The sequence below is a fragment of the Carcharodon carcharias genome, chromosome 6 (assembly GCF_017639515.1).
Source record: "Carcharodon carcharias isolate sCarCar2 chromosome 6, sCarCar2.pri, whole genome shotgun sequence".
Taxonomy (NCBI): Eukaryota; Metazoa; Chordata; class Chondrichthyes; order Lamniformes; family Lamnidae; genus Carcharodon; species Carcharodon carcharias.
This window is the reverse complement of record NC_054472.1, coordinates 104,956,485-105,100,663: the sequence shown is the minus strand read 5'-3', so window position 1 is coordinate 105,100,663 and position 144,179 is coordinate 104,956,485. Positions and strand designations below refer to the sequence as shown.

Sequence of the window (144,179 nt, the reverse complement as noted above, 5' to 3'; positions counted from 1 at the left end):
ATCCTGACACACCAAGCCTGAAACTTAGAGAGAGATCAGTGTTGGTCAGAAGGTCATGTTGAAGAACCATTGAAGTAACAAGGAGAAGTATGTGTTGGAGTTGTTGTAAAGAGGCAAGCTGCTTTTATGGATCTAGTGAAAGTCAGAGACTCCTTCAGTGTCATGTTGATCATTTCTTTGAAAGAGGAAATCCGATGAAAGGAAAGCATGACATAGTCACATTCCTCCTCCAGTCCAAAGTGAAAATCAGAAAGAATGTGAAATTCACAAAGAAACTAGAAGTTTGCTGGTATCGTAGAATCCACCAGTAGACCAAAGTGAAACCAATCAGTCAACGCCACATCCCAACTATTAAATGGATTTGGTAGCAAAAATTAATGTTCAGCGTTGACACAGCCAGAGATGTTGAAAGAGCAGAGGCAAGCTAATGCAAATGCAAATAAAGGGAGATAAACAAAAAGACAAAGAAACCAGATAGGTTAATTGATAGTATTAGGAAAGAAGAAGAAAGATGTTGTTCTTTTCATTATTTATTGTCAAATTATTATATTTTTGTTAAATACATTCGGATGTTAAGGGAAAACAGATTAGTTTACATGTAATTTTACTAGTAATATGAATCATATATGTTTTGGTTGTGATTACGGTAAAAATAAATATTCAAGCCAACCTGCTAAATTTCAGGTATTGTTAATGTTGTTTTAGTCATATTATAGTCTGGGAAACTACGTCCGTGTGCCATTTTACATTTTAATGCATATTCTATTTTTTAAGTAGGGAAAGAGTGTAATATATTGTAAGAGTTGAGTATTTTGTTTTACTGCCCTCCCTGCTGCCCTCTTCAGCAGTGAGGTATAATTAAAGTTTTCAATATGGCTTCTTGCAGTGAGCTCACATGGTGAGTCCTTTCTCAGCGCAGTACACAATGGGCTGAACCTTCCCAGATTTGCATTAAGTACAGCACCGGACATGTAAAACAATGTTTTACCCACCAGTCGCGGCAACGTGTTTTCAAGACATATCATCCCAAACTCGCCACATTACTTATGCATTCCCGGGAAACACGCTGTTTCCATGGTGGGCAGGCTCTCATTCCTCCACCACCCAACACCTTGCTGCTTCACGCCGGGTGCCATATATAAAGACCAGCCACATGCACGCCTCTCAGTGCTTCCAGACCACCACTGCTGCAGGGAAGACATGGCCCTGAAAGGTAAAAAGACAACAGCCCACCGGTTCAGTGACGCATCCCTGGAACGTCTTTTGGATGCTGTGGAATCCGGTTGGATTGTCCTCTACCTCTGCTCTGGCCACAGCATGGGCAGCAACTTCATTAATCCAGCATGGGGGGGGCGATGGCAGCGGTGGTCAATGCCAACACCCTGGAAAAGAGGACAGCCACCCAGTGCCAAAAGAGGATGAATGATCTCCTCCAATCCGCCAGGTTAAGTCACTCTTCTCATCACTCCCAACTCACACAGTCACAAACCCATCACACATCCACAGGGCCCCCACTCATTTCCAGTTCAAAGGACAGCACCATTCACTCTCTGACATACACCTTCATTGTCCTCAGCCTGTCCATGGGACCACTCACCACCCACACAAGCCAGGCATTTTTATCATCTACCTGGCAGGTATCCTGCTTACACTCTCTCCATCTAGTTAAGTGTGAAGGCCCCTTAATGCTTCCCAGAGAGTGCTGGCCACCACTTGGATGGACAGAGATTAATGCACCGCATGGCTGCCCGAAACCCCACCCACCTCCGCCCCACTCCACCTGACCGATTGGTAGCAGCTTCACCTGCTGGCCTGCATGCTGTACTCTCAGCTCAGGCACAGGAATTCTCCTAACCCACACTGCAAGGCCGCACTGTTAGTTTCAACCAGCGGGAAGACTGGTCCAAACCAGGATGCTGACATTGCAAGGGGCTGTGAATGCCTCCAGCAGTGATTGCTCCATGGCCAGCTTTAGCAAGGAGACTGTACAACGTGCGCTGTCATCCAATTGTTCTGCAGTCCCCAAATACACTCATGACTTTACCGTCTGTGCTGGGGGGGTGGATGGGGGGGGAGTGGGGTGAAAAGGTTTGGAGCACTTGGTGGCACTTTGATACCTCTGCATTGCTTGAGTAGGTAGATAAACTAGAAGCCCGACTCCAATCATATCAATGTGGCTGCATATGAACTGTCTGAGTTGCAAAGGAATGGCTACTTTATACAGGTTTCCCTAACGTATAGCCAGTTCCCTCGACTACCCTACCCTACCCCACCCCGAATGCTTGTGTGCTATATTCAACAGCGAAGCAGCCATTGTTTCCTCCCACCACTGATAAGTCACCTCAATGGCTGGGCTGCCCTTAACCCCAACCCCCAATGCCCCTCAAGCTTGAAGTCTAACAGGCGACCCTGGCAAGCGCTGCACAATGTAACTATGTACTCACCTCCACTCAAGTGCAAGACTTTTGTGTGCTGTTATGAAACACATCAATGTGCTTCCCCACCGATGTGGACAGACGATCCAACGCCCGATTCCAGCAGGGTAGCCTAATAATCATATGCAGATATATTATAATGAGGTGGGAATCGCGGCTCGCCATGGGCTGGCTGAGCGGACAATTGCGAACTGGTTTCACGCCATCATGAAACTGATCGCACCATATTGTCTTCTCATGCCACTGAACACGTCCGATGCCAATGGGCACTGAAAATTCCGCCCTATATCTTCATTCTTACACTTTAATCCACCTGAAATCACTTAATTTCATCCACATTTTAAAAATATCAATAATTGCTAAAGGGGCTCCTCTATGATTGACATAAATTCAAGAATTTCCCTCACTGAAATCATAAATGTGCAAAGTTTTGCACCACATAAGTATCTGTTATTGGCTCAGACAGTGCTTCCTGAGCATGGTAGAGGAGAACAGGGGACATGCTCTCTACTGATTGAAGTCATATCTAGCACACAAGAAGATGGCTGTGGTTGTTGGCGACCAATTAGCTCAGTTCCAGGACATCACTGAAAGAGTTCCTCAGGGGAGTGTTCTAGGACCAAACAAATTCAACTGTTTTATAAATGTCTTTCCCTCATTATGAGGGGATGTTTGCTGATGATCGCTCAGTGTGTTCTCAGCAACTTTAAGGTGGGGCTGGCCCCATCTCTTCAGCATCTCTGACCATTGATGCCATGCTGCTGAAGGGCTCAGGTGCTGAAGGTGGTCAAAGAAACAGATGCTTCTAAAGTTTCATGGCTGCATCTCTATCATTTGACGCTGATCACAGAGCGCAAGTGAGCTGCCCTTGCCAGACAGGAGACAGACATTCTCAGAAGCTATGTGAAGATCTATGGAGTGTCCTCACTGCATGTTGTCAACATCTGTAAGGGTTCCCCTTTTCCCTTCCCACACTCAAGTTCGTGACACCAGATTCACAAGTGTAAGGCTTGAACAGGATGACCAGCGAGACAAGTTTCTTCTAATAATTTGCATTTGCTTTATTGAATCATCCATAACCCCACAGTACAAAACCCAAAATGTAAAACAACCTATTCCCAGTACCTGACACAAAGTCCCCATGACTCGGTTTAAATTTACAAAAACACAGGCAAAACACCACGCCCTGTCCTGGAACCATAAGAAAAAATAAACCCTCAGACCAATATCACCAAGATCTGGCTGAAACAAGTTACAAGGTACCGGCAAAAAAAACCCCAAGTTTTTGCCCCAATCCTTCACAAAACCCTCAGACCAATATCAATATGATTTGACTGAAAACATTTACAATCCCCAACACGGGCTGGCCTGTATTGACTGTAGGTCCACGAGATTTTTTTCTTGAAAAATATACTTTATTCATAAAATATCTGGAAGAACATTACAAAACATTTCTAAATCACCATCACAAGAAGTACAACAGATTCAACTTTTACGCATGGATCACGAGGTGCTTCAATACAATCAATGAATATTACAATCATTTCAATATGGTCATTACAGACAATCAGACAGTGCAATGGTATTGGAGTTATCAACATACATCATGTTGCACTCTGAGGCGCTTCAATACAATTATAATACAATTAGTATTCAATGCATACATTCCTTGTGAGTTGTACAGCCCGAGGGTCTCTAAACAGTTCCCGGCCCCTTGGTGCACTATGGCAGAAAGGTCTTGGACAGCGACCTTTCCACGAGATAGATTGACCCTTCTTGACCTTCCTTCTTGACTGCAGCCCAGATTTGCTCTGCCTTTATAATAATTTGACTCAGACATGTCAAAACATACTTCCTGTTGTTCCAATGTCCTTTTAGTTGATTCCATACAAAGTCCAGACGAATGTCATCAGCTCCTGCTGGTTGAAACAATGCAGGGTTTTTCATGGGAGATGTATCCAGGCAAATATTATCAGTTCTCATTGCATGAGCAATTCTCCTGCTGTTTGAGGTGACACACTAACAGCACAGTAACAACATATTGGCTCCAAATTTAATGAGGGTTTGAATGACCCTATTCCAGTACTATTGTCTGTGGTGGTTGAATAATTCCTTGAATGTATGTATTGATGATATATCCTTTGTGCCACTATATTGGGTAATCAGACTTCTTGATCGCTTTAGTCCATGCCAACACCCTTTTGATGAGCCACTGTGTTTTCACTAAATGTCCGAATTAACCCCTTGCTGCCCAGCCCTATATTGCTGACTGCAACTTATCTTTTTGATATTTATACTTCCAATCATGAGGTCAAAACATATCCATGGGTTTGAAGTTATATTCCATAAATTTCCCAGTGGGAGAGGATTTCGATCCTACATATTCTCCTGCAATCCAGTGACCATTAGGGCCTCCAATGTGTCTTGATGACAGGAGCATTATTACAGAGGGTATTTGCGCTACCACAAGCCAGACTGGAGTCAAATAGTCACAGATGCAATGTGAGGATACATAAGGTCACCTCACTGCATATCATCATCTTCCTTCACAAATCTAGCAGCTTTGAGGGCCTCCTATGTGCGCCTGCCTTGTCGAACCAGTGTGAAGGCCTCATCCCCATTACCTTCACCTCCAAGGGCCTCCTCAGCTTCATCCCCATCGGCATCCTCCTCATCGGAGAAGACTTCCAGCTCCTCCATCTCTTCCACAGCCAGCTTATCTCCCTGTTGCAGCCAGGTTGTAAAGGGCTCCGCAGGTAATGTCGATTCATGACACCCTCTGTGGACTGTATTGCAGGGCTCCACCAGACCGGCCCAGGCGCTGGAATCTCATCTTCAACATCCTGGTGGTCTGCTCCACCAAGTTGCGAGTTGCAGCATGAGCCTCATTATAATGTCGCTCTGCTGCAGTCCGAGATTGCCGCATGGGTGTCATCAGCCATGGTCTCTGCAGATAGCCCTTGACCCCGAGGAACCAGCCCTGCAGTTTCTGTGGACCCTGGAAGACTTCAGGGATCTTTGACCGACTGAGGACATAGGAGTCATGCACACTCCCTGGAACTGTGCACACACTTGCAGGATGCATTTCTGGTGGTCACACACCAGCTGTACATTCAGCGAATGAAACGCCTTGCAGTTAAAGTAGCTCTCTGTGTGTTGAAATGGAGATCTGAGCACCATGCATGTTCAGTCGATCGCACCCTGAACCTATGGGGATCTGGGCGAATCCAATTGCTTTTGCATCCTGGTGCCAGGAAAAATGCACAAAGCTTGTACCCTCACAAAGATGGTATCCGTGATTTCATGGATGCATTCATGGGCGGAGGCTGGTGAGACCCCACAGAGGTCACCTGTGGAGCCTTGAAAGGAACCACTGGAGTAGAAATTGAGTGCCCCGATCATTTTCACGGTTATTGGCAGTGGATGCCCTAAATGTTCCCATGGCACCAAATCATACAGTAGCTGGCAGATGTGACCGGCCAGATCACTAGACATGCGCAGTCTTTGCCTACACTGGTTCCCAGTCATCTGCAGGAACTAAAGACAGCATTTATCGACCCTGGGCGTCGCAAGGCGCCGACCAGCAACAGCTTGGCGGCATATGCGGGAAGCTCCTGAGGTTGCTGCTCCTGCCTCTGTACAGCCCGGATTCTCAGTCACTCTCTCCTCCAATGTCTTCGCCCTCTGTAGGCCATCAGGCATGCAACTAGTTCACCAGGCTCGAAGATCCTGATGTACTCGTCCTGCTGGTAAAAGAGAGAGACAAGTGGTTAGCATGGATGTACTAAGAACCTGTCCTGGTTAAGTGTGACGGCTCCTTAGCACTTCACCACTTGGATGGCAAGAGATTAGTGCGCTGCATGGCTGTCTGAAACCCCACCACCTCCGTCCCACTCCACCTGGCTGATTGGCAGCAGCTTTGCCCATTGGACTGCATGCACAGGCATTCTCCTAACCCACACTGCAAGGCCGCACTGTTAGCTTGAACCATCGGGGAGACTGGTCCAAATCGGGATGCTGACATTGCAAGGGGCTGTGAATGCCTCCAGCAGTGACTTGCTCCATGGCCAGCTTTAGCGAGGAGATTTTACAATGTGTGCAGTCATCCAACTGTTAGGCCTTCTACTCTAATGCTCTTGACTTTGCAGTCTGTGCCCAAAGTGTGTGAAAAGCTTTGGGACACTTGGTGGCACTTTGTTCCTCTGCATTGCTTGAGTGGGCAAATAAGCTAGAAGCCCGACTTCAATCATATCAATGTGGCTGTGCCTGAACTGTATCAGCTGCAGAAGAATGGTCACTTTATACAGGTTTCCCTAATGTGTAACAGTTCCCTCGCCCATCCTAGCAGCACCCCCCCCACCCCCCCGAATGCTTGTGCGCTATATTCATGGCAAAGCAGCCCTTGCCCCACACCCTAGGCCCAAACAAATTTGACTGTTTCATAAATGTCTTTCCCTCATCATAAGATAAGAAGTGGGGATGTTTGCTAAAGATTGCACAATGTTCAGCACCATTCATGACTCCTCAAATACTGAAGTTGTCTCTCTCCATATTGTAAGCAATCACCATGAAAATCCTGGGAAAATTATTGAACATTATACCAATAGCTGTCTCTCTCTCATTAAGAAAGCTCCCATAGATGTAGCTTCCTGGGATGACAAACACAAGACAGCAAAGGTTGTTATCTCTTTCAAGGGCATGTCTCTAGCACAACTGCAGAACAAGACATAGGGGATGTGGGAGGTGACCTCATATCCCATACAATAACCAACTGTCTGAAGATTTCATGGGACGTCTTAGCAACTGATGAGCCACAAGGTGGTTTTATTTCCTTCTGCCAGAAATAGGACGTATTAGCTTGAATGTCTATTTCCCCCCACTCACCCCCTTGTCAATGGACAATCGAATATATGATTAGCATAAGCCGCCCAGAAATAAGGTATATATAAATTAACTCTCGAAAGGGAAAAATCACTTCAAACAGAAGAGCTTCTTGAGGTGGGGCAATGTTGTCTCAAGCCTAATACCTTGATTAGCTTAAGAGGACTTTGAACAGAGTCGAGGATTTCAAAGCTATCCATCCTAGCTTCAGAATAAACATTTCAGGAAAAGCTGTCACTTCCAGCCGTGGAGATCAGCTTCGTCTGTCAATTTATCTGATCTGAGACCTGTAAACCATTCTGAGGAGGATGCCACTGTCAGTCATGGAGGTTAGCATCCTCCTGCTTCCCCTTCTATTAGTCCATTCCAGAACCAGTGTGTCTTTTCTGCCTATTTAGCTTATGTATCACTGTTGTGTAAACTGTTGCTCCTTAATAAATTTGATAAGCTACCTTAAGTTCACTTACAAATTATCAACTACCTATTTATCGTAACCTGTGACTCCCAAATAGGTGTCAGGAGTGGGACTGCACAGGTTGAGACTCCATGTGAATCCTGATGGCACTGCAAGAAATTTGGAAAGAAGTCTTTGCATTTGAAAGAGTTGGCCTTAATCATTCAGTCTATTTTTTATCTTTCAAGACAAAGTGTTTACCTCTAAACAGATTGCGAACACTCCTGTCTCTGATATAAATGCAGCTGTGAAAACCACCAAGCCTGGTCATAATTGTTTCTGAAATTGGAATTGATAAAATAACTTAATATCAGTTGCTGTTTCAAGTACTGAAAGGGAAATTTACCTGAAGTTTTAGGGGATAAACAAATAACAATTTCCATAAAAGCTAATGGAAGAACATTCAAGGTGGTTTCTGGGTATCAAAATAAAAGTTTGTTTTGGGAAAAAAATAACTCAACACTAACAGAGTTGCAGGATCACAGAACTGTTGCGGTGTAGGAGGCGGCCGATTGTGCCTGCACCGGCTCTCCGAATGCACAACTCACCTAGTTTCATTCTCACCTTCTCCCCATAATCCTGCACCTTCTTTTTTTCCCAAATAACAGCCAAATTCCTGTCTGAATTCTGCAACTGAACCTGCCTCCACCACACTCCCAGGCAGAGCATTCCAGACCCTAACCACTCACTGCGACAAAAAGATTTTCCTATATTACTATTGCTTCTCTTACTAATTAATTTAAATCTGTGCCCTTTCATTCTCAATCCTTTTACAACTGGGAACAGTTTCTCCCTATCTATTCTGTCCAGACCCTTCATAATTTTGAATATCTCTAACAAATCTCCTCTCAGCCTTCCTTTCCCTAAGGAAAACAGTCCTAACTTCTCCCAATCAATCTTCTTAACTGAAGATCTGCACACCAGGAACCATTTACATGAATTATTCCTGCACTCTCCCTGATGCCTTCACATCCTTCCTAAAGTGTGGGGCCCTGATCTGGTAGCAATACTCAGCTGAGGTCAAACTAGTGACTTATGCAAGTTCAACATAACCTCCTCGCTCTTGTACTCAATGCCCCTGTTAATAAATCCAAGTATACTGTATGCATTATCAACCACACTCAACCTGTTCTGCCACTTTCATTGACCTATGCACATGTACACAGGGATCCCTCTGCTCTTGAACCCCCTTTAGAGTTGTGCCCCCTCTTTTATACTACCTTTCCATGTTCTTTCTACCAAAATGAATCAATTCAGCTTTCTCTGCAATGAACTTCATCTGCCACCTGTTCGCCATTCCACCAACTTCTCCACATCCTTTTGAAGTTTGACAATATCCTCCTCACAGTTCACAATATTCCTGAATTCTGTAACATCTGCAAACTTTGAAATTATGCCCTGTGCACCAAGGTCTATGTCATCAGTATAAATCAGGAAAAGCAAGGGTCCCAACACTGGTCCTTGGTAAACTCCACTACAAACCTTCCTCTAGCCTGAAAAACACCCATTAACCACAATTTGTTGCTTCTTGCCACTCAGCTAATTTTGTATCTATGTTGTTACTGTCCTTTTTATTCCAATGAGCTATAATTTTTCTCACAATTCTGTTGTACAGCAGTGTATCAAACACCTTTTGGAAGTCCATGTATACCACATCGACAGCATTGCCCTCATCAACCCTCTCTGCTACCTCTTCAAGAAACTCCAACAAGTTAGTTAAACATGATTTTCCCTTAGGAAACCCATGCTAGACTTCATATTAATCCGTATTTGTCCATGTGACTATTAACTTTGTCCCAAATTATGGTTTCTAGAAGTTTCCCCACCACCAAAGTTAAACTGATCGGCCTGTAGTTGCTGAGGTTACCCTTGCACCTTTTTTTGAACAAGGGTGTAATGTTTGCAATTCTCCAGTCTTTTGACACCATCCCTGAGTCTAAAGAAAACTGAAAAATTATGGCCAGTGCCTTCGTAATTTCTACTCTCACTTCTTGCAGTATTCTTGGGTGAATCTCATCCAGTCCTGATGCCTTATCAACTTTAGTTACATAAAACCTATCCAATACCTCCTCCCTTTCAATTTTAAAACCAGTGTAGTGTCTGATATACCTCTTCTTTCACCCATGGCCTGGGTAGCATCTTCTTTGGTAAAGACAGAGGCAAAGTTTCATTTAATACCTCAACTATGCCATCTGCCTCCTTGTGTAGTTCCCTTTTTGGTCCTTATCATCCCTACTCCTCCTTTTACCACATTTTACTAGTTATATGCCTATAGAAAACTTTGGGATTCCACTTTATGTTAGCCACCAGTGTCTTTTTATATCCCCTCTTTGCTTCTCTTATTTGCTTCTTCACATCCCTTCTGAACCTTCTATATTCAGCCTGGTTCTCAAATGCAGTTTCTATCTGACACCTGCCATAAGCACACTTTTTCTTCTTTATCTTAATTTCTATCTCCTTTGCCACCCAGGGAGCACTAGTGTGATAAAAGTATAACAATTTTCATAATATTTTTCTGGTTTATTGTGAAGTAGGTTTATGGGAGGGGGGTGCTAAGCATAGTTGGGTCTGTGAATGATGTAATTACATTTGGAGTCAAGTAGACTGCAAGTTTAAAATCATCAAAGGAGACTAGGTGCTTGACATGATAATGAGTAAACATGGATGCTGGCTTGGCATGTAAGGTGTGAACGGAATTTGCATGGAAACATAGGCCTGAATTTTACCTTTGGCGTGTGAGCGCACACCTGACACACCAGAACGTAATATGATGTTCTATGACATTGGGCATGTGTCCCGACGTCATCGCACACTCGCATGATATTTTGCTCGGCGGGTGTGCGCCGGATTCAGCTGCGCATCCGCCAGTAATTGAAAGGCCTATTAAGGCCATTAAAGACCTAATTAACGTGAAATTTACGCTGTTCGTCCAACCTAACAGTTGATGGGCAGGCGAAAAGGCCAAGTGGCCTTTACATTTTTTTGGAAACCTCATCCACGAGTGGGATGAAGTTTCCTAAAGCTAATACTAATTAAATAAAACATTTATTTTGACATTAAAAACATGTCCCATGAATAGCCTTCTCCTGTTTCTATGTTCCAATTTTCCTAAGGCCGGAATTTTGTCCTTGTCAGGCAGGCTCAATGGGAATGGGAGGGGGTGGCCAGGGAGACGGCCATCGCCTGCGATTGGCTCTGTACCGCGACTTCATGCGTGTGAGCCAATTAAGGCCCATCCTGTGGGGACATGTTTCATTCAATTTTTACTGCATTTATTAGTTTTTTTTATAAAGCATTTCAATCTCCCTGAGGCACGGAGCTCAGGGAGATTGAAGCGCTCTTTCACGTGCATGTGCAAACTGCATGTGAGGCTCAGCTTTTCCTCCTCCCCCCACCCGTACAGGCAGCGCTGAGCGCTGCCACTCATGATCCACACAGGATGGGCTTTAATTGGCTCACACGCGTGAAGTCGCGGTACAGAGCCAATCGCAGGCGATGGCCGTCTCCCTGACCACCCCCTCCCATTCCCGTTGAGTCTGCCTTACAAGGACAAAATTCCGGCCTTAGGAAAATTGGAACATAGAAACAGGAGAAGGCCATTCATTCCATCGAGCCTGCTCCACCTTTCAGTACGATCATGGCTGATTGAACACTTCAGTGTCTTTTACCCACACTATCCCCATAATCCTTTACATTATTGCTAATCAGAAATCTATCAATCTCTACTTTAAACATACTCACTGACTGAGCTTCCATGCCCCTCTGGGGTAGATAATTCCAAAGATTCACAACCCCTTGAGTAAAGGAATTTCTCCTCACTCCTAAGTAGATTCCCCTTTATTTTGAAATTGTGTCCCCAGTTCTAGACTCCCCAACCAGGGGAAGCATCTTACCTGCATTTGTTTTGTTTCAATGCTTTCAATGCGATCACCTCTCATTCTTCAAAATTCTAGAGAACACAGGTCCAGTTTCCCCAACATCTCTTCATAAGATAGGCTTGCCATCCCTGGAAGAAGTCTGGTGAACATTTGTTGCACTCCCTCTATGGCAATAATATCCTTTCTGAGGTAAGGGGACCAAAACTGCACACAGTAATCCTTGTGTGGTCTAACCAAGCATCTATACAATTGAAGGAAAACTTCACTGCTCCTGTACTCAAATCCTCTTGCGATAAAGGCTAAAATTCCATTAGCCTTCCTAATTACCTGCTGAACCTGCATGCTAGCTTTCAGTGACTTATGGATAAGGACACCCAGGTCCTTTTGTACATCTACACTTTCTAATCTCTTACCATTTAGGAAATACTCTGCACATCTGTTCCTTCTACCAAAATGGATAATCTCGCATGTTTCCACATTATATTCCATCTGCCATGTGTTGCCCACTCATTAAGTCTGTCCAAATCCCCTCCTGTAGTTGCTTTACATCTTCCTCACAATACACATTCCTGCCTAGTTTTATACATCCATGAACTTGGAAATATTACATTTTTATATTGTGAACAACTGGGTCCCAAGTGTTGATCCTTGCGATACCCCACTAGTCACAGCCTGCCAATGCGTGAATGGCCTGTTTATTCTTACTCGCTGTTTTCTGCCTGTTAGTCAATCCTTAATCTATGCCAGTATATTACCTCCTATGTGCTTTTATTTTGCAAATCAACCTCCTTTATCAAAAGCCTTCTGAAAATCCAAGTATACTATGTCTATCGACTTTCCTTTATCAATTTTGCTAGTAGCATCCTCAAAAAACTCTAACAAGTTCATCAAAGATTTCCCATTCGCAAATCCATGCTGACTATATCCAATCAGATCATGATTATCCAAGGGCAGAATTTTGCCCTTGGTGGGTGGGCTCAGCGGGGGCGGGCAGGGGCAGTCAGGAAGGCGACCGCCACCTGCAATTGGGAATGGACCGTGATTTCACGCTGGTGGGCCAATTAAGGCCAGTGTGAAATGTGGCTAGGGAAGCTCTGAGAAGGGGCAGACCGGGGCGGGAGCATGATGTCCGCTGGCTCCAATGGCGACCCAGCAGCCGATTCAAAAGCAGCCCAGGCAGCCCCTGGAAGCCTGCCACGGAAGGGCGCTGAACTCTTGTTGGATTCCAGTGCGGTTGGACACGGCAGGTGGGAGCGCAGGCCGGCAGGGCAGTTGGCCCTGTGTTTCTCTACTGAGTGCCTCACAGCCCTCCTGGAGGAAGTGGCAGCCAGGAGGGAAACCCTTGTCCCCAGAGGCGGGGGGAGGAGGCCTCCAAACCTCACCAAGAGGGCCTGGGAGCAGGTGGCATCCTGGGTGAGCAGCCGCAATGCGGTGAAGCGAACATGGGTGTAGTGCCGGAAGCACTTCAAAGATCTTTTGCAATCGGGGAGGGTGAGTACTGAGTTGGCGTGGGTCAGCGGTCAGAACAGTTAAGGGCTGGCAATCCCCACTGTGGGCCACAGGGGTGTTAGAGTGTGAGTGACAACTGTCAATGACACTGGAGCTGGCCAGGAGGATGAGCCCTGGCTGCTTGGACTGAGTGCCTTGCAGGTCGAAGGCCACAAATCAACTGAGCCCTACGAGGTGTTCCTCAGGTGGTGTTGGCCAGGCTGCAATGGCGCTGCAGGCACAGGGTAGACTAATCGATGCTCCTTTATCCTTTCTGGAGAAGACATCCCATAACAATATTGAGAGATCACACACTGGCGGGGGACCCCCACACCTCCTCATCCTCACTCGCTATGAGCAGGAGGCTCTTGTGCTCGAGAGGCGGCATGCACCTTGATCAACCAACCACAGTGAGCTTGGGGTGCCAGACAAAGGTAAGAGTGCAGTGCACTGAGGTGAGAATGTCGGTTATTACAACTATTCCAATGTACTCTCTATATTGATGTGAGCCTCAAAACTGGAGTCCCCGTTGATAATTGAAAGACGAGGGAACCATGATGCAGATCTCCATGATCTCACACAGTGCCTGGCATGAACAATGACAGTGTCATGACATCAACTAATGACATCCCCTTCTTCTCCCTTATATGTTCACCAGCAGGCACTCACAATGAGGACCCTGAAGGGCAGCCCCTGGTCCTGGAGGACCACCATGTTCAGCATGAACCTGTGTCACACCGTCTCTGTCAAACAGGCAACCAGCGCAGATACCAGCACATTGGTGGACATTAGACCGCCGTCTAGTATCTCGGTGCACATTGGTGAGGGTGCTTCACATTCACCTGAGGTGCAGGCAGAGGCAGAGAATGCCGGAGGGCTGCTGGAGACCAGGACGATGCTCAGTCGATGACTGATGATGGGCCTCTGGAGTCAGCCATTAGGCATCAGATGCTGGATGTCAGCGGGATGTGCGGGGGTATCTTACGGAGATACATGAGGGAATGCATGCTATGGTGTCCGTTGTGGAGGAGTCCCTGCAGACCATGACGACTGCTTTGACCCTCATAGCTGAACGCAATGCCTCCTCCATGGAGAGAGTGGCGAATCTCATGGAGAGGCTACTCTAAGGACACAATCAGGGGTTCCTGGGGATGTACTCGGAACTGCAAGCCCACACACTGGCAATGACCTCAGCTGGTCAGTGCCCGTGTGGGGGATGGATTGGGCACCTAGTGTCCAGCTAGGTGTCCATCCATCAGTGGTGAGCAGGAAGGCCCGAAGCAGCCTCACATTGGCACACGAGCTGCCTGTCGTCTCTACGGGCTCCTCTCAGGGCACTCCGGGTGATGCCAGCAGATCCTTTGCCTCTCTGCCAGTGACTGTGACATCTGATAAGACTGTGATGACTGGGGAGATGCCAGCCGTTGCACTGGCTGCTCCTTCCCAGGCGGGGCCTTCACAGGCTCCACTGGCCAGAGGGCATCCGCCAAGGTCATCAAGGCCAGCAAGACAGCAGAGTGAGCAGGCTGTCTCCAATGCCGGTGCTAGCGAAGGGGGAGCACCTAGACGTAGCACCTGCAAACATAAATGTAAAACACCTTAAGCACAAAGCAGGCTTAACCCGGGTGATATTTTGTTCCCCCATTTTGCTTTAACTTTTTTAATGGTGTCATAACCAACACCAGTTAATGTGTATTTTAGCAATATATCACATGCATGTGTTATGGCCTCTGTATGCTTCATTTGTTCTGTATGTGCAGGGTAGGCTATTATGTAATGATAGACATGTGTCTCCTGAAACTTTATTGCACAGGCACAGAGTGTGTATTGCTGAACAAGGAAATATTCCTCTCAGGGATCGAGTATGGAGCCTACAGCCCTGTCATGTGAAGATGGTTCTTGTTTGGTAGGCTAGCTGAAGGAGCATTGGATCAAAGCTTCCCGGGTGTCCCTGCCTACCTGGAGGTTACCCAGGTCAGCGTCCATGCCCTCAGCATTCTCCTGATCGTGCTCGTCCTCAGACTCACTACTGGACTCATCACCTGTTGCCTGTACAGCTGTGTCAACATCCTCTTCCTCCAGTGGGTCCCCCCTTGCCAGTGCCAGATTGTGCAGAGAGCAGCATGCAACCATTATCAGTGAAACCCGCTCTGGGGAGCTACTGGAGTGCGCCTCCTAAATGGTCCAGGCATCAGAAGCGCATCTTGAGAAGACGTATTATTCTTTCTATCACTGTCCTTGTGGAGCCATGGCTCTTGTTGTACCGCTGCTCAGCCTCTGTTCTTGGATGGTGGAGAGGTGTCATGAGCCACCTTTTCAAGGGATAGCCCTTGTCACCCAGCAGCCATCCACCCAGTCAGGCTAGAGGACTGAAGAGCCTCAGCACCTGGGAGTGTCTCAGGATGTTAGCATCATGGGAGCTGCCTGGGTACCTTGCACAGACTTGTAGAATCTGCATCCTGTGATCACACACTAATTGCACGTTCATGGAGTGGAAGCTCTTCCAGTTGACGAAGGGCCCCAGGCTCACCCGCTGGTGCCTTGATGGCCACATGTGTAGTCGATTGTACCCTGGATGCGGGGGAACCCAGCAATCGCTGCACAGCCTCTGGCTCACTCTCTCTGGCTGGCCTTATCTGTATGGTAGTGAATGAAAGTCAATGCATGCCTGAACAGAGCGTCTGTCACCAGTTTGATGCAACTATGGACAGATGATCTGGAGGCTCCACACAGATCCCCCACTGAGCCCTGGAAAGAGTCGGAGGCATAGAAGTTGAAGGCCACTGTGTACTTCAGAGCCACTGGCAGGGGGTTTCCACCCACACAGTAGGAGCTGATCTCAGGGCCGATCCTCTGACAAAGGGATATCATTGTCTCTCTTGAGAGGCGGAGCCTCCTTCAGCATTGCACCTCAGACATATTGAGGTAACTGCATCCCTGCCTGTTAACCCTGGAAACAGGATAGTGGCATCTTCTACGGCCCCTTCTGTCTTGGACTGCCAGCTGGCTCTGCCCCCTTGTGCCTGCGCCTCTCCTCCTACAGGTCGCTCCCCTGGAAGCTGCATAGGGACACCTGGTCTCCTCTCCCTTCTGCCCCTCTCTTCCTCCTCAGAGGAGGTGCCTCCAGCAGAGACCACAGTTGCCATTACCAGGGCTATGGAAGGCTGTTTGATACCTGAAAAGGCCCACACAGTCAGAATCCTCCAGGGGCCTGGAAGACAATAATAAGTCCTGAAATGAATCCTAAAAATGATGAAAATGCAGCTCTGAACTGAGATGAAGCTGTCCAGTTCACATAAGCATCCAGCAACACATGATCTCCAAAACTCCTCACTACTCACATTGACAATGCTGCTGACCCATGGATGGGCTTTTGCAAATTTGGCCTGCCTGCCCGTTTGGCCCATGCAACGGCCGAAAGTTCGCACGGGCTACGTAAATTCAGAGACAATTGGTGTGTCAAGGACCTTAACTGGCTTCTTAATTAATAGAAGTCGGCAAGCTCAGTCGCCGTCAATGCACATTAGTTCACACTCGAAAGGGTTGGGCGCGCACCCGCCGAGCGAAAAATTCTGCCCCAAGTATCCATTTATCACATCCTTTATAATAGATTCCAGCAATTTCACTACTACTGATGTAAGGCCAACAGGTCTTTAGTTCCCTGTTTTCTCTCTCTTCCCTTTCTTAAATAGTGGGGTGGCATTTGTTACCCTCCGATCTTCCAGAATATATAGAATTTTGGAAAATAATCGCCATTGCATCCACTATCTCTATAGCAACCTCTTTCAACACTCTGGGATGCAGAATATCAGGTCCCGGGGACTTAACAACTTTCAGTCCCATTAATTTCTCCAATACAGTGTCCTTACTTATACTAATTTCCTTCAACTTCTCATTCTCCCTAGTCCCTTGGATCTCTAAATCTGGGAGATTTCCTGTATCTTCCTCAGTGAAAACAAGCACAGGGTAATCATTTAGCTTCTCTGCCATTCCTCTGTTCCTCATTATGAATTCTCCTGACTCTGCCTGTAATGGAGCCACACTTGTCTGTTTTATTGATTTTTGCTAGGTTGCATTCATATTCTATTCTCTGATTTTTTAGATAAACGAAGAGATTTGAACTTCAAAGGGATCTTAATCTGTTTACAACTAGCCAGATAAGCAAGGCTAAGGAATATGTTTTTTTCCCAAAGGTTACTGACAACATATTGACAACATGAAAGTTTTAATATTACACGGAAGCTTTCAAAGACATGTGGAACCGTAGAATTTACACATTAAAAAGAGACAAACATATATAAAGGAATATGAAAGGCTATGAGTAGGATTTTCTGCAGCCGCCAGCCTCCAGGATCTTCTGGTCCCGCCGCAAGTCAATGGACTTCTGGCTGGGCTGCTGCCTCACCCACAGCGAGCCCCGCGCATGACAGGGCCAGAAAATTCCAGCCTATGTGTCAGAAGGCCATGTAAGATCCAATAGGAGTGTGTGAAGCAGCCTTAATGAAGCCTCTATCATTTGTACCTAAGCCTGCTATATAACAAAACTGAAGTTGGGGAAAAGACACTTGAAATTCCATTGTCAATTGGGTATTGTGTTAACTTGCTGATTCTGTTTTAAATCTAAAATCTATTTTCAACCATTGCCTTAAAGGGAGTGTAACTGGGAGTCAGGTTAATTAAGAAATTTGGGAGTTATTGTCGTCATAAGTAATTGTAGTCTTACGTATGTGTTTGAAATCTTTTATATTTTGTTAATAAATATTTTAATTTAATTTTTAACAATCTCTAAAGGTCCTGGTGGACTTTGTACATCTGAATTCAGTGCACACATCTCAGAATATACCCAAATTGCAAAACTTTTGTGATAGCACAACTACATTTCCCTTGTGGATTTGGTCCATGTGGCACACATTACCTGTCACGTCATAACACTGGATTTGTTTGCAATACCTTTCCCTTTCATGTGAATATTCCATGACTGTACCTGAATTATTTCTTCTTTGACAGTAGCCCATTCATCAGCTACTGTTTCTCCTGCCAACCTTTGACTCCAATTTATATGGCCCAAATCTGTTATCTCATTGAAGTTGGCTTTCCTCCAGTTATTTTTTTCTTACTCCAGGCAGTCCTTTGTCCTTTTCCATAGTCAACCTTAAACTTATGATACAATAATCACTGTCCCCTAAATGTTCTCCTATTGACACTTGATCTACTTGGTCCACCCCATTTCCAAGAACCAGATCTAGCAGTGCTGCCTTCCTCATTGGGCTGGAAACATACAGCTCAAAAAAATTTTCCTGCACGCACTCTTAAAAGCCTGTCAGCCCAGCAACACTGCTACTTGAATTTGTGATAATTTTGAAAGGCATAAAGACAAGTGGCAGAATTTTTCATCCCACGGGCAGGCACATGCCTAACCCAAATGGGAGAAATAGTACACGATGGTGTTGGGCGAGCATCCTGATGTCATCGTGTGATCTCGCCGTCTTTCGATGAGGGCGCTTGCAAAATATGGAATCACATCCGGCGACAATTAAGAGGCCTATTAAGGCCCTTAAATGAGTAATTAATTTGCACTTTTCACTGTCCACTCAACCATTCAGTTGGCGGGCAAGCAAATCGGCCAGGTTTCCAAAGGTAACTTTAAAAAAAATTTTAACATCACTTTTAGCATGTCGCTGTTCTCATGTGACTGAGTCACACGTGGGGTTGTGTTTTTATCAATTGCAAAATGTTGATTTTTCATTTTAGAATTCTCCAGCACCCTGAGGCAACTCTGTGCCTTCAGGGAGCTTTCAGTGCACATTCCCACGCGCATGCACATACTTAGTGCTCGCATTCCTCCTGCCCCCACCCCAGGAGTGCTGAGGATCTCAGTGCGCGTTTCACGCTGAAATCGCAGTCAAAGCCCAATCACAGGCAGCGGACCGTCTCACGGCCATTCCCGGGTCCGCAAACTACCCCCACCCGACGATGGGAAAATCCTGCACAAAGTCAGGCACAGTTTGGCAGGTTGCTTTCGAGAAAATAAAATATCTAAAATAAAGAACCAATAAAATGTGTTAAGAATCAAGACCATGTGGGAATGATTGATTTTTGTTTCAGGCATATTATGAGAATATTTTATTGGACAGTAAAGGTTCTCTAGGGCTCCTGAATGAGATTATTTCAGGTGTAAAATTGTAGGACGAAGTGATTGAGAGTAAGAAATAGGGCCAGAGGGAAAAATACACAATCAAGGGGCAGTTGCAATATTTTACGCTGGATGTAGTTCAAAGGAATATATGAATCTGGTATTCTTGTACACCCTATTGAAAGTCAGGAAAATTTGGATTAGGCTCATAAATTGATAGCTTTGTCTTTGGGGTGTTTGTATCCTTGCCTATGAAGGTTTTAACAAAACTGTATTTGATAGTTTGGCCACCACCAAAGGTATCAGAACCATGCAAGGAAAGGTAAGCAAAGATCTTCAGACAGACACCCCTTTTCCTTTTGAGAAGATTACCTAAAAGCCAAAAAGACTTGTATTGGATGGATCATGAGTGGCATGATGTTGGAATATTACCAATGTGAATGTGCAGAAGTGATTTGTTTCGTGTGGGGTAGCAAGGTGAAATTACACTGAGAAATGGATCCCAGATATGCCCAGCTACACAGCCAAATGCATGACATTAAAAATATGTGCAAGAACATTTTTTATATCATCAAGGCATGTTTGCGTACTCCATAGAGAAACTGATTTACATATCAGAGGGAGTAAAATTGAAGTGAAAATGGCTGTAGAGCCTGGATTTAGAAAATATCCACAAGGTGGATGCATGGTGCACAGCGAGCTGGAGGATCTTTAATTCCTGGGTTTGAACTTTTGTTTAAATCACATGTATTTGCATAATGCCAATAATTCAGAACTTTGTGAGATGTTCTGTAGTTGAGGAGGGCAAATCTAATGCAATAGTTATCGCATTTTACTTGAAAGATTTTTACATTTTTTTCTTGGTGTTTGTTAATGAGTCTGATAAATCTTGCAGCTTTAGTATGTTATCTAGTGTTTGGTCAGGAAACTAGGGAAAAGGGGCATAGTTTTGAAATAACTAGGCTAGCTAAAATAAGTTGCGAGAAGTAAATAAGGATATTTCCTTTTTAAATGAGAGAACAGTAAGAAATCACCGTATAATAATTTTATAAAATCCGAAGAAATGTATTAAATATTACAGGAATAGCTCTCTCTCTCTCTCATAAGAAAAGCTCCCATAGCAGCTTCATGGGCTGACAAGCACAAGACAGCAAAGGCCATTAACTCTGCGAAAGACATGTCTCTAACACAAGCACTGAAACAATAATGGGGATTGGGAGGTGTCCTCATGACCCATGAGTAAACCAATTGTATGAGGGTTAAACAGGACATCCAGAAACTGAACTGGATTAGCCATATAAATACTATGGCAACAAGAGCAGGTCAGAGACTGGAAACTGCTAAAATAAAAGCAAAATACCGCGGATGCTGGAAGTCTGAAACAAAAACAGAAAAGGCTGGAAAAACTCAGAAAGCCGATCAGCATCTGTGGTGAGAAAAACAGAGGGGAAACTTTTCTCCCCGTCGGGCAGGCTATTTGGGAGCAGGCATGGGCATGCGCAGAGCCGCCCGCCACCCGCAATCGGCTCAGCACCACTATTTTACATGGGCGGGTCAATTAAGGCTCGCCCAGCATGAAACCCAGCTCCTGAAGATAGAGGGAGTGGGCAGGAGGTGGCGGGAGTGTAATGACCACCGGGTCCAATGGCGACCCGGCCCTGTTCAAATAGCAGCCTTGCAAAGGCTGTTCAATATGGCCAACAGAACGGCTCCCCAGAGCGCTGCTGGGGAGCAGGCCAGGCAGGAGGGTAGGTTAGCAGCGCACTGTGCCCCTCACCTTTCTGATGAGTGCTGAGCTGCCCTCCTGGAGGAGGTGGCAACACAGCAGGAGGTCCTCATCCTGAGGGATGGGAGGAGGAGGCCCCTCCACATGACCAAACGTGCCTGGGAAGAGGTGGCAGACATAGTTAGCTCCCATGATGTGGTGCAATGCATGTGGGTGCAGTGCCACAAGTGTTTCAACGACCTCTCGTGAGTACCGTGTTGGCAGAAACCACTTAACACAGCAGGTAGTCTTTCCCCCCAGCACCTCAGCACTCCCCCCACCCCACCAACTCTGAGGGCAGTTACAGCATTGAATCATTCATGACATGTTTCCCTCGCTGGGTGGACCAGCAGATATTGCCCATGCCTAGTTCAACCTGAGAGGGTAGTGCTGAGATGGGTTCTGCACCCAAGTGTAAGACTGACACTCAGATTATTGTTTTGGGGGTGACCTCAAAGAGCTGCACCTAGAGTCAGTGTTGGAACTGCAAAACATGTCAAAGTCAGGCTGCTGACATACTGGGAGGGGAGCTTCCAGGTGGCGGGGCACCCACCCATCTGCTGCCCTTGGCGTTCAATGTGCTTGTGCGTCCTTGCTTTGCAAGGCTAGACCGTGTGGTGGCAAATGTGATGGAGGCAGCATGTGGGCAAGGGGTTCAGCCCTGGCTTCTTGGTATGAGTGTGCGGCGTCTGCAGGGTAACAATTCACTGGAGTCCTGCAATGTCCCACTCAGGCTGGGGTGGCAGGGATGCAATGGGAATCCAGGTACTGGGTAGATTAATCAATGCTCCTCTCCCCTTTTCAGGAGAAGTCCGCACACAACACTACTGAGCGGATGCAGACTGGCGGAGGCCAGGCCCAGTTGGCCATAATCGCCAGATACGAGTAGGAGGCAATGGAGCTGGAAATGCGCATGCACCCAGGTTGACCAGTGGCAGTGAGGCTGGAGTGCCAGGGGGAGGTAAGTTTGCCATGCACTGAGGTCACCATGTGTGTCCCAGCAGCCATCCCACTGTTGAATGTTCAGTGATTGAAGCTTCCAACATGGGTTGACCATTGATTATGGAAGGAGGCGTGCATACTGATCCGGGGGCCAGGCATGCACATTGACATTGTCTCCATTTGAACTAATCAAATGCCCTTGTTCTTCCATTCAGCATCACTGGAGCAGGGCCAAGAGGAGGAGGCAGAGGGGCCACATCTGACACCGGAGGGCCCTGAACAAATGGACTCACCAGCATCACACCATCTCTGCCAGGCAGGCACCAGCACAGATACTAGCACCTTGGTGGGAATTAGATTGTTGGATAGTGTCCCGGGGCACAGCAGTGAGGGCGCTTCACACTTGCTTGAGGTGCAGGGGGAGACAGAAAGTGCCCATGGCACCCGCAGTCGGAGGACTGTTGGGGACCAGGCACATGCTCAGTCGATGGCTGATGATGTGCCTCTGGAGTCGTCTGTGAGGCAGAGGATACTGGAAGTGCAGCAGAGTATGCGGGAGGATCTGGCGGAGATACATGACGGAATTTGTGGCATGGTGCCCGTGCGGGAGGAGTCCACGCGGAGCATCACAGATGCAATGAGCCTCATGGCCAAGCACCATGCTTCCTCCATGGAGAGAGTGGCCACTCTTGTGGAGCGGCTCCTCCAGAACAGTCAGGGCCTCCTGGTGTTGCGCTCAGACCTGCAAGCCCTCACACTGGCATTGACCTCAGCTGCTCAGTGCCAGTGTGGGAGATAGATTGGGCACCAAGTACCCAGCTCAGTGCCCATCCATCAATGGTGAGCAGGGAGATCCGAATTGACCTCACGTATGCACAGCAGCTGCCTATCATTTCTGTGGGCTTCTCTCAGGGTGCTCCAGTTGAGGGCTGCAGCTCCTCCGCCCCTCTGCAGTGGCCTTGGGATCCGATGAGGCTGCGGTGACTGGAGAGATGTCAACTGTTGAACTGGCTACTCCCTCCCAGGCGGTGCTATCAAATGCTCCGCGGGCCAGAGGCCATCAGCCAAGGTCATCGAGGCCAATAGGACAGCAGAGTGAGCAGGTTGTCTCCGATGCCAGTGCCAGCGAGGGGGGAGCACCTAGACATAGCACCTGGAAATGTAAACTTAAGATAACTTAGGCACACCATGGGCTTCTCACTGGTGATTTTATGTTGCCCCACTGTGAGTTAATGACAAGTTGGTGTGATACTGAACATCTTTGCATTCAGTTCCTTTTCTGCTTTATTTTGTAAATTCATTAAATGTTTATATGTGAGCATGGCTCAGGATGATTCCTTACTCCTGCAGGTGGACGGGAACCCACAACGTTATGAATGAGTTGTTTGTCTTTGAGCTTTATTGACAAGGCATGTAGTTAATGTTCCTAACCAGGCAGGTATTGCTCTCAGGTCTCAAGTATGGAGCCTGCAGCTCTGGCATGTGTTGAAGGTCCATCTGTGGTGTGCTAGCTGAAGGTCCGTTGGACTAAAACCTCCTGGGTTTCCCTGCCTCCCTGGAGGATGCCCAGGTCAGCATCTACCCCCTCAGCATTTCCCTGTGTGTGCCCATCCTCGGACTCACTACTGGACTCATCGTCTGCAGCCAGAGCATTTGGGTGTACAACCTCTTCCTCCACTTTCCAGTGCCAGATTGTGGAGAGCGCAACCTACAACCACTTTCAGCAACACACAATCTGGAGGGTATTGGAGTGCACCCCCTAAGCAGTCCAGGCATCAGGGACATATCTTGAGAAGACCAATGGCTTTCTCTACCACAGCCCTTGTGGAGGCGTGGCTCCTATTGTACCGCTGCTCAGCTTCTGTTCTTGGATGGTGGAGAGGCGTCATGAGCCACCTTCTGAGAGGATAGACCTTGTCACCCAGCAGAATCCATCCAGCCGGGCTGGAGCACTGAACAGCGACGGCACCTGGGAGTGTCTGATATGTGAGTGTTGTGGGAGCTGCCTGGGTACCTTGCACAGACTTGTAGACTCTGCATCCTGTGATCACACACTATCTGCACATTCATGGAGTGGAAGCTCTTCCAGTTGACGAAGGCACCGGGCTCACCTGCTGGTGCCTTGATGGCCACATGTGTGCAATCTATTGCACCCTGGACGTGGGGGAAGCCAGCAATCCCACAAAGCCTCTGGCTCGTTCTATCTGGCTGGCCTCGTCCCAGTGGTAGTGGATGAAAGTCAATGCACATCTAAACAGAGTGTCTGTCACCAGCTTGACACAAGTGTGGACAGCTTTCTGGGAGACTCCCCAAAGATTACCCACCGACCCCTGGAAAGAACCAGAGACATAGAAGTTGAGGGCAACCGTGACTTTCAACGCCACTGGCATGGGGTGCCCACCCACACAGTTAGTGTAGATCTCAGGGCCTATCATCTGACAAATGGAGGTCACTGTCTCCCTTGAGGGACAGTGCCTCCTTCGGCACTGGACCTCAGACATATTGAGATAGCTGCTTCGCTGCCTGTGTGCCCTGGCATCTTCTGCTGCCCCTTCTGCCTTGAATTTCCTGTTAGCCCTGTTTCCCCTCTTCCTGTGCCTGTCCTCCTAAAGGTGGCCCCCTTGGAGGCTGAATGTGGGCTCCGGGCCTCCTCCCCTTCTGGCCCTCCCTTCCTCCTCAGAGGAGGTCCCTCCATTGGAGAGCACAACTCCCATTCCCAGGCTAAGGAAAGGCTTGCTGAAGCCAGGAAGGCAGCAAAAATGATGTTTACTCCAGAGTCCTGACCCTGAAGCCTGTTACTCCTGTCCAAGCAGCTGTGAAGAGTTTTGAGGTATTCCTGCTCACAGAGGCAAGTAGCAGTAGGTTTAAGCATTGAATTTCTGAGAAATAACACTCACGACCCCACTCACCCCTCTGGTCCCGCCCATGGATATGTTTTATATAAATGTGGCCTACCCGCTTGCCTGTTGTGCCCGTGCGATGACCTGAAGATCGCACGGGCCCCAAATAATCAGTATCAATTACTGGCTTAAGGGCCTTAACTGGCCCAATAATTAATGGCGGGCGTGCGTCAGAGATCATCGTGTGCCTGCCCACTGAAATATCACAATGGCACGCGGTGACATCGGGACACTCGCCCAACATGCCTGCGCGTCATTTTACATGTTGCTGTGCGGGGCCCACCCCCTGCACGCTGACGTGAAAATTCTGGCCAGAGTTAACATTTTGAGTCCATATGACTCTAAGTCATATGGACTCAAAACATTAACTCTGTTTTCCTCTCCACAAATGATGTTAGACCTACCGAGTTTTTCTAGCATTTTCTGTTGACTGGAAAATCTGCATTGTGTAACTCACCTCCTGACTCTCCAAAGCCTGTCTGTAACCTACAAGACACAAATCAGGAGCCTAATGGAATACTCTCCACTTGCCTGGATGAGTGTAGCTCCAACAACACTCAAGAAGCTGGGCACCCACTAGGACAGAGCAGCCCACTTGATTGGCACCCCATCCATTGCATGGATTAATGTTTGCTTAATGAGCTAGGGTAAAGGGGGGCATGCTGTATATGTGAAAATAGGCAGTCTTGATGATGGATAGGATGTGGGGTATGAAATTGAATTCAATGTTCAACAGGTTGCCAAAATTTTACAGTAATACAAAAACAAAATATTGCAATTACTAGAAATCTAACCTGTCTCTCTCCCCACAGGTGCTCCCCGACCTATTGAGTATTTCAAACATTTTATGTTATTATTTCAAAATTTTACACTTTCATTAGGCCTAAGGGAGTTGTTGGAGATGAGGATGGAATCAACGGCAAGAGAGCAGAATTTGTGTTGGTGAATTAAAATTATGCTTTCCTCATCTCAATTTTAGTTTGGTGAGAGTTGTAGGTCCTCCAGGACTTAATGATGGACAGACTATCTGACAGCATCAGAAAAATTATGAGCTCAAGAAAGCTAGGGAAGAGGTATAGCTGGACGTGCTTGGCCTATGTGTGGAAGCTGACCCTATGCTTGTGAAATTGGGCATACAGTTGAGGAAAAGAAGCTGAGTATAGCCTAAGGAGGTGACAGTGGACAGTGCAAAGAGAAGCCATTGCTGATAGTCATCTTGGTGACGTGAGAAGGACAGGAATTGGACTTGAGGGACACAAAGAGAAAGTTCTGAGAGAGACCCAGCATGGAGTTGGAAAGCAGTGATGTGTCTGAGAATCATGGAGAGGGAGTGAAGTTTTAGGGACTGAGTACGTGAGTTACAACAGGAATTTTGAAAGGAAAAAATTCCTAAGGAAAGGAAACTTTTTACAACAAGTGTGGAATTATAGAATACATCCTACACTGCTGGAGCTAGCTGAGTTTGGAGAATTTTTCTTTCGAAAACAGCAGACTGGGCTTGAATAGGAAAATATAAGGGTGAGTGAATATTCTGGATTATAAAAGTGGGAAATTAGTGATTATTTATCTCAGAGTAGTTAGAGTGCACATAATCTGATCAATTGTGGAAAAGGTGGGTTGGCTCAAATCATTGGGCCACAACTTTTGTATTTAAATTAAGCCCCATCTGTTTGTAACGGGATTATCAGATGACTTGAAAGTCAGTGAAGTGGAAATGGCATCATGTGCAAACAGAATAACTTAAACCGAAAGAAAATTTAGTCTAATCTTAACTTCTGGGTGAGGTGGTTGAATATTAGGCCTTTGTCTTTAGATTATAGGTACAATGATGGATAAAAATCTCCATAAGGCAGAATTTAGCCCTTGATGGGCGGCGGGCCCCAGCGGCTTGGCGACGGGCGGGCAGCCCAACTCTGCCGCCGAAACGGGCCCTGCTGCCATTTTAAGTGGGCGGGCCAATTAAGGCCCATCCAGCGGTCTACCTGACGGGAAGCGCTATGCACTTCCTGTGAGGGAGGGGGAGGGATTCCCCAACTGTCAAAGTGCGCTCTTTCGCACACGCGCTTGAAAGAGCACACTGCTCCCTGAGGCTAAGTGCTGTCTCAGGGAGAGTGCTGAAAATTTAATAAACCTAAAAAATAGCAAAATAAAATAATTATTAACATGTCTCCCTCATGACAATGTCACATGAGATGGGACATGTGAATAAATATTTCATAAAGTTTATTAAAGTTTTTTAAAGCAGACATGAAACCTCATCGCACCAGTGGATGAGGTTTCATGTTTTTCAGAAGCCCACTGGGGCTCCTGGCTTGCCCACCAGCCTTAAGGTTGGATGGACAGGGCCTTTAATTGGCCATTGACAGGTCGGTGGGCGGACAGCTGATTTCGCTGTCCACCCACCTTCCTGAATATTTAAATGGGGTGGGATGACATCGGGGGTTCCTCCCAACGTCATCCCGTGTCATTTTCCCATCGGTGAGTGGGCCCTGCCCCCAACTCAACAATGGAAAAATTCTGGCCATAGTCTTCAAGCCATGAACATGCCATAAATCTTCTTTATCCTTCGAGGTGAAGCTAACCATGTCCATCATCTGGTGTGTTTTGGAGGGTTCTGGTGGGTGCATGCATGACTTCTAAGGCAGATCTGCGCCCAGAAGGCTCTGCTGCAAATGGGACTGAATACTGTAGATGATTGAGTTTTGATTTAGTTGCTAGCTCATGTTTCCTCTCCTTGCATTTCCTCTCTGGCTCTGATATGTACTTGTTTTCAAAGGAAGCTGCACAGTTTTTATTTTTTTAAATTTTTTTCTGAGTGACAGTAATGATTAATAAATGTTTCTTGGACTGGAGGAAGATTTGAATTGGAGTTCCCCAGGGGTCAGCATTTGGACCCTTGCTCTTCCTGATATATATTAATGACCTAGGTCTTGGTTTACAGGGCACACTTTCAAAATTTGCAGATGATACTGGGGGAGTCCACCTCAGCTAATCACAAAAAGGTTTGAACTAGGAACCGAGGTCAAATCACGGAAGGGCCAGATGGGAACTGGGAGCGTCCACCTCTGCTAATCACAAAAGGGTTTGAACTGAAGCTAGTTAATTTTAATTTTGCGTAACTTTGTGTTTTTATTGGAAGTATTGCGACCTGTGAGAAGGATAGTGTAGAACTTCAACAGGACATAGACAAGTTGCTGCAATGGGCGGACAGGTGGTAGATTAAATTCAATGCAAAGAAATGTGAAGTGAATCATTTTGGTAGGAAGAACATGGGGAGACAATGTAAAATAATGGGTAGAACTCCAAAGAGTGTGCAGGGTAGAGATCCTTCGTGTATATGTACATATGTCATTAAAGGTGACAGGCCAGGTTGAGAGTGTGGTTAATAAAGTGTACAGTATTGTAAGAGGTTACCATTCCCATTCCCCTTATAAATGATTCTTCAACTTTAGGATTTACGGAGGACAAATTTCACAGACACGGGGTTTGGCTCGACGAAAGATTAATGTTTTAAGTGCACTAAGTACCTGTGACAGATACCTCTAAACTAGTTTGGGCAACACAAAACACAATATTACACAAAATTAAAATTAACTAGCTTCAGTTCAAACCCTTTTGTGATTAGCAGAGGTGGACGCTCCCAGTTCCCATCTGGCCCTTCCGTGATTTGACCTCGGTTCCTAGTTCACCCGGCAAATTCACCCCAACTTGCTAAAAACCTTACTAGAATTATGGGCAAAACACTACTTAGTCTTTGTCCCAAACCCTTACATAAACCCTAGACCCAACCATAGAACGATAGAAAAGTTACAGCACAGAAGGAGGCCATTTGGCCCATCTTGTCCATGCCATCCCAAGGACACCCAGGTGCCCTTTCTAATCCCACCTTCCTGCACCCAGCCCACAGCCCTGCAGCTTACAGCACTTAAGGTGAAGATCCAGGTATTTTTTAAAAGAGTTTAAAGTTTCTGCCTCTACCTCCAACTTGGGCAACGAATTCCAGACACCCACTACCCTCTATGTAAAAAAATTCTTCCTCATGTCCCCCCTACACCTTCTGTCACTTATCTTGAATTTATGTCCCCTGGTTCTAGAATTCTCCACCAAGGGAAACAATTTTATCCTGTCCACTCTATCTATTCCCCTCATAATTTTGTACACCTCAATCAAGTCACCTCTCAGCCTTCTTTGTTCCAAGGAAAATAACCCCAACCTATCCAATCTCTCCTCGTAGCTACACTTTTCTAACCCTGGCAACATTCTTGTAAACCTCCTCTGCACTCTCCCCAGAGCTATTATGTCCTTCCTGTAATGTGGTGACCAGAACTGCACACAATATTCCATTTGTGGCCTCACCAGTGTTTCATACAATTCCAACATTATATCCTTTATTTTATATTCTATACCTCTGCCAATGAAGGAGAGCATTCCATATGCCTTCTTTACAACCTTGTCTACTTGAACTGCTGCCTTGAGGGACTTGTGTATTTGTATGCCAAGATCTCTTACTTCATCTACCCCTCTTAGTATATTCCCATTTATTATGTAATCCCTGTAACTGTTTGACCTCCCTAAATGTATGAACTCACACTTCTCTATGTTAAAATCCATCTGCCACTTTACCGCCCACTCCACCAACCCATCTATATAGTTTTAGAGATTATGGCTATCCTCTACACTATCCACTACTTGGTCAATCTTTGTGTCATCGGCAAATTTCCCAATCATGCCCCCCACGTTCACATCCAAATTGTTAATATATATCTCAAATAGCAAGGGTCCCAAAACCGAGCCCTGTGGAACACCACTTGAGACAACTTTCCATTCGCAAGGGCATCCATCGACCATTACCCTTTGTTTCCTGTTACAAAGCCAACCTTTTATCCAGTTTTCCCATGGGCTTTTACTTTCCGGACCAATCTGCCCTGTGGGAACTTGTCAAATGCCTTGCTAAAATCCATTTACACAACATCCACTACGTTACCTTCATCAACCTTCTTGTCACTTCCTCAAAGAATTCAATCAAATTTGTGAGTCAAGACCTTCCTTTAACAAATCCGTGCTGACCATCCCTGACTAGTCCATGCCTTTCCACATGACAGTTAATCCTATCTGTCAAGATTGATTCTACTAATTTGCTCACCACCAATATAAGACTAACTGGCCTATAATTATTTGGCATTTCCTTTAAGCCCTTTTTAAACAATGGAACTACGTTTGCGTTTCTCCGGTCCTCCGGTACCTCCCCTGTATCTAGTGGAGATTGGAAAATCATCCTCAGGGCATCTGCTATCTCCTTCCTGACTTCAGCAGCCTCAGAAACAATCCATCTGGCCCTGGTGACTTATCAACTTTCAAGGATTTCAACCCTTCAAGTACTTCCTCTCTTTTTATGACTATCCCATCCAATATCTCACAGTGTTGCTCCTGGACTACTATATCCACATGTCCCCTTTCCTTTGTAAATATGGAGACAAAATATTAATTCAAAAGCCTTCCCACAGCCTCTGCATCTACATACAAGTTTCCATCTTCATCTCTGATAGGTCCCACTTTTTCCTTAACTAACCTTTTAGCATTAATGTATTGGTAAAACATATTTTGGTTATCTTTAACTTTACTTGCTAATCTTTATTCATGCCTTCTCTTTGATTTCCTTATTTCCTTTTTTACTTCGTCCCTACACTTCCTATATTCATCTAGGTTATCTGTAGTGCTTAGTTCTTTGTGCCTATCGTATGCTTTCTTCTTCTGTTTGATCTTCCCCTGCATTCCTCTAGACAACCGGGGGGAGGTCTAGATTTGGCAGTACCACTCTTATTTTTGTAGGGGACGTGTCTACTTTGTACAATTAGGATCTCACTTTTTAGTGCTTCCCACTGGTTTTCCATTGTTTTTTCCTCCAGCAGTGCTGTCCAGTCCACCTCAGCCAAGTCCCTTCTCATTTCTGCAAAATTTGCCTTCCCCCAGTTCAAGACATTTACTCCTGCCTTATCTCTGTCCTTTCCCATGGTAATGCTAAATCTAACTGAACTGTGATCACTGTCCCCAATATGGTCGCCAACTGTCACTTCACCCGCTTGCCCTTCTTCATTCCCCAAGACTAGGTCTAGCATTGCATCTCCTCCCGTTGCGTTTGTCACTAAATGGTTGAAAAAACTTTCCTGCACACACTGCATGAATTTTTCTCCCTCGAAGCCCCTTATATTTTTTGAATCCCAGTTGATATTAAGATAGTTGAAGTCCCCTACTATTATTGCCCTCTTGTTCTTACAAGCAAAAATTTGCCTACATATTTGTTCTTCTATCTCCCTTTCACTATTTGGGGGTCTGTAGTATACTCCCAGTGGTGTGACTGCCCCTTTTTTATTTCTGAGCTCAATCCATAAAGCCTCGTTTGTTGACCCATTTAGTATATCATCCCTTCTCACAGCTGGAATTGATTCTTTAACCATTAGTGCTTCCCCACACCCCCCCCCACCCCCACCACCACCCCCACCCCCACCTCCCCACCTCCTTTCTTATCTCCTACTCTATTGTGTCTGAAGACTCTATAACCAGGGACATTAAGTTGGCAGTTTTGTCCCTCCTTTAGCCAGGTCTCCATTATAGCAATGACATCCTGCTGCCATGTGTCTACCTGTGCCCTTAACTCATCTACCTTGTTTGTAATACTCCTTGCATTGACATATAAACAGTTTAACCCCGTCAATTTCCCTTGCTGGACACTTTTTAAACTTTGCTTCTCCTGTAACTCCATGTGTATCACAACGTCCCAAGCTAATGTTCTACCTCTATTTTTCTGATCTGCATCTGACATATCTGATCGTACTCCTGGGATCCAATCCCCTTGCTAAACACTAGTTTAAATAATCCCCATCAGAACTAGCAAAAGCCCCCACCAGGACACTGGTCCCAGCTCTGCCTGGGTGCAGCCCGTCCAGTTTGTATAGGTCCCACCTTCCCCAGAACCGGTCCCAGTGCCTCAAGGATCTGAATCCATCCCGGCTACTCCATCTCTCCAGCCACGCGTTTGTTTAGTCTATCCTCTTATTCCTGCTGTTGCTAGCACGTGGAACTGGGAATAATCCTGAGATTACTACATTTGAGGTCCTGCATTTTAAATTATCTCCTAACTTCCTGTACTGGGCTTGCAGGTCCTCATCCCTTAGTGTACCTATGTGGTTGGTACCAATGCGTGCCACAACCACTGGCTGTTTACCTTCCCTCCTCAGAATGTTCTGCAGCTGCTCTATGACATCCTGGACCCTGGCACCAGGGAGGCAACATACCATCCTTGATTCACGTTTGTGGCCACAGAAGCATCTGTCTGTGCCCCTATTGAATCCCCTATTATTATAGCCCTACCACTTGTTTTCCTCCTGTCTCTCTGAGCAGCGGAGCCACCCACGGTGCCATGAACTTGGCTGTTGCTGCTTTCCCCTGAGAGGCCATCCCCCACAATGAGTATCCAAAGCAGTATATCTGTTAGAGAGTGGGATGACCACAGGGGACTCCTGCACTACCTTCCTGAGTCTTTTACCGCTCCTGATGGTCACCCATTCCCTTTCTGCCTGTGTAATCTTCACCTGCAGTGTGACCACCACTACAATTAAGCTGAAACACTTACAAATCCCAACCCGGCTGGCCAGTATTGATTGTAGGCCTGGGTCAGGCTGACTGATCCTGACCCTTCTTTCAGCTGAAGTACCTTGCTCCAGTTTCATCCTCCTTTATAATAACCCATATTGCAAATTTCACAGACACACCTTCTGTTGCCGTCCTGCTGAATCGCCCGGTGTTTAGCATCTTGCAATTTTTTATTTTACTGCATAGCCTGCCTCTGTGTGTTTGAGCTTAGGTTTGGCTGTTATTTTACAGTTCTTAAGTTCGTGGGTTTTTGAGATTTTCATATTCTATAATTTTCCCAATTGAAGGTGGATTCTGAACCGACAGTATCTTACACTTTGTTAATAGGGACATAAAGTGTAAGAGCAAGGAGGTTATGTTGAACTTGTATAAGACACTGGCTTGGCCTCAGCTGGGGTACTGCATTCAGTTCTAGGCGTTGCAATTTAGGAAGGATGTGAAGGCATTGAGGGAGTGCAGAAAAGATTCACGAGAATGGTTTTAGAGATGAGGAACTTCAGTTATGAATATAGATTGGAGCATTTGGGACTGTTTTCCTCAGAGAAGAGAAGGCTGGGAGGAGATTTGATAGAGGTATTCAAAATTATGAGTGGTCAGGACAGAGTAGATAGGGAGAAACTGTTCCCACTCGTGAAAGGATCCAGAACGAAAGGGCACAGATTTAAAATAGTTAACAAAAGATGCAAAAGCAACACAAGAAAAAGCTTTTTCTCGCAGTGAGTGGTTCAGGTCTAGAATGCACTGCCTGAGGGAATGGTGGAGGCCGGTTCAATTGAGGCATTTAAAAGGGAGTTAGACTGTTATCTGAAAAGGAAGTATGTGCAGGGTTATGGGGAGAAGGCAGGGGGATGGCACTAAGTAAGTTGCTCACTGGGGAGCCAGTGCAGACATAATGGTCTGAATGGCCTCCTTATGTGCTTTAGCAATTCTATGATTCTGCAATTGTGATTTGGCTGCGTTAGGTGCAGTGATCCTGGGCGAACTTCTCCCAGGATTCGAAGTTGATATCAAAACCCCTAAGTGAAACATTCAGAATGTCCTTGCAGCTCTTCCTTTGGCCGCCATGAGAGCACAGCTCAGACTCAAGCTCTCCATAGAAGATTTGCCATAAATACAAAATATCAGAAAGCATTATTCATTATTACTATAATTTATTCCATAAACTGTTCTGTAGTATTCCAGTCTTTTGCATTACCTACATCATTTGCAACATTTTACATAAGTGCCAGTACCTATGGTAATTCAAAATAGCTACAAGATACTATTTCAAAGCATGGTATATTTTGAGCTTAAATTCCCAATGTGCAGTACATTGTAACAGAACATCTGAACTAAATTATCAAAACAATATTTTGGAATAATGAGTAAGGAATAATGTTCATTTTACAGCTTCTAAGGAAGGTGAATTGCATTGCATTCAAGATCAGTGCAAATAATGAAAACAAGTCTAAGCAAAATTGTACAGGTACAATACAATGACATGTATCATTGTAGAATAATCACCACATCATATTGGCCCATTTCAAATTGTGAAAAATCTTCAAATTTAAAATACAATAATCAAACACTGACTACCTGTAGTGCGGAATGCTCTCAATCAGCAGCATGAAGACATGTCACTGAAAAGGGACAAACCCTTGACACCAGCTGAGGGAAGTGTAAACAGAACAAGTCTTCATCCAGTGAACGTTTGCTGTGCTAACTGCTGTGCCTTCATTTCAGTTGACCTCCATAAGCTTTGGGAATCACATAGGTCTCTTTATTACACAAGAAATAACAGAACATCGATTTATACCTTCAAAAGTACCATTCGTAACTTGCTCCCTGTTGATTAGAACACTGCTATTTATTTGGCACCACTGTTAAATTACAGAACTGCTGATACTGGAACTTCACTGCTTTGGTCCACTGCTAGCATTTTCTTAGAAGTCAGGACAATAAAATGAGAATCTATAAAGGCTACTGCTTCATACAACAGAGATTTTCTGTATTGTTTACAATAGTTCATCAGTGCAGATCATTATATACAAAGTATTTCAATAAATAATTGGTTTATTTGAATTCTATGTGATAATATTATAAATCAAAGATATGTTTAATTAACGCAAAAAGTGGAATGTTTTCACACACATATGAAAATAAAAAGCATTCAGTAATTAAAACAAACAATGCTGTAAACCAAAACAATATCAGCTATAATTCAGATCCATCTTGGGGAAATTCTCAAGGCACTTCCTAGGCAAATTGCGTTTCCATCTTCAATGACTTGGGTCTGCAAGAAAATGAAAATCAACACTTAGAAATTAAAATGCAACAGGTTCTGAGCTGCAGAAAGAATTTATTAACCATTTATATGTTTTTAACCTGTAAGATGTGCATGCATTTATTGCAACTCTTTTACTAGCATGTAACATCAAAATGTTATAATTTAACGAAGATCTGTGAACACAATGCTAGTGGGATTTCTGCACCAGTGGTCTTGGCTACATTTAAAATTTCAGAGTTGGGGATGAAATTGGACCTTGCAGTACACACTATATTTTGCCAATATTTTCTTCTTTATGTCAGGCCTGCTGCAATTCTAGATTTATTATTCCATCTATTTGTACACTGCTCCTCCCTATTTTATTGCTTTTATTCTTAGGTCACTTCTCCTGTGTATTTTCAGCACCTCCACTACTTGCCAGTTCTTTAATTCTTTTCATGTCGTTCCATCACCTGCCCTTGGACCTTTTATATTATCCAATAGCTTTATGGAAATTTATAGGTCATTCAACCCATAAAACTTCTGTGACTAAAGTACTGACAATTCACTTCTTCCTCCTTTCCTTGTGGTTTTCCAACCTAACTATTCTGCAATGGAGCTAAAGTGGGTAAATGGATATGAGATACTGATCAACCATGATTGGATTAAATGGTGGAGTTTATTGACTTAATTCTTATGTCTTTATGAGAACAGGGGAGACTATGAGGGATTTAATGGAAGTATTCAAAATTATGAAGGATGGGACAGAGTAGAAAGATGTTGATGAGGGGAAACTGGATTCGCAGTGGGTGTCAGTGCAGAGTGGGCCGTAGGCCTAGATTGCACGCCCAAAGGAGAAGACATCAGGGTCGCTGGAAACTGGGCTTCAGGTTCTCATCGACATAATACCAATGAACTGCAGTTGGCACTCAGGGTCACCAGTCATGACCATCACAAAGTCTGCTAGCTCTGATGCTGAGTCAGTCCATAGATAAGCCCTAGGGAACCAGGGACAAACAGGAAATTTGCCCGTAACAAAGATCTGTTTGAAATTGTCCTTAATTTTTAAATCATTGACAAACAGTTTGTAATCCTGTAAATGTTCCTCTAGAATGGAAATTGAGTTCTGCATTCTTGTTCAGCTATACTTTTGCTTGCTCAATAATCAGAACATTGTTGATGGGAAAACTGTTCATTTCAGGGCCAGTAAACATTTCACAGCAGATTTATAGCCACTAATATAACAGTGCATTTTTTGGCAGCAACATTTTTAGGGTAACCTTTGCTTCTATTACAGTTATTACAGTAATACGTTAACGTTTTTTATAAACTGAAAAATAAGGTTACATCATTGTATTTCTGTGAGAACTCAGTAAAATAACATTTAACTGTATAAAATCCTGGCCAAAAATTTCCTTAGAGCTATTGTTGCAGCTAGCACTGTGCCTGAGACAGAGGTGGAGTGTTTTCCAGCATGCATTTTCTACTTTCTGGCAAATAACTGAACACACCCAAAGCAAATGCTCCATTAAGAATGTGTGAAATAATGGTCAGACATTCTCTGTTAAATATTCCATGAATAATTTTTGAAAATATTTGGTTAATACCTTCACAGCATTGCAGAGTTCACAGCACAAGAACAAGATCATTCAGCCCAGCTGATTTATGCGACACACAAGACTGCTCCCACCTTACTTCATCTAAGCCCTTCATTAACCTAACTGACAGCAATGTTATGTGAATGTGTTAAATACCCATCTACTAAAAAGGCCAACAATAATGTGTAGCTAAAAAGATAAAAACAAAAAACTGCAGATGCTGGAAATACAAAACAAAAACAGAATTACCTGGAAAAACTCAGCAGGTCTGGCAGCATCGGCGGAGAAGAAAAGAGTTGACGTTTCGAGTCCTCATGACCCTTCAACAGAACTGGGTGAATCCAAGGAGAGGGGTGAAATATAAACTGGTTTAAGGGTGGGTGGGGGGGTGGGGGGGGTGGCGGTGGGAGGGGGGGTGCGGTGGTTGGGTGAGGGGAGAGAAGTGGAGGGGGGTGGTGTGGTTGTAGGGACAAGCAAGCAGTGATAGGAGCAGATAATCAAAAGATTTCACAGACAAAAGAACAAAAGAACACAGAGGTGTTGAAGTTGGTGATATTATCTAAACGAATATGCTAATTAAGAATGGATGGTAGGGCACTCAAGGTATAGCTCTAGTGGGGGTGGGGGGGGGCATAAAAGATTTAAAAATAATGGAAATTGGTGGGAAAAGAAAAATCTATATAAATTATTGGAAAAAACGAAAGGAATGGGGAAGAAACAGAAAGGGGGTGGGGATGGAGGAGGGAGTTCAAGATCTAAAGTTATTGAACTCACTATTCAGTCCAGGAGGCTGTAAAGTACCTAGTTGAAAGATGAGGTGCTGTTCCTTCAGTTTGTGTTGGGCTTCACTGGAACAATGCAGCAAGCCAAGGACAGACATGTGGGCAAGAGAGCAGGGTGGAACGTTAAAATGGCAAGCGACAGGGAGGTTTGGGTCATTCTTGCGGATAGACCGCAGGTGTTCTGCAAAGTGGTCGCCCAGTTTATGTTTGGTCTCTCCAATGTAGAGGAGACCGCATTGGGAGCAGCGAATGCAGTAGACTAAGTTGGGGGAAATGCAAGTGAAATGCTGCTTCACTTGAAAGGAGTGTTTGGGCCCTTGGACGGTGAGGAGAGAGGACGTGAAGGGGCAGGTGTTGCATCTTTTGCGTAGGCGTGGGGAGGTGCCATAGGTGGGGGTTGAGGAGAAGGGGTTGATGGAGGAGTGGACCAGGGTGTCCCGGAGGGAACGATCCCTATGGAATGCTGCCAGGGGGATGAAGGGAAGATGTGTTTGGTGGTGGCATCATGCTGGAGTTAGCGGAAATGGCGGAGGATGATCCTTTGAATGAGGAGGCTGGTGGGGTAATAAGTGAGGACAAGGGGGACCCTATCATGTTTCTGGGAGGGAGGAGAAGGCGTGAGGCCGGATGTGCGGGAGATGGGCCGAACACGGTTGAGGGCCCTGTCAACGACCAATAATGTGTAGCCTCCAGTTAAAATAACAAGGAGATGATGGGGGCAGAATTTGACAGCCCCCAAAAACAAGCATAGGGATTGTGAGCTAGGGAGTTACCCATGGCCGTTGTTTCTAATGCAGACAGCAGGCCAAATTCATGCTGCCCACTAATTTGCATGATCATTACATGCACTCAATGCCAAACATGTTGCTGCGTGGCTGCACAGCTTAGCAAGAGGACCATATTCATGCAAGGTTAGTATCACTTAAATCTATCCCACATTAATTAAAGCCAGCCTACACCTCTTAAAGGGCCAGTGCATTCTTGATGGAGCAGGTGCTGGAAATGTTTATGCCAGAGAGGTTGAGCAGAAACATGGGTGAATTGTGATGAAATAGTGGAGAGAGTATGTTCCAACATTCTCTTCTGCAGCACTGGATGCCTTGGTGGAGGGGGTGTTCTGTATCCACAGGTAGGCCTTCCAGACAAACTTTGCCCTAGATAACCATGGCCACCAATGTTGGGAATCTAGCATAAATGACCCAGAAGCAGAGTCACAAAATATTTTCAATTATTTCACAAGAGTGGCCAGTGAATGCATCTTCAAATGCCATATCCTTCTAACTGTACCACCAATCTCACACACTGTTCAACACACCACACTCCTATTGTACAGGGCGTATGCCCTACATACCTAGCATCACACTGGCATGAAATTCATATACCACATTACTCATCTGTGTGAGAGGCAGAACATCTTTTTGGCTCGACAGCAGCATCCTGTTAGTGGCGAATACCACTCATGTTGCTACTCCATAATAGCAGCATGAAGGAGCTAGCTTCACTTGTTGCTCAGATCTTTCAGATACCTTGCCCCTCCAGGGCAATCTGAGGTAGACTGGGCACTTTTCAGGGCTGAAAGTGACAGTCTTAGGCCCATTCATAAGTTTGTGCAATGCATGAAATGCTCTGACCAGGGTAGCCATTATCCCGTAGGATGCCATTGATGTGCCCTATTTCAGCATCAAGCTTGCATTGTGAGCAAATGGCTCAGGACCTATTCACAAGATTTCTGGTAAGGCGAATCTTATAGTGTGTGGAACTGTAAGAATCCCAACACGTATATTGACCAGTGAAGGTAGGCTTGCAGTAGACCATGGTAGGGAATCCGCTGGCAGGTTTCTCAACTAGTACGTAAAGGAAGGGATGTTAATTTGACTGCACCATTTCAAAGGAGAATTTGAGCACAGGATGGAGCCAATTAAAACATGTAAGGAAATTATTATGTGCAGCTGATGATTTAAATATAGAAAATGTATCATTCACATGTCAGAAATATATGAGGGGTAGGAGGTTAGGAGTCATTCCATCAATGACACGTTTCTCATGGAACCCAACAAAGATGTTTGCAAGAGCTGGGCCTAAAGGGGATTCCATGGCAACACAATCTGTTTGGGCATACATGGTGTCAGTAAAGCTGAACTCAACTGCACAAGATGCTGAGTTCACATGCTCAATGAATACTGATTCACACAATGGTGGCTCAAATATCTATGGCTTCCTTAAGTGGAACATTGGTGAATAGGCAGCAATGTCAAATGAACACATGGACATAGCATTGCTATTGATATCCAAGTCCTGTGTAGTCTTCGCAAATATGAAAGAGTCCTTCACCATGTGTGTGGAAAACTTGTTCAAAACTGGTTGCAAGAATTCACCCAACCATTTGGCTAATTCATGCTATGCAGGACTGGACATAGATAAGATAGGGTGTAAAGGGACATCACTTTTGTTTGTCTTGGGCGGCCCATATATACGCAGACACAGCAAGCCATGAGGACAAACCCTATCATATGTATCACACGGCAGTTCATTGCTCGCACACAAGTCCAGCAAGCATTCTTTCACCTAATTTTTGAGCAAGGCTGTCCAGTCATGTTGAGCGGCAGATCCAATGGATACAAATTTGGACCCGTCATCAAGAATGGCATGAATTTTGCTGATAACGTCACACTTGTTAAGGGATTATTCCCATCCCTTTGTCAGGTTTAGTGATGTTTATTCCCAGGTTGATCTTAAGGCCTCGCAATACGGTAAGACACTTGCGTCCTACCCCTTGCATATTTCTGATATGTGGATGATACACTTGCTATGATTAAATCTGTAGCTGTAGGTAATAATTTCCTTACACGTCTTAATAAGCTCCATCCTGTGCTCAAATTCACCTTTGACATGAAGTATTCAAATGAACTCCCCTTTCTTGACATACTAGTTGAGATATCTGCCAGGGGGTTCTCTACCACAAGCCTTTTTTAAAATTCATTCAAGGGATGTGGGCTTCACTAGCTGGGCCAGCATTTATCGCCCATCACTAGTTGCCCTTGAGGAGGTGGTGGTGAGCTTGCTCCTTGAACCATTGCAGTCCATGTGGTGTAGGTACACCCACAGTGCTGTTAGGAAGAGAGTTCCAGGATTTTGACCCAGCATCAGTGAAGGAACGGTAATATATTTCCAAGTCAGGATGGTGAGTGACTTGGAGGGGATCTTCCAAGTGGTAGAGTTCCCATCTATCTGCTGGCCTTCTCCTTCTAGATGGTAATGGTCATGGGTTTAGAAGGTGCTGTTGAAGGAGCCTTGATGAATTCCTGCAGTGCATCTTGCTACCACTGCTACTACTGTGCATCGGTGGTGGAGGGAGTGAATGTTTGTGGATGGGGTGCCAGTCAAGCAGGCTGCTTTGTCCTGTACGGTGTCAAGCTCCTTGAGTGTTGTGGGAGCTGCACTCAACCTGGCAATTGGGGAGTGTTCCATCACACTCCTGGTTTGTGCCTTGTAGATGGTGGACAGGCTTCGGGGAATCAGGAGGTGGGTTACTTGTTGCATGATTCCTAGCCTCTGACCTGCTCTTGTAATCACAGTATTTATGTGGCATGTCCAGTTCAGTTTCTGGTCAATGGTACCCTCCAGGATGTTGATAGTGGGGGATTCAATGATGGTAATGCCATTGAACGTCAAGGGACAATGGTTGGATTCTCTCTTGTTGGAAATAGTCATTGCCTGCCACTTGTGTGACACGAATATTACATGCCACTTGTCAGCCCAAGCTTGGATATTTTCTGGGTCTTGCTGCATTTTGTCATGGACTGCTTCAGTATCTGAGGAGTCGTGAATGGTGCTGAACATTGTGCAATCATCAGCGAACATCCCCACTGACCTTATGATAGGAGGAAGATCATCAATGAAGCAGCTGAAGATGGTTGGGCCAAGGACACTAACCCTGAGGAACTCCTGCAGTGATGTCCTGGAGTTGAGATGACTCACCTCCAATATCCACAACCATCTTCTTTGTGCTAGGTATGACTCCAAGCAGTGGAGTGATTTCCCCTTGATTCCCATTGAGTCCAGTTTTGCTAGGGCTCCTTGATGCCACATTCAATCAAATGCTGCCTTGATGCTAAGGGCAGTCAATCTCACCTCACCTCAGGAGTTCAGCTTTCTTGTCCATGTTTGAACCAAGGCTGTAATGAGGTCAGGAGCTTAGTGGCCCTGGCGGAACCCAAACTGAGCGTCAGTGAGCAGGTTATTGCTGAGCAAGTGCTGCTTAATAGCACTGTTGATGACACTTTCCATTATTTTACTGATGATCGAGAGTAGATTGATGGGGCGGTAATTAGCCAGGTTGGATTTGTCTTGCTTTTTGTGTACAGGACATACCTGGGCAATTTTCCACATAGCCGAGTAGATGCCAGTGTTGTAGCTGTATTGGAAAAGGTTGGCGAGGGGGCGTGGCAAGTTCTGGGGCACAAGTCTTCAGTACTATTGCCGGAATATTATCAGAGCCCATACATTTGCACTATCCAGTGCCTTCAGCCATTTGTTGATAGCATGTGGAGTGAACCTGAGATGCTGGGGACCTCCGGAGGAGGCTGAGATGGATGATCCATTCAGCACTTCTGGCTGAAGACTGTAGCAAATGCTTCTGCCTACCTTCAAGCTTACCAACTGGTCAATATACACGTTGGGATTCTTACACTCCCACACCTATAAGATTGGCCTTATCAGAAACCCCATAAATAGGGCCCGAGCCTTTTCCTCACCATTACCTCATGTAAGTTTGATGCTGAGCTAGGATGCATCAAAGACACCCTGCAGGATAATGGCTAACCTGATCAGATCATTTTGCGCTGTTTATTGTGCAAACTCATGAACATAGAAACATAGAAAATAGGAGCAGGAGTAGGTCACTCGGCCCTTCAAGCCTGCTCCACCATTCAATATGATCATGGCTGATCCTCTATCTCAATGCCATACTCCAGCTCTCTCCCTATACCTCTTGACACTTTTCAAGTCTAGAAATCTATCTATTTCCTTCTTGAATATATTCAGTGATTTGGCCTCCAAAGCCTTCTCTGGTTGAGAATTCTAGAGGCTCACCACCCTCTGAGTGAAGAGGTTTCTCCTCATCTCAGTCCTAAATGGCCTACCCCATGTCTTGAAACTGTGACCCTTTGTTTTACATGCCCCCAGCCAAAGTAAACATCATCCCTGCATCCAGTCTATCCAGCCCTGTCAGAGTTTTTTATGTTTCAATGAAATCCCCTTTCATTCTTCTAAACTCCAGTGAAAACAGTCCTACTCAGCCCAGTCTCACTCATAAGACAATTTCACCATCCCATGCATAAGGCCATCACTTTTGGCCCTGAAAAGTGCCCAGTCTACCTCAGATTACCCTGGAAGGGCAAGGTATTTCAAAAATTTGAGCAACAGGTGAAGCTAGCTGTTTCACACTGCTACTATATAGAAGCAACACGAATGGTATTCACCACTAACAGGATGCTGCCATTAAGCCAAAAACACGCTCTGCCTGTCACACAAATAAGTAATGTGGTATGTGAATTTCAGCGCCAGTGTGATGCTTGGGCTGGGATTTTCTGGCTCCGTCATGGGTGGGACCCACCACGGGTGAGGCAGCACCCAGAAGTCCATTGACTTGGGGCAGGACCAGAAGATCGCGGTGGCAGGCGGGTGCAGAAAATCCCGCTGTAGGTATGTAGGCCATACATCTTAAAGACAAGTGGATCATATCAAATAGCATGCCCCAGCCATTGTTCACAATGGGCAGGGTACAGACCATACCCAACCAGCTTGTGTTTGCAAAACTTAGAACAGTGTCTAGCATTAGATGTGATTCCATGATTGGGCAACATTTTCTAAATAATCCTCAATGTACTAAGAATTATATTGATAACCAATTTAAAATTGTCAGTCAGGCTCACAGTGTGACGCATTTGCATGTACTGGAAGCTACATATATTAATACACAGGGCCCTGTTCTTTGCAGACAGAAAGAACATGTACATACATTGCATCTGTTTCAGCGAAACCAAATAAGTGACAGCTATTCGCTGGTTCATTCCTCAGGACAATGCCTTGACCAATCAGAGTCAAGCTGCCTTGTTTAAATTTCAAACAATGCTTGGCATTTAACTGTCAGTCACCATCAATTGTTGCATTTTCCATGGCATTGCCTCTACCAATCAAAGTCCACTTGCCAAACAATCAGCACTCTCTTCTCATACAGCATAAATTGTTGTTTCCTTGACATTTGGTGTGAATTCTTGACAATTCTTATGAATTGTCCTGATGAGTGCAAGATGAAAAGCTACAACAAAAAAAGTCTCTTTTTTCAGCAATACTAAAGTTCTGTACTACCAAATCACCATCTTGTACATTGTAAAACTGCTGCCATTGTGGGTCAGTGGTAGAGGAAGTAAGTGGTGGATGGGGTGTGAATCAAATGGGCTGCCATGTTTTGGATGGTGTCAAGCTTCTTGAATGTTGTTGGATCTGTACTCATTCAGACAAGTGGAGAGTATTCCATCGCACTCCTGACTTGTGCCTTATAGATGGTGGACAGGCTTTGGGGAGTCAGGAGGTGAGTTACTGACCACAGAATTCCTAAGCTCTGACCTGCTCTTGTAGCCACTGCATTTAAAGGCTAATCTGGTTCAATTTCTGGTTAATGGTAACCTCCAGATTGTTGTTAATGGGGATTCAGAGATGGTAGTGCCATTGAATGTCTAGGGGAGGTAGTTGAACTCTCTTGTTGGAGATGATCGTTGTCTGGCACTAGGATGGTGCGAATGTTACTTGCCACTTATCAGCTCAATCCTACATGTAGTCCAGGTCTTGCTGCATATAGACATGGACTGCTTTAGTATCTGAGGATACTAGTGCTGGATATTGTGCAATCATCAGCGAACATCCCCACTCCTGACCTTGTGATTGACGGAAGCTCATTGATGAAGCAGCTGAAGATGGTTGGGTCAGGGACACTGCTCTGAGGAACTCCTGTAGTGATGTACTGGGATTGAGATAATTGACTTCTAACAACCACAACCATCTTCCTTTGTGCTAAGTATGACTTCAACCAGTTGAGAGTTTTCCCCCTGCTCCCATTGACTCCAGTTTTGCTAGGACTCCTTGATTCCACACTCGCTCAAAACCTGCCTTGATGTCAAGCACATGATCATAGCCACATCACCCAAATATTTACACCACACTCACTAACACTGGGGGACAGCCATGGCCACATGGTTTAATCCATCCAAAATGATGGTATATTCACCTAATCCTTCTCAGATGCTACGTCCCCTTCATCCACAATCTCTTCTGATTTACAAGATGCAAATGGTCCAAACATCATTCCCATTGCTTCCCCCTTCTTCCTCTACACAACCTGACCCTTGTGTCTTTATCTTTTCAGATACCCAAGAACTGCACTTGGTCAGGCTGTGGTAGAAGACCAAGAGGTGGAAGAACAGAAGAACATTGATGAAGAGAAAACTCCAGCATCTGCTCTGTCATTTGCAGCAAACAGCGCAGATACTGACATTTCATATACTTTGGAGGATAATGTAGAGGGGAGATCTGCACAGGACGACACACTGGATGTAAATGGACTGTAGCCAGGGCAGGGGGAAAGGAGATATCAGGCTTTCAAGCGTGAGATTCCATACAGGCTTTATTGCTAAAGACTTAGGTGAGTGATGGGGTGGCCAACCAAAGAAGGTTGATTGGTATGCAAAATTAAATGTTTGGTGTGTTGACAGGTCTACCAGAAAGTCTGCTGTCAATATCAAGAAGCACAGAGGATTCTGGCACCAACTTTACTCAGAGCTTTGGCAGAGCTTGGAGTCCATCTTTTCCAACTTGGAGATGATGATCCATTAGCACACTCAACCATGATACAGAGTTTGATGTTCGATGTCTCAGCTTCCATTGCAGCATAAAGCCACCTAAAGTTTTGATCCTGCAGTGGAATCTCAGACTTCTGTCATACAAGGTCAGCTTGTTATTATAGCAGGTTCGACTGCTCACCTGAAAGATGAGCTGGCTGCCACACAAACTCAGACAGCTGCCATCACGAGTGGGGATACCAGCACTTGAAAGAGGCTTGAAGGGCCCTCCAACAGATTATTAAGATGGCTGAGGTGCCACCCCAGGGAATGGCAGTGACTCCATGGAGCACAAACCTACTGTCCTCTCTCAGGATAACAACATTCATCTTTCCATCACTGCTACTCCACTAATGCCCATGTTGCTGTTTCTCAGCCAGTCCAGACTATTCCTGCCCATGCCAGATGGTGCAGGGAGGCTGGGTTAGGCCTTCCAAGGCCAGTGCTGCTCAAGGTCATCCTCGAGGCCATCTGCAGTCTTCCCCGCTGAAAGTCAGCAGCCATCCACCATCCACACCGCAGCCACTGGAGTCATACTATGTAGAAGCACCAAGGGAGGCAAAGGTATATGGAGGGCAGGCACTAAGGGAATGCACAAATGTGATTATTTCGCATTTGTATGTAGTATTATGTGGTTTGATTTACAAATTTGCTTTGGAATACTTTTGTGTTGACTTTTATTTCACATTGTGGTCAAATGGACACTGTGATGGCATTGACAGATGGAAGAGAGGCTGTGGAACTGCTGGTGAATGAGGAATTGGAGTTGCATTTACTGATATCACAGTTGGATGAGTCAATCACAGACAGCTGGATCACAGGTTGCTTCCTCTGTTTCTCTTTTGCCTGCTCTGTCTCCTCCTCCTTCTCCTCCTGCTGCTCAGCTGGCTGCTGTATAACTGGTGTCAACTGCTATGCCTTTATGATGGCCAGGCTGAGGAGGATACGTTAGACCATCATGAATCACAACTTTCACTCTCCCTAATACAGCAGGGCTTCTCCATAGTGATGCAGGAAATGAAGTGTTTTTTAAGCTCTCAATAGTCTGTTCTCTCTTACTTATTTGGCAGCAAAGTTTTCATGTACACATGCTTTCCATGTGCGGGTGGTACACTGGCGTAATGGACTGATATTGTCAAAGGATAGTCCTTGTTGTCCCGCAGCCACCCTCTGGTTTGTCATGGTGACTCAAATGCATATGATACAGCAGACAGAAGCAGAATGAAGGGACCATGATAGCAGGCATTAGCCTACACAATATGCACAGTAGCTGGACCTTGATGGAGTGAAATACCTTTTAGTTGCGGTACATCTTAAAGTTGACATACAGCACTTGCAAAACGGTATGCATGCAGTCAATGATACCCTGGGAGGTGTTGCAAATGTCATCTGCTCCAGCCTGGAAGGAACCAGATGCACGAAACTTCATGGCCATGGTCACCTTCACAGCCACTGGCATCATTGTCCTTGCCCTGTTCTACGGCTGCACGGGCAGCTTCAACAGGTGGCGTATTTTAGTTAAGATATACTTAGTGCAGTGGAGATGTCTAACACACTGTTCATCACTGAGGTACAGGATAGAGAATTGCTCTCGAAACACTCTGGGCAAACTTGGCCTCTTGTTGACAGTCGTACCCCTTTACCTTCTCCCTCTTCCAGCAGCTTGTCCTGCTCTGTGTCACTTCTGCTCTTTCACCCTGTCATGCAGTAGTCAAAAGACAATGAATGCCACTGCACCTATGTCTGGGAACAAGTGACTTGTGCACTGAACTTACTTCAGGTGCATGGAGGCATCTAAAACGCATCTTAGGCATGCCGATTACTTGTTTAATCGCATATCCGGTGGTTATATGGCACACATTTGGTGCTACTGCACCTCACTGGTTGGGTTTCTCATGTGTGCCATCCGCGAAGCTTGATGCGATATCCCATTTTTCTTAACAGCCGCCTCTAAATCCACTTGCAGTCCAAAGATGTTTGAGGGCTTGGACTGCCTCAGAATGAAAGCATCATGGCAGCTTCCTGAGAACCGTGCATGCACCTGCAGAAAGATCTTCTTTGGGGTTCACACCAGCTGTACATTGATGAAGCTGAAACCCTTACAGTTCAAAGATTATCCTGATTGTTCAGGGTGTGCTGGATTGCCATGTGTTTCACTGTACATGACGTCCTGCACTTGTGAAAAGCCAGCCAGAGGTACAAACCTGAGAACCTACTCATTCTAACTGGCATCATCACTGAAAAAGTTCACATAATTGCTGGTTCTGGAAAACAACCCTTTATGTACTGCAGGCAGCCTATTGAGAGATCTGGGTATGTCTCCAGTAGAGCCCTGGAAGGATCCAGAGGCTAAAACGTTGAAGATGTCACTTTGACACATAAAAACAAAAAATGCTGGAAAAACTCAGCAAGTCTGGCAGCATCTATGGAGAGAGAAACAGAGTTAATGTTTCAAGTCTGTACTGGACTCAAAACATTAACTCTGGTTCTCTCTCCACAGATGCTGCCAGACCTGCTGAGTTTTTCCAACACTTTTTGTTTTTATTTCAGATTTCCAGCATTTGCAAGATTTGGCTTTCATGACTTTAATGCATGTTGGCCATGTATTGCCTGATCCAGCAGGGAGCTGGTCTTCTTCTAGGAGGCTGTAGGTAACCCCCAGCACCTGAAAAGACAACTGCAGCTGCAGGAAGTACTGATGTACCAACATGTCAAGAGAACGTAGCCTCTGACTATGCACCCTATATCGGGGTTAGCGCCTCCTGTGAGCTGCAACTTTCTGCTGCTCCCCGCTCTGCTGTCCAGCTACAGGCCATTTAAGAGCAGCTGCTGCTGTTGCTATTGCATCTGGTGTTCATCATATTGCTCCTCATTCAGGGTCCAAACTAGAGCAGCCAATGCACCACCCATCCTGATGTAATTCAGCAAACCACAAAAACCCCAGCAAAAGTGCTAAACAGACCTTTTCTCACTAATAGTTAAGAAAGCAGTCATAAGTACTGAGTATTTAGTGCAGTATTTCCATACATTCGAATCAGTAGCTCAAGCGCCATTGCATTCTCACCTTGCTTTCAATAATGAGTTTCATGAAACCTACATGCCACATTAATTTAAATCTGTGTTGCTCGAGGGAGGGTAGGATTAACTAATGACCTTTCAGTGCAGGTACCCCTAGGTAGCAGTGATTATAATATGATTGAATTTCACGTTCAGTTTGAGGGAGAGAGGAGTGGATCTAAGACCAGTGTTTTAAATGTAAATAAGGTCAATTTTGAGGGCATGAAGACAGAGCTGGCTAAAGTGAACTGCAGAATTAGTTTAAGGGATAGGTAGAGAAGCAGTGCCAGACATTTAAAGAGATATTTCAAAATACTCAGAAAAGATACATTCCAGTGAGAAAGAAACAATCTAAGGGAGGGACACACCACCCATGGCTAAATAAAGAAGTTAAAGATGCGAAGTGAGAACATTTTTTTTCACATAGTGAATATTTAGGATTTGGAATGCACTGCCTGGAAATGTTGTGGAGGCAGGTTCAATAGAAGCATTCAAGAGGGCTTTGGATGATTATTTAAGTAGAAACAATGTGCAAGGTTACAGGGAAAAGGCAGGAGATTGGCAATAAATTAAAATGCTCAGAGAGCTGGTGCAGACACGAAGGGCCGAATGGCCTCCTTCTACACCATAACAATTCTGTGAATGTGTGAGATAGTATTAAATTGAAAGAAAAAGCATACAATTCTGGAAAGAAGAGTGACAGGTCAGAAGAATATAAAGATCAGTAAAGAATGACTAAAAGATTAATAAGGAAGGAGAATTTAGAGTATAATAGAAAGCTAGGTAAAAATATCAAAACAGATAGTAAGAATTTTTACAGGTACTTAAAAAGGAAAAGAGTAAGTAAAGTGAGTGTTGGTCCTCTAGAAAGTGAGAAAGGGAATTAATAATGGAAAATAAGGAAATGGCAGATGAGTTGAACAGAGATTTTGTGTGTCTTCACTGTAGAGGGTACAAATAACACCTCAGAAATAATTGGGAATCAGGAGGTGAAACAATTACAAGCACCAGGGAAAGGGTATTGAGAAAATCATTAGAACTAAAAGCTGACAAGTCCCAGGTCCTGATGGACTTCATACTAGGATCTTAAAAGAAGCAGCTGCTGAGATAGTAGGTGCATTGGTTTTAATTTTCCAAAATTTCCTAGATTCTGGAAAGGTCACTTCAGATTGGAAATAGTGAATGTAAGTTTTCCATTCAAGAAAGGAAGGAGACAGAAAGCAGGAAACTACAGGCCAGTTAGCTTAACATCTGTCATAGGGAAATTGCTGGAGTCTATTAATAAGGAGTCTATAGTAGGGCACTTAGAAAATCTCAATGCAATCAAGCAGAGTCAACATGGTTTTGTGAAGGGGAAATCATGTTTTACTATTTAATTGGAATTCCTTGAGGAAGTAATAAAGCAACATGGATAAAGGGGAACCTGTGGATATGCTGCACTTAGATTTTTAGAAGGCTTTTGACAGGGTGCCACCCAAAAGTTTACTATACAAAATAAGAGCTCATGGTGTAGGGGTGACATAATAGCATGGATAGAGGATTGGTTAGCTAACAGAAAACAGAAATTAGGGATAAATTAGTCTTTTTCAGGTTGGCAAGATGTGCTGAATGGAGTGCCACAGGGACCTGTGCTAGGGCCTCAACTATTTACCATTTATATCAGTGACTTGGATGAAGGGACTGAATATATGGTTACTAAATTTGTTGATGATACAAAGATAGGCAGGAAAGTAAGTTGTGAAGAGGACAAAGGGACATTGATAGGTTAAGAGAGTGGGCAAAAAATGGCAGATGGAGTACAATATGGGAAAATGTGCACTTGTCCATTTTGGCAAGAAGAATAGAAAAGCACCATATTATTTAAGTGGAGAGAGATTGCAGAATTTCAAGATACAGAGGGATCTGGGTGTCCTGGTACATAAATGAGGAAAAGTTAGTGTGCAAATGCAGCAGATGATTAGGAAGGCAAATGGAATGTTGTTGATTATTGCAAGGGGAATGGAATATAAAAGCAGGATGCTTTGCTACCAGTTGTACAGAGCTGTGGTGAGACCACATCTAGAGTACTGTGTATAGTTTTGGTCTCCTTACCTAAGAAAAGAGATAGGTCCGTTAGAAGCATCAGAGAAGGTTCACTCAACTGATACCTGGGATGGGGGGTTATCTTATGAGGAAAGGTTGGAAAGGCTGAGCCTGTATCCATTGAAGTTTAGAAGATTAAGAGGTGATCTTATTGAAAGATCCTGAGGGGACTTGACAGGGTAGATGTTGAAAGGATGTTTCCCCTTGTGGGAGAGACTAGAATTAGGGAGCATAGTCTAAGAATAATGGTCCCCCATTTAGGACGGAGATAAGAATTTTTTTTTCTTTAAGAGGGGCATGAATCTTTGGAACTCTCTCCCCCAGAGAGCAGTGGGGGCAAGGTCACGGAATATCTTTAAGGCAGAGGTAGATAGATTCCTGACTAAGAAGGGAGTCAAAGGTTATCGGGGTAGGAAGAAAGTGGAGTTGAGGCCACAAGCAGATCAGCCATGATCTTATCAAATGGCGGAGCAGGCTCTAGGGGCCGAACAGTCTACTCCTGCTCCTAATTCATATGTTTGCATGTTCATAGGCTAACATATTTGAGTATAGCGCGTAAATTGGGGGATTGGAGCCTGCTTCCCTACACTTTTTTGTTGGATTTGACCCCCAACCATACACAAACCCATGGACAGAATATTACGACCCATGGGCAGGTACGAGCCCGACCCGATAAGATGTAAAATAGCGCGCGATGACATCGGGTGAGTGTCCTGACGTGCAGAGGCACAATATTTCACTCGGCGGGCATGAGCGGGTGCCAGAGCCACGCCTGCCATTAATTAACATCACCTAAGGCCATTAACAGTGCATTTGATGATGATTTTTCATTGCCCATGCGATCTCGCATGAGCAAAACGAGCAGGGGGCCAGCCAACATTTTCAAAAACTTAATCCAAGGGCGGGATAAGAAGGGTCAGCAGCATTGCCAGGATGAGTAGTGAGGAATTTGGTAGATAGTTTGATGCTGGTGACTTATTGGTACTTGGCAGCTTCACCTTTGTTCGGAGCTTAATTCTTAGCATTTCCAGGCTTCACTTTTGGACTCTTTGGTATCTGCAAGGCCTCCAAAGGATTCAGACTGTGTGGACCCTGCCAGTATCAGACAGCCTTCCATTACTCTGGTAATATGGATTATGGTCTCTGCTGGTGGCACCTCCTCTGAGGAGGAAGAGAGGGGCAGAAGGGAGAGGAGGCCAGGTGTCCCAATGAAGCTTCCAGGGGAGCGACCTGTGGGAGGAGAGGCGCAGGCACAAGGGGCGCAGGGCCAGCAGGAAGTCCAAGGCAGAAGGGGCAGCAGAAGACACCACTATCCTGCTGGCAGGGTTTACAGGCAGTGATACAGCTACCTCAGTATGTATGAGGTGCAATGCCAAAGGAGGCTCCCCCTTTCAAGGGAGACCGTGACCTCCATTTGCCAAATGATTGGGCCTGAGATCAGCTCTGACTGTGTGTGTGGGTGGGTACCCCATACCAGTGCTTCTGAAGGTCACAGCGGCCCTCAACTTCTATGCTTCGGGCTATTTCCAGGGGTTAGTGGGGTTTCTGCATGGAGTCTTCCAATCACAGTTACGTTAAGCTGGTGACAGAAGCTCAGTTCATGCGGGTACTGAACTTTATTCTTTACAGTACGTTTGAATCCAGCCAGGCTGAGTGAGCCAGGGGCTTTGCAGCGATTGCTGGGTTCCCCCACATCCAGGTTACAATCGACTGTACACATGTGGCCATCAAGGCACCAGTGGGTCAGTCAGATGCCTTCATCAACAGGAAGGGCTTCCACTCCATGAACGTGCAGCTTGTGTGACCGTAGGATTCAGATTCAGCAAGTCTGTGCAAGGTACCTGGCAACTCCCATGACGCTTACATCCTCAAACACTCCCAGGTGCTGAGGGTCTTCTGTGCTCCAGCCCGACTGGATGGATGGCTGCTGGGTGACAAGGGCTATCCGTTGAAGAGGTGGTTCATGTCGCCTCTCCGCCACCCAAGAGGCAGAGGAGCATTACAATACGGAAGAGTCGCTAGACTTGAAGCATTAACTCTGTCTTTCTCTCCACAGATGCTGTCAGACCTGCTGAGTTTTTCCAGAAATTTTTGTTTGTCACAATATGAGTCCTGCCTCCACAAGGGCGCTAGTAGGGAGGACCGTAGGTCTTCTCAAGATGCGCTTCTGATGCCTAGGCTATTCAGGGAGCACACTACAATACCCCCAGAGCATGTGTCACTGATCATTGCTGCATGCTGCACTCTCCACAATCTGGCACAGGCAAAGGGGGACCCACTGGAGGAAGGAGATCTTGACGCAGCTGCAGAGGCCACAGATGATGAGTCCAGTAGTGAGTCAGAAGAGGAGCATGGTGAGGAGAATGCTGGGGGCGTGGAGGCAGACTTTTGTAGCCTTCAGGGAGACAGGGATACCAGGGATGCCTTGATCCAATGCTCCTCCACCTAGGCTACCAAAGATCAGCTTCAGCCGCATGCCAGGGCTGCCTCCTCCATCCCAGATGTCTGGACCCTTTCATTTGAACACAAAAAACACTGAGTGCCTGTGCAATGACGCTCAGAGCCACTTACATCCAGCATTACATACTGGCGTACCCAGCACCAATAAAATAAAAAGGTGAAGCATACTCAGGCCATGACGACAAAAACAAAAAATTTATCTCATTTTGAAAATTCCAAACTATTTACATAAACTTCTCTGGTCATCACCAGATCAGTAAAGATAAAGTAAACATAAAATTACCTGTGACCTGTCCCTTTTGTGCTCATGGTGCCTTTAACTTACATTTGTGAAAGGTACGTCTTGGTGCACCCACAACTGACCCCCCGCCCACCCCCCTCGTTGGCACTGGCATTGGAGAGAGCCTGCCGACTCTGCTGTCCTGCTGACCTTGATGACGATGGCAGTCATCCTCTGGCCAGTGGAGCCTGTGCTGTCCCCACCCGGGAGGGAGTGGTCAGTGCAACTGCTGGCAACTCCCCAGTCATCGCAGCCTCATCAGATGCAATGGTCACTGGCAGAGGGGCGGAGGAGCTGCTGTCATCATCCAGAGTGAGAGGAGACAGCAGAGACAACAGTGCACAAATGTGGGGTTGATCTGGACCTCCCTGCTCACCATTGATGGATGGGCACCTAGCCGGGATACTGGATGCTCATTCATCTCCCACACTGGCACTGACCACCTGAGGTTAGTGCCTGTGTGAGGGCTTGCAGGTCCGAGCGCAACCCCAGGAACCGCTGATTCTGTCTCTTCAGCTGCCTCTCCATGAAAGTCACCACTCTCTCAATGGAGGAGGGATTGCGCTCAGACATGAGGGTAAATGCAGTGCTCATGCTCCGCATGGACTCCTCCATTATGGAGACCACAGCACACATACCCTCATGGATCTCCGCCAGATCCTCCCACATATCTCGCTGGACATCCAGTATCAGCTGCCTAATGGACGACTCCAGAGGCTCATCATCAGCCTTCGGCTATGCATTGTCCTGTTCCCCAGTGCTCCTCCAACTGCTGGTGCCCTGAGCACTCTTTGACTCCACCTGCACCTCAAGCGAGTGTGAAGAGCCTCCACTAATGTGCACCAAGATACTAGCGACGGAACTAATGCCCACTGAGATGCTGGTATCTGTGCTGGTGCCTGCTTCAGAGAGGGGTGTGACGCAGGTGAAAGTGATGCCCGGTGGTCCTCCAAGTGTCAGGGGTGGCTCTTCGGGGTCTGCAGAGCAGAGGTGAACCTAAAAGGGAGAACAAGGACATGTCATTAGTTAAAGTCATCAACCATCACTGTGCATGGGTACCCTGGTGAGACAATGGAGATCTGCATCACGGTGCATTGTCTTTCAATGGTCAATAGAGACTCCAGGTTCAAGGCTGACATCAATGAAGACAGTACGCTAGAATGGTTGCACAATCCAAAACTCTCACCTCTGTGCACTGCACTCTTAACTTCGTCTGGCATCACCACCTCTCTAAGCCCGGTTGCACGTGGAGCATGTCGGCTCACGAGCTCCAGGGTATCTTACTCGAACCTACTGAGAAGCAGGAGGTTGGGCTGCGCTCAGCCTTTACGTGCCCTCTCTGCCTGGTTATGGCTTGGCTTCTCCTGAAAGAACAGAGGAGCATTGATTAGACCACTCTCTACCTGCAGTGTCATTGCAGCCTGGCCAACCCCAGCTGAGGAACACCTCACAGAGCACATCTGAGCCGTGGTCCTTGAATCACAAGGCACTCAGTTCAAGCAGCCAGGGCTCACCCCCTTGGCTAGCTCCGGTGTCATTGACAGTTGGCACTCAGAATCTAGCTGGGATACTGAGGTCCATGGGGGGATGGCCACACGTTAACACTTCTGAACACTGACCCATGCTAACATTGTACTCACCCTTCCTGAGTGCAGCAGCTCATTGATGTACTTCTGGCACTGCATCCATATGTGCCGCTCCATTGCTGCCACCTCCTCCCATGCCCTCTTGGTGAGGTGTGGTGGCCTCCACCTCCCATCTCTGGGAACAACCTCCTGGCAGCCCCTTCTCCAGGAAGATAGTGAGGCACTCGTCAAAAGTTGGGGACTGGCGTGCCCACCCTCCCTCCTGCCTGCCGTGTTCAGCTATACTCGACTCCACTGGAGGCACTGAACACATGTCCTTCTGTGGCAGCCTTCCAGGGGCGCGTTTTATGCTGGGAGAGCCTTAATTGGCCCGCCAGTGTGAAATCGTGGTCGGAGGCTGATCGCAGGCAGCGGACCATTTTCCGGCTGCTCCTGGGCCCGCCTGCCCGTCGACCTCAAAATCCTGCCCCGTGTGTTCCTCAAAGTTAAAATTCTTCCTAATACCTCCAGGAATCTGATATAGGGAAATAGGATCACACAGTTTGAGGTACATGAGTAATTATAGTGAAAAAAATCCTGAAGCTATATCTGGTGGGATGAGAGCAGTTAATGTCTTATCCTTTCTACACCACCATTTCAAAGCTACATCAAGATACCCATGGTATTATGTGCCTTTTGTCTCATGATTCCCTCTTCTGTGCTTTGTCTGCCTGATGTTCTTCTGCTCTTCTGTCCAATATTTCCTGGTATCTTGCGGTGTGGAATGAAATCTAAATATGTGCACTTTGCAGGTCATCTCTTGAACAACATTTTAGTCTGATTCAAATTTAGCTCTGAAGGTAACTAGGCTTAAACTTTTCATATGCTAATATTTAAAAGCACATTCCAAACTTTATTTAGCTTATGCACTTGATAGTAGCTTTACATCTTTTTTTAATTTAGAAAATTGTACAGAATTGTTTTTAGTTAGCACACACCACTACATAGTAAAAAAGGAAGTAAAGCATATTTTCTCACCATTTCTGGCAAATGCATAAAAAGGTTAAAGTTCATATGTATGCACCGTTTGAACAAGTATTAAGATTACATGCAAAATGACTATTATTCATTTAATTTATTAATCAGAAATACAATAAGCCATATGTGGATTCCCAATTCACCACATGTGGCTAGCACTAATCCTATTGGAGAACGCTGATCAAGTAAGCATCCAAAATGAGACCATGGTAAAGTTGGCACCTTTTGAATTATTCAGATAAACTGATCCCCTCCTAAATCAGAATAATCTAGAGGAGGTAACTCTGCTGGGTATTGGGATACCCAGTTCACTATTCATACAGCAGGGCCAAGGAATTTCAACACCTAAAGTTAAGATCATTTTATGCATATACTGTATACTTACATGGCAAACATTTAATGTTGTGTACACAATGGACTCACAGCTAATCTTGTTAGCAACCTTGCACATCTTTTATAGTCTGAAACAGAAAGCACACAATTTTGTAATTACATATTTAGAGAACAATTACGTCTGCAAAAATTCTTAATCAAAATATGGTGAAATTTTGACGATTTTTAATGAATTGTTAAAATTCAGTGTAAAAACAGAGCCTGGTCCAGGAATGTAGACTCCAAAGGGAGTTGTGATCAACCTCCACAGATCAGTCCACTGGAATGTCCTGTCCAATTCAATAAAGCCATTGTGCTTTAGAAAGGGTGTGAAGGTTTTAGAATGGGTTTAGAGAAGATTTATGAAAATAGTTCCAGGGATGAGAGGCTTCAATTATGAGGATAAATTAGAGAAGCTGGGGCTGTTCTCTGTAGAGAAAAGGTTGAGAGGATATTTGATAGAGATGTCAAAATCATAAGGGATCTAGGCTGAATAGATAGAGAGAAACTGCTCCCATTGGCAGAAAGGTCAAGAACCAGAGGACAGACATTGATTTAAAGTGTTTGGTAAAAGAACCAAAGGCGACATGAGGAAAAACTTCGTTACACAGTGAATGGTTACAATCTAAAATGCAGCGCCAGAAAGGGTGGCGGAGATAGATTCAGGTGTACCTTTCAATAGGAAACTGGATAAGCACATGGAAAAAAAATTGCAGGAGCAAGAGAAAGGCTCAGGGAGTGGGACTAGCTAAACTGTTCTCGCAGAGTTGGCACAGGCTAGACTGATCAAATGGCCCCCATTCCATGATTCTATAGGAGGTGAACTGAACACGTTCTTATTTTATTGAAATAATGGGGCACAAATATAAAACCAGGACTTTTATTAAAACCAATGGGTTAAGGGGTTTAAAAAAGATTTGGATTTATGTGGTGATTCTCACATGCTCAGTGTGTCCCTAAATGCTTCTCTTTGAAGTATTTTTCAAGCGTAGCAATTGTTGTAATATTAAATTAGCAAAGGAACTCTTCCAAACAATTTACTTAATCGATTACAACTATACCACCATGGGGAAATGCAGCTCCCACCAATTTCCAGCACAAAATGTGTGACGCACACAAAGGTATAAGCCTGAAATCCAATCAAAAAATGAGCCTCCCAACTGGAGAACTACAGACACCAGTCGAATGTCCTGAAGCAGCTTGCCTGTTGGGGCCTAGCCAATTCCAACCAGCTCTGTCACCAAACCTAGTAGGTCTGGGGGGGGTGGTGGGGTGGGGTGGGTGGTGGTGGAGGAGGCAATGGCAAAGGCAAGGGTGTCTGGCAGATGTCAAAGTATTTTTTGAAGCCAGATGGTCGACTCCTGTTCCTCCTGGCTCCACCAAAATGAAAATATTAAAGATTTTCCAGATCATTTTGGAGTGACTTTGATAGTCCATTTAAGGGTTGCTGGTCAGGCCACTGAAAATCTGGATGAACCTGAGCTGAGACATTTGCTTACCAACTTCTCCCTGGGTCTTACATTCTCACTTGTGGGGTCATAAATGCCCAATTCAGGCAAGCATCCCCAGAAGTCACCAGCACCCAATTCGATAGCCAACGCATTTCTGGGATGGAGTTAGCATGGGAGATTATAATTCAAAATTTGACACCCTCATCTTTCATTTTTTGCCCAAGTAAATGGAGAGACAGGATTGAAATTCTCCCCTTGTGATTTAAGTCCTCACACTTTTGTTTCCAGTAGCTTAATACTGTTCAATAAATGCTGAAAATTAGATAATAACTTTGAAATTGTTCCTTGATATCTTTGAAAATTGATAATTTTAAATTTTCTATGGTACATTTTATTCTGTTTACCGACTCTGAAGAGACTACCAAAATGGACAGCAGGTATTGATGAACTTCATATCCTTGACACATAATGACATTCACACAGAATTAATAAAATTGGTATCTCAGGATTATAGAGAAATTATTTGCAAAACATTGCAGTAAAATTGTATATTAAAGTATGTATCATAAGCTGTTAGCAAATAATTGTAAAAAACCTAAAGAACCATGAGAGCAGGCATTCACACAGAACCACCAACGAACAATAACAGATGAAAACCTGTGCTATGTAACTTACTCAATGTTATTAAATGCTTGCTTATTTATTGGGGAAACTTTTTTATTGCAAAACAGGTGAAATGTCAGTGCTACAAATTAAGGAGGAGAAGCAACTCCACAATCTGAGGCATTGGGAAAGAATGAATCAGAGTGGGAGGTAGTGCAATAAACCTTGATTTCAACACTGTGAGGTGTAATGCATAAGAAAAGCATGCACAGTGACAGATTTGGTAAAACACAACAGGAAAGTTTGAAGGCGCTCTCATATTTTCACCTATAAAAGGTCAGAGAGGAAACGCCTATCAGATGATGGACTTTTTCTTGTGTTCTATTCAGTCTGCAAGTGAAGTGTTAATTGATCAGAATTGCATTAACCCTTTCCGTTAGTGATCTAATGAACATTTTGACTTGGTGCAAAGGTGTAATGCTGCTGTTACACTGCAGGTATTGCTTTGACAACTGGCCCTTAGGCAGAATTTTACAGGACCCTGCCAGCTGGGCTCATGAGGGGAGTAGGAAGGAAGCTTGGGAGATGGGAGTTTCCTGTGGTGCAGTGAGAAACATTCCTGATCCTCCAGTAACCATCCCCCTCCACCCCCCAGAAAAAGCATACTTACCTTCTTTATCCTCTTCTGGGTCTTCTTCTTGGTGTTGGGCTTCCCTGGTGAGACCAGCACCAGATCTTATGACACAGGCACAAAGTTAAAATTATATCAGGGTCTCATTGACATCATCAGACCTTGACTTTCAAATTCAATGAAGCCTGCGGATTGTCTAGGCAGAGTGACTATCATAAAATAGGTCAGGTTAGAGCAAATGCCTGTGAAGGCACTGCAGTGCAATATGTTATGTTGGATATTGGGTTGTTAATGGATTAATCCTAATCATTTAATATGCTAATCATATACTGTGTACATCATCTTAGGAACTGATGCTACATCAGGTGATTTGATCTCTCATACAGCCTCATGGAAGATGTAAGCCAGAGCAGTAAGATGCGTTCCAATAAAGTTCCTATTTCTTTTTACTCATTCATGGGATGTGGGCAACACTGGCTAGGCCAGCATTTATTGCCCATTCTTAATTGCCCTTGTTCAGAGGGAATTTAAGAGTCAACCACATTGCTTTGGGTCTGGAGTCATATGTCATCTCATTAAGTATTTTGCATTAGTCTAATAATATCAAGAATATTGTCGGAACCTGCCTGATTTTTCTTCCATTATTTTGAATAGGAGGAAAATCAGAATGCTTCCATTACAAGCAGGCACTCTGGCCCATCGTTTATGCTCTGTGCTGTGTCCAGGTGGTGCTTAACAGACAACCTGGTCTGCTGAAACAGATTTCTTAAAATTGGAAAGTGAGTTGTCATTTTCTTTGTTTTGTTTTGCCTTTGCATTTTTTGCTTCCTTTGTTGCATTTTTCTCCATGCAATAATTGTTCTTGCTGGGTAGTTGTTATGATTTTGTATGTCTGTCGATGCAGACAATGGCATATACTTTTAAGAAGCTGCACAGTGCCATCAGTTTGAAGTCACTGTGTGTAAGGCTGGAGGATAAAAGTCACAGCCTCCAGGTTAGATGTTCACTATTGCCTGTGATCTCTACTGCAGGTGTCAATTACTGTCTGTGATTCTGTAAGACTTTATGGCCAGAATTTTACATCCCATGGGTGGGCGCACGCCCAACCCATCCGGCCGCAAAATAGCGTTATCCTGCACTCACGCAATATCTCGCTCAGCGGACGCACGCAGTAGTTAGAAGCGCACCCACCAACAATTAAGCAGGCAATTAAGCCCATCAAGGAGGCAATTGAAAGCAATTTTTTGTGGCCCATCCACTTTTATGATTGGCGGACGGGCCAATCGGCCTTTACATTTTTGCTCTAACCTCGATACAGAATGGGATGAAATCTCCGTGGGGAAATAAAAAGATATCTGGGGAAAGTTTTTTTAGGTATGCTTTCAGGTGCTTGATTGTGCTGTATGGACATATCTTGCAGCATTTTTGTTATTTTGTTTATTCTGTGGAGGTCTGCAGCTCCCTGAGGTAGCTGTCTGCCTTCAGGGAACTCAGTGGAAGTGCTTATCAGCACCTATAAGGACATCGGCGCCCACCTTCTTCCCACCCCCACTGGCACTGCTGAGCCTTTCTCAGTGCACCCGGCAAGCAAAAAATTCAGGCCTATCTATACGTCATGAGTCAGGCATGTGGTCAAGTAATCAGCCTATACAACTGTTAGGATCCAGACTAGATCAGAGCCTGTGTAGAGCTGTATCTAGCTGTTGCTCGTAATAAACTTCATGTAATTGTGTTCAACCCAAACTCTCGTCAGTCTCAATATCTTACTTAGCATAGATCGCACAAAGACAGATACCTTAAGGTCTACATCAAGACCCTAAACATATATGGCAGCAGCAGACTGTGAAAGACCGTGACAGTAATCCTTTATTTTTGCATTTTTGGGTTTTTCTTCCCATTATATTGCATGTCACTTTAATGTGTATGCAAAATTACTTTTTATCCAAAAAGTCAAATATATATTTCACAAATATTAATCTTAATTAGAAATCATGGCATATAAATAAACAAGGTTAAAAACTATTGACATTGATGTTATCATATGAAAGATGCGTTCATACCATATTCTTCTCTCTGCAATGAATTGCATTCCTTTAAAAGTACTTCACTTATGAATCTAGGCAGGCCAAATACTTTTCTTCCATCTGGAGGGCATCTTCTTAAGCTGCAGCTGCCAAAGATGAATATCTTGGCTAAATGTGTGCTATTAACATTGGCAGTGCAGTCTACCCTTAAGGGGTAGTATCTAAATGGCTAGATAGGATCTAAAACTATGCAACTCCAAAAAAAATGTTTGCCATCCCCAAAAAGCCCACCAATAACTGAAGCAAGAACAATAAAAGAAAATAATACCAAACTGAACATTACAGTCCAGTTAATCAAAAACTATAAGAGATGCTTCACCAAACGGAGTACAGCTGACAAACTGAACAAAGACTTGGAGTTTGGTGAAAGTGGAAGTTCTAAGTGTTAACTTTGTTCTTAAATTTTGCTCTTAAAATCTAAGTCTGTAATTAGCAATAACTAGAAAGTACTGTGCAGACAGGCTAAGTTCTTTCTTTCTTGCAGTTTAGATATGGTAAACTCACTCTCAGCTGTAGGAGCTGAGTAGTTAATTAGCTAACAAGTTGAATCTGCCTCAGTTCAGTTTACTATAAATTCAAGGTTCTTTGGTGTAGCCTTGGCAAATGAAGTGCAGTTCACTAACTGAGTGAAGACTTGGAGTTTGGTGAAAGGGGGAAGGAGTTGTTTATTCCCTCTTTCTATCTTTCTCACTCCATAGAAATTGGTTCTTGTTCTACTACAAGGAAAGAAGTAATATGTTTGGTGAGTATCTGGTAAGCTCTATTCTATCCCTAAGGCATGAAAGCAGAGCTTAATGAGGTTAAGGGATATGTCAATAGCATTTCAGTGGCAGACATTTAAAGGGATATTTCAGAACACACAGAATATATACATTCCAATGAGAAAAAATTCCAAGGGGAGGGCCCACCATCTGTGGTTAACTAAAAAGTTAAAGACACTATCAAAGTTAATGACAAATCATTTGATTACACAAACATGGTGGCAGGTCAGAAGATTGGAAAGAATATAAAGAACAGCAAAGAATGACAAAGATTAACAAGGAAGGAAATATTAAAGTATGAGAGAAAGCTAGCTAGTGATATAAAGATGGATAGTAAGAGTTTCTCTAGATATTTAAATAAGAAAAGTTAACAAAGTGAATGTTAGTCTTATGGAGAGTGTGCCTGGGGAATTGATAATGGAAAGTAGGAAGATGGTATTTTGTTTCATACTTCACAAGAGAGGACACAAGTAATATCCTGGAAATAGCTGTAAAGCAGGAAATGGAAGGGAGGGAGGAACTCGGGAAAATTGCAATCACAAGGGAAGTGGTATTGAGCAAATTGTTGGGGCTGTGGTCTGACAATTCCCCATGACCACATGGAGTGACCCTAAGTGCTTGAAAGAAGTGGCTAGTGAGATAGTTGATGCATTGGTTTTAATTTTTCAAAATTTCCTAGATTCAGGGAAAGTTCCATTAGAATGGAAAATAGCAAATATAAATTCTTTATCCAAAAATGGAGGGAGACATAAAGCAGGGAACTATAGGCCAGTTAACCTAACATCTGTCATAGGGAAAATGTTAGAAGTTATTATTAAAGATGTTATAGAAGGACACTTAGAAAAAATCAAGGCAATCAGGCAGTGTCAACATGGTTTTGTAAAAGAGAAATCACGTTTCACCAATTTGTTGGAGTTCTTTGAAGGACTCACATGTGCTGTGGATAAAGGGGAATCAGTGGATGCACTGTACTTAGATTTTCAGAAGACATTTGATAAAGTGCCACATCAAAGGTTATTGTAGAAAATAAAAGCTTATGGTGAAGGGCTAATGTATTGGCATGGATAAAAGGTTGGATAGCTAACAGGAATCAGAGTTGGCATAAATGGGTCTTTTTCTGGATGACAGGATGTGACAAGCAATGTGCCACAGGATCAGTGTTGGGGCCTCAACTGTCTACAGCTTATACAAATGACTTGGATGAAAGGACTGAAGGAATGGTTGCTCAATTTGCTGACAACACAAAGATAAGTAGGAACATAAATTATGAAGAGGAAGTAAGGAGGCTACAAAATGATATAGATAGGTTCAATCAGTGAGCAAAGATCTGGCAAATGGAGTATAATGTGGGCAAATGTAAAATTGTTCACTTTGGAAGGATGTATTTTAAAAAAAAAAAAAGCTTTTTATCTAAATGGTGAGAGATTGCAGAGCTCTGAGATTCAGAGGGACCTGGCTGTCTTAGTGTATGAATCACGAAAGGTTAGTATGTAGGTACATCAGGTAATTAGGAAAACTAATAAAATGTTACCATTTATTCTGAGTGGAATTGATTACAAAAGTAGGGAGGTTATGCTTCAGTTGCAGAGGACATTGGTGAGACCACATCTGGAGTATTGTGTACAGTACTGGTCTCCTTACTAAAGAAAGATGTAAATGCATTAGAAGCAGTTCAGAGAAGGTTTACTAGACTAACACCAGGAATGGGTGGGTTGTGTTATGAGGAAAGGCTGGACAGTTTAGGCTTGTACCTACTGGAATTTAGAGATATAAGAGGTGACTTAATTGAAACCTTTAAGATCCTAAGGGGCCTTGACAGGGTGGATGTGGATAGAATGTTTCCTCTTGTGGGAGAATCTAGAACTAAGGGTCACTGTTTAAAAAATAAAATGCTGCTTAGTTAAGACAGAGATGAAGAGAAATTTTTTCTCTCAGAATTGTGAGTCTTTGAAACTCTTTGCCAAAAGGTGGTAGAAGCAGAGTATTTGAATATTTTTAAGGCAAAGCTAGATAGATTCTTGTTTAACAAGGGGGTGAATGGTTATCGGGGTTAGGCAGGAATGTGGGGTTGAGGTTACATTCAGATCTGCCATGATCTTATTGAATGGCGGAGCAGACTCAAGAGGCTGAGTGACCCCTTGTGCAGTTGCAGACACAGAAGAACCTAAGATTATTTTCTGTTTTAAGAACCATGAGGATCCCCACATCAGGTAGAAGTAAGGTGAGAGCTCCAACTAAATAGTAAAATTAACTGCAGGATCTTCTAGTCCTAGAGTCAGCAGGATCTTCCAGTCTCATAAGTCAATGGACCTTTAGCTGGCCCGCCACAATATCTGACCCACCGTGGTCACAGCGGGGCCAGAACATTCAGGCCTAGTGTTGATGACCATAGTATCTACAGTCAAACTTAGTGTAACTACTGTTATTTATAACAGTTTTCCTTCATATTGATGGATTTACACTAACAATCACCTTCCTATTCTCCATATTCTTGTTCTATCTTTAAGGAGCAGCTTACACAAGATAAATAGAAATGCAAGTCAAGTTGTGTCCCTAAATAACAGGTGGAACTGCTGAGGCTGGGTCAATTGAAAAAGTCAATTGATTGATTGATAGGTTTTTGTTAAGTAATGATGTTAAGAATTACAGAAACAGTGTGGGTAGATGAAGTGAAGATACAAGTCAGCTATGCTTGGCCTAAATAGCCAAGTGGTTATGGTACTGGGTTTGTAACCCCAAGATCAAGAGTTCAAATCTCACAATGGCAAAACTATGAAATGGAAGAGACATTGAACAAATATTTTGCCTACGGCCATACTAGTCTGAAAAAAAACGCCCGATCTCGTCTGATCTCGGAAGCTAAGCAGACTCAGGCCTGGTTCGTACTTGGATGGGAGACTGCCTGGGAATACCAGGTGCAGTAGAGGCTTGGCCTAAATAGCCAAGTGGTTATGGTACTGGGTTTGTAACCCCAAGATCAAGAGTTCAAATCTCACAATGGCAAACTATGGAACAATGTGACTTCATCTGAAACAGATGGAAACAGGTTTGTACTCGAAAGAGTATCAAGAGTTCAAATCTCACGATGGCAAACTATGAAACAATGTAACTTCATCTGAAACAGATGGAAACGTGTTTGTACTCGAAAGAGTTACAAGTCAGCTATGATATAACAGAACATGCTGAAGGGGCTGAATAGCCCGTTCCTGTTGATCAATGTCTGTTGAAGCTTCAAATCAGTCACTTGCTAAATGGCTACACAAGAGGGCAATACTCAGTGGCCTTTCAGCCGACAATTAATCAGTTGTATGATTCCTTGGGGAAGATAGTGGCATAGTTGTATTGTCACTGGGCTGGTAATCCAGAGAGCCAGGGTAATGCTCTGGGGATCTGGGTTTGTGATTGTTGTAAAACCCATCTTGTTCACTAATGTCCTTTAGGGAAGAATATTTGCTGTCCTTACCTGGTCTGGCCTACATGTGACTCCAGACGCACAGCAGTGTGATTGACTCTTAAAAACCCTCTGAACAAGAGCAATTAGGGATAAGCAAAAAATGCTGGCCCAGCCAGTGACGCCCACACCCCATTAATAAATAATTTTTAAAATTCCATTTTAAGACAATCATTCACTTTATGGGGGAAAAAAAAGGAGGTAAAGGAGAAAATCCGAGGAAATCTTGATGAAAAGAAAACTTTTTATTGAAATAGCACCATGCCAGGAAAGTCAATATAACATATTGCGGAAGTATAAAATGCAAAGACAGAACTGACCTAATGAGCAACAAAAAATAAAAACAATGTTGGATGAGGGTCAGTTCTAAGGTTGCATATATTTGATAGCCCCTGAAACCAGGGCCTGAATTAACAGCCAGCCAGGTGAAATGCACGCTGAAAAGCTCAGCCAGGGTGGGGGTGGGAGCAGAGTAGGCGATGATGCCAACACTGGCGTGGACCAGCACTGACAGAAAGCTCCCTGAAGATAGAGAGCTGCCTCATGGAGCTGAAAATCTGAAACAGCAAAAGTAAAGGTTTCAAAAGCTGAAAAAAAAGTGTCCATGCATCATATTCAGTCACCTGAAAATGCTGTCTTTAGAAATTCATTTACATTTCATTTCATCATGGAGATCTCATCCTCCCCGTGGATGAGGTTTGATGAAAAATGCAAAAGCCCGCCTGGCTGATTCACCTGTCCGCCAACCATAAAGTTGGGCAGGCTATGTAAAATGACAGACAATTGCACTGTTAATGGGCTTAATTGCCCTCCTAATTATCGGTGGGCACGCTTCCAACATTTGCACGCGCCCACCAACCAAAATATCGCATGAGCGTGGGATGACATCGGGACACTTGCCTGTGGTCATCTCACATGATTTCACGTCCCATCGAATCAAGCGCACGCCCGCCTGCGAGGCATAGAATTCAGCCCCAGGCATGTGGATTGTGATGTACAATTGAACCACCTGTTGACTGCATTGCAGACGGTGCACCAATTCCATGCTGCCTGCTATTTTACATGTGTGCTCTGTCCAGGCAGCACTAACCACTGAGCAGTCAATCAACATCATGAGTGATTAGCACTAGCTAAAGCTGGTCTGCACTGTTTAAAACTAGTCTGAAGCTCTTTTAAGGGAGGGATGCATTGTGGCTGGAGCAGGTTTTGGGTGTCATCTGTCTTGGGAAAGACAACAGAATGGCACAAAACGGGAGAAAGGAGGCTGTAAGGCTTGCTGACATTGCACTGGGGACCTGGGAAGAGGATGTGCAAAGGGGATAAAAATTCCATATCTTTAGGGGAGGGGACGCTTCCCAGACACACATTCAAAGGTGGTGGGAACAGAAAGCTGTGGGGGTCCATGCCAGGAGTCAAGCCCCGAAGACCTGAAAGCAGTGCCGCAAGAATTGGCCTAGAGCAGCGAATGAATCTTAAAAACCAATGTCCTACCAACTTCACCAGCAGCTGCAGCCACTGTTCAAATCATCACACCCATGTCAATCAAACAGCAACAATCTCTATCAGTAAGGACTAATGCTTGGTGCTTTTTGAAGTCTCCCCAGAAAGCATAGAGGAGTCCAGCACCTGTTTGTCACAGAGCTATGCACAGAGCTTGGAGTTCATTCTTTCAGGCATGGAAGCGATGGCCAAATATGTTCACACACTTGTGGAATGAACCATGATGCAGTGACTGATGGCAGATTCAATTGCAGCACAAACAGTTGCTACCAGGATTCTGCGTGCTGCAGTGGAAGCTCAGGCTGCTGCAAGGTCAGACTGCTGGCACTTTAACTGCGGATACCAGTATTCAAAGGAGCTTGCAGGATGTCACATCAGCCTGGCAACCTGTCTAGTCTTGGGACAGTGGTAATGACTCAGTACAGCACAAACCTGCTGTCCTCTCTCAGGAAGGTAGCATTAATCCATCCCCATGCCTAACACTCTGTCGGCACCTTGCCTAATTCCTGTCAGCTGGCCAGTTCAAATAGCTGCCACCTGCACTGAAATGCTGCAATCCACAGATGAGCCTTTTAGACCCAAAGCTGCTCAAAACTGCCATCCAGGGGCATCTGCAGTCTACTCCACTGAAAATCAGCAACTTCCAACAACCATGCTCCAGCAACTGGGGTAGCACTCCCAGGGTCAAAATAATTTATTTTTTCTTTGTGAGTTTTCTGGAGGCCATTTTTTTCATTTTCAGGGGCTCCTTTTTCATTCTCACTAACTCCCTTGTGATGCAGTCACATACTGCGGAATCTTCCATTCTAGGACTACGTCCTGTGACAGGGTCTGGAACAGGGAGTGTTTCCTGCTGTGGAGACCTGTGGGAATTCACACGTACTGCACAATTCTGGCCTAATTAATTATGCAGTAGGGGATTTCTCGATGCTTTGCACAATGGGACGGGCTGGATGGCGCTCACCCCACCATAATACCTGGGCGCCATATTTTAAAAAGCGGCTGGACAACTTACCCACCGTAGAAGGCGGCGATGACCCACTAATCACAGGGAGCTCTGGCCCCCGAGATTCAGTGATATATCCCTGGGAGGCCTGCTCAATGCATTGGAGGCCAGGAGGGGCATCCTCTACCCAGAAGATGGAAGGAGGAGGTTGAGCCGTGTGACCAACCCTGCATGGGAGGAGGTCTCCAGGGAGCTCAGTACCCATGGCTCCACAGGCGGACTGCCCTGCAGTGCCGGAAACGGATGAATGACCTCAGCCACTCCACCAGGGTAGGTGACCCCTCAACTGCTCACCACCCTCACCTCACTGAATCGTAGAGGGGACATGGACCTCAACGGCAGCATGATAAGGTGTCCTTGCTTCATGGCCCACTGCTGTCCATCTAGTCGGCAGGTGGAGAGGCCACTGTGAGTCCCTGACCCTTCCATACAGAGAGCTCAGATGCTGCATGGGAGTTGGCGGGGGGGGGGGGGTAGCGGGTGTGTGTGGCAGTGGGTGTGGGGTGGGGGGGGGCATGGTGGAAGGAGGTCAGACATTGAGGACACCAGAAAACACCGCTAATGACATGCCTCTTATCCTTATAGCTGCATGTTCTCACCACCCTGGAGGCTGCTGCACCAGAACCCTTGTGGACAACCTGTAGCACATCAGTCACATGGCACACAATTCAGTGGGTTATTTGTAAGATTAGAAGCGTGAGAAAGATACCTGAAACCCAATTGCTCTCAACCCCATCTTCTCTCTTTGCACAGGAAAATTTGGGGCGCAAGAGGAGAGAGAGATATAGAGAAGATGGGAGGGGGCCGGCCTGACCTCCGGAACCTCACCAACTTCAAGGACCGAGCAGCCCAGCTGGCAAGGAGGAACCAGACTGAGCCTGTGGGGATGGAAAGGTTGGTGGGCGGTCTCCATCACATGTAGGATTGACACAGGTCACATAGAAACCTAACATTCATGTGTTCCTGCATGTTGGAGGCAGCTCATGCTGTCACTCGTGATCTCCTCTCCCACTTACAGGTGCCAGCAGGAAGAGGGCAAGGGAAGAAGATGAAGCTCTGTCCAGCAGTTCCTCCATCACACAGAGGACAGAGGACATCGGAGAGGAAGGAGGAAATTCACCTGTAGAGGCATCACAGCAGACACCTGCACACTCCACCAGCTCAGAGACACACACCTTGGCAGGTATTATATATAGTTCAGGAAGGGTCTCACATTCTGGTGGTCACTGCACAGACATGTGTTCACAGCAGGAGGAAGCAGGGTCAGTCGAGCTCACCAGCACTTGGAGGACTACTGGGGAAGAGGCATCTGCAACATCCGATGATGAGCCTCTGGAATTGGGCCTTCACGAGACACTAGGGAAATGCAAGATGTGGGGGAACATCAGGCATATGTCGGGGGGGGGCCCTCAACAGAGTGGCACATGAGTCACAGGAGTCCATCCGCCAGCTTTCTGATGAAGCGGTGCAGACATGCAGGCATCGAGGTCTCCATGGGGAGTATGGTGGACACCGTAGAGAACCTGGTCCAGCAGAACGTCCAGTTTCTGCCAGAGTTGCCCACAGACCTGCTCTCCATCGCTGTAGTTTTGGGTGAGCTTTTGCAGTGACTGCATAAGAGGGGGATGGGCACCTCAACCTACCACCGCAACCCCCCCCCCCCCCCCCAGGTGATCCTTCCAAGAGTCGGGCTGGGGTCCACAGGGGTGGGGGGAGGAGGAGCAGCTGTTGGGCACCCCTGGGACCTCCACTCAGGACTCTCTGAGGCCCTTCGGAATCCCCTTAGCTTGTGACACCTTCAGCTTTGTCCTCTGTAACTGCAGAAGGAGCAGCTGCCCCACAGCAAGACAGCCTAAGTAAGCTGGGGCCCTCCAGGCCTCGGGTCTCCAAAGGATGGCCACCAAAGTCATCTAGGACAACAGGACAAACTGGCCAGCAGGCTGCCTCCACCACTGCTGCAGATGTCGGGGGTGCACCTAGGACAAGGGCTAGGGAATGAAAGATTAAGAAGTTTTGATTTCACATATGGTTGCATGGGTGCACTATGATTGTTAATGTTATGGCACTTATATAAATAGAGGAAACTTGGACTTCAATAAGATCTGATGTGGTTTATTTGCATTTTGTGCAACCCACATCCTATCCCCCCACCCACCCCCAGTATTCAAGGGGACACTCCAGGCTGGGTTTATGTCCCCTGGAATCATGCATACGCGGAAAGGCAAAGGTTTTTGCCAGGGCTCTTGCGGACCACGTGCAAGAAGTCTCCCATGCAGACTGAGCCTTTTGCCTTCACCCGTACATTTGATCTAACGCCCTACCATTATAAGTACTATGCGCTGGGGTTCCCCTTCAATTATCCTGTTGAGCTGACCTGCATTTCCGCCCACCTCCCAGGATCTAACTCCCACGCAGCATTTTAAGATCTCCACCACGAGGCTCTGCATAGTTGTGAGCAGCCATGGTACAGGTAACATTTTAAGTACAGTCCAAAACCTTTAGCCCTGCCCCCCATGACCCACACCCACACCCATCATCGCAGGACCCTCACCCTCCCACCCTACCAGCTCCAACTGCCCCCTTTAACCCTCACATCCCTTCCTATCACCAACTCCCTCAGTATGCCCCCCCAGCACTCATCACTCGACACCACGGATCCCTCCCTCTGAACACCTTTCTGTCTTCTCCTGATGCCCATTCACACCTGAACACCGCCCCCATGTCCAATTACACCTGCACACGCCGCCCCCCCCATACCCATTGACATCTGCATACCCATCCCCCACTCGCACTCCAGCATGGCCCTTCCCACACTCCCCCTCCATATCAGCTCACTCATTCCATGACCCCTGCAGCATTTCTCTCTTTCCCCTACCTCCCCGACCACCCCTGTCCTCCTCCAGGCCTCCACACCCACCCTACCTCTTCATCCCTCTCCTTCCCATCTAATTCCCCTACCCCACAGGACAAACTATCGCCACCCAACAGTACCTCGTGCATCCAGCCTTCCAACTGCAGCTTGAAGATCCATCTCCTGGAAGGTCCAGCAGCAAGAAGATCCATCCACCTACTGCTGTATGTGGTGTTCCAGGGTCCAGGGTCACTGGAGGCCTCCATCTTCCCTTGCGATCTCTGCAAGCTGCCCTGGGCTTTCTTCAAGGTGAGCTTGATGCCTACACACCGTGTTGGTCCGGATGTGTTCCGGACCGGTGTGATTTCCACTGGCGGTACAGAAAATTGGACAGAGGGGACAATTCCAGTCGGGCCTTCATCCGTATCCCGTTAACAGGATGCAAAACTGCTTCCTGCCAGCCTCTGATGGGAATGTCGACCTGCCATGATGGGTGGGAGCACCTGTCCCCACTGTCATTTTACAGTGGTGGGAAACTGATTTTTCAGCTCTCGCCACATCGCTACCCGACCCAACTAGCCCCCGACTCCCTGACTACCCCGACCCAACCCAACTACCTCCCCACCCAATTACATGCCCATCCTGACTACCCTCCCCGTGACCGGAACCAATTACCCCCCCAATCTGACAAACCCTTGACCACCAGACTATCCCTCCCTGACCCAACCCCACCTCCTCCCGACCACCTGACTACCCCCACAAATGGACCAGCCTACCTGTAGTGAGACATGGCTGCCTCCCAGTGGGATGCAGAGGGGGGGAGTCACCATTTAGTGCAGCCTTTGGCTCACGGACTCTCCAGCAGCAAAGGTTGCCTCCAAACCCAATTTTCCTGACTTTGAGGGTGCTCGGCCATTGATGTACCCTCATTCTGCAGGTGCAACCCCATCATTGGCTGATTGGGTTGGCAGCTCTTGGGAGTGGGCTGCTGTCCTTCATTGGGATGGCAGCCCAGCTTAATTGGCTACTGCCAGCAAAGTGTGGCCCTGATTCCCTCTGCCCGCTGAAGCAGGACTGTCCCCGCCCCCCACTTTCTGCCCCAGTGGCAAGATCCCTGCTGCCTAGGTAAAATTCAACCCATTTTTTCAGCATGTCATTACACTGTTCTATCACATTTAATATTAGCATGGCCTTCATTGCATGCATACTGTGTGGGTGTGGGTAGGTTGTGCACTGGAGTCATAAGCCACGCCATTAACAGATAGTCTGTGTCGTCCTGTAGCCACCCTCTGGTTAGCCATGGTGGCTCAAATACAGCTGGCAGAGTGGACTACCATAGAATGAAGGCATCATGACTGCTACTAGGATACCAGTGATTGACCTGCATTACTACTACACCCATGCCTGGGAACAACTGGTTTGTGCCAATGCCTTTAACTCAGAAAAGCTCATAGCACACCTGCCACAGCACTCCCTGTAGGTTTTGGTGAACATAAATTACCCATGGAAAATACCAAACGCTTGTAGAATTGAAACAACAACCATAAGGAATCAGCCAGCAGCTAACCTCTAAGTCATTGATGATCCCTTTAAATTGCCTAGGTTTTGGAAGGTGGGTTGGCTGGTCAATCTACAATAGGCCGTGGGATTGAGGTGCTCTTGAAAGATGATAAGGTTGAAGAAAATAATAAACATCAATATACCTCAGGGCATCAGAGCATACCAGGCCTCCCGCAATCTCTCTCATAGCACTACACCAGTGGAATGTAGGGTATAATGCCAAGGTGCCTGGAAAGTAGGATTCATCAGGCAATGGCCACCTCAATCTCAGAGCCTATTGTAGAATGAACAGCCAATCACCTGCCAAAATCTAGACCAGTTGGTGGCACATACAGGAAGCATGTATAGGCACCATGGGAAGTACATTATGAAAGAGTATCTTGGTTGTTTGCACTCAGGAATACACTATGGCAGAGATGTTGGTGTAGTGGTAATGCCACTGGACTATTAATCCAGAAGCCCAGGCTAATGATCTTGAGACACAGGTTCAAATCCCACCTTGGCAGCTGGTGGAATTTAAATTCAATTGATATATCTGGAATATAAAACTTATCATCAGTGATGGTGACCATGACAATGATTGTTGTAAAAACCCATTGGGTTCACTAATGTCCTTCAAGGAGGAAATCTGCCATCCAGACTCACAGCAAGGTGATTGACTCTTAAATACCTTCTGAAATGGCCCAGAAAGCCACTCAGTTCATGAGACCAATTAGACCCACATCCCATAAAAGAATATAGGAAATTCAGGTAATGATGAATGCCACAAGCATTAGGGACAGAGAGAACTGATGCATTGTCACGTGATAGAACGGGCAATGATTTGAGAGAAAGTCCATTTATTGGAAAGTCTCGAGCACGGTGTACCAAATGTAGACTTTGTTCTACAGAAGGGATGTATCAGTGATATGTTTCACAATGCCCTTTCAGTAAATGTCATCAATGGTAATTCTGCCAGTGGTCCAGTCCTATAAAAAAAAAAGTCAGAAGCAAGTGTCTGTAAGCATTATGGTTTGATTTTCACTTCCACTGAAATCAATGGAAATGAAACTCGGCTGGTATCTGTAGCGATGGCCGATCTGTAACATGAGCCTGAGAAATTCTTGAACCTTTGGCACTGTGGGGTGGCTTAGAGGGAATATCTGTGTAGGGCAGTGGGCTAGAGTTCAACTGAAAAATATGGGGATGAAGAAATACTCAGCAGTTTTGTTTCACTATGTTTTATAATTGAAAGCTAGATTTTTGTCTTTGCCACCTGGACATTAAAAGTCACCTTGTCATAGAAAGGCAAGCCGGATGGAGAGGAACACATGCCAGAAACTGAAGCTGCCTGACTTTTAAATTGGAAAGAAAATTAATTATGGTCTATAAGAGGCATCCTCACTACTCTTTGCACTTTGCCCAGGTGATACTTCATTTCTAAGCAGAAAAGATGAAAATCTCCCCCCGAGGCTTGTATTGTAGAATTTTGCATAGGCCCAAACTGGTCCTCTTCAAACTGACAATTTGCCTTTAGTAGAAGTAGAAGTATGCTAATGAGACCCAAAGCCGAGTAGGGGGTAGAGTATGGGGGTGCCCTGGTCCATAATTTTCCATCAATCAAAAAGGGATTATCTGGTTATTAATGTTTTTGCTTGAAAGACCTGGTTGAGCATAAATTGGCTGTTTTTCTTTACCAATTAAGAACAATAATAATGCCCCAAAAGTAATTCATTGGCCCAGAAATTTGGTCCAGCCTCAAGCATTTGGCTTCTGATGTGTTTCCCAAAGTGGGCCAAAACAAATTTCCAGCCATTTCTCCTTAACATGGACCTTGTTTTGCAAGAATAACTTTTGAGTTTATAAGTGATGAATAGCGAACCTTAGAGTAAAATTGGGGTACTGTTTAGTGACAGAAGTGGAGTGACTTGGCGCTTGGATGATGCTCAACATTTTCCACATAGGAATGCAGTCATGTTTCAGCATCAAACCTAAAAACCAAGAAAGGATTAAGTCTTTATTTCTAAATTGCACAATGGAATGCTTTGACAACAAATTATTACTTGCTTTGGCAAAATGCAATTTTATCAAGAATTATTCTCTATGAGGAGCTATTTAAGACAAATTCAATGCGCCAGGACTTCTGAAATATTTCATTAAGAAGAGTTCAGTGTGTCATTCTAAAATATCATTTTATTTACAGAATCTTGTGAATAATAGTTCCTCTGAGAACAGATTCAGGGTCTCAGATGCACCTAAGGACAAGCTAAAGTTCTGCATGATGGCTGCGGGGGGTACTTTGGCCACCTAGTCATTGTAGACAAGATGGTTAAAGCATACGTCCTGATCAAGCAATCTCACTGAATGTTCTGATTTGGGTTTGAATCAACAAATCTGCGGTGTACAACTGAACACAGGAATTAATGAATGCTTACCAAATCCAAATTAAATATTAACCTCATTAATAACTCAGTTTTCTCACTTGCTTACATTTAGCACAAAATGGAATGTAACAAGTGGTAGTGCTTAGTCTATGCGCAAACCAGGAGTCCTAAGTGTTGGGATAGTACTGGTTACAGAATGTGTCTGTTAAAAAAGTCTTCACAGTATTCTGAATGTTAACAGCAAGTCTTTATTAACTACTTGTAACAATATACAAATATACAGTAAAAGGGACTGTTAGGGGGCTGAGGCTTCACTCTAAGGGTGGAATTGTCTGTGCCCGCTGGCATCAGGTGTGATCAGTGGTGTGAGCGGACAATTTGGCACAATCGGTTTTATGACAGCAGGCAACCAGTTTGCGATTGTCCGCTCAGCCTGCCGATGGCAGGACGCATTTCCCCTCATTGGAAGTTGGGAACCTCATTGTAATACATCAGCAAATCATTATGAGGCCAGCCCTCCGGAATTGTTCTCCCCCCACCTCCCCCCGTCTCACTGGATCGTCCATCCACTTCGGCAGGAAAGCATGCCACCGTGTTTCACAACAGCACATAAAAGGTATGCACTTGGCGACCCGCACTTTGAGGGGAACTCGGAGGTGAGTACACGGTAATGTTCTGCAGCGCTTGCCAGGGTCGCCTGTTGGGCTTCAAGCTTGAGGAGGGCTGGGGGGTCAGGGTTAAGGGCAGCCCTGCCCCTGAGGCAACTTTGTGAGGAGGCAGGGCAAACGCAGTCCAGCCGTTGAGGTGATTTGGGTGGGGGTGGGGGAGCAAGTGCAGCCCTGCCATTGAGGTGACTGGCAAGGGCAGTTCAGGCGTTGAGACGACTTGTGGAGGGGAGGGGAGGGGAGGTGGGGGGGTGGGCGGTGAGTCAAGGGCCCGTTGAGCATAGCGCACAAGCATTCAGGGTGGGGGATAGAGTGGGCGAGGGAAATGGCCACACATTGGGGAAACCTGTATAAAGTGACCATTCCTCAGTAACTGAGACAGTTCAGGTGCAGCCACATTGATATGATTGGGACCAGGCTTCTAGTTTATCTGCCTACTCAAGCAATGCAGAGGCATCAAAGTGCCACCAAGTGCTCCAACGATTTTAACCCCTCCCACCCACCCTGCCCACAGAGCACTTGGATGACTGTGCGCGTTGTACAATCTCCTTGCTAAAGCTGGCCATGGAGCAGTCATTGCTGGAGACACTCACAGCCCCTTGCGACATCAGCATTCTGATTTAGACCAGTCTCCCCCATGGCTCAAGCTAACAGCGCAGCCTTACAGTGTGGGTTAGGAGAATACCTGTGCCTGAGCTGAGAGCACAGCATGCAGTCCAATGGGCAAAGCTGCCGCCAATCAGTTGGGTGGACTGCAGCAGAGGTACTGGGGTTTCGGGCAGCCATGCAGCGCACTAACTTCGGGCCATCCAAGTGGTGGCCAGCAGTCTCTGGGGAGCATTAAGGGGCCTTCACACTTAACCAGGACAGGTTCTTAGAACACCCATGCTAACCACGCATTTCTCTTCCATCCTGCAGGAGGAGTACATCAGGATCATGGAGCCTGGTGAACTAACTGTATGCCTGATGGCCTACAGAGAGCGAAGACGACCGAGGAGAGAGCTGTGCAGAGCCAGGAGCAGCAACCTCTTAAGGAGTGATGGCTAGGGCTCCCACACATGCCACCAAAGAGCCACAGAGAGCCATCGCTGGTTGGCGCCTGGCGACAACCAGGGTCTATAGACGATGCCTGTCATTCTGCAGATGACCGAGAACCAGTATCACTGAAGACTGCATGTCTAGGGAACTGGTCGGACACATCTGCCAGCTACTGCCAGGTTTGGTGGTACGGGGCATGGAGGGCTTCCACTGCCAGTGGCCATGAAAGTGACCATGGCAATCAATTTCTATGCAACTATGGCATGAGCAATGGAGTTCAGCTCCGTGCAGCAGAACAGGAGTGAAGTCCTGGACCAAGGTCTCCATGGCAGCTGCCATCCTATTAGTGTTGATCTCAGTGCGTTGGCTTGTCAGCGCTATCATCTTAGACTGAAGGCAGACGGAATCCTCCATCATGCCTTGCAATCTGAGGAGTGTTGCGGACAAAGCTTCCTGATGTTTCTGAGCTTGCCTTTGCAGCTCCAGCAACTGTGACATGACCAAATCCACAGGCTCGTCATCTGACACGGACTCAGCAAAGCTTTGGCCTCCAGCAGTCCTCCGAGTGCCAGGAGCCTGTGAAGTCCCTGTCTCCACTTGCTGTGGATCGGTGCAATGTGCTCACCAGATTGTGATCCCGGGGCTATTCTAAAGTTAGGTTCCACGGAGCTGTGTGACTCTGTGCTGGTGGAGGGTGTGGGTGAGGGCTGCTATGGGACTTCAGGGAGGGTGCCTTCAGATTCCTCTTCAGAGGTTTCTTCAGGGCTTGATTAGAAGCTTGGGGTCCTGGACTCTGTTGGCTGTTTGGCAGATGTGCCTGCGAGAGCAGGGGGAGATAATTAGTGCATGGCAGTGGCCTGTCAGCAGTCTGATGGATATTGCACTGCTGGACCCTCATTTAGTAGAGCACTGCCGACATCACCTTCACCACAGGACCAGTCCTGGTACCGCCAGCCAGCTGGAAGTCTCTGTTTTCAAAGTCTGTGAGGACCTTGATTTCAGGCATTCCACCACTGGTCTGTGACTTCACCCTCTTGTTGTATGCCAGTTTGTCCTCATGAATAGAGATGGAGAGACCATAAGCAGGATGCGTGCCAGGCCAGGAGATAAGTATGCCTGGCCTGTTTGGGTGGTAAGTGATACCAAGGACACAATGAGGATAATGACGGAGAGTGTGAGAGAGTGAGTGGTGAGTTCCCTTGAACCAGCAGTGAGTTAGGGCCCTGTGGATGTGTGATGGGTTTCTGAGTCTGTGAGTTGAGAGTGATGAGAAAAGTGACTTAACATGGTGGCACTGGGTGGCTGTACACTTTTGAAGGGTGTTGGCACTGACCACTGCTGCCACCACCTCCTATGCCAGGTTAGTGCTGTTGCTGCCCATCCTGCAGCCAGAGCAGGGTTAGAGGACATCCTCCGCCATTTCCGCCAACTCCAGCATGATGCCACCACCAAACACATCTTCCCTTCACCCCCCCCTATCGGCATTCCGTAGGGATCGCTCCCTCCGGGACACCCTGGTCCACTCCTCCATCACCCCCTACTCCTCAACCCCCTCCTATGGCACCACCCCATGCCCACGCAAAAGATGCAACACCTGCCCCTTCACTTCCTCTCTCCTCACCGTCCAAGGGCCCAAACACTCCTTTCAAGTGAAGCAGCATTTCACTTGCATTTCCCCCAACTTAGTCTACTGCATTCGTTGCTCCCAATGTGGTCTCCTCTACATTGGAGAGACCAAACGTAAACTGGGCGACCGCTTTGCAGAACACCTGCGGTCTGTCTGCAAGAATGACCCAAACCTCCCTGTCGCTTGCCATTTTAACACTCCACCCTGCTCTCTTGCCCACATGTCTGTCCTTGGCTTGCTGCATTGTTCCAGTGAAGCCCAACGCAAACTGGAGGAAAAACACCTCATCTTCCGACTAGGCACTTTACAGCCTTCCGGACTGAATATTGAATTCAACAACTTTAGGTCGTGAGCTCCCTCCCCCATCCCCACCCCCTTTCTGTTTCCCCCTTCCTTTTTTTTCCAATGAATTATATAGATTTTTCTTTTCCCACCTATTTCCATTATTTTTAAATATCTTAAAATCTTTTATGCTCTCCCCACCCCCACTAGAGCTATATCTTGAGTGCCCTACCATCCATTCTTAATTAGCACATTCGTTTAGATAATATCACCAACTTTAACACCTATGTGTTCTTTTGTTCTATTGTTGTTGACATCTTTTGATGATCTGCTTCTATCACTGCTTGTTTGTCCCTACAACCACACCTCCCCTCCACTTCTCTCTCTCTCTCTCTCTCCGCCCCCCCCCACACACCTTAAACCAGCTTATATGTCAACTCTTTCTTGGACTCGAACTCAAGTTCTGTCGAAGGGTCATGAGGACTCGAAACGTCAACTCTTTTCTTCTCCGCCGATGCTGCCAGACCTGCTGAGTTTTTCCAGGTAATTCCCTTTTTGTTGCGGAATCCTGAGCTCAGCAGGCCCATCACCTGTCTCATTCATTGATGACTCATTTTGCAAAAGGTCCTTCAGCCGTCATTAGGCCCCTCATTAGCATCTCAGAAGGCTTAATGCCTGTTTTAGGCATACACTAGGAAGGCCAGTAAAAAAGGACTCCTCATGAACTTAGCAGTGGAACCAATGCCAGTGAAGTTTGGGCACAGCTGTCCCACTCCTAAATTTTCAAGCTTTGCACCCATTTATACTTGAGAAATAAGTCTGTACCAACTGCTAGTTAAATGTTTAAAAATACATGATTTTTTTCAGACAACAGGCAGGAACACAACGTTATTTTTCCCTGGCAACTATATGGTTATATTAGAATGATGGGTATATATTTTTAAAAAGAATTATATTCCTTTATGCCTTGCATTTTGTTTTTTTTTTCACAGGAACACATTCCTTGTGAGCTACATTTAATAATACAAGATTCATAAGGACAGATGCAGCTGGCACTAAGGCTTAGATTAATCTGGTTATCTACTCACACAAAGCCGCTGGGATGCATTTAGTGCAATTCTTCAGCATAAAACAGCTACATTACAGCAACTGGATATGTAGTTGGATACAGACTAACCTATTACTAAGTCCCAAGTTCCAAATGAACTCAGACTGTTGAACTGAAAGTCCCCACTGTGTGCTGGCTTTAGGATTTCTGTGTTGAATGAGTTTGGGAGTCTCAATCCAATTGCTAGTGACACAAATGCCTCTGATTACACACTGAACTGTCAATTTCATTCTTTTCTGAGTTGACTTTGAGGCAGATTGCTGGGGGCCTTTACTCTCCTTGTTATAGCAGGGGTGTAAATGATTGATGATAACCCTTGGTGGCCAAAAGGAAGTACTTACATTTCTCAGCCTTAAATTTATATTAAAAAGAAAGCTTTAAAGGCAGGTCATCAAAATCCTTTAAAAAAAATGTTTTTTTTAAACACATTATCTATTCGCGATTCCATCTAGGTTTTGGTTCAGGAATGCTCCATCTGCCAGGAAGGTAAAAAGACATTCCAGGAAGCAGGAGCTTAGAATTTGAGCATGACTGCTCCGTAAAATTGGCTCCCTTACTTCTTTAATCAGGACGGTAGCATTTTCACAGCCATACATGTAACTCAGAAAGCAGACTTCATTTTATTTGTTTTTGGGATATAGGCAACAGTAGGAAGGCAACATTGATTTTAAAAAAAGACTCCCGCTATTTGAACACTAATTTATTAAACAACAATTTGGACTCTAATTTAAGACAGATTTTGTGGCCCAGATTTCTATGTAATGAGAAATTGAACAGAGTAAGAGGTTTTGTAGAGTTTTCATCCCTCACAGTTACACAGAGATCTACTTCCATAGACAGTTGGAGATATACTAAGACTACTGCTTCTCAGTGTGATGACACAACTGTCCAATCTGCCATGCAGAGGACATGGAGAAAGATTCAGAGCTTGAACATGTCTTTAAAAATGTTTCCTTAGGATGTGGGTGTCACTGACAATGTCATCATTTATTGCCTATCCCTAATTGCTCTTGAGAAGTTGGTGGTGAGCTATCGTCCCCAACTGGTGTGGTCCATATAGCTTTGATACATCCCACAGTGCTGTTAGTAAGGGAGCTCAGGCTTTAGACCCAGGAACAGTGAAGGAACAGTGATCTAAGTGAGAATGGTGTGTGGCTCAGAGGTGGTGTTCCCATACATTTCCTGCCTTTGTCCTTCTATAGATGGTGGTTTGGAAGGTCTATCAAGGCAGCCTCAGTGAGTTGCTGAGGCACATCCTGTAGATGGTACACACTGCTGCCACTGTGTGTCAATGGTGGGGCTAGTGAATTTTTAAGGTGGTGGATGCAATGCTGATTAAGTTGTCTGATTTGTCTTGGATGGTGTCACTGTTCTTGAGTGATTTTGGAACTGCACATCAAGGCAAGTGGAGAGTATCACACTTTGACTTGTGATGTAGATGATGGACAGGCCTAGGGGAGTCAGAAGGTGAGCTCTTCTGTGTAGCCACAGTATTTATCTGGCTGGGCCATTTAAGTTTCTGATCAATGATAACCCCCATAATTGGGGATTCAGCAATGGTAATGCCATTAATGTCAAGTGGAGATGGTTAGATTATCTCTTATTGGAGACGTTCATTGCCTGGTACTTGTGAAGCTTGAAAGTTATGTGCCACTTATCAGCCAAAGCCTGAATGTTCTCCAAGTCTGGCTGTATAAGAGCATGGACTGCTTCAGCATCTGAGGAGTTCAGAATGGTAATGAACACTGTCCAATCATCAGTGAACATCCCCACTTCTGACCTTATGTTGGAGGGAATGTCATTGGCAAATACTTGTGTCAATCTGTCTCTGTGCTTTTTGAATTGTAGGATTATGGGTTTAAGTTTCCATCAAGGGCCTGACAGTCCTGCGCACGATAGAGAAAATATACCTTGTAACATTAAGTTGAAACCCTGCCTGTCCTGTTGAACTAATTCAATGAATATTAAATATTCAAAGGCACTATTTATCTTGTCAAAGTTTACAGGTCAGAAGAGACAGAGGTTTGATCCCCACAGACCATCCTGGAAAATCCATTGTTAGATCAATATGTGACGTCACCAGGCCCTGGCCTAATTTCTGGCCATTCTGGCTTAATCAGACTGCAGTTATATTGTAAGTATACTGGAGTAGTCACAGATTGTCAGGGTCCAACTAAATTTACTACTTTTCCCATGGGTTCTTGTGAAAATTTGCTTTGCGCAATATGGCTACTATGTTTGTCTGCATAACAACAGTCCTAGTATCTCACTAACAGAAGGATAAGCCATCTTAGACTGTACTGCCTCCTACATGCAGACATTTAAACATGTCCCTAAACCAATAGAAAGCCGCACTTGTGGGTGGGGCTATCCCAATCTGCTGCCACAAGGTCAGTTTTTTTTAGGCTAATGCCTATAAATGATTATTGGTTATTGATGGCTTTACCCACTATTGACTCATATTTATTTTAGAATGGTATTGAAAAGCTACACTTTAGCCACTAATGTGGCACAAGTGATTCACTATGCTGGTTGGTCATCACTGAGACCTATAAATACAACATTTGTTAACCCTTTTTTCTTGACAAGAGTAGTATTCTGGCAAACATTTTTCACTCAACAAACACCATCAAAATCAAGAAACTGGCCATCTCTCTCAGTGCTATGAGTACAATCTTGCTGTGTATAGAATAGTGGTTGTGTTAGAGTCATAAAATATTGTCAAAGTAAATTTTGCCTATGCCAAATCAATGTAGAGCTATCCAATTAATACACTCTCCTGCTCCATATTTTCCTTTTAAGTAGTTATCCAAATCCCTCCTGAATGTTGCTATTGAATCTAATTTTATTGCCCTATCAGGCGCGACATTCCAAGTCACAACAACTCGCTCTGCAAAATATGTTTTCTCATGTCGTCTCTGGTTCTTTTGCCAATTCCTTCTAGTCTCTGTCCTTTGGTCATTGATTCATCTGCCACTGAAAATTATGTGTCCTTAGTTACTCTATTAATGACATTCATAATTCCAAACAATGCAGTCAAATCTCTGTGGCTAAGTTGGCAGCAATCTTGCATTAAGTCAGAATGTTGTGGGTTTGGGTCCCATTCTATGACTTGAGCACTGAAATCAAGGCTGACATGAGTGCAATACTGAGGGAGTTCTGTACTACTGGACATGCTGCCTTTTGGATAAGATATTAAACCAAGGCCCCATCTGCACTCTCAGGTGGACAGAAATACTCCATGGCATTAATTCAAGAGAAGGGTTATCTCTGGTGTCTTGACCAACATTTATCCCCCATTCAACATCACTGGAACAGATTATTGGGCATTACCAAACTGAGTTTTTTGGAGCTTGTGGTGTAAATTGGCTACTGCATTTCCTACCTTATAAAAGTGACTGTATTTCACTGGCTGTAAAATGCTTTGAGAAATCCTGTGGTCATGAAAGGTGCTATACAAATGCAAGTTTTCTTTTCTCTAAAGGAGAACTCCAGCAGCATCTCCAATCTCTTCACAACTGAACTCCCTGATCCATAATACTATTCTAGCAAATGTTTCACCCTTTATAAGGTTTTAAATCATTCCTAATGTGTGGTGCCTAGAGTGAACATGATATTCCAGCTGAGGCCTAATCAGTGTTTTATAAAGATTTAGCACAATTTCATTGTTTTTTCTATTCTATTCCTCTATTAATAGAGCTAAGGATCCACTTTAATGGCCTTTTCAATTTGTCCTGCCAACTTCAAAGGTTTGTGTACATATAGACTCTCTCTGTTCTTAAAGAAATATCACCTAGTTTATTCTTCCTCCAAAATGTCTCACTTCACAATTCTCTTCGTTAGATTACATCTGTCACGTGTCAACCCATTTTACCAATCTATATCCTGAGTCCTGTTGCTATCCTTCTTACTGTTTATGCCATTTCTGAGTTCTGTGTCATCTGCAAACTTTGAAACTAAATCCTGTACACCTGAGTCCAGGTTATTAATATATATTAAATAGTATTGCAGTAGACTAAAGTATACGTTCCTCCAATCTGCAAACTCATCATTCACCATTACTCTCTGCTTTCCACCCTTCAGTTAATTTGTAAATACCATTTAATCATATGAGCTTTAATTTTACTAACAAGTCTCTTATGCAGTACTTTGTCAAATGCCTTTGCAAATTCCATATACACTATCCTTTCCGTTACTTCAAAGGATTCAGTCAAAATAGTGAAACACAATTTGTTTCCAAAAAATCCATGCTGACTTTCATTTGTTTTTGCTCATACTTTCCAAAATGTTCATTAATTTATCCCAGATAATTGTTTTCAAAAGTTTCATCGCCATCATGTTAGGTTGACAGGCCTGTGGATGGCATGTTTATCCTTCTACCCTTTTTTAAAAGGGGTGTAATATTTGCAATCCTCCAGTCTGCTGGCGCAATCCTCACATTTCACTGTTTCCACCCTTACTTCCCTCAGTTGGGGTCTCCAATGCATATCGAATGACTTTTCTACTTTGATGACATGCCAACCTTTAAATATCTCCTCAGTAGTCAAGGTGCAGTCTAATTTCCCTAATTTTCCCTAATTAGCAACAGTTTCATGATCACAGAATAGTTGCCATGAGGACGATCATTTTGCCCACTAAATTCATCCATCCAGGGAGACCCTAAAGATTTCATTGCAACATCCGATTGTTTCTTCAATGTTTTCACAGTTTTCACTTCTACTGTGTTCTTTGATATTGCGTTCCCATGTCTTAATTTAAAGTAGTATGCTGTCAAAGCAACCAACCCATGCTTGCAAAACTCAGAACATAACAGGTCTTAAATTCCATGGAGTGGCAATCAGAATCGGATAGCTCCTCCACGCCTAGTTACTTACCTTAAAATGAAGCCACACCTTTCTCGCCTGACCTTTCAACTCAGGCCATGTGAGAAAGGCACAGTGCAGAGGGTTCCCGAGGCCTTGTGTTGAGTCAGCTGAGTCAGAGGTAAGGAAGCCTCGCCCTCTTTTTACAGCACTGGCTGCCAAAATGCATGTGAGTTGAAAGGTGCAGACGCTTTGAGAAGTCAGGGAGAAGGTAAGCTTGTAAGGTAAGTGGGTAGGATGCTGGATGTGGTCGGGTAGTCAGTAAGGGAGTGGAGGTGGTCAGTGGAGGGAGCATGGTCAGGTGGTCAGTGGGGGATGGGGTCGGGTGGTCAGTTGGAGGATGGTAAGTGGAGGGGGTGTGGTCAGTGGGGGGAATGGTGGTCAGTGGCAGGATGGTCAGTAGGGAAGGTCTAGGTGGTCAGTGAGAAGGGGTCGAGGCAGCTGGGTTGTGAAAGGGTGTAATCAGGGGTTGGGGAGGGCAGTTGGGGTGTGGGGAGGGTAGTCTGTGGGGTGTGGAGATTTTCCGGGGGTAGGGATGACTGTCAGGGTGGTGGGAGATAGTTGGGTGTTGGAGAGGGCGGTCAGGTCACTGGGTTATTGCTGGGGAGGTAGAGGTGTACTCAGTAGTTGGGGAGGGAAGTCAGGGGGTTGGGGAGGGAATCAGGTGTGGGGGGGCGTATTCGGAGGTTGGGGAGGGCAGTTGGGTGTGTAGTTGGGAAATGTAGTTGGGGCTGGGGAGGACAGTCAAGGGGTGGTGCAGTCGGGGATGAGGAGAGCAGTTGGGGGGGGTTTTGGGGGGTCCCGTGGTGGTTGAGGGGTAGTCTGATGGAGGCTCGGCATGTCAGTGCTACAATTACCCAGAAATTCAATGTTGTTTTAATTCTTCTGACTTTTTCTGGGTAACTGTCACCATAAGACAGTCAGAACCTTCCGAAGTTTGCGATTTATATTGTAGTTTTGGATGGTTCCCATTGCAGGACAATTGCCCAGCAGAAGGTTGAACTTAAGTTAAAAGCAAAAAACTGTAGATGCAAGAAATCTGAAACAAAAACAGAAAATGCTGGAAAAACTCAGCAGGTCTAGCAGCATCTGTGGAGAGAGAATGTATCTGTATCACCCTTCTTCAGAGCTGAAGAGAAGTGGAAATGTGATTAAATTTATAAATTTAAGGGGGGTGGGGCAGGTGGGGCTGGAAAGAAGGCCAGTGATAGGTGGGGGCAAAGGAGGGATTGACAAAGATGTCATGAACTGAAGGACAAAGGGAGTGTTGATGGTAGTGGTTAGTGTTAAAAAAAAGGTGCTAATAGTGGCATAAAGGTAAGAAAGCAGAATGTGATTATAGCAGGGGTAGCATTGTGTGAAAGGACAACGTGGACCAACTAACAGATGGCCCTGTGAGGGATGGGATGGGGGGGAGGGAGCAGTGGTTGGGATAAAAAGGGGATAAAACTACAGATAAATGAATACAAATAAAAATAATTGGATAAAAATAATGAATGTACAAAAAAGGGGATTAAAAAAGGGGTGAGGATAGGGAAGAGAGTTCATGGTCTGAAGTTGTTGAACTCAATGTTAAGTCCAGAGGCTGTAAAGTGCCTATTCAGAAGATGAGGTGCTGTTCCTCCAGTTTGTGTTGGGCTTCACTGGAACATTGCAGCAGGCCAAGGACGGATATGTGGGCATGACAGCAGGATGGTATGTTGAAATGGCAAGCGACAGGAAAGTCTGGGTCATGTTTGTGGACAGACCGAAGGTGTTCTGTAAAGTGGTCACCCAGTCCGTGTTTGGTCTCTCCAATGTAGAGGAGGCCGTATTGGGAGCAGTGGATGCAGTAGACCAAATTGAAGGAGGGGCAAATGAAGTGCTGCTTCACCTGAAAGGAGTCTTTGGGCCCTTGGACAGTGAGGAGGGAGGATGTAAAGGGGCAGATGTTGCACCTTCTGTGATTGTATGGGAAGGTGCGATGGGAAGGGGATGAGGTGTTGGAGTTGATGGACCAGGGGTACTGGAGTGACTGGTCCCTACAGAATACTGAACGGGGGTTGAGGAGGAGACATGTTTGGTGGTGACAACATGCATCCAACATCCAACACAAAAAATGGGTGTGTCTTAAACTCCCATGCATCTTCACAGGTCAGAGGCTAGGAACCCTGCAACATGTAACTTTCCTCCTGACTCCCCAAAGACTGACCACCATCTACAAAGCACAAGTCAGAAGCCTGATGGAATGCTCACCACTTGCCTGTGGAGATGAGTGCATCTCCAACAACACTTGAGAAGCTTGACGCCATCCAGGACAAAACAGCCAACTTGATTGGTATCCCATCCACAAACATTCACTCCCTTCACCACAGATGCACAGTGACAGCAGTGTGTACCATTTACAAGATGCACTGCAAGAACTCACCAAGCCTCCTGAGACAGCACCTTCCAAACCCATGACCACTACCATCTAGAAGGACAAGGGCAGCAGATACATGGGAACACCACCACCTGCAAGATCCCCTCCAAGCCACTCACCATCCTTGGAAATATATTGTCGTTCCTTCAGTGTCACTGGGTCAAAATCCTGGAGCTCCCTACATAACAGCACTATGGGTGTACCCACACCACATGGACTGCAGCGGTTCAAGAAGGCAGCTCAACACCACCTTCCCAAGGGCAATTAGGGATGGGCGATAAATGCTGACCCAGCCAGTGAAGCCCACATCTTGTGAATGAATTTTTAAAAAGTACAGCCCATATTATCCGCTTGGTCTCTTGCACCCAGTTATAATGTACCATTTGTGAGGTGAAACATTGAAACCGACTATTAATGTGAGTATTGCGTGTGGTGACTGGAAATGGGTTCGATTTTTACACCAAGAATAAATGAAAACATGAGCTAGGATTTTACATCCCCTCTTGCCCAGCAGGATATTACAATCCCGCTGAACTGAAAGGAGATTTAAATGACTTTCTGCATCCGCAAGGGGGAGACATGCTGCAGCGGGGCCGTAACATCCTGGCCATGAAATTTGAGGGCAGAAAAATTGGACTGACTTAGACGCTGGGTCGACTTATACGCCGCAATTTACAGTAAAAGATTTTCCATGAGATTTTACATATTTGCAGGGCTAACAAGATGTCCTTACAAACCATATAGTAGGAAGATAACAGGATTTACTTTTCTTCAAAATTTATAGATGCAGAATTAGAAGTACCAAGTGGATGATCCATCTCGGCCTCCTCCTCAGATCCGCAGCATCACAGATGCCAGTCTTCAGCCAATTTGATTCACTCCATGTGTTATCAAGAAACGGCTGAAGGCACTAGATACTGCAAAGACAATGGGCCCTGACAACACTCCCATAATAATATTAAAGACTTGTGCTCCAGAACTAGCTGTGGCCCTGGCCAAGCTGTTCTAGTACAGATACAACACTGGCATCTACCCAGCAATGCGGCAAACTGCCCAGTTATGTCCTGTACACAAAAAACAGGACAAATCCAACACAGCCAACTACCACTCCTTCAGTCTGCTTTCTATCATCAGCAAAGTAATGTGAGGTGTCATCAGCAGTGCTATCAAACAGCACATACTCAGCAATAACCTAGGCACTGATGCTCAGTTTGGGTTCTGCCAGGGCCAGTCAGCTCCTCACCTCATTGCAGCCTTGGTTCAAACAAAAGAGCTGAACTTTAAAGGTGAGGTGAGAGTGATTACATTTGACATCAAGGCAGCATTTGACCGAGTGTGGTACCAAGGAGCCCTAGCAAAACTGGAGTCAATGGGAATTGGGCAAATGTGAAATTGTCCATTTTGGCAGGAAGAATAAAAAAGGAGCATATTATCTAAATGGTGAGAGGTTGCAGAGCTGAGATTCAGAGGGACCTGAAGAGGGTGTCCTAGTGCATGAATCACAAAAGAGTAGTATGTAGGTACAACAAGTAATTAGAGAAGCTAATTGAATTGTATCATTTATTGTGAAGGGAATTGATTATAAAAGTAAGGGGATTCTGCTTCAGTTATGCACAGCACTGGTGAGACTACATCTGGAGTGCTGTGTACAGTATTGGTTTCCTTATTTAAGGAAGGATGTAAAAACATTAGAAGCAGTTCAGAGAAGGTTTCCTAGACTAATACCAGAAATGAGCAGGTTGTCTTATAAGGAAAGGGTGAACATGTTAGGCTCGTATCCACTGGGGTTTAAAAGATTAAGAGGCAACTTGATTGAATCCTTTAAGACCCTGAGGGGTCTTCACAAAGTGGTTGTGAAGAGGATGTTTTCTCTTGTGGGAGAAAATACCACTCAGGGTCATGGTTTAAAAATAAGGGATGAGGAGAATTTTTTTCCTTTCAGAGGCCATGAGTCTTTGGAACTTTCTTCTTCAAAAGGCAGTGGAAGCAGAGTCATTGAATATTTTTAAGGCAGAGTTAGATTCTTGATAAACAAGGGGATGAAAGATTATCAGAGATAGGTGGTAATGTGGAGTTGAGGCTACAATCAGATCAATCATGATCTTATTGAATGGCGGAGCAAGCTCGAGGGGTCATGTGGCTGGCTCCTGCTCCTAATTTGTACGTTCATACGTTCGTATGAGGGCAACTCCGACAACAGTCAAGAGGCACAACACCATCCAGGACAAAGCAACCCATTTGATTGGCACCCCATCTACCTAATTAAACATTTACAAGATTCACTGTAGCAACTCACCAAGGCTCCTTCAACAGCAACTTCCAAATCCATGATCCTTGTCCAAGAAGGACAAGGCTAGCAGATGCATGGGGCTACTGCCACTTGCAAGTTCCCTTCCAAGCCACGTAGGATCCTGACTTGGAAATATATTGCCATTCCTTCACTGTCGCTGTGGGTGCACCTGCACCACTTGGACTGTAGCGGTTCAAGAAGGCGACTCACCACCACCACCTTCTCAAGGGCAATTAGAGATGGGCAGTAAAAATGCTGGCTTAACCAGAGATGCCCACATCCCATGAAAATGGAACAAAATTTTTTAAAATTCACTTCAGCATGCAGTTTCTGTTTGTTCAAATTAACTTGCCATTGTTAGGTTTTTGTGTCAGTTTTTTCCCATTAATAATTTTTGGATGCAACTTTGATCAAATATTTTTGATGCTAAAGATCCTTAGAGGTGATCAATTGGGGTCATAAACTGAAACCTCTGTTCATCCTCTGTGTGATGTAAGACACCCTCTTGGCAAAGGATTTGAAGCCAGTGCTAGAGAGAGCCATCTGGGTGCTTGTCAAGCAGCTGATTGCGATTTAAATGCTTTTAGCACTCGTTCCAGAGGCTATGTGGTATTTTTGTCCCTAATGCTTGCCCTCTCAGCAATCAGCTGTTTAGGAGTCATCAGAGCATTAATGTTAATTTCAAGCGTAATTTAAAGGGACATTCGTTATTTCATGGTCATTGTCACTGGAGCTGTGAAATGAACCCCTGAAACACATTGGGAGACTTTCCAGAACACTTTATCAAGACGTCACCAACACCAGAACAACATTTACACCAGTCAATATCTGAGATTGAATAAAATGAGTAAATGCTGTACCTGTTGGAAATCTTCCAGGAGTGACCAGGACAAAGGAAGTGCTTGGTCATCTTCATCTTGCTCAGGGTCCCCTCTGGACTGAACAAGGAATGAGAGGAGAACATGAAGCTTGCATCTAATTGGCCCAAGTGCTAAACCCACAAGTTTGTGGTTTATCACCTCCAGGCAATTTAAATTTATGGCAATCAGCAATTAGGCCCAAAACTGAGTAGAAACCCCTCAGAGGGTATCATTGCAGCTGTGTAGGCTACCATTTGTGGCCACAGCCTCCTCTTTGGGCTATGGAGCCTCTGGCTCTGACTCCCAATGCTGCTGCTGGAAGATTGCCTCCATGAGGCTGGTGACTTCCCCACGTGACGGGGGTGGGGAGCATGTAATATGTCTTTAAGGGATAGCCACATGCCATCACTGGAAGAGAAGTGTGTCACATGATCCAGTCTCAGTTTCACTTTTGCCTATGAGCAGAACACAGCACAGCTCTAATGTCTTCAAGCTTTCTATCCATGTACATGTGTTCTCACGTGCCTAGTTCAAATAAGTGAACCCACAACATGTTTACACAATCCCTTATGATTGATTGGTGCTTCTATGTCATTATAAAAGCACACCCTGGTGTTCAGTGGTGGCCAAACAGTGTGATAGCAAGATTAACCAGGTACAACATGGTGAACAGCTTTAGATCATGCTATATGGATGAGATGGCCTGTGACGTTCTGGTCAGACTGCAATGGAGTCACAGCATTGGAGAGTGTTGAAATCATAGCATGGTGACTGCACAGAAAAGCTTTGAAGACATAGGCTAGGATAGTGCTTAAGTAAAGAACTGGTAAGCAGATGGATGCTTCATGGATGATTGCAGCACATAGCCTGTCAGTTCAATGAGTGGGGCAGTCTATGAGGGGACCAGCACCTTGTTAGCTCAGTCGAGAATGGGCAAGTCACCAGGGTGTGGGCTGAATCAATAGTGAGCAAAGGGGAGTCAAACAAAAAAAAGGCAAACATAAAAATCAGACCAGAGAAGCTACAGTTATAAAGGGTGGTTTCAGGAGTTGCTGAACAATAAACTGAAAAAATCAAGGAGGAAGGTCAAAGGGATTTTGTCAAAGTATTGACAAAATTCTTCAGTTTGAATGCAGCTGACCTACTATCTGAATTCAAAATGTTTAAGCAGGGTACAGAGCTGTTTTGTTGATTCTGATGTGTCTGAACCAGACAAGTGATCCATAAAAATTTGCCTAGCAATTGGGAATGAAGGTCTGCGCAGGCTAACATGTCCGGATTACCAGCAGAAGAGCTAAAGGGTCCCCAGAAGTTATGGACTATATTGGAAGGCTGGTTCAGTATCAGGTTAAACTTCCGTTTTCATCGACTAGAGTTCATGTCATTTCAACAACGGCCAACAGAATCCATAGACCACTTCATCAGCAGATGCAGAGGAAAGGGTATCTTTTGATGGTTTTTCAAAAGCAGAACTAACATACAGAATTGTTGAGTTGGTGATCCCATCCACTCCCATAGAAGCATTCCAGGAAAATGTGGTAGACAGACCCAAAATGTATAGCATTGAAGAGCTACTTAAGGGATGTACATAAGTATGAAGCGATGCTCGCAGGGTGTTAAAGCTTATAGGTCCTACTTACAACGCCAATTGTTGACGCATTCTCTAGAACACCCAAACCCAGAAAGCCATGTGGAAGGTGTGGTCTTATGCATGAACCAAGGAAATGCACAGTTTTCTATCATTTCTGTAGGGGATGTGGCAGAAAGGGCCATTGGTAGCAGCAGTGCACTAGAGGAAAGGCTGATGTTGCTACAAAGAGCTGTGCACTAACCCAAACACAATGGGTACCTTCAAGCAATAAGAATGGCCATCTAGCATGCTATCAAAAACATATAAATGAGGTGGCTGAGAAACTGGAAAATGACAGTGAGACGGAGAGTGATGTGTACATTTCTCATTGTCAATCTCGTAAAAAACATAGATACCATCACATTATCCTAAGTGTTTGCCAATATTTAAATTAGCTACCCTAAGAAAGTTAGTAACTACTCGTTATTGGCCAAGATTGACACAGGAGCAAGATTCTATATATCCACAGACTTGGAAGATCATGGTGAAGCCTACTATTGCACAACTTTCAATATACAATAGTTCACTTATTCCATGTGTCACTGATGTTCTACATCATGGAGACTAAAAGCCCAGCAATTGTAGATCTACCAGCATGCCATGAGCTCACACTAGTGACCATCTATGCAATCAATTAGAATTCATATGACATATAAACCTCAGAAATTACTCCAACCACCTCAGTTCATTGAAATATCCAGAATGTTTTGACAAAATTGACAGTTTCAAGGAAGCTGCAAAATCACACTTGCAGGAGAATGCAAGTCTGTCAATTGATCTGGTACAACTTGTGCAATGCAAATGCCAGCAGCTACAAGAAGAAGTGGCAAAATATTTCATACTACAGAAACTGGAAAACCATCCCATTGATATTTTCTAAGTGTCCTATTATCACATCCTTTATAATAGATTCTAACATTTATCCTACTACTGAGGGTGCAAGGATAAAGGTGGCAACTACAGGCCAGTCAATTTGACCTCAGTGGTAGGGAAACCTTTGGAAACTATAATAGGGGATTAAAACAATAGTCACTAGACAAGTGCAAGATAATTAAGGAAAGCCAGTATAGACTCATCAAGGAAAAATTGTGTTTAACAAACTTGCTGAAGTTTTTTGAGGAGGTAAAACAGAGAAGATCGATAAAGGAAACATTGTTGATGTGGTGTATATGGATTTTCAAAAGGCAGTTGACACAGCGCATTTAATACAAGTCAACAGACTTGAGCAAAATTCTAAGTCATGGAATAAAAGGAAAAGTAGGCACTTGGATAAGAAATTGGCTGAATGACAGGAAACAGAGAGTAGTGACAAATGGTTGTTTTTCAGATTGGAGGGAAGTTTGTAATGGAGTTCCTCAGGGGTCAGTATTGGGACCCTTGCTCTTCCTGATATATATTAGTGACATAGACGGTGGTGTGCGGGGCATGATTTAAAATTTGCAGATGATACAAAGAATGGAAATGTTGTCAACTGTGGTGGGGATAGTCTTGACCTTCAAAAGGACATAGGCATGTTGGTGGATTGGAAAGACAAGTGGCAGATGAAGTTCAATGCATAGAAGTGTAAGGTGATTTGTTTGGTATGAAAGATATGGTGAGACAGTATAAAATAAAGGGAGAGCCTCTAAAGGAAGTGCAGGAACAGAGGGACCTTGGTGTATAAGTACATAGGTCATTGAAGATGGCAGGGCATGTTAAGAGAGCAGTTAATAAAGCATATAGTATCCTAGGCTTTATTAATAGGGGCATTGAGTACAGGAGTAAGGAGGTCATGTTGAACTTGTGTAAGACACTAGTTAGGCCTCAGCTGGAGTACTGCATCCATTTCTGGGCACAATACTTGAGGAAGAATGTGAAGGCATTGGAGAGAATACAGAGGAGATTCACAAGAATGATTCCTGGAATAAACAACTGTAGCTTTGAAGATGGATTGTAGGGGTTGGGACTGTTTTCCTTGGAGAAAAGAAGGCTGAGATGAGACTTGATAGATGTTTTCAAGACCCTGAGGAGTATGGACAGGGTAAGTAGTGAGAAACTGTTCCCACTCAAGAGAACATCAAGAACTAGAGGGCACAGATTCAAAATAATTGGAAAAAGGAGTAAGTGTGATGTGAGGAAAAAAATTTTCATCCAGGTGGTTGGAGTCTGAAACAAACTTCCTAAAAGGGTGGTGGAGGTAGGATCGATCATGGTATTCAAAAGGGAATTGGATTGCTACCTGAAGAGCGAGAATGTGCAAGGTTACAGGGATAAGGGAGGGGAATGGGACTAGGTGGAATGTTCTTTCAGAGACCCAATGCAGATTCGACAGGCCAAATCGCCTCCTCTGCACTAATATAAAGATACTGTGATACTGTGATGTCAGGCTTACAGCTCTGCACTTCCCCATTTCCTCTCTCCCTCCTTTTTTAAATAGTGGGGTTACATTTGCTACCTTCAATCTGCAGGAACCATTCCAAAATCTGTAGAACTTTGGAAAATGGCCACCAAGGCATCCACTATCTCTACAAGTAATTTTTTCAACACTCTGATGTAGATCATCAGGTCCAGGAGATTTATCAATTTTTAGTCAAATTAATTTCTTCAGTACTACTTTTTACTAATCCTAATTTCATTCAGTTCCTCATTCTCGCTAGTCCCTTAGTTCACTAGTATTCCTGGGAGGTTTTAGTATCTTCCTCCCTGAAGGCAGAGACAAAGGGAAGGATTTTACATCCCGTGGGCAGGTGCGTGCCCAACCCAATCGGGCGGAAAATAGCATGTGATATTTTAGTCGGCGGGCATGCGCAAGAGTCGGCAATTAAGAGGCCTATTTAGGCCATTAACCAATTAATTGAAAGCTATTTTTCACTGTCCATCCAACCTTATGGCCAGGCGGTCTTTGGATTTTTTAGGAAACCTCAACCACGGATGGGATGAGGTTTCCATCATTAATTTTAAAAAATAAAAATGTTTTGACATAATTTCCAATACATTTATCTTCATGTGAGTGAGCCCAATGTGGGAACATGTTTTTTACATTTTCAGAATCTTTATTTTGATTTTAATGTTCTTCAGCTCCCTGAGGCAGCTCCCTACCTTCAGGGAGCTTTCAGTGTGCGCTCCCCCACGCATGCGCAGACTTTTGCGTTCACACTCCTTCCGCTCCCACCCAGACAGCGCTAGGCTTCTCAGCATGTCTTTCATGCTGGCTGTCCGTTAATTGGCCAGCCAGCATGAAATTGCGGTCAGGGGCCGATCGCACGCGGCGGACTGTTTCCCAGCTGCTCGTAGTCCTGCCCACCGCACCCACCCAACGACCTGAAAATTCTGCCCAAAGTGTTTGTTTAGTTTCTTACCATTTCCTTGTTCCCCATTATAAATTCTACTGTCTCTGCCTGTAATGGACCCTTATTTGTATTTGATGATCTTTTCCTTTTCACGTGCCTATTGAAGGCTTTACAGTCGGTTTTTATGTTTCTTGCTAGTTTATTTTCATATTTTGTTTTCTATTTCTTTTTCAGTTTCCTGATCCTCCTTTACTGAATACGTAAATGTTCCCAATCTTCAGGCTTACTACTTTATTTGGCAGCATTATAAGCCTCTTCCTTTGATCTAATACAATCTTTAACTTCTCTTATTAGCCATGGTTGGATCACCTTCCCTGCTGGTTTTTTATGTACCTCAAATTAATGTATATTGGTTGTAAACATGTATTAATTCTTTAACTACTAGCCGTTGCCTGTCTACCATTATACCTTTTAATGTAGTTTCCCAATTAGCCATAGCCAATTTGCCTCTCATTTCTTCATAGTTTCCTTTGTTTATATTCAAGACCCTAGTTTCAGACTGAACTACATCACTTTTAAACTTAACGTAAAACTCTAGCATATAGAGTCATTCTTCTCTAGAAGCTCCTTTTCAATGACATTATTAATTAGCCTTTTCTCATTGCACAATGCTAGATCTAAAACAAACCATTCTCTAGTTGGTTGCTCAACATACTGTTCCAGAAACCCATTTTGTATATGTTCCAGGAATTCATCCTCCACAGCATTAGTTCTAATTAGGTTTATCCAGTCTATATGGATTTTGAAGTCCTCCATGATTACTATATTCCCCTTGTTACATGCACCTCTAATTTCCTGATTGAACCATGCCCTGTATTACCACTACTAGCCTATAAACAACTTCAACCAATATTTGTCTTGCATTGCTGTTTCTTAGCTCCACCCAAACTGCTTCTACAGCTTGATCTTCTGATCTAAGATCCTCTCTCACCAACATTCTGATCTCATCCAACAGTGCTAAGCCACCTTCTTTTCCTTTTTGCCTATCCTTATCCATCTGGAAGATGTCAGGCTGCCTGGTGAAGATACTCACACAATGATAACATGTTTCACAGCAACTGCTTGTCACAGAGGTGTGCTTGACAATTTCAAAGGACATTAAATATGTGGAGCCGCAGCACCTGCATAACATTGGTAATTCAGTCAAGTTTGTACAATAATCTAGCAATTTTCATAGCCATTTTCCTCCTGCTGGACCATAAATTGCCAGATACAGCAACAACTTGTATTGGTGGGATGTGAAGGGCTGTAATCCCAGCAGTTATGTCAGAATCACATCTGCCAGTGCCTTCCATTTCTGAATTTGAAAGGTTAGTGGGAAAGCAGCTCACTTGCACAGGGTAGGAGGACAAATGCACCACTTTTCTTTTGCATTTATCTGTAGCATATGCCAAAAATATTTATGACTGCTCACCCTTGGGATTTTACTCAGGACATCTGACCCTGCTATCATTGTAATCAGCCCCCGAGCCAAGGGGGTTGCACAGGATGTGTTTTTTTTAATATGTTTTCCCCTGTGTGGGTCCAGTCTGCTTTCCTGGATGATAATTCAGTACTTCTGCACTCTGAATAGGGAACTAAGAATGCAAAGAGCATCAGCTGAAGAGGGGACTACAACAATATAATGCAACTCTTTTATTTGTATTCCATGGAAGCAGGGTTCCTGATGGGAATAGAAGAATATGGAATTGCCCCTTGTATTAATTCCTATTTTAAACTTGTGGGACATTATCGGGGGTGAAATTCAACTTTGGCATTGGCACTAACAAGCAGGGTGGATTGAAGGCACTGAAAAGGTAAAGGATGGAGCATAATGGGTGGTCAATGTACTAACAGCTATTTTCATGCAACCTGTCAAAACTGAATTCCACCCTCATATGGTTTGTGCACCATATGTATCTTGCCTTCAATACAAGGCAGATTTTCTCAGAGAAATTATTTTCAATAATTCTTCAAAAATTTGGGAAATATGGCAGATATGTAGTGAATTGAGTTGACTCTTTGAATGTATTAAGTATTTTTACTGTTGAATAATAACCCTAACACATGACAATGCTGCCCTACGTTAGAAATGTAATATAAAATTGCAAATCTGTAACTTACTTACATTATTGTGCTGCCTCTATCATTTATTAGTTGTTGAGAAAGGTGTCAGATTAGACTGCTACACAAGGTTTGTTCATGTTTGCTTTATAAGACATGTATTTTAGGTATGAATATCCAATTATTGGAATATGCATATAGCTGGGTCAATCCATTCTAATTCACTGCTTATGCAGTTTACAAATCAACAAGAATTATGGAATCATGGAGCACAGAGGAGGGTCATTCATTCAGTCCATCTTGTCGCTTCCAAAAGCTATAATTTACATTAAACACATAATGTTTTTAACCATGGTAAGAAGATAAAGGTATGAACATTTTTCTACTTTCTGTGCCTTATGTCATTGTGTCAACAGTTCAAAAGAGTATCTAAAACACTTCGGGATGTCCTGAGGCGTGCAATGCGTTATATGAATGCAAGTCTTTCTTTCCTTTTTCAGCTACAAATTCACACACTGATGAGTCACGAGGAAGATTACAGAAGGAGGTGATTTTTCAAATACTGACCTATTCATCTGCCAAAGAAGAAATGGCCATTTGGGCATGTAATCACTATAACTATGTATAAAGAGGTGGCAATGGTGCTGAGTGCCACCTTTCAATCCCCAAACTAATCTCACTTGGTAGGGATAACAAGAGAAGAAAAAATTTCACTTTTTTGCTTTGACATCATGGGAACCACTCACTACATAAATGGAATGACATGTTTGTTCACAATACACTATGGTGCAATGTCTCTCTGACACTTACTCCTGTTTAGATCTCTTCTTGCATAAAGCCTTTTGCAAATCCAACCTTTCATATTACAGGGTCCTTCCCCAACTATCTGCTTCCAGGCACATCACATGTCTGGTGACACCTGAGAGATTCCCTTCAACTGCTTACTTTCATTTTCTGCAATTTACATTGCTCCACCAGAAACTGGAGAGACCGACAACCAGTAGGCCCTTCCCAGAAATGAAGGAACTGACAGATTTAGAGATCAAATCTATGCAACTTCTAGGGATCCAACAATTTTGGTTCTTGACAATAGCAAATTTGGTGGGCTGGTGCCAGCTCTAGGTGCTTGAATGGAGCAAATCCTACAGTGCTTTATTGAACTTCGTCTTACCTTTATCTTATCACTCTCTCTGGGTGCTACATAATAAGAATTACTTTACTTCTATCACGAGTGGAACATCACATAGGGAGAGAGGCAAAAGAAGAGGAAAATAAGGAGGACCACGGTGGGGATGTTTGATTTGTGCTAGGTAAGGGTATCAAGAGTCAAGGCAGGGTGAAATACATATCCGCCATGATTTAATTGAATGGTGGAGCAAACTTGATGGGCTGAATGGCCTACTCCTGTTTATGATGTTAAGGAGGCAAACGGCCTTACATCTTGCTACATAATAATGACCATGATGCCAATGAAGAAAAGGATGAGGATGACCATCCCATTTCTTGTTCCTCTGCTGTTCCAGTTTTGTCTCCCATTAATTTAATATCTTTTCTGACCACCTGATTTGTCCCTTGCATCAACTCAGACTGTCACTGGGAGGATTTAGATAGCAGGGATAAGCATATTACATCAGCTGACTCACTGAGCACAAGATGTGGATGTGAAAGTGGTCATTCCTTAGCAGAGAGTGCAGAGATACCTCCCTTAAACTGAGAAGGCAGTGAGATCAAATCTCATGGGGCCTTCTAAAGGGGTGCATATGTGACAAACATCAGAACTATGCTCAGTTACTAACATGGATTTTGATTAGGTCAACTGGCCTTGCATATGTACCTACATAGCCAAGTGGTTATGGTACTGGGTTTGTAATCCCAAGATCAAGAGTTCAAATCTCACAATGGCAAACTATGAAACAATGTAACTTCATCTGAAACAGATGGAAACGGGTTTGTACTCGAAAGAGTTACAGCCATGAATTATGTTTGCTTGGCCTAAATAGCCAAGTGGTTATGGTACTGGGTTTGTAACCCCAAGATCGAGAGTTCAAATCTCACAATGGCAAACTATGAAACAATGTAACTTCATCTGAAACAGATGGAAACGGGTTTGTACTCGAAAGCGTTACATCAGGGAAGTGTTTTCCTCATTGCAGACATTGATGAAGTATGTGGCAGTTTTATTCCAGTCTGTAGGCATTCTTCCACGCCTACACCCCATCCCCAACCATTCAACACAGCAGTGTCCCAAAGCAATTTGGTGCCTTGTCCTCATTAGAAGTACAGAATTCAGCCCAGGAAAAACTGGGCGACCACTTCATTTATCATGTTTTCCTATAGTATGTTATGATAAGTTACATTGAATGGGATTATGGTGATCAACTTGCATTTTATTACAATGCCCAATGATGTCATTAATTGTGTGAAATATCCTGACTATAAATATTTATCATAAAACTAGCCACTGCCAAACTAGTGCAAATGGAATAAAAATATTATGACAGAGCACAGTACCTTTGTCGTAACATTTCTTACATCTGTTGTGACCATTATCTACAATTTGAGCATCAATTCTATCTGTTAATTGTCACCTTCCTCTTTCGTTATGTGCCTAAGAAAGTAACTGATTTTTTTTTTTACATTTGGTGTACTTAAATTAATAGAAGGAAAATCATGAAGCACGCAGATCCGTGTCCAAGTTCCCAGCATGTGGCCGTAATGTGGAGCAATAATTCACAAAACCTATCCTTATATATTTAACATTCCTTGGGTGAAATACTGTTTCTATCTAAAAATTGGAAGCAATATAATTAAAGAAGTTTGTTTGACTGTTACAAATAAAGTGAGAATAATTTCAGCACAATATTAGAAATGAAACTGTGATTCTCAATGTACCATCATCAAACAATTTTGATCAGAATTTGATAATTAAATTGTACATACGCAAACATTCATGATAGATGAAGTCAATACAAGTAAACTCGAGGGCTAGTATTTTTTGGATGTCGGAGTTTCCCTTCCTGCCATCTGAATACTGGTATGAACTGGTCTTATGTACCTTAAAATGGAGCACCAGTAAAAACTGGGAAATAAGAGTACTGGTCTGAATTGTTTTTTCCTTCTGGGCTGCCCCCCCACCCCCCCCCACCACCACCCCCCCCCCAACTTCCCATCTGAGGCCTAAGCAGTGTCACTTTTTGGACTTCCCCTTGAACTCTTCCCACCAGCCTGAAAATTGAAGCTGGGTGGGAGATAGTTGTCAAGCAGTCATTAATTGGCCACTTTAGGACCTCAATTGGGGCAAGGGCTGTGGGACTGGCCTAGGTTTTGCCCATCCAACCGTAAAATTACAGAAAGGTGGGCTGGCCAGGTGAAAGCTCAGTGAGAAGGCTATCTGAAGAGTTTTACAGTCACACCCCTGCCCACAAATCTGCCGGTGAGGAGCTTAAGATTCTTCGCTAGATTCCAGGCTTGGACCAATGACCAAATATGTGCCCCAATACCCAAAGTTGACAACTAATTGCCATCTGAGTTAAGTTCTATGACAAAAGATGTAAGAAGCCCGACTTTAACTCAGTTTGTTGTTCCCTTCATCCTCATACTATCTGGTTCCCTAGAAAGGAACATCTGAAAGATTTTCCCAACACTGGCTCTTTCTGGATTGACATCCCCGACAATCAAAGTTCATGGAGGGAGCAGGCCAATGCTGGGGACCCACAGAAACCACCCGGCAAATCAGGAATGGGGGGGCCGGGGTGATGAATAGGAATCTTCATGATCAGAAGAGGATGGAGAGCCTGGGGCAGGAGAAGCCCAAGGTATCCTTTAGTGACAAGGAAATATACTGTTTTTAATTGTTTCAAAAATAATAATTATTTCTCTGGGCTTCATGTAGCCAAGGTCCTCAGTGCTGTCATCTTTTACTAGTGGGTTTGAGACCTTACAGTACTTAGCCAAGCCTGTAGTCAAAATGGTACACATGCCTGATGACAGCATTGGGTCATGACTTTGCCATTTAAGTTAGGTCCCTGCTCCATCAGAGCTGGAGGTATTCACAAGCCTAATTTCAGGTTTGTTAAAATGCTGGGGAACATGTTGAGAATTGTAGCACCAGCAGAAGGTTAAAATTTGCCAATAGCTTTGAATGGCAGTTGAAAACAGCAGTCAATATTATCCTAATGAAGTAATCTTGAAACACTTTTTACCCATTTTGGAGCATGTACACTGTGACACCTGTTGCCAGTTAGTCGCTCACTGGGAATTATTGTCCAAAAACATCAAATGGAGAACTATGTGTTCATATTTAGGTATTCTTCAGCCAGATATAAATTTTCACCAAATCACATTTAACAATTCAATTTAAGTTCATAATGGTACATTATAAAGAACTAAAATAAAGAAGAAAATCCTTTCATAATGAATAAACTATGGATAAATAAAAGGTGTTTAGTACTTACAAGCTGGTGTAGAACAATCCCTTGTGTTATAGTAGAGACGTTGAAATTGCTTACTGCATTCTGATGAGAATGAGATTGGTCCTGCTTGATAATTGGTAAGAGGTTTATAAGAATACTTTTATCACAGGAAAATGTATTATTATTTTAATAAATCATTATTCATTTAACACAGTATGTTGAATACAGTTGTTCCTACCTGCAAAATGCTTTATGAACTTTTCTTTCACATTGGGGTATCTATGGACAACCTCTGTGGAGGAAAATGAAGATTTTTCACATATTTTCAGTGATAACTTTGCTAACCCTTATCCTTTTTATCTGACTGGCAAAAATAATATATTTTGCACCGGCATACATGGATAGCAAATGCATGTGTCTATTTTCATTATCTCAAATTCCAATGTACAAATTTGAAAAGATTTAATTGGTTTTCACACTAAGACATGAAGCTGCTGTCCTAGGAATGTGACATCTTTCTATTTATTTTAGAGAAGTGTCACCATCAAATTGAGGACTCTTTAAGGTTGAGTTACAAAAAGGGAACTTTAAATGCTGAAAATCTGAAACAATAAAACTACATAGGAAGCCTATCGGTTCTGGTTTGCACCAAAAATATTAACCATTCTTTTTGAATGGTGTTGGATCACCTGTGTATTTACAGCATTTTCTGTGTTTTACACAGAAAATTAGTTCTACCTTTAAAGTGAACTCATCATCAGGTTGAGACCTTTCTTGCAACTATGAATATATGAACAAGGGAAAGGGTGCTGTTAATCTTTCTACATGGTTGATTAATGCTTTTATTTTGGTCAGGCCATCTATCCCAATGGAGGATCAAGTTAATGTGCATTAATGTCATTTTGCATCTAACAGTTGAAAAATAAGAATTTCTGATAAGCTGCAGAATGCATGCAGACTACGAACAGCAAGTATCTTACGTAGCCATTCCTGTCCATGAACTCACAACTGGATTGATAAAAAGTTGGCAAATAGATATGATGTTTCATTAGTTTTTTTTCGAGATCAGCAGTTATCTAATAATCTTGGTCTCAGAGTAAAACACATATCATCCTAAGAAAATCATGATTTTTAACCCTGACATGCTGGATTTGAATCACATCCTTTCTTGCTTTGTTCTGCATTCCATTGTATTGAAGGAGGCAGAAATGCAAGAGATAAATTACTTAATTAAGTAAGCTGAAGTGCCTCAAGAATTTTGCAGAGTTACTCAAAATGAGTAGTTCCTTCTTAGCAGTGGGATATTGTAGCATCCTGTCACATACCTATAGGAAACAGTCACAGTGCAGCACTTTCTTAACCTGACATTACTACAATTCCAGACTGCCTGAAGTGACAACCATGAACTAATGCAGCATCAGTTGTGTTCATCTGCAAACTTCTCTCATGATTCAAAATGTTATCATGAATATGCAACGGATGCACGTACATTTAGCAGACGAGTACCGGTGGTAAATTGCAAAACTCTAAAAATCTGGATTTTGATCTCATCAGAGTTCTGCAGAATGGACCATCTAGCCAATGCATCAGGATGCTACTCTATCAAAGTACCTCATTGATAGCAATTGCAATAGTCTTTAGTGGCTAACTTCAGAAGACAATAGAACAGAGATTACTTATTTTCTGATGAAATTATAAACATAGGCTATGAACTTTTAAAAAGATTTCACATCTTTGCAACATTTTTGTTTGATTTGATTTTTCTATCTTTATGTTTCTACAGGCCATACAGAGGATGGAGCTGACTCGCTTTTTTAAAATACGAGTCAGTAGAGGGCACTATTGTTACAAATTAATGTTTTGAATCATAACTTTCAAGCTGTTTATCATGATGGTCATCACATTGAATACAGAGAGTACTTGATAAGTTGGCTAAAGCAAGTAATCTTAATTTTTATAAAGCTCATGTTTAAACATGTAGAGTCTCTCTGGCAGCACAGCCACAGGCTTAGTTACACCAGGTTCAAAAGCTGCATGAAGACACAGGTCCTCATATTCAACTAAATCCTAAAGTATGCTTTATGTGGGTGCAAGTGGAGATGAATTGACTGGGTTTCTGACAGGTGGTGCCATCCCCACGTGCCTCCTCTCTGAATCCAGAACAAAAGGGGGCAGATCACAGAAAGTGGCCATTGTCTCTTTTGTCAAGGCTTTTCAATGTGATGGAAAAGGGTTCAGAAAATTGGGTCCCATCATAAATCCCACCCCCCATCCCTACCCAATATACATCCAGGTAGCATTCTTTCAGGTGCAAGGGTTTCAGATTAAAAGACTCTTTGATGCCACATTTATTGTATGCATGCCATTCAACTTTAAACATTATTACCATATAGTGGCATTAGCCAATTACATTAAATAGGCAAATGTATCCATTAAAAATGGCAGATTAAGGGATTTCATATAATATCAAGGCCTTTATTTTTTGTTGTGACTAAGCCTGCTGTTAGATTGCACTATTAATCTGAAAGCTCGAACTACAGTGCCAAGCATTCATTAAGATCCCTGTTGTACAGCCAATTGTGAATATTACTCTGCCTACCAGGAGAAAGTTCTACTCCCTAGTTGGTAAACTTGGTTGGAAAACCTTGGTTGGTTTGGACAAGGCGAATCCCAGGGATTTCTGGATCAGGGGCCACAACATGGGGCACAACCTAGTTCTGCCATTATTCCACAAAAAACTTTTCCCAGGTTGCCATTTTCAGGTAAAATGTCTCTGGTGGACCTGTTGTATACACCCCCCTCCCCAAACCAAGGAGACATTTTGGGGGAGGAGTCCTGAGCTAACCCAGGAATTCAACTGAACACACTAAAATGCCTCTGTGGGAGGCTTTTGAAAAAAGGATATTTGAAAACTGGGTATGAGAAGTTTCAGTAAATCTGAATTTGAAAACCAATATCCAAGTTCTCATTCAACACAACAGGCACATTGGGGCATTATTAATGTAACTCCAAGTTCATAATGTAACACTTGTTTGATTCTAAATTGCAGCTCTTTATCATTAGCTTATATTTATTGCTACTTCATGTTGTTCAGCAAGTCCATTTTCCAGACTGTACTAAATATATGTTAGCTGGAGTGTTAAACCTAAAACCTAAAAATCTTCACATTTCAATTTATGGAGTTCTAATTATGTTCAAAGGTTTCATTATCTACATCTCAAATCATCTCCTGCCATGATCACAACCAGAATACTGAGGTGCACTCAGATGAAATAATTTGTCCTGTGGGTACATGGAGCACATGACCCTGCAATGGGTCTGGACTGCTTCACACGCTAAACAGGGCCAGCTTTCATTTTATTTGCTTTAATTTTTGACAAAGGAGCACACATTTTATTTTCCAACTTGGAATAAAATCCAGAATGTGTCGTGATATGCAGCACAAGGCAAAGCTTAACAAGGGAATCAAAAACAACAAAATAAAAAAGATTTTGTAAATGGTCTATTTTTTGTTAAATCAGCTTGTTTATAAATTGCTATTCACGACTTTTTGCGAAATGTGTGAATAAATCTAAGCATTGACACATGAATTCCACAAACAAAAACATCATCTGATTTCAGATCAGACACGACCTGGCGGCTAGGAACAGTAACGCTTTAAGCTTGGGCTGTCCCAAATCCTTATATTACTTAGGATTTTATATTGAAACTACAATTGTTCCTTTCAGACATCGCACGGAAACAATGAAGGATCATCCTATCGTGCTCTTAATGCCATTCCTAATGAACAAAGTGTGCGTGCTTGTATTTTTGTCCCTATCATTATGGGTGGAATGATCCATACTTCTCCACGTACTCACATATGACATCTCGGGATTAAAGTCTGTTGTCGCCAGATTAGTGTTGGGAAGTGAAGGAGGACACCGCGTGTAACAGACACACACCCACTCAGGCACATACCCCGTTCACTTCTTACCTATTGGTTTGTCCAACCTTGGGACAAACGCGGCTTTTTCCTTCGTGAAGTGTTTGTAGTCTTGGTCCAAGGCATTTAAAGTGCTGTATCGTTTGGCTATGTGCCTGCCCCCGTGATTGCTGTCTCCCACGCCTTTTAAAATGAGATCTAGAGGCGATTGTCTCGTTTTCTGCCTCGATTCTGCTCTGCTTTCACAGTGTCCCACAGTGACCAACAAAAGGACGATGCCCAGCAAAGTGTGCCATTTCCTTCGGCCCATCTCTAGATAAAAGAAAGATCGAGAGAAGATGACCATTCCTTTCAGAAGCTTTTGGCGTACCAGGACAACCAGGAATTCTCTCCTAATCCTGCCAGACAGCTTGCTGACCGAAAAAGTGCTTCAATCTTGCCCAGGGGATGGGGGGTGTTAAACCAGAGCGGGTACCAACCAGAGCGCTATCGCAAAGTAAACGGGTTTTTATTTTTACATAGGGTCCCTTAGATCAAATCTAAACCTCCTCATCACGGGATGAGGAGGTGTCACAAGGACAACTCAATCTCCACATTCCTGAGTTTTTATCCTGTTCTACATCATGCGAGCTGTCGCTCTGACCCTCCCCCTTAACACTTGTTTCGTTCCAGATTTAATATCTCGTTAGGTCACATTTATAGACATGGATTAAGAAAGGTATTGCCAAAGCAGCACATTGCAATCCAGGCTTTAGTTTAGATCTACTTTGCACACATCACTGGATCGATCCATTTAGCAAGCTGCAGGAGGTTTTCGGGGTTAGAAACAAATGTACAAACGACGCAGAATTTAGACGGGAAATTACTGTGTGATTTTGGGTATTTACATTTGTTGACTAGAACAAGTGTGTGTGTCTCTCTCTCTCTCTCTATAACTGTTGTTACGCCATTTTAACAATTCGCTCCGAAATAACACATTCCATGAAGTAGCTCAAAGTGTTTTAGAAATTAAATTAAAAGCTCAACTGATCAAAGTTCCGTCAAAATATTTCACAGTAGTTTTGTAATATTTGCAGCCAGCCGAGCATTTCCCACTGACTTGGGAATTGTGATAAAAGTATTTCGCAGGCTCACCTGGATGTCAAACGATGTGTTTTAGGCGTCTGTCAGATTTCTCCCGAGAAGAATGAAGCGGCTTTAAAAGGTGCTCCTGTATTTTCAAATTTCTCTTTTGCGCTAAGTAGATCCAGTGGTTCTAAGTAAAATGCACAATGTTCTGTATTCATCCATCCATACACCAGGCTTTTATACAGTGAGCAAGTGTTAGTTCAATATGATACTATCGACTTTAGGTGGGTGGCAGGCAATGAAAACATCTCCTGGTAATCTCTCTTCAGAAGTTCCCGCTCGCGCACGTCCTCTTTCTCCCGGTGGACTGTGACTGAGGTCCATCAATTAGGATAGGGTTGAAGTCTTCTGAAAACTAAGATTTCCCCAAGAGCAGGAAATGCCTGTCGAGTTACTTGCAAATCTGATCATCAGAGGCTGTGCCATGTTGTGCAAGGATTATGTTCACAATTTTGGGATTCCCTCAAAGCTGCTGACGTCAAAATTGTCTGGTGGAGCCGGCAGAGCTTTCAGTAACTTATAAGACAAGAGGTCTGTAAACAGCAAATGACGGGAGAATTGTACGTTTACTAAAAAGGATAATGAGCCCTGGGTTTATAAACTAATGCTTTACTTAATTTAAAACGATCTAGTGTGAGCCTTGTTAAACCACATTAACTTCAGGCTTCAACCTTCAGGGCAAGAAATTCTCCTATCCGTGTCGCCCGAACAAAGGGGGTCCTCTAATCTTATGCGTTCAAGTCCAACGAATGGTATCGTTCTTCTTCTGAAAGCCCCCCCTTCAATAAATTCATTTTGCAAACATTTATAAAAGTTGCTGGTTTAAATTGGTTGATTAATGGTTTGTAAAGTCAGTTATTGCTGCCTGCTGCCGAATTGCACAGCCTTCCCAGTTCCACTCAATCACAAACTCAACTCAAGCAGTATAAACACAAAAGTAAAAATACTTAGTGCTGCTAAAGCCTGAAATAACAACACAAGATGCTGGAAATACTCAGCATCTTTGGAGGGAGAAGGAGAGGTGAGGGGCCAGATTTTCAATTGCTGGCGAGGTGGGGGCCCAGTGCAAGCAGGTTTGAAAATCGCGGTCCCAGGAGGCTGGGCTGGATTTTCATCTTCCAGGCGATGGCTTGAGTTGGGAAATTTCCCAGCCCGACACTCAGGTAGGGTGGGTTGTGTAACAGAAGCACACAGTTATTTCTGCCATGTGTGTCAGCTGCCTGAAACGTCAGCTGGGACACAATTGACTTCTACTTCCCATTCAAAAAGAAAGAATACCTGGACAGGGTAGTCTTGCAAGTCCAAGCTGTAATGGGGTGGCACCTGAATGCCGAATGTGGCACATCACCAAATTGACAAGATTCATCCCTGGATGCCAGATTCAATGTCCATAAAGGCACACCTTTGTGTTGTTTCCCTGCAACAGAAGAGTGCTCAGAATGCCAAAGAGGTGGCCTGGACTAAGTGAGTGTGTAAGCTTCAGGGTGAGTTGTCCTATTGAGGAGTGGGGCGTGGAGATTGCCAGACTGGTGCCTGAGGCAAATATCGAAGATGGCAAATCTCCTCTTTCTGATGCCAAAGGCAATGCTATAGGCATCTTCAAGCATGGCTTCATTGATGGGAGTGATGGTTATTCAACATAGGGCAGGTGAGCCACGCATAATGGAAATTTGGCTCATGGTGGAGCATTAAGAAAGGGTTGTGGGCCAACGTCTTGTTAATATGGTTTTAGACAATGACCTGGAGTCACATGTGTGCTCGCACTGACCAAGGCTTACACTAATGATCTCCTGCTGTGTTTCACACAGATTCCATCACCACATTCCTCCACAACCACCCCCCACACCCCAACAAACTCCCCGAGTCAGCTTATCCCTCAGGCATCAGGAGGAGGAAGCGATTATTTGTGGATGCACCATCACTTTGATCATCCCACACTCAACCAACACAGATATCAGCACTATGTGTGCATTCAGGGTGGGTGGCACATGGTGAAGGGCACAATGCCAGAGTGCAGGAGGAGGTGTCTGAGTCAGAGACATCTGTGTGCAGTCCTCCTCAGAGGAGGGAGGGCAATGATGCTTCAGTAGGTATTGAGGTGGGGCCTCAGGAACTTTTAGGGAAGAGTACTTGGATCAGCAGCAGCAGATGTGCGGACATCTGGCAAAGCTCCCTGAGGCAATGCAAGCATACAGACTGTGAGTGGAGGAGTTCATCCTGGTGATGAGCTTGATCTTGTCTCAACGGCCCAAATGCATGACAGAATGGCCAGTCTCATGGAGAGACACATGCAACATCACACAGAGTGCATGCAAGAGCAGCATGATGTCCTGCATATGGTCCATGGCAAACTCAATAGCCTGCAGCAGTCCATTCAGGGTATAAGCATTGAACTCCATGGAGTATGCAAGGTACTCCATAACATTAACAAGCAGTTCCAGTACAGTTACAACACTGGCACCTACCTGGAAATCTATATGTCCTGGCTACAAAAAGCAGGACAAATCAACCCAATTTTTTACCACCCCATCAGCCTGTTGTCAATCATCAGTAAAGTGATTGAAGGTGTTGTCGACATGGCTATCAAGTGACACTCACACAGCAATAACCTGCTCACTGACACTCAGCCTGTGTTCCCACAGGGCCACGCAGCTCCTGGCTTCATAACAGCCTTGATCCAAACATGGACAAAAGAGCTGAACTCAAGAGGTGAGGTAAGAGTGACTGCCCTTGACACCAAGGCAGCATTTGACTGAGTGTGGCATTAAGGAGCCCTAGCAAAACTGGAGTCAGTGGGAATCAGAAGGAAAACTCCGCTGGTTGGAGTCATGCCTAGCGCAAAACAAGCTGTTTGTGGTTGTTGGAGGTCAGTCATCTCAGCTCCAGGACAGCACTCCAGGAGTTCCTCAGGGTAGTGTCCTTAGCCCAACTATCTTCAGCTGCTTCATCAATGACCTTCCTTCCATCATAAGGTCAGAAGTGGGAATGTTCACTGATGATTGCACAATGTTCTGCACCATTTGTGACTCCTCAGGTATTGAAAGACCTGGATAGTATTCAGGCTTGGACTGATAAGTGGCAAGTAACTCTTTTGAGTACAAACCAGTTTTCATCTGTTTCAGATGAAGTTACAGTGTTTGCCATTGTAAGATTTGAACTCTTGATACTCTTTCGAGTACAAACCTGTTTCCATCTGTTTCAGATGAAGTCACATTGTTCCATAGTTTGCCATTGTGAGATTTGAACTCTTGATCTTGGGGTTACAAACCCAGTACCATAACCACTTGGCTATTTAGGCCAAGCATATAAGTGGCAAGTAACATGCACGCCACTTTAGTGACAGTCAATGACCATCTCTAACAAGGGAGAATCTAACCATCTCCCCTTGATATTCAAAGACATTACCATTGCTATCAACGTCCTGGGGGTTACCATTGACCTGAAGCTGAACTGGACCAACCATATAAATACTGTGGCTATGAGAACAGAGGCTAGGAATTCTGTGGAGATTAACTCACCTCTGGACTCCCCAAAGCCTGTCCATCATCTACAAAGCACAAGTCAAGAGTGGAATACTCCCCACTTGCTTGGATGAGTGTGGCTCCAACAACACTCAAGAAGCTCGACACCTTCAGGGCAAAGTAATCTGCTTGACTGACACCCCATTCACCACCTTCACGTGAGCTATCAAGACTCCAAATTAACATCACCACTCTCAATGAGACCCGCCATCCTGGACAGGAGCAGCTTAATGAACAAGCAAGGGGATGTACTTTCTACTGGAAAGGAAAGGCTGACAGCGACTTTCGTGTACACGGATTGGTGCACACAGCTGCCAAAGTGTGCTTAGCTTGGCCCCATTATAATAAACACCCTTTTCTGCCCAAAGAACAAATACAAAACCACGTGGTGGCATCCTACATCAAAGCACTGGCACCTCATGGATTCTGCCATTGTCCATGTCTCTGTCTCTCCCTCTCCCTGTGTATCTCTTGTTTCTCTGTCTCATGCTGTGGGAACTATCGAGGTATTTCTCTCTTGTGCACAGCAGGGAAATTCCTTACTCATTTTCTCCTGGATCGCCATTTCTTGCGGCTGAGGAAATCCTCCCAGAGGTACAGTGTGGCTTTTGACCAATGTGGCACGGTCCTTGTTATCAAATAAATCCAAGAAAAAAGTTGAGAGCAGCACCAGGAAATCTTCATTGCATTCATCAACCCGACCAAAGTATTTGATTCAGTAAATCATGAAGCCATATGGATTTGGATGTCCAAGAAATTTCATCACAACCCTGCAACTGCTTTATCGTGATATGGCTGCAACTGTCTTACATGGGAGACAGTGTCAAGCAAGGCTATTGGATTTTCCCCATACTATTTACAATCTATCAGACAGTAGCTATTCACCTCATTAAAAATCAACTGCCCTCTGGTGTCAGTATTAAATACTGCCTAGTTGAAAACTCTTTAACCTTAGTCATCTCCCTGCCTATACTAAACTGACCACCATGGACATACATGATGTACAGTTTGTGGAGGACTGCAGTGTCATTGACCAGTGCCCACATTGGATGACTGCAGTGACATTGCGCCAGATTTGCAAGCCACTCAATTCTGCAATTCTCTCTTCGATTATGCATATGAGAAACTTGAATGCTGCAAATACAAACTCATATATCATTCCAGACCTAATCAGCCAACTATTCCACCTACCACATATATTGGAGTAGAGAAACTTGAATATGTTGAGCACTTGCCATACCTTGGCAGTCACCTCTCTCAAAAGGTCACCATTGATGAGGAAGTCAAACACCAGATCAGCTGTAGCAGCTCCTACAAACTATGGCAGCGAGTGTTTGTCAACAAAGAACTCCACAAGTCAATAAAAGTCCTAGCGTACAGAGCAGTTGTTGTCACCATACTCTTGTACTGCAGTGAGAGCTGGACCGTGTATCAGTGACACATAGCAGAGCTAGAGAAATTCCATCATCTGCATCCTCTGGATTCAATGGGAGGACTGAGAACCCCTTCTTGAAGTCAGCTCCTCAAGCATTCAAACAAAACTCCTGCAAAATCACCTTTGATGGGCCACCAAAATCCTTCTGGATTACTTAATCTCTGGATTATTTTGCTGGACTGGACACTGTCTTCAGATGGCTGAAAAGCATATCCCTTCCAGGTCCTGTTTTCTGAAATGTTATATGGCCAGAGTTCCTGTGGAAAACAAAGAAAACACTTCAAAGACGCTCTGAAGCTCTGCTTGAAGTGTGACAGCATTGACATTAATGACTGGGACAAGCGTACTACAAATCATTCAAAATGGTGACGACTTGTCCATCAAGCTGCTTCATGCACCTTAATGATGAGGTAGAGCAGCAGCAGAGAAAGCAGGAAAAGGAAGCAAACTCTGCACTCCAGATCCCACTACTTCATGGGATGTCCTGGTCCATCACCCCAGAGATCTGCGGGTTGCGAATCATCCTGTTCAGTCACATGAAGAGCCAAGGCAGGAACTCACAACCTTGAGTAGACATCATCATTGAATCAAGGGACAGCTGACGACGACGCTATTGGTGGATGGTCCCCCTGAGGACCAAGCCCAAAAGGTGCCTGGGTGCAGCTTTCCCGCAGATGGCTGGGGACATCTGCAAAGGCTCATGATCTTAATCCCAATTGGAGTGGCGTTGATCATCGGACCACAGCTACTGTTTTCCCTGCACAAGGGAGGCCTTGCAGCTGTGACTAGAATTTATTTTTTTAAAGTTCAAACCCCTTCAGAGGGTCCTCAAGATGGAGGTATTCTCATAGCCCCTATTTTGCAACTGCAGCGCCCACCTCTGGCAGTGTTGCGGCCATCCTTCCACTGTCCTCTAATTGGGCCTACAACCTCAAGGATCCATCCACTGCTCTTAATTGGACAGCAGACCTGGAGGCTGTCAATTAGGTGGTTCTTCCAGAAGTTCGTGCCCGGGGACACATTGGCATCACGTGAGGTTTGGGATCCAGAAATGATCCCACCCCTTGATTATTTTTTAAATGGGACAAAGTTCCAAATTAGGGCTAGGAGAGATGGCCTAAAAATTAGAACCAGATCTTTCAGGAGTGAAGTTAGGAAGCACTTCTGCATGCAAAAGGTTGAAGTTAGGGATTCTCTCTCACAAACAGCAGTCGATGTTAGGTCAATTGCAAATATTAAATCTGACATTGATATATTTTTGTTAAACAAAGGTTTTAAGGGATATGGGTCATGGTTGGGTTTATGGCATTGGATCACAAATCAACCATGTTTTCATCGAAAGGAAGAACTGGCTCAAAGGGTTAAATGGACTATTCCTGTAGGTTGCAAATCACCTATATCAAGTTTAGCAGCAGAACTATAGTAAGAAAGACAAACATTCCCAACATGCCCCCAGCTCTCCTGTTCACCCACCAACCCACTCCAAGAATTGTAGCTTCCCGGTGATACAGATGTTCTTCGGTTATGCTCTATAATCAAAGGTTGCAGCTGGACCCTGTCCCAACAGCAACTTAATGTGCAATTGAATGCAGCTATCACATGGAAATCATAATATGGGTGCCACTGAGCCCTGGAATGAAGCTGATAGTAAAATAGAGATTAAGATATAGCAGAGCAGACTGTGTACCTGGAATGCAGTATGTGGGAGTTTGCAGACATCGAGACTATTCAGAGTGACCACATATGCAGTAGATGTCTCTATCTCAAATCTCTCTGGCTAACAGTCACTGAGCTGCAGTGCCGTTGGAGACACTTCAACACAAAAGGGAGGGGAAGCTGCATCTGGACAGTTTGCTAGAGACATTGGTTGTGCTTGGTAGAGAAATGTGGGTTCAGAACGGGGTTGATATGACTAATAGTTTACAGAGTAAGGGGAACTCAGGTAAGATAGAGAACGATGATCTGCGGAAACTGATCCTATCCAACAGGTGCAATGTATAAGGAAGGATAGCCAGATGCAGACCATGGCACCTTTGAGCATGGTACAAGGCAGCTGGAGGATTCACAACTCTCCCTGATCATGTCCTTTTGAAGCTTGGAGGATTGGTAGTCTCAACTTGGGTTTCTTTGTTCTGACTTGGCTGTTCTTCTGTAGAGGCTACAGTATTTGGCATTTTGCTTGTCTGATTTTTGACCTTTTTCTTCCTCTCTTTGCTGTTGTACTTTTCCCTATCAACAGTTTTCTTTCATGCACAGATGTCATGGATTTATCCTTTTGTTTACATTGACTGCCTTCCCTTGTTCATTGAATTCACACTGGTCCTTTTTAACCATATTGTCCGCCATGCTTTGCCTTTAGAGCGATGATTCCATTTAGCTCCTGGTTCCTGAAGTTTTGGGGAATCCTGAATTGTGGCTTCCTGAGGGGAGGAAGGCATTTGATTAAGGTCTTCGTGTCTCTCCAATTGCAATAACCCCTATGTAGTGGGAAGGACAGTATCCTCTAACTTAAAAGAGATAGTCCTCATCTGATTCAGTTTTGTTTCTAGTTAAGAAACTATTTGGTTATTTGCACCCTGGGCCATTAGTTCTGATGGATGGATCAGTGTGGATGCACTTACTGAGGGGTCAATATTGAGAGATGAATGTAAGATTGACCAGCAACTCCTATCACTTGGGTTTCGACTTCGATCGTCTGACTGTGCACCGAGTGATGAAGAGTCACGGTCGCACTCAGGTACTCAATGATCCAGCTGGCCCATTCCCTCTTCAGACTGAAGAAGGTTATCTTCATCTGTTTGGGAATGGGCTGGATTATCTGCTTCAGCAAAGAGTGTCAAAGATTCTGCACTTACGTCCCAGTCAAGGTCATCAGAGCTGTTGGATGGTTTGAGGGTCTCCAACTTGGTATGCTCAATGACTGTCTTGCACTCTTTTGATGATGGCAGTGCAGGTGTCCTGGCTCAGGAGAGAAATTCCTGATTGCAAACACATACAAGATCTTCAGTACCTGCTTGTCCTCATATTGGAGTGGTTCTAAAAGCAGGCATATAACTGGTAGTCTAATCCCTCTCAGGCCACATAATGGTGTGTCTGTTGTCCACAGCCCAAGGCTGGCTAGCCATATTTCTCTATCAGACAAGGCAGTCATACTTGGTCCTGTGCCTAACTTAAAATTAGTGATGTGCCCATTGTCAGCATTCCAGAAGATATATCTCGGATATTTAATCTCACCTAGGAAGCATTGCTGTTTCGTTGATGGCTTTTTGTGTGAAGATTTGCTGATGATCCTCTGTATGTTTAGAGGTTTTGGATTGGCACATTTTCCCATAATGATCCAGCCTTTAACAGTGGTATCATTCTGCTGTACTTGCAGGACACTATTTGTGCCTGTGAGGCTTTTTGGCACCACAGCACCAGCATAGTTTACTGCCACCTTAAGTTTTAATTGCATATGGTCTTCTTTGGCCTGGAGCACATTTTGTTGTTTAATGTGCTATACTATCATGGGGAGGGTGTTCTGTACCATGGTTTATCTTCTCCTCTTATCCATTTTGCTGACGGACCTGAAATTGCCTGGCGGGCAGCCCAGCATGAAACGTGAGTGGCAGCACTGAGCACTGCCTATGCGGTTGGGGCGGGGTGGGGACTGGGATAGTGCAAACTGGGGGAGCGTGACCTTTGCTGCCTCAGGGAGATGAACTAATCTCAGAAAAAATATGAAAGGTTTTATAAATGTTATGAAACATGTCCCCTCATGTGACAATGACCAGATAATCTGTTCTTGTGAATTTAATTGTTATTAATGAAAAATAAAGCTGTTATCTGATTTTTATTTGCTTTGGAAGCCTCATCCCGCCCATGGGTGAGGTTTTCAAAAAAGTGCAAAGGCTGATGTCTGCCAACCGTGAGGTTGGACAGGCAGTGAAAAATTTCTTTCAATTAATTTTTTAATGGCCTTAATAGGATTTTTAATTGTCGCCGGCGCGCTGCCAACCAAAATATCACGCATCAATTTACATTCGGTCAGGTCGGGCGCATGCCCACACACCAAGCTGAAAATTTTACCCCATGTTATTATTTTGAAGAAGAGCAGGGGAGCTATATTTGTTCCTCAATTAAATTCACAAGAATAGATTATCTGGTCATTGTCACATTCCTGTTTGTGGGATCTCGCTGTTAGTGTGAACTCCCTGTGTGCAATTTGGCTGCCGTATTTCCACAATACAACAGTGACTACAATTCAAAAATACTTCATTGGCTATAAAGCACTTTGGGATGTCCAGTGGTTGTGAAAGGTTCTATGTAAATGCAAGTGTTTTTTTTCTTTTTGGTCTAGATGGCATAGATTGGAAAGATGGCATATTCTTATCAATCCCCAATCCTCCGGTTCTTCTGTTCCCTGTTAGTAACCTGATGCCATATTCTCACCACAATTATCTAATTCTCCCTGGGAGAAATAATGAGTTATTACCTGGTGCCCAGCAGCAATTGTGTAGGCATTTGTTTTTATTTGGAGGGGCGAGGGGAAGTGTTTGGATATGAGCTTCCAGATCAAACAAAAATTTCAAAAGGACAATTTTTCAAATAGGAATTTCATAACAATGTTCAAATAGAAACATTATCCCTTTCATTTTTGGCACCACAGCACCAGCATGGTTTACTGCCACCTTAAGTTTTAATTGCATATGGTCTTCTTTGCCCTGGAGCACATTTTATTGTTTAATGTGCTATACTATCATGGGGAGGGTCTTCTGTACCATGGTTTATCTTCCCCTCTTATCCATTTTGCTGATGGACCTGAAATTGCCTGACAATCTGTGTCGCCTTCTCCAAAGTCAGATCTTATTGGATTGAAGCAGGTCAGGAAGGGTATCATCAGTTACCCCAGTTACTATGCAGTCTTGAATCAGCTCAATCTTAAGACCATCATATTGGCTTTCTGTCAATACTAATCATTGATGAAGGTGTCCATAGGTTCTCCAGACTCTTGGACCCATCTATAAAACTTTGCTCTTTCCAAAATTTTGTTACTCCGTAGGTTAAAGTAACTATCAAAGAATTTTATGACCTTTTCAAGTTTGTCAAATGATTCATTCATGCCTTGTCTGGCATTCATATTTTCAGCAATTGTACAAATTGAATACAATAATGTATTAACTTGATCAGCCTCTGATTTATTATTTAATCTTGATGCAATTCTGTACTTTAAAACTCACCTCCTCCGTAGTGTCCAATTCTGTGCCTGGTCTGGCCCTTCCATCTGCCCAAATCATTCTGCCAAAATAAATTTTGAATCCAACGCTGTTTTCAGCTCAGGTGAGGCTTGATTTAATTTTTTTAAATGGTGCAGCATTATTCCCTGCTAATTGGGATTTCTTGGATATTTCCCAGTTACTGAGACATCTCAAAACTTTTTTGAATCTCAGGAAAAGTTGTTAAAATGATTATTAAGATCAGTTAGTTATTTTGCTTTCACTAGAGGATGGAATATAGTAGCCAATCTTTTCTCTTCTCTCTTTTTTTTCACCACGCAGTCACCACGCATTATGGCACCGACTCTGGACACGGACTACAGCATGTTTCACAGTGTGCACTTAAAAATGAACTGTCTCCAGTGTTACCTGGTTACTGAGCCATGTTTGGAACCTTTTTAATCCTTTTTTAGAAGATTGCTAACCCTTCATTGATCTTTGCTAGGTTCTTTGATTGTTTCCTCAAAGTCTTCTGTTTTGGCGAGTTTTTTTTTCAGGTCAGAATGCAATTTTTCCAGTCCCACAATAACCCTTTCAGCCTTGAACACCCTAATACTACAGTAATGAGGTTCGGAATTGAGTGGCCCTGACAGAATCCAAACTGAGTGTCAGTGAGCAGGTTGTTGCTGAGTAAGTGCCACTTGATAGCATTGTCAAAAACACCTACTTGATGACTGAGAAGAGATTGATGGGGTCGTAATTGGCTGGGTTGGATTTGTCCTGCTTTTTGTGCAGGACATACCTGGGCAGTTTTCCACATTGCCAGGTAGATGCTAGCTGTACTTGGCTAGGTGTGCAGCAAGTCCTGGAACACAAAACTTCAGTACTATTTCCAGAATCCTGTCAGTGCCCAGAACCTTTGCAGTACCCAGTGTCTTCAGCCATTTCTTGATATCTGGCATCTGTGATTTTGGGGACCTCAGGAAGAGGCTGAGATGGACTATTCACCCGGCACTTCTGGCTGAAGATTGTAGCAAATGTTTCAGCCTCACCTTTTGCACTGATGTGCTGGGCTCCCCTATCATTGAGGATGGAGTTATTTGTGGAGTCTCCTTCTCCTTTTAGTTGTTTAATTGTCCACCACCATTCACGACTGGATGTGGCAAGACTGCAGAGCTTAGATCTGATCCATTGGCTGTGGGATCATTTATCAGATGATGGAGCAGGCTAGAGAGGCTGAATGGCCTACTCCTGTTCACAATCCATATGTTCGTATGGAGCAGGAGGTAAGGGTCAGAATTGCCTCTCGAGCCGATACCTGCTGGAGTAGCGGGCTGCACTGCCATTTTACGTGGGCAGACCAATTAAGGCTGCTGTGATGTCCAGCGGGAAGCACTATGCACTTCCTGCGTAGGCTGGGGGGATTCCCCAAAAGCAAGAGTGTGCTCTTTCACGTATTCGCACGAAAGAGCGCACATCTCTCTGAAGGCAAAGTGCAGCTTCAGGGAGATCGCTTCCACTTTGAAAAAGATTAAAAATAAAAAAACAGATCCCTAACATGTCCCCCTCATGTGACAATGTCACATGAGATGGGGCATGTTCATAATTTACACTATAACTTTATTCAAATTTTTAGAACCCTGCATGAAACCTCATTCTGCTGGTGGATGAGGTTTCACGTTTTTTCGCATTGCCGCCGGGGCTCCTGGCCGACCTGCCAAGCTTAAGGTTGGACGGGCAGGTCCTTTAATTGTTTAAATGATCCTGTCAATGGCCTCAAGTGGGACAGGATATTTAGGTTGGCGAGCAGGGGTTGGTGTGGGGGGTGCTGCTTGTCGACACGTAAAATGATGCAGGATGAAGTCAGGTGGAATCATTTTCAAGTCGGCGGGGGTGCAGCTGAGTGAGCTGTGCACCCGCCAACCTGTCAATGGCCTATTGAAGCCATTTAAAAAGTCATTACCTTAATTAATGGATCTGCCCATCCAACTTTAAGGTTGGTGGGCAGGCTGGGAGCCCTGGCTGGGAGCCCTGGTGGCCTTCAGAAAAAGCATAAAACCTCATCCATGGGCAGGATGAGGTTTCATGAGGGTTTTAAAATTTTTAATAAAGGTTTGAGTTTAAGCGATGGACAGGTCCCAATTCAAATGTCAGTGTCACATGAGGGAACATGTCTGGGAAATTTTTTAAACATTTATGTTAAAAGTTTTAATTCTGAGCTGATTTCCCTCAGGCAGCACTTAGCCTCAGGGAGATGAGTGCGCTTTTTTGTGTGCATGCGCAAATGAGCACATTTTCGGCTGAGAGAATTCCCCCGCCCCCCCAGGCCCGCACAGGGAGCACATAGCACTTCCTGGTGGATGTCACGCTGGGTGGGCCTTAATTGGCCCGCTCACGTAAAATGGCAGCGTGCCCCCGATTGTGGGGGGGGGGGGGGGGGGGGGGGGTGTGGGTGGCGGCGATCGGGGGCACAGTTCAGAGGCGCGCCCACCTGCGCCCACTCCTGCACTTCCCCCCATCAGGAGGAAAATTCTTCCCATGAGTTTATGTAATGTTGGTTTGGGTGACTTTTTCTCAGCTATTTTCTTTTGCATTATTGGAGTTACCCCTTTTGGGTCCCATTGTCATGATGTTACTTTGAGGAGGAGGATGAGAAAAAACTTTTGTTTGCCAGGGAAGTGGGGTAACATCATAGGAGCAGGACCCACTAGCCACCATCACCCAATTCCAATACAACTATCTCTGAGATCTTTAAGATAGTTAGTGATAGAGTTGTCTAAAATGCTGCAGGATGTCCTTCAGCTGATTACCAATTCATGCAGGCATGGGACTTTTTGAAGCAATGAAGATGAAAGCTTCCTCAAACATTTTTGACTAAGGCTCTTTTCAGAGAGAACATCAACAACATAAATCATTCTGCAGTGGATCACAGCTGAAAACACAATGCTGATGCAAGCAAGTAAGAAACCAGAGAAACCACAGGAGTCTTTCAAATGCCAAGATTCTTGAAAATCTAGGGTGTCACAAATAACATGCTACCACATTTCTGAATGCATTTGCCATACCACTCAAAGAAGATTTAGGTATGAAATATTTTGAAAAGTAGCTTGAATTCAAGGTTGCTCTAAAAGGATTAAGATCTCAGGATAGCCCAAGCTAGATTGTGAATTTAAAGGTAGGTGAAAGTTAATTAATATGCTGATAAGAAGATACTTTCCCAGAAAACAAGCAGTAAGCAATTCAGTGTTTTGTCTCCATAAATGATTAAAATCATGTGCTCATTGTGAACAATCAGAAATAAAGCTGGATCTTATACCTCTAAAAAGGCAGTCAGGCTTTTGAAAACAGTATTACATAGCCAGGCAGTGAAAAGCTGTGAGGAAAGCTAAAAAGAGAAGACTGTCAGAAGAATTTTTTTGCCCTGGATTATAGGAGGGGAGGCAGAGACTTCTATTCTATTATTTATTCTATTCAAGTTCCTTAAGATGACCCACTAGAGTAGGGTAAATTGTGTATTCTTTATTTAATATCATTTCTTGCAAATTCAACTTAGCGACTTCATGAGAGTTGGCTCACACTGCCCTAGATCTACTTGTAGTACTGCTATGCAGGAGTGTAACTGTACCTAGATGGGATGTCCCTGTTTTTGAATGTGTTATTCAATATTTTAAATGTGTTATTCAATATTTCAACTGAGAAACTTCATAACTATTGCTCTGTATATTTCACCTTGCAGTTCTAATCAGATTTCACCTGATCCAAAGTTAACTCAGTCTATCATTTGAAATATTGAATAACATATTCAAAAACAGGGACATCCCGTCTAGATACAGTTACACTCCTGCATGGCAATACTACATGTAGTTTTAGGGTAGTGTGGGCCAACCCTCAAAAAATTAGTCTGTGACCTGGTACATGAAGACCTGAAGCCTCGTTCACCTTCCTGCATTGTGTTCTCTGCAACTATGAGGGTTACTATCCTCAACTTTCATGGCTCAAACTCATCATGGGCTATCACAAGGGACATAATCAAGGGAACAGTAAGTGTGTGTTGGCACCCTTTACACCACAGCAGCCCACTTCAGAGCCTTTGGGATTACTGTGAGGCTGAGAAAGAATGGGCCATTTTTTCAATGGGTTGCTGGCTTCCTCAAGATACAGAATGAAATCTATAGCTCCCAAATTGTATCATGAACTGAGCAGGAAGAAATTATACTCCCTGAATGCTTTGTCATTTAACTCAGATATCATACATCTCAATCCCCAATATTCAGGAAGTTGCCACAATGCCTTAATTCTCCAGCATTCAGCCCTCCTTAGCCCCTTTAGAGAAGAAATGACAGCTGTTGGATGACAAGTCATATCACTTGTTGTTATGGCAGATGACCAGAATCTGAGTACCTCTGATAAGAATAGAGGAGTGGTACAATGAGGTACTTTCAGTCTGGTGATTAAGAGAACCATCATGGTGTTGAAAATCCAGTTTCACTGCGTAGATAGTTTGGGATGGAATTTGCACAATGCTCCATTTCAGGTTTCCAAAATAGTGATAATCTTCTGAGAACTTCACCATTCATGAAGGGCTGCAGCTTGAAATGGCTGACGAGGAGGTCCTGGCTTCAGTGGATCTCAGCTACTAGCTGCATGGGCCATCAGAGGACAATCTTGGAACTATTCTCTGTTTCTACCTTCAACCCCCTAGCTGTCTTCCTTTTTCCCTGCTTACAAATAAAAAGCCATTCTCTCAATCTGCCCTCTTAGTCCCAATTTAACTATGACATTAATCGTTGCCTGAGAAATAAACTGATGTACCCCTTCCCATCTGCCTATCAATCCCATGAATAAGAAAGCACCATACCAGTGCAGTCTTTTTTAATACAATAGTTGCAAAGTGCAAACAAACATTTCCTGTACTCTTTCCTAACATTGTCCTCCCTAGGTACCTACGTGTGCCTTGCTATCACTCATTCTATTGCTCTTTCTAAGTGCCACCAAGGGTGTGGATTACATGAGCTCATGCTGTGCAGAAGGATTGCAAGACCAAAGTACTTTCACCTCATGACAGCTGTACATGTGCAGCCTGATCTGAAATCCAGCCATCCACTGGTGTGGGGCCATGAGGTGAAAGGCCAGAAGCTGTTGTCCAGAGAGAAAGCTGTATCCAGTAGGTCGATACACACCATTAGCATTCCACTAGACCCTTGATTCATATCCTCATTGAGCAGCAGAATGGCTAGCTTAATGACAGCTAGCTGATTCTAAAAGCCCTGAGAGACGGCTGTTATTGGAAGCCCTAATTCATGTTGTATTCTAATCTGTGTCCTATTGCTTCTAGAGCTGTGGTCTGTGCTTCCATGAAGTTAAAGTTAATTCTCTTTCTCTATCCACAGATGTTGCCAGACCTGCTGTGTGTTTCCAGAACTCTGTTCTTATATCAGTTTTCTAGCATCCACAGTTCTTTACTTCTGTATTATGTTAAACTGAGGACATGTGAGCCCTCTCAGGTGGATGTAAAATATCACATGGGCAGAATTTTGCTCTTGGCACGCGGGCTCGGCGGAGACGGTTGGGGGCAGCCTGGAAGCCGACCATCACCTGCGATCGGGCCCGGAAGGCAATTTCACGCTGGCAGGACAATTAAGGGCAGCCCAGTGTGAAACGTGAGCGGCAGTGCTGAGCACTGCCTATGCGGTTGGGGAGGGGTGGGGGCTGGGGTAGTGCAAACTGGGGGAGCGTGACCTTTGCTGCCTCAGGGAGATGAACTAATCTCAGAAAAAATATGAAAGGTTTTATAAATGTTATGAAACATGTCCCCTCATGTGACAATGACCAGATAATCTGTTCTTGTGAATTTAATTGTTATTAATGAAAAATAAAGCTGTTATCTGATTTTTATTTGCTTTGGAAGCCTCATCCCGCCCATGGGTGAGGTTTTCAAAAAAGTGCAAAGGCTGATGTCTGCCAACCGTGAGGTTGGACAGGCAGTGAAAAATTTCTTTCAATTAATTTTTTAATGGCCTTAATAGGATTTTTAATTGTCGCCGGCGCGCTGCCAACCGAAATATCACGCATCAAATTACACTCGGTCAGGTTGGGCGCATGCCCACACACCAAGCTGAAAATTTTACCCCATGTTATTATTTTGAAGAAGAGCAGGGGAGCTATATTTATCCCTCAATTAAATTCACAAGAATAGATTATCTGGTCATTGTCACATTCCTGTTTGTGGGATCTCGCTGTTAGTGTGAACTCCCTGTGTGCAATTTGGCTGCCGTATTTCCACAATACAACAGTGACTACAATTCAAAAATACTTCATTGGCTATAAAGCACTTTGGGATGTCCAGTGGTTGTGAAAGGTTCTATGTAAATGCAAGTGTTTTTTTTCTTTTTGGTCTAGATGGCATAGATTGGAAAGATGGCATATTCTTATCAATCCCCAATCCTCCGGTTCTTCTGTTCCCTGTTAATAACCTGATGCCATATTCTCACCACAATTATCTAATTCTCCCTGGGAGAAATAATGAGTTATTACCTGGTGCCCAGCAGCAATTGTGTAGGCATTTGTTTTTATTTGGAGGGGCGAGGGGAAGTGTTTGGATATGAGCTTTCCAGATCAAACAAAAATTTCAAAAGGACAATTTTTCAAATAGGAATTTCATAACAATGTTCAAATAGAAACATTATCCCTTTCATTAACCTAATAATTCAAATAATGCAAATGTAAAGAATAAAATAGGCTTTTTAGACAAACACTCTAAAACATGAATTTCAAACAGTAGCTATATGTTGTTAATCTATCAATAACTATGTTACTTTTCACTGCATTATCTAGAAGCCCAAGCCTTTTTAATCGTTTTTCACTTAGATACAGGGGCAGTGCCAGAGAATTATAACTGTTAAATCCTTGTTCAAAAAAGGATGTAAGGATAAGTTCAGCAACGTACAGGCCAGTCAGTTTAACATTGATGGTGGGAACACTTTTAGAAATGATAACCTGGGACAAAGTTAACAGTCACTAGGACAAGCGTGGACTAATTAAGGAAAGCCAGCATGGATTTATTAAGGGAAAATTGTATTTAAATAATTTGAGTTTTTTTGATGAGGTAACAGAAACGGTTGTTCAGAGTAATGCAGAAGATGTAATGTACATGGACCTCAAAAAGGTTTGATAAAGTGCCACACGATAGGTTTGCCAGCAAGGTTGAAGCTTGTGGAATAAAAGGGACAGTTGTAACATGGATACAAAGCTGGCTGAGTGACAGGAACCTGAGAACAGTGGTGAATGGCTGTTTTTTGGACTGGAGGAAGGTCTATAGTGGGGTTTCCCATGGGTCGGTATTAGGATTATAGAATTTCTTGATCTACCTTAATGGCAAAGGGCAGGCAGGATTTTTGATGACTCCGCAGACCTTCAAAAATGGCAGGCGCGACCCAGACGTGGATGCCCCGTTCCCATTTCTGACAAATCCAATTATGCCGATAGGGAAAAGGGGATGGGATGTGATTCACACATGAGGGAAATCCCTGCTCAGTAGGGGAGCTCAGTGCTGAGTTCAAGCAGACTCCATTTTGGCTGCTGCATGGGCCTTAACTTGCAGTGTGGAAGTCATGGATTTATGGAGTAGATATAAACACACTTGAAGGGTGGATAAGTTCTATTTAACTATCATGATTTGAAAGTTTTTTTATATCCTCCATTCTTCAGACTGTAAAATAAAAACTGGCTGTAGGTATCAGTGAGAGTTAAAAAAAAATGCTCTGACCTACTGCTTTAATTGACAAGCCAGGTGGTGTAGCATCTGTTCCATCAGTTTCAATAGTTCTTTGTTGAAATTTCCTTAAGAGCTCTCTATGAATGCTTGACGAAGTTCCAAAATCTGAAATTATTTCAGCAGGCAGGCTGTTTGTTCACAGTTTGATTATCAGGTTAAAGGGCTTATTAAATGATTAGCTGTCTTTGGTGTGAGGCGTGGATAGAGGTTTTTATAAGAGATTAATCACTTGAGATTTAAAAGCTTTGAATGGGCTTTTATAAATGGGAGGTGTTTTTTTTACTATCAAGGCTGTATAGTGGGAGCTGAATTAGACTTTCATTTCCACATGGCTCCCGGGGACTGCCCATGGTGGATACTGGGTAAGTTGGCATGGATTTGGCATGGAGGTTAAGAGAGTGGAGCGGCTGAGGAGTAAGGGGGTGAAGGATGTAAGGGTGAGGGCTAGAAACCCTAACTACTTTTATTATAACTAGGATGAAGTCCCAGAGAACTGAGGACACTGATTTAAGGTGAATGGCAAAAGAACATGAGGAAAATCTATTTTACGCAGCGAGAAGTTAAGATCTGGATTGCGCTGCCTGAGAGTGTGTGGTGGAGGCCGATTCAGTCATAACTTACAAAAGGGAATTGGATAATTATCTGAAGAGAAAACAATTGCAGGGCCACAGGGAAAAGGCAGGGGAGTGGGACTAGCTGAGTTGCTCTTGCAGAGGGTTAGCAGGAAGACAACAGGTCAAATTACCTCCTTCTGGGATATAACTGTTCATGATATTATGATTCCAAATTGTTGAGTAACTGGGTCTGAAAGAACAAATTTTCCATCAAGTGCTGTAAGGCACGTTCTTTCAAAAGGAGGGTTAATCTGAAATAAAAATATAGCAATTTCTGAGAGATGTTTGAACAACATGAAAAATGCTATGCTACTGTCTGAGACTGAGGATCTAAGTGTTATAAGTGGTGAGTTGGCAGAGGTCGTGGTAGAGGAACATGGGGCAGGATGAAGCAGCTGTACGGAAAAGCTTTCCCAGATCTGATACCCCTCCTCTTTTTCATTCCCATAGTTCTGTGCAACAAGGAAAAAATGCTCCCCATCTACTTCTTCCTCATCATCTTTCTGTTCCTGTGCCCCTCCCCACCATGCCCCACACCACCCACCAAAGCTTTGCTGTGATATATCTGCAGGAAAGGAGAGTACATGATAAGAATGAATGAGCGCTATAGCTTTGGGATTAAGGGTACTAAGAAAGGGGAGAGGTACTACAGCAGGATGTTAGGGAAATGGTGTAGGTTCTCAGTCATTATCTTGGCACTGGCAAGATGCTGCCAATCTCACCATCTCCAAGGAGAAGAGTTGAGTGAGTGCCCACAGGCTCCTTGGTCTTGTCCTCGAAGAGGGTGAGAGGTTTTACAATGGGATATCCTCTCTGATGCCCTGCCATTTTCAGGGTTCTTGTGCCAAAATGTCATGCAAGATAATAAAGGAAATAAGGGTAAGGCTAACACTTGAGGAAAGTGTGCCAAGTAACACGCAAGAGGTAAAGTAAGAGAAGTAGGTCATGTATGTTTAAAGTGTTGTAGAAGAGGCTGGCAAGATGTTACAAAGAGGGCTCAACAATAGCGTGCACCTGGGCAATTACTAACAAATAAAGTTTATTTCAGAGAAATGTAATATACTGTGTGTAAAAAATAGGAAGCATTTGTATTTCCCCAAACTTGCCAGGAAATAAATCAAAATAGACATAAGAATGTCAATTGATTCATTGCCCACTATGGCTGAACAACAAGAGGCAACAATAAACAAAGTGAATACTACCCTAGTTGTCACTGCCAAATCAGTTTAGTTCAAATCTCCAAAGGTCATGCTGAAGTTGTATAGTGCATGACCAGGCTGTATCTCGACTCCTGTGTTCTAGTTTGATCACTGTGACATAAGGGGGCATCCAGGTCATAAATGGCAGTGCAGATGAGAGCAATGAAGCAGTTCCTTGGGATCAAAGAGATGAACCATTAAGACTTGATAAACTAGAGCTAATCAGGCTCAGAAAGGGAGATCTCTGAAGGAATCTTACAAAATTATATAAAGGGAAATCTTCTGATTGTGTGCTTCTGGTTGTGCATATCACAAATGCATAGCTATGAATTTCTGTCTATTTATTTTAATTAAGTACATAGTCATACGACAGCTTTCAATTTGGATTGTCAAAGAAAATAATCTCAAAATAATACTTTCATATACATCAGGGCAGTGGGTAAAAGGAACATGTTGAAGGCTATGAAGGACAAAATTAGGTCAGGAAATACTTCTTTACACAGAGGTATTTCCTGACGTTGGGTCACCTTGGCATTACATCAAGATCCAGCATGGAACAGGTCACTGGGAAGAATAGTTGAAAATACTGGCCCCAAAAAATTGCAATCCAGCAATCTCAGCACTAATGCTGATATTATGCCATTGTGGAACCCTGCCACGGATCCTGATGAACATTTTGGGGATTAGGGAGGGGTCCTCTAATTTGCCTGCTAATGGAAAATGGCTTTGTCACTAGTCGTTCATCTTGGGCACCTAGCATGTTTGAGGCCCTGGATAGTCCAATGGAGAATTACCTGGCCATGGGCAAGTATCATTGCTGCGTCAGTCCTGGAAGAAATTTCACAAGGCTTATTGCAGCCTTTTTTGTAAGATATCATCTTAAAATTTGTAGAGAGAAAATCCAGTCCAGTCCTTACAACTACATACCAGATCGCAACAAGAGTACTCCTCTCAGAGGAGTACTAATGTTCAGAGTCCCTACCCTGCCGAACACCACACCCCCATCTATAACCCCTCTGATGGCTATATTGTAGGTGGAGGCTTCACTCTAACAGGCTACCTTGGGTCATCTTGTAAACCAAGATCCACTATATCTAGCTCTCAGTTTAATCTCTAACTGTTCCAGCATGCCAAAGGTATGGTAGCTCTGGATGCCTGCTCAAATAGCAAAACCAGGAATGTCACACTTCCTGTAGTTTAGACAACATTGAATAATGTTGTGTTTATCAGCTGGCAGCATCCTACTGGCTAATACACTGGAGCTGAACTAGATACTGAATGGAAGAAAGTTTATCCCCACAATGGTCAAATAGATCATAAGAAATAAGCAAAAAGCATCAAGTAGTTATCTTACTCTGGGAGTTATGGTTCTTCAGAGAAAAGTTCAAGAAAATAATACAAGAAGAAAATCTGCCTTCAGAATAAGCTTACAACTGTGACAAGATGGGAGTAATAGTGAAAAATACTTTCTTGCCAGATGCTTGCTATGTTTTGCTGAATGAACTGTGTGAGATCAAAGTGTGTTTCATAATCCTAGATTTCAGCAAGGGCACAAATAAACTACCTTCAAACTATTTCAGACAATTAATCAAGCCTTGAACTTCCTCCCAATTTTAAATTCAATTTCCTTCCTGTTCATTACAATGTCCGGTCTAATACTTCAGTAAATTATGTTGTCCATAAAATGATTCAATTTTGAATTCTTACCACTTCAGTAGCAGGAACCTCTTGTAGAGACATCATTATAAATAATATTCCATCGCAGCCTGTGCAAGTTACTTCAACTTAAGGACCATGAGGAATTTCTTCTTTCCCCGTAATATGACAGCACCTTTGTCTTCAAATGCAAAATCTGAAGAGGCAATATAAGTACCAGATGTTGTCATCCCTTTTCATAGAGGGTGGAGAGAAAGTCTGATAAAGAGACAGAATTCTGACGGAATAATTCAAAACCATCAATGTGAAGGGTGCCATCTACTGGACAACATTGACATATAGGACAATGTACCTTGGATCACATTCAGCAAGTATCAGAAACAGTTGTGGCCTAACATCCAAACAAGCATGAACATTTGCAAATTTGAGGCTGCAAGCTTTTGCTAAGCATCGAGGCGGCTGGGACAGCATTGAATAGTGGTCTCTTTCGTTCAACTAATCGAACGTAACCAGTATTTCATGGGGGAGAAGATAGTGATAGCTGTGGATGGCTTGCATCCAGAAGAAACTCAGGGCATGAGCTGTTTTTCAAAACATTTAAACACAGAAGGAGGCCACCTGGATCATTGTGTACATGCTGGCTGAGAAAGAGTTATACAGTCCAATTCCACCTTCCAGCTCTTGGTCAGTAGCCCTGTAGGTTACAACACCTCAAGTGTATATCCAAGTGTCTTTTAAATGCAACGTAGACTTCTGCCTCTACCACCCTTTCAGTTGGTGAGTTCCAGGTCCCCACCACCCTCTCAGTGAAAGGAATTACTCCTCAATTCCTCCCTAATCCTTTGACCAATTACTTCAAATCTATGTCCCCTGATTACTGGATTCTTTGCTTATGGAAAGAGGTCCTTCCAACCACTCTATCAAGGCCACTCATAATTTGATACACTTTAATTAAATCTACCGCCATCCCCCAGCCTCTGCTGTTCCAAAGAAAACAACCCTAGCTTATTCAATCTTTCCTCATAGCTAACGTTTACCATTCCTAGCAACATCCTTATAAATCTCTTGCATCCTCTCTAATGTGATCACATCCTTCCTGCATTACAGTGATGAGACTTCACGTAGTACTCTAGATGTGTTCTAGCTAGATTTTTATACAATTCTAGAATAACCTCCTTAAAGCTAAAGATATTGTGGATAAAATCCATTCAGAAAACCATGATCATTAGGAATAGGAGTGGGAGTAGGCCATATATCCCTTTTTGCCTACTTTGCCATTCAATAAGATTATGGTTGATCTGCTATCTCAACTCCACCTTCCTGCACTACTCTCATCTCCTTCAATTCCCATAGTGTCAAAAAATCCATTAATTCAAAGATTCACAACCGTCTGAGTGAAGAGATTTTTGCTTTGTTAATTGCGCTGCCCATAAATAGGATAATAGAGTGGTATTTACAATAATAACGAGAGCTTTTGATACCGAGCTATGTAGAGACTAAAGCTTTGATTTTGACTTGAGGGTGCAGGTCATGCAGGCTGGGACAGAGATGGTTGACAAAGTGTCCAGACCTCAGTAGTGTGAGACCTTAGGCATTTTATCTCATGGGCTTCATCTCCCATCTAAACCCAACAGGACATGACAGCTGACCATCAAGCTGGCATGGGAGCAGGATGTCACACAACAGGAGGCAGCTGACAAAGTTGCAAAGGATAAGCACTGGTACTGGTACTTAGGTAGCTGGTGGGGAGGGAGATCAGGAAGGCTTTGGAGTCAGGTGCAGTGGGGTCCAGAGAAATCCATGGCAAGGGGGGCCTAAACTTCCCTCGTGGGTCTCGGAGAAGCACTTCTATCCCACAAGGAAAATAAAGAAAGAAAATTTGCTTAATTTTTTAAGCCTCTTTCCATTAGATTAGCCAGCTGGGGAAGTCACAAATGCTTCCCCACACAGGCTTCGAATTAAGATTGCAATTGAATCCCAATTTCATCATCGGAGCTGATATGAATATCTGAAGAAACATCCAACTGGTTTCTCTCAGTTTCCCTTGCCTTATCAGGAGAGCAAGTTTAGATCTCACAAGAAGAAAGCAGGATTGGTGTAAGCAAGTCCATGTGACATCTTAACTGAACGCCTGCATGGTTCCTGCTAGATGGGCCAGATTAAAATTTGCTCTCCAAAATCTCTAATAAAGAATGTTTACTCTTATTTAACTTAATTTGTTTCAGAAATGGAGCTTTCGCATATGAACATAGCTCAAAATTAATATACTCTGAGGAATTATCCAACATTATATCTGTTTATTCTTATTTTTCCTCAGCCAATTTCTATCTGTGCAGACTATTTTCATTACAAAATTTTCATATGTTCCTTCAAATATTAATTGCCCTCCTTGTTGCCTACCAGCATGTTTGTTTAATTTATTCAAAGGGATCAAATGAAAATAAATCTGATGTAATGCTCCTGGAAATGTGTACACACAATAGAGCAATGTTCATAAAAGGTTTTATCTGTCTTCACTGTTCTAACATGAGATTAAGTACATGAAGAAAATTCATGTGTGGATTTATAAGACTGTTTTTTCTTCCCCATCACTACACCCACCACCCACCCGCAGCACCATTTGATACAAAACAGGTAAAGTGCACTTAAACAACAACAACCTATATTTATATAGCACCTTTACATTAATAAGGTATCCCAAGTTTCTTCATTGCATTATTAAACAAAGCATGGCAGTGAGTCACATAAGAAGATATTAGGTCAAATGGCCAAAAATTTGTCAAAGGTGTAGGTTTTATGGAGTATCTTAAAGGAGGAAAGCAAGTTAGAGATTCAAAGAGGTGCAGAAAGTGTATCCCAGAGCTTGAGGCTTAGGCAACTGAAGGCATGGCACAAATGATTGAACAGTTAAAATCAGGAATGCAGGAGGTAAGACCTACTACAGAGCAGATATCTTGGATGGTTGTGGGTTGGAGATTACCAAGTTAGGGAAGGGCAAGGTCTTGCAAGGATTTGTAAACAAGGATTCCGAGTTTAAAATCAAGGTGGTCCTTGATTGGAGCCAAACTAGGTCAACGGCCACATGGATGATAGGGGAATGGGGTTTGGTGTGTGTTAAGACACTGAGTCTGAATTAAGAGTTTTGGATGACCTCAAATTGGAAATCCAGCCAAGAATGCAGTGGAATAGTCAGGTCGAGAGGAAACAAAGGCATGAATGAGGGCTTGAGCAGGAGATGAGCTGAGACAGGGTTGAAGTTGGGCAATGTTACGGAGATGGAAATAGATTGTCTTCATGATGGCGCAAATATGAGATCAGGAGCTCATCTCGGGGTCAAATGTGCCACCAAGGCTGTGAACAGACTAGCTTAGTCTCAAGCTGTTGCCAGGCAAAGAGATGGAGTCAGTAGTTAGGGAACAGACTTTGGAGCACGACTAGAAACAATGGCTTCATTCTTCTCAATATTTAATTGGAGGAAATTTTTGCTCATCAATTTCTGGATATTGGATATGCAGTCTGATAATTTAGCAAGTGGAAGAGTCGTGAGAGGTGGTGGTTACTTAGAACTAAATATTGTCAACGTGCATGTGAATACCAACACTGTTTTTTGATGATGTCACCAAGGGACAGCATGTAGATAGGAAATTGGAAGGGGCCATGTCTGGATCCTTAGGGGACAACAGAGATAATTATGCACAAGCAGGAAGAGAAGCCATGTAAGTGATTCTCTGGATATGATAATCTAGATGAGAATGAATCCTAGTGAGAGCAGTTCCACCCAGCTGGATGACAGGGGAGAGCATCAGGAGGAGGATGCTGTGGTCAGCCATGTCAAAAACTGCAGACAAATCAAGAAAAATGAGATGAGAAAGTTTGCCTTTGTCACAGTCATGCAGGATGTTATTTGTGACTTTGATAAGAGCTGTTTTGGCACAGTGGCAAGGATGGAAACAGTTTGGAGAGATTCAAATATGGAGTTCCAGGGAAGATGGGAATGGATTTGGGAGATGACAACATGTTCTGAAAAGGAAAGGATGGTTGCAAATAGGATGATAGTTTGCAAGGAAGTTGGAGTCAAATGTTGTCTTTTTGGGAAGAGAGGTGATGACAATAAATTTAAAGGATAGAGGAACAATACCTGAATAGAGAGACGGTTTACAATATCAGTTAACATGGGGACCAGAAGGGGAAGTTGGGTAATCAGTAGCTTAGTGCGAATTGAATTGACAGAACAGGAGGTGGGTCTGGTGAACAAGATGAACTCGGAGAGGGCATGAGGAAGGATAGGAGAGAAACTGGAGAATATACGAGTTAAAGTCTCAAGCAGGAGGCAGCATTATAGTAACAACAACAGAATTACCTGGAAAAACTCAGCAGGTCTGGCAGCATCGGCGGAGAAGAAAAGAGTTGACGTTTCAAGTCCTCATGACTCTTCGACAGAACTTGAGTTTGAGTTGAAATATAAGCTGTTTTAAGGTGTGTGTGGGGGGGTGTGCAGAGAGCATTATAGTAAGTTTGGCTAAGTAGACTAGTGAAGAGAGGGAAGTGACAGAGGCAGTTGTTCGAATAGTCTAGATCTTAGTGACAAAGAAGTCCTTAAGCTCCTTACACTTATTTTTTGAGATGAGGATAGAGGGAACAGGGGAAAGGGGTTTAAGAAAACAGTTTGCTGTACAGAAAAGAAGCTGGGATTATTGTTGCATTCCAGGGTGGTTTCAACACAAGCTGGAACTGGACTCCTCCATGCTTTCCATGCAGAACTGTGTGATGCCCTGAAGCAAGTTGGTATATGTGGTTTGCTATTCCCCTGTCCTATCTCCTGCGCACTTGTGACAACTGAGTAACAATGTGAAGATCACCTCTGGTGTTCTTACCTTGATAACTTTATTGAAGTTCTTAAGCTGTTTCTTGTGTTGCAGCTGTGTCCTGGGAGCTAAGGTCCTAGCATTAACTTCCTCTGCAGTGTTTTTCCACTGATTGTGAAGATGTTGTCTAGAGGGCTTGTTGTCTCTGGGGAAAATAAAATCCTCCCCCTGCTTTACATGCCTGAAGCAGGGTTTCTAGGGCAGCATAATAAAACCTGGTTGCTCTCTTGGCACTTCATTTTGCCATTTCTGTGTTCAGGAGTGTTTCCCACCTGAGTGCAACTGGAGTGCACCCCTCTTTTAACAAACATTGGTTGCCTTTCAGTAGTGTCTGTGAAGCATGATTTCTTGGCCTCTAAAAGAGGTGAATAGCCAATTAATAGCTCAGGGAGTGTTGGCTAAACCTGTTTCACATGATGTCTTCGATAATGTATACAGACACGCCTCTCATCCCTACGTACCAGTTTCAGTTATCATCAACTTTCTCGGTCCATGTCATATAAAAGTTAGAGTAAATACCAGGTAATAAATCACAAAAACAGCAGCTCATCCACAAGCTTCCCATAAGTGCCAGTAGTTAAAAGCAGAAATACCTTATAAGTGATTAGGTTTATGTCCCTGAAATTCAACTCAACCTCTCCGCAACAAAAAGTGAAGAATTGAAACAAAGAACTCTGTTTCCTACATTTTATTAGAGACTTTTAAAATTTAACAATTGAAATTTTTTTTAATGTTCTTACTTTTCTTGTCTTTTTTTCTCTCTCTTAATCCAGTCTTTTTGTCCCTCTCTATTTCCCGTTCTGTACCTGATTTGACTTTAATTTTTCTTTCTCCGTCGTCCTTTTTTTCATTACCAATCCTCAACTCCCATTGATTAAGGAGACAGTTGGTTGGCTCTGGGTTCACCAAGGTGCCAGATGCCTTGTTGCCATTACTATCAGATCACAGTCCCAGCAAATTGCAGCACAAAAACCTTTGAGGTGAAGCCTGAGGGTTAAAGTCTAAATAATAGGGCATACCTTGAGATATTCTACTCTAGCAAAACCTGCACCTGTTTTTTCAGATGTCAGAATCATTCTGGTCCTAATTTTGGAACCTGTGACACCTTCTTCCATCTGTTGGTTTCTGGCCAAGGAACAATAGCCTGGATTTTTATCCTCGAGGCAGGTCAGAGGAGTTGGGGAAATTCCCAGCTTGTCTCACTAGCCTCAGGAGGAAGTGCCCACCAGAGGATTTTGCTGGAGGCCGGGTGCGGACTGAAGGCAAACCAACTAATGGGGAAGTACAGAAGCAGCCACAGGGCTGTTTAAAAGGCCCACTACAGTTCCAGTGAAAGAAAAAAAAGGCCCTCCAGCCCTCACCCCTCGCAACCCCTTCACCATCCAAACACTTCCCATGCCCCATCCATGCAACCCCATGCCACCTATGCCAAGTTCTGCCCTTCCACCCACTGCCCTCAGGCCCCTCATGCTCCCTTTGCCAATCTCTGGCATTTCCATGCCCATTGATCCACTGTACACTTTTGAGAACCAATGAGCACCATAGTGTGTGGTATCGGTAAAAACAAGTTTTGAGAAAATGTAATCCATTGATAAATTTCTCCTCCAAAAGAAAAGTCTGGATAAAGCTAATAAAATTGTCAATCATCCAGGCCTCTTGAACTTTCAAAAACCAAAAACCACTAATACTTAGAACCACTTAATTTATGTTAACAAATTTTGTGAAATTGACAGCAGAGACCTGAGAGCCTGAGCTGTCAATCAAACAGTGTTTCCTCTGGGAAGCAGGTGCTCTCATTATTTAATAGTTGACTGAGCTCTCAGACAAGCGTACATGGGGGCCATGAACCATGACTCTTTAAAAGCCTGGCCGGATGAGGAGTAGGAGATACCTATCTCCTCAATGGAGTCGGCCAGGTCAGGAGTGCCAGATGTGGGCTTCTGATGGGAAGCAGCCTGCGCCCTTTACAGGCACTGCTGAAAATCAGACAGCTCGGGAATAGGGTCAGGAGTCTCAGAATCGGGACCCGGCCACCATTTTTAATGGGCTGCTGAGTCAACCCAGTTTGATGAAAATCCAGTCCGATATAACTGTATAAAAACAATTTTTGAGCAATTTGACTGGTTGATGGTTTTTCCCAACTGTCTTTGGTTTGCCTATAGATAAATGATATCATATGGTCATTTAACAATAGTACTCTTTTGAGCCACTCAGAAGCCATTGCATGCACCCTGCATATATGACACCTTAAAAGGTGATACTTTGAGGTGTGTCAGATGCAAGATTTTTAATTATATAAAACAGTAATGCAGGATATATTTTTAAAAAGATTCTAATTATCATTTAATCTAGCCAAATATATGAGCCAGTTCTCATCATCTCCCTAACCAGCATGGAATGAAAATTCATGCAATATGGACAAGAAAGTAATTACCATAAAATTTTAAAATATTCTGGATGCTTGGGTGGCCTTTAGCTTGCATTTAGATTTGTTTAAGGCTATGAAAATTACCACAGGAATTAACTTCATCTCATCTTTTTCATAAACCTGAATTATTTTTCCAAAGGAAAGCCATGAAGTGAAGTTGTATTGGACAAGTAACAAGAAGATAAATGTGTATTTTACGGATCCTCTGGATATAATGAGACATAAAGTGCAGTTAGAACAATTTTTTATTGGCTGTGTTAAGATACGGGTACAAGCAGTCTCACATTGGGCAAAATAGGATAAACAATAGATTAAACTTTTGGGTAATTCCTCAGAATCTATTAAACCTAAGCTAAGCTTCTTACTTAACAATTACATTACTGAATTGAATTAGTTTGAAAAAAAGCAGACACATTTTATTAGAGATTCCTGAAGCTGCAGTATGATGGAAACAAGTTTGTCTATTTTGGATCTGAAACAAATAGAAAATTATTTTCTTTATCCCCCTACTTAATTGACATTGCTGTAAATTGATACCACAGTTTAAAAATGTAGATCTTTTCAACAGCAAGCCCATTTTCTGCCAACAAAAGAATAGCTGATGGATAGTTGCTAGCTATGTTGCCTTTTATAGTATGCATGATAGAATTCTAGAAATGCTTCTTTGGCTGGAGTTCACATTCACATTTCCAACACATTGTAAATATACAAGATTCAACTGCAAGGTTAAAATTCTAAACTTCAAAAGTCATTCACCATTACATCATGGGAATCTTTAAAAAAAAATAACCTTTTGAGGACTGACTTTTTCATTAATTCCAACCTATTTTCAATATAGAATTAATAAAAATGATGTTGAGATTAGAGTACAGAATTGTTAGTTGTGAAAAATAAAGATTATAATCTAAATGTGACTGATACAGTTCCAAAGCCAATCGATGAGTACCAACCTTTTAAATTTTAAGTCTTCCATGAGGCCCATAGTTATGCTAGACATCTTATGTTCAACAATGCTAAAGTATAAACACTTGAGTAATACATTGCATGTTGCTTGTTGTAACATGCTGATAATATTCACAGGCTGTGATGCATACCCAATATATCTGGACATGACGACATGTTCCAAAAAGTGAAAGATGTCATTGACTCCTTCACACTCATCTAGGAATTGTTCATGACTACAAAATTCCAAAAGTGCACTTGCATTGAGATATAATACATTTGTATCTGTATAGAATGTTTTGTGAGTAAAATCCTATAACTGCCTTTCTTAAAGTTCATGTCGCTCATCATGAATTACGTGTTCAACAAATGACTTTCCAGTGCTTTTTTGTGCTAACTAATCCAAGGATTTTTTTTTCCCCAAAGAACATAGGAATTATTAGATAAGGACAAATTCCAAGTAGTTTGACTTCCCATTGTGATGTGATGGTGTAGTAGAATTGTCACTGGACAGGTAATGCTCTGGGAACCTGGGTTCAAATCCTACCACATTGAATTCAATAAAAATCTGGAATTAAAAGCCAAATAATGAAACCACTGTCGGTTGTAGTAAAAATCCATCTGGTTAGCTAATGCCCTTTAGGGAAGGAAATCTGCTGTCCTTACCTGGTCTACATGTGATTCCAGGTCCACAGTAATGTGGCTGACTCTGAAATGGCCTAGTAAGCCACTCAGCTTTATCAAACTGCTAAAAAGGAATGAAACCGGACAGACCACCTGGCAGCGACCTAGGCACTGGAAATGACCATGGCAAACCCAGCCCTGTCAATCCTGCAAGTCCTCCTTACTAAATCTGGGGGCTTGTGCTAAAATTAGGAGAGCTGTCTCACAGACTAGTCAAGCAACAGCCTGACATAGTTATCCTATCTTATAGATCATGTCCAAGGCAGCACCATCGCTATCCCTGGAGGTGTCCTGTCTCACCAGCAGGACAGACACAGCAGCGGTGACAGCACAATGGTACACGGGAGGGAGAAAGTTGCCCTGGGAGTCTTCAATATTGAGTCCGGCCCCCATGAAGTCTCATGGTATCAGGTTAAACATGGGCAAGGAAACCGCCATCTGATTACCACGTACCGCTCTCCCTTAGCTGCTAAATCAGTTCTTCTCCATGTTGAACATCACTTGGTGGAAGCACTGTGAGGATGACAAGGGCTTCAATTTCCATCACCAAGAGTGGCTTGGTAACACCACTGCTGGCCGAGTCCTAAAGGGCATAGCTGCTAGACTGCATCTGTGGCAGGTGATGAGGGAACCAACAAGGGGAAAAAACATACTTGACCTCATCCTCAGCAACCTATTGGCTGCAGATGCATCTGTCCATGACAGTGTCGGTAGGAGTAAGTCCCATCTTCACATTGAAGTTACCTTCCATCGTGTTGAATGGCACTATCACAATGCTAAATGGGATAGATTTCCAACAGAATCAGCAACTCAAGACTGGGCATCAATGAGGCACTGTGGGCCATCAGCAGCAGCGGAATTGTACTCAACCACAATCTGTAACCTCATGGCCCAGTGTATCCCCCATTCTACCATTACCACCAAGCCAGGGGATCAACCCTGGTTCAATGAAGAGTGCAGAGGGCATGCCAGGAGCAGCACCAGGCGAGTAAATTATCTTCCATCTCCCCAAAACCTGCCCACCACCTGCAAAATACAAGTTAGGAGTGTGATGGAATACTCTCCACTTGCCTGAATGGGTGCAGCTCCAACAACACTCAAGAAGCTTAGCACCATTCAGGACAAAGCAGCCCATTTGATTGGCATCCCTTCCAAAAACATTCACTCTCTGTCCACCACTGACGAACAGTGGCAGCATTGTGTACCATCTACAAGGTGCACTGCAGAAACTCACCAATGCTCCTTAGGCAGCTTCTTCCAAACCCACGACAACTACCATCTAGAAGGACAAGGGCAGCAGATACATGGGAATACCACCACCTGGAAATTTCCCTCCAAGCCACTCACCATCCTGACTTAGAAATATACTGCCGGCCCTTCAATGTCACTGGGCCAAAATCCTGGATCCCCCTTCCTTACACCCCTGTGGGTGTATCCATACCACAAGGACTGCAGCAGGTCAAGAGGACAGCTCACCAACACCTTCTCAAGGGGATTAGGGATGGGCAATAAACGCTGGTGTAGCCAGGGACCCCCTCTTCCTATAAATGAATTTTTAAAAACACTATACAATAATAATGGAATTGTTGACTAATTGTGGCAATTCATCTCTATCAATTAGTCTACAACAGACACAGATATGAGGTGATGAATATGCCAGTCATTGAAAGCTTTGGGAACTATGGGGAAGAAATGTACTTGTATAGCTTCAAATGGAGTTACACAGAGTACATGATTTCCTGGGGGTCAGGCAATGTCAGGTAGTGGTGCTATATGAATAAATGACTCCCCTATGGTCTTAAAGTTATCTGTTTTCCAAAGAATTCTCTTATTGATTGGTGATTAATTGATTGATTGATTGAGGGGAAAATGGAATAGAAGATGGGATTAGTTCTCTAGTAGTGTCAGCAGGTTTTTAATTTTGGTCATTAGCACAAAATTTTAAATAAAAAGAGAAATCTGGGGTAACAATAAAAAGTTCTGGTTCTGAATTCAACTCAACCCCCCCACAGGAACAGGATGATTAAGTGATTAAATCATCAAAATACCATTTCGTACTCTCTGGAAACTTGCCACTCAGCGTTTTTGCTCAGCTATACTCATCAGCTATGCTGATCAGCTGATCAGAAAATATGAATACATTCAAACAGGGATCCTTAGGCATTATGTGAGCCCTGGCACAAATTTAACTGAGCTAACCAATCTAGCCCACGCATATTGCGGGACACTGAATGTCTTGTCTGATTTTCACATGCGGCAGCAATGTCTGTTGGCATTGCGAGACTTCAAGGCCAACCCAGACATATCTGCAAGCCTGAAAAAAGGACTGGAATAGTAATCTTTAACGAGCATGACTATATTGACAAAATGCATGCCATTCTTAATGAAGGATCAAAATGCGTATTCATTAGACCCACGCCAAGCACAACGGCACAAGCCTGCTCAAAAGCAAGTTACAAAGATCTTTGTGAAAGAGCTGCCTTATGGCGTATATTATAGGATTTGTTCTCATGTTTCCCTATATCCACATACGTACAGGCTGCCAAGAAACACAAAAGTGATGTCCAGTTACGGTCTATCTTATCTATGACTGGTGCTGCACAACATGAATTGGCCAAATGATTGACTGTGTTGCTACAACCAGTTTTGAGTAAGTTTTCAACATACATGCTGAAGGATTCCTTCACCTTCATGCAGACTATACGTGACCTGCATATTGATAGCAATGCCTGTCTTTGTGCTCATTCGACATTGTTAGCCTATTCACTTAGGTGCCACTCAAGGAAGTCATAGATATTTGTCCCACATTACTATATCAAGGCAATTTAGGTGCCCTGCCATTTTCTGGACCTTTACTCATTGAATATGAACTTAGCAACCCATGCAGTTAAGTTCAGCTTTAATGCCCAAAAAAAATGGTGTTGCCATGGGATCCCCTGGCTCCCGCTAACATTTTGTTGGTTTCCATGAGAAACGTGCTTTGGATGGAATGACCCTGAACCTCTTACCCTATGACTATTTCTATATGCAGACAATATGTTTCTATATTTGAATCTGCAGCTGCGTATAAGAATTACCAGACACAGCTTAATGGGCCCCAAGCCACACTCAAATTCACCTTTGAAATAGAGCAATCTAATGAGTTCCCCTTCCTTGATGTGCTGGTTGAGAAATCCGCTAATGGGTTCTCCACTTCTGTCTACCGCAAGCCGACCTTCATATGCATGTTAGGGTTTCTACAACTCCACGCGCTGTAAGATTGGCCTTTTCAGCAATCTCGGAAATAGAGCCCAAGCCATTTGCTCACTATGCAAGCTGAATGCCGAACTAGGGTGGATCAAAGCTATCCTGTGGGATAATGGCTACCCTGATCAGATCACTGCTTGCTGTGTATCACGCATACTCACAAATGGGCCAACGGCCATCACTTTCGGACCTGAAAAGTGCCAATCTACCTCTAATTATTCTGAAAGGGTAAAGTATATCAAAAATTTGAGCAACAGGTAAAAGTAGCCATTTCACATTCCTACTATGCAACAGCAACACGAGTTATATCTTCCACTAACAGGATGCTGCCATCAAGCCAAAGAAACATTTTGCCTACCACACAAATGAGTAATGTGGTGTATGAATTTCAGTGTTGGTGCAATTCCAAATAGGCATTGCACCAACATAGGCTGTGTGTCCCAATGACTGGCAAATCTTATCAAACAGCATGCCCCTTCAGCTATTTGCAATAGATTATGTACTGATCATACTCAGCCAGGCTATGCTTGCAAATCTCAAAACATATTGTCTACCATTAGATGTGATTCCATGATGGGACAGCACTTGCTGAACAATCCTGAGTTTGCTAGGAATTATACTAACAACCAATTTATGATTATCAGTCGGGCTTAAAATGTGCCTCACTTACGCTTCATGGAAGCTACTTACCTTCATACACAAGGACTTGTCCTCTGTAGGAAAACTGAACAGGCCCAGGCTTTGTGACTTTTTTGAATTAAACATAAGCATGAGGATAATACTTCCATGGTGCGTTCTCTATGACAACCCCTCGAGCAACCAGAGTCGACACTTCAACCAATCAGCACCCTTTCCTCATGCACTATTAACTATTGTTCCCTTTGAAATTTGGCATTCCTGCATCTGTCCTGATGAGTACAAGATGAAATATTTCAATAGCATGCCTCTTTTCAAAAATACTGATAGGAATCCTGCCCACCAGCTAACTGATTAGTAAGCTTTAACAGCCTGGGCTTCACTAACTGGCTGCAAATTTGTAAACTGCATTTAAAGGAACATTTGCCTGCAGGCACTTAGGTCACTGGGATATGTGACAATATGAGTAGGGCGTTTACAAACCAGTTCTGAACTTTCAGTTTGCTGCTTTTCTCCTTTATGTGCGCTGATTAAGTGCACACTGCTTGTCATAGGTATTGTCTTTGCTTCTGTCATTTGAATGGACAAATAATTAGAAGGTGAGGAGCAACAGCAACCAGGAAACAGGGCAGCTGAGCATTTTAGAAGACATCAGGTGAGACATGTGAATGTAGAATATGATATCACACCCACAGGGTCTGTAGGCTAACACTTACTTCCTTGGGCATTTCTGAGGAGTATTATAGGAGGAGGAAATGCTGCCTGCTGGATCAGTGGGCCATGCTTTGCCATTGACTACCAAAGTCTCCACTACCATTAACATTTTCACCACAGGCTTCTTCCAGGCTACTATTGTGGACATCACTGACATTTCCCAATTTGTAGTACATAGCTGCATCAAACCTGTCAGCAAACCATTTCTTGCCAGAGAAAACCAGTATATTAAATTTGTGATGTATAGGATGTGCACCAGCAGCCAGAATGAGAGAAGCTCACATAGGCAACAGTAGCTGCTTACCTCATGCCTAGAACATATTGGACTGCACTCATATAGCTATCTGGACACTAAAAGATGAGCCATAATTTATGTGAACAAGGCTTCTACTCCATTAATGTTCAAATGGTGTGCAATCACAGAAAGATTATGCAAGTGTATGCCATAATGCCTTCATTCTGTTTACACCCATCCCTCCACTTTCCATCCATTCAGGACTGTATTGACTGCTATATCTGCTAGGTATCGACAGATACTCTGACTATACCTCAATGATGATGACATCCTGCAACATTCCTGCCAAGCCTGAGCATTGATATCACCAGGGCCATCATAAAGCATACCATTGGTGAAGTAATGCCCTGGATTTTAACTCAGAGTGAAATCAGTGGGCAGTAAAGTCTCACCATTCAAGACTTCCTCTTTCATGAATTTGCTTATCCGTGCAAAGTCTTTGCGGGCCCAAATGTCCACTTTTCTGCGGTTTTAAAAATAAAAAATAGAAGCCATCTTTAGAAAATGCCGAAGAAAAGAAAAACCACCTAAATAAAGTCAAAAAAGGAAGGAATCCGTGACGTACTTCCTGCAGTGCGAAGTGTGCATTTGCACAAGCTTAGTCTGCCGTTGTTTGCATGTGGGTGTGCCTTGTTGCTGTGATTTAATTCCTGATCATATTCCACCTCCACTCTCAAGTAAAGTACTATAAGTGTGACAAATTTTACGTTTTTCTTGTTTTCCTGTTTTATTAATCAATTTCTGCAGTAAATTGCTCTTTAAATTGATTGAAAATATAGCTTTTATTGCTTTTAATCCTTTATGCATGTCAAATTTTTGGATGACAGGAGCCTATTAAATTGACTTCCATTGTAAAGGATATTTGTCGTTCGTGATTTCACTATTTGCGAGGTTTTGCAGGAACCTAATCCTTGCAAATTGGGGGGTGGGGAACTCAAGGTAGCTTTCAGGGTAAGTGACAAATTTCAGAAGATTGCCAACAGACACCCACAGAAATGTCCCCAGTATTCACAGAGGTGATGATGGTGGTGATGGGAAGGTGTCAGAAATGACCGCATTTACAGAATGGAGGAGAATTCTAGGATAAGGGGACTCAAGGTTCTCTTCTGTGGCCTGGAGGAACACGCTTACTTCTCCTGATCCACAAGGAAATGTAGAAAAGCATTTTAAACTTACATTGCTGGGCCTCATCTGGTCCTCAGATGAGCATCCAGAAGGTTAGGCTTGCTGGGGCAAAAAACACTGCCCCCACCGCCCCCCCCCCCCCCATCCACGCCTCAGGTCGAAATCGCAGATTCAGGACCCAAAAACATTATCAGAGTCCTGATTTGTATTTTTAAAGAACACTCTGCCTGTTCGGGTTAGGCAACCTTGCTTCATGCAATTTAAAATTGCAGTCAGTCGGAACAAGTCTAATTATAGATCCTTCTCTCTAACTTAATTTCTTCCCCATCTGTTTCGTGACAAGGGTGGTGGTGGGGGTTTGGACGTGCCCTTTAAGATTCAGATACCCTGATAGCTCTGATGGCCTCCCCACAAAATGGTTCAGCCAAAGTGGGCCACATGATTGAGTCTTCTGAATCTTGTAGAACCTGGGAATGCCTGGAATTAGAAAAGGCACCACAGCACGGAGGGATATTGTCAAGTGAGGGAGAATTGGACGATGGCGTGGTGGAGGGTGATGGTGGGGGGGTGCAGTGAAACCAACGGAAGAGGGCTAGCCTTACACATTGCAACTAGAGAGGCCGAGAAGCAGTAGAGCAGAGCTTTTGGTGGCCTCCTCAATTGCCCTCCCTGAAAAGCCAGGAAATCCTCTCAACATTAAGAGTCCTTCACTGCTCCCTTTGTTCTACATTGAAGAAGATTGAAACCATTCAGCCAACCTCTATGTTAATGACATTCTGACAATGTGGACTAAGAAGCTTTAATGAAAGGAAAATACAAGCCAAAGTTGCAAGTGTAATAGAGGTGCTGATTTTAATTCCTAAAGCAATATTGTAGTGAATTATTTTGTCTCCCAAGTGATCAACCCACAGTGTTGCTCTTAACAGAAGGTTCCCTCACTCTATGACTCCAGTTAATGTTGAAGTCATAGAGTGAAGAACTAGTGCTCATCCAATGCCTTCAGCAGAGCTGTGATAAGGATGAAATGGCAGTATACCGTGGCCTTGTGCTGGGTGACAATGGAGGGGAGGAATGTGTTGAGAGTATTAGAGGAGGAAAGCTAGAATGTTGCCATGTAATATGGAGAGAATTGAAATGAAGAGATGTATGCTCCTTAGATATTCTTGTGAGACAACTGAAGTATTTCCTGCACTAACCCTGAAGCGAAAATCCTTCACAGCCTCTTTTGATGGCGAGTGTCATTTTGGAGATCCCCCTGGTACTTGCTGAGGAGATAATTTCTATCTTCATCCTGACCTCCTCTGGTAGAACTTCCTGAAAGACCTCAGATAACCTGGTGGCTTACCTGTAATTTTAACCACCCCACCAGGGCAAGTCAGGGAAGGCCAGGGGGGCAATTAAAAATTAAAAATCATGTATCACAACCACAACACACCTCATACATGCTTGCTGCCATTTATATAATGGCAGGTTGAATGGCATGCCTGAGCCCCGGTCTCAAGAGATGGCTCATTTCATTAGAATATTTATAACACCATGAAATTGGGAGTCTGATTTAAATTTAATGTTAGCCAAGCCAGAGCTTGGTAAACCAGACACTGAAATGAAGACAGAAGCATCCAAGAAATTGTTTTGTATAGCACTGTTAATGAGCTAAGAGGAGAGACACACTCCCCACTGGTTCCACACCAAACCTAATGTGATTTTAACCCTCTCTTTGTGATCTTGCCATGACTACCTTCATCCCTCTTGATTGCTAGGTTGATCTCTCATCCTTTCTAACCTGTGATCTTTGCTTCCCTCCTGACAATATGCTGATTGATAGTCTGACACCTCCTCTGCCTCACAATCTTTGGCTCTGTCCCCCAGATCTAGGAGACCACCCATCCACTCCCTCCATATAATGGTAATTCATTCTGAAGCCAGGTAATTAAGCAGGAAACTTAGTATTAGACTTTTTTAAAGGCTGCTCCATTATATATTAGCCTTCTCCTCCCTAGCCAACATCCAGTGTCCCAGAAGTCTTTCTTGATAGACTTAGAAGGTTTCTGCACCTCTTAACACATGGAACAGACAAAGTATGTGTTTA

At 43.9% G+C, this 144,179-nt stretch overlaps 1 protein-coding gene and 1 pseudogene across 1 annotated transcript; one reads left to right on the top strand and one right to left on the bottom strand.

Annotated features, from left to right (window-relative positions):
- Positions 1-34,675: 34,675 nt before the first annotated feature.
- On the bottom strand, positions 34,676-105,895 carry LOC121278711 (protein ALKAL-like). Its single transcript, XM_041189073.1, has 6 exons — positions 105,768-105,895; positions 104,685-104,945; positions 100,947-101,000; positions 100,751-100,831; positions 55,914-55,989; positions 34,676-34,798 (listed from the first exon to the last, which is right to left on the bottom strand). The coding sequence occupies exons 2-5, from the start codon at positions 104,941-104,943 to the stop codon at positions 55,925-55,927; spliced, it is 459 nt and encodes a 152-aa protein (XP_041045007.1). The 5' UTR covers positions 104,944-104,945; positions 105,768-105,895; the 3' UTR covers positions 34,676-34,798; positions 55,914-55,924.
- LOC121279475 lies at positions 64,235-64,357 on the top strand (annotated as a pseudogene).
- Positions 105,896-144,179: the final 38,284 nt, after the last annotated feature.

Excerpts from the sequence above, each read along its gene's own strand:
- LOC121278711 (XM_041189073.1), bottom strand. The coding sequence starts at position 104,943 with ATGGGCCGAAGGAAATGGCACACTTTGCTGGGCATCGTCCTTTTGTTG. Across the intron at positions 101,001-104,684 it reads AAGGTTGGACAAACCAATAG|AGGTTGTCCATAGATACCCC; the intron begins GTAAGAAGTGAA and ends TTTCCTCCACAG. Across the intron at positions 55,990-100,750 it reads GGATTGTTCTACACCAGCTT|ACTATAAAAGATGTGCAAGG; the intron begins GTAAGTACTAAA and ends TTTCTGTTTCAG.